This window comes from Chironomus tepperi, unplaced genomic scaffold (assembly GCF_022539635.2).
Source record: "Chironomus tepperi strain 1889 unplaced genomic scaffold, CSIRO-AGI_Ctep_v1 contig_9, whole genome shotgun sequence".
NCBI lineage: Eukaryota > Metazoa > Arthropoda > Insecta > Diptera > Chironomidae > Chironomus > Chironomus tepperi.
This window is the reverse complement of record NW_027226131.1, coordinates 223,699-359,098: the sequence shown is the minus strand read 5'-3', so window position 1 is coordinate 359,098 and position 135,400 is coordinate 223,699. Positions and strand designations below refer to the sequence as shown.

Genomic DNA, 135,400 nt, shown 5'->3' with positions numbered 1-135,400 from the left:
GGGCTGAGAGAAAATAAGTAAGTTTTATGTAAGTACAACAAAAAGTATAACAAAAAAGTGGGATGATTGCTACTTGGAACTCAGAAAACAAATGTATTATGACTTTTAATGTTTTCGGAGATTCTTGATCATGAATTTTTGTTTATTATTTTTATACGAAATAGCCTCGTGGAATTTATTTTAGAAATTATGTTATGGAAGCTAATCCAAACTAAAATTGTTTTAGAGATAAAATGGCCTATGGGGATCGTTTAGTTATTATGTTCGCTTATTACTTTTTTGGAGAATTGGGGTGTGAGGATCCAGAGCTGTGCTTAGACATTTCGTGGCTGATGATTGGTTTACGAGTGAGGGTGTGTCAGACCACCGCACTCAGTAGACCTAAAGTTTAAAGTTGGATCAGAACCACTCTTTTGATGATTCTAATTGTCTCTAACCTACAAAAGGAGGCTGTGAGCCGCGTTTCCACTGCATATGCTTCTGAAAAAGTTTCTCTCCTGTCTAGTCTCGAACCCATGGTCGCTTGATCGATATTACAATAATTAGGTACCGAAGTACAAAAGGGGCTGTGATGGTTGGTCTTCGTCCAATCTACGACAGTAGTGTTTTTACAAGTTTAGTTCGGAGATGATAAGTTGTAAACCTTACCATTCAAATTCTGATTTTGGGGTAGGCACACTTCAGTCAGGGTTGTTTGGATAGGCTAATCTACATCCAGGCACAGAGCTTGGTTAACAGCGATACATTTAATGGTAACTGTGGATAGGTATTCATTATAAATTTGGTCACCTTCGGAGTCAGACTTCGACTTTTCCAATTCCTTAAACGTTGTCCCATATGGATGTATTGGACATACACTTCGTAATAAGAATGCTAGACAAAATTTCAAGGTTGGGAAAGAAACACAACTTTGCTACACCGAACTTGATTAGAATCCGCAAAGGAAAAGATGTCCAGGAGGCTCAAAAGCTTCATGACGCAGAACAGTAATGAAAGAGTATCAGTTGAAGGTGAGAACAGAGAAATTGGCTTTGTTTCGGTTAACAACCTCAGGCCTGCATTTCCTGATTTACCTTATTTTTTGGCTACACCTTATTGCTTGCCAGAGGCTGCACAGACCTGCAGTTTTTTACGAACCCTTGTTTTTTGCCATAATGTTTAACAGCCTCTGATCGTTATCAGCATATCTATTTTTATCACAAAAAATTATTAAAAATAATCAGACAGAAAAATAATTCCGACAATTTGAAGCTTTAGAAAATGAATTTTTATCTATCCAATAACAATTACGATAACATAAATTAGCGTTATTGATGATGATTATCATAATTTTATTGATTTAATTTTTGAGCACATGATTATATTTATTGAAGCATAAATGTAGTAAAATTTTATATATCTCATCATTCGCTTAATATCCTGTGCTAATCTTCAATTTACCTCACGAAAAAAATAAACTTTTGCTATTTCCTCATACTCGAAAAAGTTTTTCTCTTCCACTTCTTTCGTTCTTATTTTTTTGTTCTTCTTAGATTGTATTTGTCTAATAAGCTTTCAAGACATACCGTAAAGAAGCTTTGAGATCTGCCAACGAATATCTTACATGAATACATCCGACCAGGAGAACTGTAGTCACAACGGAGAAAAGAAAATAGGTTGTTAATTTAACAAAGAAGTGTCATAAGTTGTAGAATTATTGGAAATACTGAAATTTAAGCGTTTTATTAAGAATTTGTCGATCAATTTCAAAGTTTTCCTTGTAAATCAAGAGAATATTGAAAATAATATTAATAACGACTTTTGAAAAATTCAAATTTAGTTGGGATTGATGTAGTTTTATTCCCTTTGAATGTGAAAAATTATTCATAGTTTTAGACCCTTTTGTTTACTTTGAAATCGAAAATTGTGAAATATATTGAAAATTTAAGTTTTTGATACTTTAAGCTGTGATTTGCTTTGTTTGATTGAAGCATAACAGTTAAATGAAGTGTGTGATGATCAAGAAGTGTGTAAATATGGTCAATTAAGGTAAATAATTACATTTTTCTGAAAATTTGTTTGATTATCAAAAGATTGTTTAATATCTGGTAGAATAGGATTAAATTTACTAGTTAAGCTTTAGGATGATGATAAATGTCTAGTAAATAACCAGAACTACGGTTGAATAATCACATACTTAATGAAAGTTCAGGAGAAAATGCCATTAGTTGACCGTAGGTCTGGTTATTTGCTAAGCCAAATTGTCCACAATGGATTATAGTAACTAGAGCATCGAAACGACATGGAATTGCTCCTAAAACTGTGTTTACCCATTCTGACAGCAACTAAAGAGATTTACAGCTTGCGGAATCAAAAGGTAAACTACAATGAAGGTGAAATAATCTTAATTAAAAGTTCATTTATAATCCATTTTCTAACTTTTTCTTCCTCTTATAGGTAAGGATTAAATAGAATTGAGTCAGACATTCAGAACGAATAGAATCAACGGACATGAATAAATATCCTCAACTCAGCACTCCAGATTTAGCAGTACATAACAAAAGCTTCCGCTCCTTGATAAATTTCATTCTTTAAAATACAATCTGAACTGTGATTTTTATTGCATTTCTTCATTTTGTTAACAAAAGGAAATGAAACAAAAGATTGCATGAAATCTGAATATTATCCACAGTCAGCACAAAATATAAACGCATTTTGTTTGTTTTTGCTGAAAAACGCTAAAGAAAAACTTTCGGATACCAAAAAAAAAAGTCAAGGAAAACAACAAGAAAAGGAAGAAACACAAAAATTTTTTCGCTTTATTACGAGTGATGAATTCAGAAGAACTGAAAACTTTTTTTTTTGTTTTCCTCCTATTCGACTAGATAAAAATGTTATACATGACTAACATCTGTCAGCATAACATTTTCTTATTTTCTCATTACATGATGATGATAGTAGACAAAAATATATATGAGGATGTTATGTATATGTAGATGAAAAATAGTTAGAAGCAAATTTTCATCCAAATAAATGACAATTATATCAATGTGAATTGATTTCCGCCTAATATTACATTGAATGGCTATAAAAGAGAAAAAAAAAATGTTTGGCAAGCAATAAAAAGCATATTGCAGGGAGAAGTACAATAATAAAAATACGATGAAGATGAAGACGATGACGATGGCGAGATGAAGTAAAATGAAATGACAATAAAAAGCGAGAAAAATTGTTAGTTGAAGTGGAGTGAGTGGAGGGGGGGAAAGCTTTAGATTCAAATTAATAGACATCCTCGCGCTTATACTTATATCATTTTCTTTTTTTCAAGATTATATTGAGCAGAAAATCATCGCATTTTTTCGCTTTCGTCTTTTATTTGCTATTTCTGGTCGTAACGATTGCTATGCATTACCCTATTCAATAAACACAAGGCACAAAAAAAAAGCTAAAAATCTGAGAAGAATGAGAGAAAAATTGAATGGATGAAAATATATAGCCAAGGGAATGTTGGAAATGATTTCGAGTGTTTTATTCTCTCTGAAAATAAAATGAAATTATCTAGTCAGCTAAAAATCTTTCAAATCAACGAATAATTGGAGAGAAATATATATATCTATATAAAAACCGACCGAATATACGGCGCCATATAAAGAGAGAAGAATAGGAAAAATGAAACTATACGCATTGATAAGAATAGATACAGAAAAATCTTGACGAGCAAATCTTATTCGAAAAAGCTAACTAAATATGAATGCTTGATGATGGAATTAAATATAAATACAATTTTTTTTTCTTTCTTCTATCTCAATTTCCTCTTATGCCTCATTATCCATGCTATGGTAACAGACAAAAAATTAGAATCTAGTGTTACTTTATACTATCTTTTTGAATAATATTCGAATAAAGTTTAGTAACTAATGTGGGAATTTTAATTTCATTTGTGGTTGGGAGACTTTTGGAGCTTTTATGGAAGCTATTTTAGTGGGGAATGTGAAGTGCTTCAAGGTTGCTAAACGACTAAAAATTTGTATTTTGAAGCTGAAATAACAAGACTTGTTTTTGAAATGCGAGAAATTAACTTAGTTTGAGGTTTTATATTGAATTCTTGTACAGATCAACTATGATACATGGTTTCACTTAGTTAGTTTCTGAAGAAAGCTTTCCGCTATTTCAAATCTATGGAAATTTGAATTTCCTTCACTTTATTTCGTGTTTGTTTACAAATAATTTGTAGAAACCTTTGTGCTTTAACATCATTTAAAACTTTAGAGCATTTTAAATACTTCTGTTAATACAAAATGTCATTAAAAGAATTAAAAGCACTTAAATTATCAAATCATTAAAAGGCTTGCTTAATATCAAATAAAGCATTAATGAATGATTAGATTTTTAAACCTATTGTAAACAGATTTTTCCGATTTTAATAAATTGAAATAATTTTGCTTTTTTATTTGTGTTTTTTGAAGCTAAGACTTCGCGAAACCGTTCAGTGCAGTGTACCACAATATTTATTCATTAATAAGCTTAATTAAACAACTTCCAAAAGGATTTAATTATTCACCATTATGTTTATTCTTCGAAGTTCAAAACAGACTAAACTTTTGTTCAAAATACAAAGGGAACTATGTATAAAAAAAAATCGTATTCAAATCTCAAATGAACGTTAAAGCAGCAGTAATAAATTTTTCATGCAATTTGGGTTTAATTCATTTCTTTAGAACAACTTTGCAAGGATTTCTCAAAATTACAGTCAAAATTTACAGTTCACAGCGACTTTTATATGTTTATTTAATAATTTTTTTCTTCCAAGAAGTTTTCAATTACTTTATTTAACATTTTCTTAGAAGTCATTACAAAATTTTTAAAGTACTTGGCAGTTGAACGTTCAATTGAGTAGAAGAAATAGCTTACATGTTATCAAGCTTTAAAAAATGATTAATGCTTCAATTATTTCATTGATTATCATTTGGATTTTGTGACTAATGATTTCTCTAAATCCTTTGGTCCTTAAATTAATGAATCACATACAATCAAACCCAAAACATTCATTCCCTTGGAAGCAATAAGACCATTAAAATAAATTTCAACAAAATTGCTGTAATTACAATGAAAAAAATAATTTTTTCTCGGAAGAATTAATTAGAACAAAAAATTTACGCAAATAATTAAATTCCAGTTGATATCTTAGTGGATATTATAATGAGAATTTTTAGCCCAAAGAACAACTTTATGACGTAAACTTTCCATTTAATATCCAATTATAATAACTGTAGGTAAATATAATGAATTTAAACACTTTGAATGCATTTTAAACTTTTGAATAAATTTGCATTGTGCATGGATATAATATACATAATTAGAATGTAGGAGGCGAAGCCAGCCATTGTTTGAGGGCTTTTGAGCTTTTTAATGCTTGAAATGCAAACAATTAGGTAAAGTTTTTGTTTCTAAAAATGTTAACAAATTGAGGAATTTTGTTCAAAAATTGGGGATTGACTAAGGGTTCTCGAGACCGAGATCAAGACTCCAATCGGTCCCGGTCTTGACCTCGGCTTCAGTCTCGACTTTGACCTCTGCCCCAGTCCCTATTTCGACTTCGGCTCCAGTCTCGACCTTGACTCCAGACTCAACTTCGGCTCCAGTCTCGACCTCGGCTCCAGTCTCGACCTCGGCTCCAGTCTCGACCTCGACTCCAGTCTCGACCTCGACTCCAGTCTCGACCTCGACTCCAGTCTCGACCTCGACTCCAGTCTCGACCTCGACTCCAGTCTCGACCTTGGCTCTAGTCTCGATCTCGGCTCCAGTTTCGACCTCAATCCCAGTTTCGGTCTCGATTTCAAAAACTCGTCAAAACCGAGACTTCTGGAAACCCAAAGTTTCACCCCACCCCATCCATCCTGGCTACACCCATTACAGGAAACAATTTACATCATGTCCTTGACATGACAATTTCCTAATAGTTATTCAATATCGTAATCATTAATGTAAATAGTCTCTCAATTTATATTGAAAGAATTAGGTACTCGTGACAGACATCAGACATGTAGAACATTATCATATATCCTCGCACCATGTCATCATAAATGGTCATATAATAGAAAAGTGCTGAAAATAAATTCATCGACAGAATATAATTTTTTTTTGGTCGTTTTCAAAATTGTTGTTGTCGTTGGTAAATTGTGTGCATATGAAGATGGGATATAAATATAGAAATATCAAAATAATGAGAATATGCCATAGCTAAGACTGTGTTTGAGAAAGCCTTAAATCGAAATTTTTATCACGCGCGTTTCTTCATATAACATCTAATGCCTTTTCTTTCCGTTCCTCTTTTATTATATGAGGATGCTTGTCTTCCTATCCTTGTCTCGTTTCTATCTTGTTTTAGCACAATTTTTTGAGGTTAGGTTAGGTTAGACTTTTGTCAGGCTTAAGAGTTGGGTGTTATGTCATTTGAGATTATTTTGCATTAATCATTTTAAAATTGGAATTTAAATTGAATTTTCATGAAATCATAAAGCTTAATTTTGAATTATTTAATAAATAATCATTTTAAATTCAAATTAAGCAATTTGTAGCTGCATAATAAAAACCGATAATTTAAATTATGAAAAGCCATAAATTTGAACTTTTAAAAGCTTTTGAATATAAATTTGAATTTTCAAAACACGAAAATTTGTATTTCAGAATACCATTAATTTGAATTTGAGAAAACCGTTAATTTGAATTTAAGAAAATCGCTAATTTGAATTTAAGAAAACCGTTAGTTAAAATTTTTTAAAGCTTTTAATTTTAATTTCCAAAAGCCATTATTTTAGTGGTCGTTATTTTGAATTTAAGAAAATCGTTTATTTGAATTTAAAGAAACCGTTAATTTGAATTTTATAAAGCTGTTATTTGAATTTTCAAAAGTCGTTAATTTGAATTTTTAAGAGTACTAAATTTGAATTTTCAAAATCCGTTATTTTGAATTATTAAAGCCGTTAATTTGAATTTTCAAAAGCCGTTAATTTGAATTTTTAAAAGTACTAAATTTGAATTTTCAAAATCCGTTATTTTGAATTTTTAAAGCCATTAATTTGAATTTTCAAAAGCCGTTAATTTGAATTTTCAAAAGCTAATTTAAATTTAAGAAAAGGCATAATTTAAATTTATAAAAACCGTTATTTTTTTTAAAACAAAAATCATCAAACCAGCCACAAATCCACAAAAAATGCGTTTCAATTTTTCCCATCCATCATGACATTTCAAATCTCCCTCATCTCCCTGACTGCTTCTCTTTTCCTTCACTCATGATAGAAAAAGTTCATTTTCTTTAAAATTCAAACGATGCATACAACCATAAATATTCAAGAGAGAGAGAGAAAAAAATATATATTAAAATTTGTCGACTCATGCAAAATTTCCATACTGACGCAAGGCTATAAATTATTAGATTCGTGCTTTTGCATTTTAAAACATCTGGGTTATCACAACGGAATGTTCTATATGATTATACATATGTACATCCTCACACACATTGAATGTACGTAAATATGTATGTAAAAAAGGAACAGAAAAAAAAATGAAATGAAAATGGCAAATTCCATTAACTCTATTATCGATTTCCATATACTTTACATACTTACTTACTTCCTTGGCGAAGGCGCACGGGGGCCCATTGCCGCATTTAGAATTCGTCGGAAGCTGGATCTGTCTTTAGATAACTTCTGCCAGTTTCTAATTCCCAGCACTTTTGCATCGTTGCTCACACAGCAATCCCATGAGCTTTTTGGTCTACCTCGAGATCTCTTTCCATCCAGAAAGTTACCAGTTGTCAATTTAAGTATTGAAGCATCCTCTGGCCTTCTATTCACGTGGCCAGCCCATTTTAAACGATTTATTCGCAGAACTGTAACAATATCGGTCTCCTGAAATAACTCATAAAGTTCATTATTATGTCTACTTCTGAATTCATCCCCATCTTTGATAGGGCCATAAATCGTTCTCAATACACGTCTCTCGAAAACACCAATTGCTTCCTCATCTGCCGCCGTTGTGTTCCAGGTCTCAGATCCATACAATACAATTACTCTGATCAACGTTTTATAAATATTCTTTTTGGTGCCTCTCGATAAACTTCTGGATGTTAACAGGTGCCTAAGAGAATTGTACGCACCATATCCCGACTGTATCCGCTTCCGCACTTCCAAACTCACATCCGATGTCGAATTGATCAAGGATCCAAGGTATTTGAACTCCTCCACCATTTCGAAACGCTTTCCATTCACGCACAGGTGACTGCCAATAAGCTGCTTGGTTCTTGCTGAAGCAGCAACCAGTAATATTTTGGTTTTTTCCTCGTTTACATGCAGTCCCAACTTAAGTGCTTCTCGTTCTAGCTTGGAGTACGTGTCTGTGATGGATCGAATATTCCGTCCGACAATATCGATATCGTCTGCATATGCTAGTAGTTGCGACGATTTGGAGTATATTGTGCCAGTTAATTGAAGTTTTGCTCTTCTACAGATTCCTTCCAATGCGATGTTAAATAGCTTCGTTGACAACTCATCTCCCTGCTTCAGTCCAGTCACTGTCTCAAAACATTCAGAATTAAGACCCTGTACCTTGACGCAACTATAAACTTTGCTTAGTGTTGCTTTCAGCAGGCGGATCATTTTGTGCGGGAACTTGAACTCAGTCATTAGACTCCATAGTTCTTCTCTCAATATGGAATCATATGCTGCCTTGAAGTCAATGAGCAAATGCAGGGTTTCCACGTTTTTGTCATCGCTCTTGTGTATGATCTGCCTGATGTTGTGGATTTGATCAATCGTCGAACGGCCTCTCCTGAATCCTGCTTGGAAGTCATGTAGAAAGTCTTCATAGAGTGGTTCCAGTCTAGACGATAAGATCTTTGAAAAGATCTTGTACGAGGAGTTGAGCAGTGTAATACCCCTGAAGTTACTACAAGTAAGTTTACATCCTTTCTTGTGAAGGGGACAGATGACTCCTATGGTCCACTCATCCGGTAACTTCTCCTCTTTCCAGATGTGTACAATAATGGAATGGATTGCAATTTCCAACTCATTACAACCAGTCTTAAACAGTTCTGAAGGCAGACCATCCAACCCTGGTGATTTGTTGTTTTTCAGCTTTGAAATGGCCTCCTGGACTTCCTCCAGTGTAGGCTCTGGACAATCTTTTCCATCGTTCCTCATGTACACTTTTGGTCCTTCACTTGTGCTCTCAGCTACTCCAACATTTAATGTCTCCTCAAAATGCTCTTTCCATCTCTCAAGAACTCTACTCTGACTGCATAATAGCTCGCCATTTTTTGACTTGCAGATGGCCACACGTGGATAGAATTTCTTACGAGCAAGTTTGACAGCATTAAAGTACTTTCGCGACTCATTCAATGATCGAAATTCCTCGATTTCTTCAAGACATTTCCTGTCATACTCTCTCTTCTTTCTTCGGAGCAACATTTTTTTGTGTCTTTGTAGTCTTCTAATTTCCTCCTCACGCATTCTCGTCATCCTTCTCTTACGTGCATCAATAATACTTTGAACGGCTTTTGTACACTCTTCATCAAACCATTCCTTTTTACCCGGTTTGGAGAACCCAAGACATTGCGTAGCAGCTTTCTTAATTGCATCATGACATTCCTGCCACGTCGCCTGCTCCTGATCCAGACTTGTCAAGTTCGTCTCAATTGCAGTATTAAACTCGTCCTTAATCTTCTCATCCTTGAGCTTTGCTACATCATATTTTGCTGGCTTAACACTCTTAATTCTACCAACATTGCTCAATCTAAAACGAATTCGTACACCTACTGCATAATGATCTGAATCGTGATGTTCAATGTCCAGTTGAGTGTACTTGTAACTCCGCACATTCATTATATTCGATGCATGTCGACTATCAATCAACAGATGGTCAATTTGGCACTTTTTTCCTCCTCCTGGCGGGTTCCATGTTGCCTTGTGGATGTTGTTCCGCTGAAAATAGGTAGAACTTATTCTCATATTAGTGGCAGCAGCGAAAGTGATAAGTCTCATTCCATTTTCATTTGACTCTTGGTGCAAGCTATGAGGACCTATTGTTGGTCTGAATGCTCTTTCCCTTCCAATTTGTGCGTTCAGATCCCCTGCGATGATTTTGATGTCAGTTCTCGGACAATTGGCATACGTCCTTTCGAGGAGCGAGTAGAAAGCATCTTTCTCATCGTCTGGCCGATCATTAGTTGGTGCATACACATTAATGAGTGATAAGTTAAAGAATCTTCCTTTAACTCGCAAGACACATAGCCTATCGCTCACAGGCTTCCAATCAATCACTCTTTCGCTCCAAACGGGGTCCACAATGAAACCCGTGCCTCTAATCCTCTGCTTTGCGTTGCTGCTCGCAAACACCCTGAATCTGCTGACATCACTGACAAAATTTCCTATCCACCTTGTCTCCTGAACTGCAGTGATGTTACTTCGATAGTGCCTTAGCTCCAGCACTAAGGCCTGCAGCGCTCCCGGTCCTGAGAGCGTCCGGACATTCCACGTGCTGAGCCGTAAATCATTAGTCCTTTTTCGTTTGGCGTGTGTCGTCGTTAGTAAATCCGGCCTGTGACTCTTTTCTTTATGTTTCATAGCTTATGATTGTTTAACGAGAGTGGGCTCGCTAGGCCTCACTCTCGGATTAACCTTCTCCGTTCGTACCGCACCGCTTTCGCGGTTTGGCATAGCCAGGGCTGCACCACGAGGAGGTGGAAATAGGTACTTGAGGTATACTTTACATATATATATATATATTTCCAGAAACAAATATTGAGCAATATTCAATGATGAGGAACTATAAAGAATGTGCATGCAAAACTTTCCTGATAATAAGCAGAAGGATGAAAATTATCAGAATTAAGTTGCAGCTGCACATCATACTCCAAATGCTCCTTAGATATTTTAATTTGTTGCTATCATTATTCTCACTCTATTATCATACATGCTGCAAATTATTAGACAATTCAATTTGTTTTAGAGCGGATTTAATAGCATTTGTTCTGTGGGAAAAATTTTCTTATTACTTTCGCTATGTCAGTGGTTTTTTCAATGAGATGAGAATTCTGCTTTTGCAACAACTGCACAGCATATCATTTAACGAAGATTTGAGAGAGACTGAAGAGTTTAACACATTTTGATACAGTGTAGTGTATGCATTTGATTGTCTCTTTTTCTCTTGAAATTGAATTTTAAATGTTTAATCTAGTTGACACTTGTTTAATTTGATATGTTTCACTGAAGTGATTAAACCTAGAATTGGCTGAATTAGCTAGATTTAATTATTGTTGGCTATAATTCGAAATTGATAGAAATTAACTAAATTGACAGAATCAAGCTGAAGTGGATGAATCAGGCTGAATTAAATGGGATATGCTGAATTGGCTGAATAACTCTAAATTGATAGAAATTCAATTAATTGATAGAATTTTGCTGAATTCGATAAATTTCGCTGAATTGCCAAAAATATGCTAATTTGACTGAATAAGACTTAGTTGATGGACTAAATTGACTAAAATCAGCTGAGATAGCTGAATATCACAAAATTGATAAAAATGCACTAAATTGACTGAATTTAGCTGAATTTTATGAATCTCGCTGAATTAATTGAAATATGATAAATTGGCTGAACTACGTGAATTTGCTGAATAAGACCTAATCGATCAAAATGAACTTAATTGACAGAATTTAGCCGAATTTATCTTAACACGAAATTGATAGAAATGTACTAAATTGACTATATCTGGCTGAATCCCGCTGAGTAGACTGAAATATGCTGAATAAGATTAGGATAGAATAGGATGGAAATGCACTAAATTGTTATTGGTTGAATAAAACGAAATTAATAGAAATGTACTTAATGGGCAGAATTTAGCTTAGTTTGATGAATTTTGCTGAATTGACTGAATAATCCTGAGTTAGATGAATTCATCTTAATTGACTGGAGTATGCCTAGTTGGCTAAGGAGCTTTAGATTGATGGAAATGCACTTAATTGACTTTATTGAGTAAATTTCGCTGAATTGACTGAAAGATGTTGAATTAGGTTGAATTTAGTAAATTCCGCTGAGTTCACTGAAAAGTTTGAATTTGCTGAATCTATTAGAATTGATTAAATCATTCTAATAATCCTCACTTTAAACATTCAAAAGCGTTTCATTTCCATTTTCTTCAATAACCTTCCATCCTTCTTCAAGCAATTCAAATTCAAAACAACTCAACAAGAATTTCTTCCTCAACTAATACTTTATCCATTATTATTTATGAGAAGTGCAAACTGAGTGAAGGAATTTAACTTCCGGTCGTAATCTATTGAATTCTATCATCGCTAATTTACGAGGCGTTTAAGTGCAATAAAGAAAAGAAGAAGAAGAAGCTTCTCATACCAATTGAGAAACAATTTTGAACTAATTAAATTGTCAATGAAAAAATATATTTAATTGAATTTCAAAAAAAGGAGGAAAAAAAGGAATGAAAAAAATTGCCACGAAAAAGAAACTCTAAGCGCATCTTAAGAAGCAATTAAAACTTTTTTTATAGCTTGAAAATTCTCTGCGTTGAAATGCAATTAAGTATTTTCTCGTCCTCGACGTTATGTGAGAGTTGAATTTTAAATTTTTATGAGATAGTTTCAGATAAGTGCAATGCTGTATTTGAGGACAGCAGAAAAGAAAAAAAAAACCCCGATTAGTTAGACGACTGACTGTAAAGGAGGAACAAGTCTGTCAATTAAGTCTTTTTTTATATTTTATAATTAGAAAGTAGGAAAGGAATTGATGGATGAACTGGCAAATTTCACTTCCGTACAGAATCGTAGAAGTTTATGTCTCCGAACGGAATTGAGATGTTCAATGAATACTTTTTACGTGTTTCGAATATTCTTGTTCTTCTCACTTTTATGCTTCATGAAACTTTTGCAATGGAAAAAGCACAAAACAATGCTCTTAGGAGACTCGGATATTAAACACGATGTCAAGGTAATTCTCACACTGCAGAAAGATGGATAATTCAGTGGACTGACAATATGAACTGTCTTGACTTGCTTGTTATATAACACATTAAAGTACCATCGAGAGACGTTTTCACTTTCATTTATTCATTATCACATAATTATCATCTGTTCATAATGAAAAGTTTTGGCTTTGTAATTTGACGTTAATCCTCTCCAAATAACTTTCCATTCTCTTTGTCTAATTGTCATTCATTTTCGCCTTCATTTTCTTCTCCTTTAATTCATTCAAGTTTATTTTAAGATTTCATAATTCGAATTGTAATTAAGAATTTTTGGTTACCATAGTGAATTCTGCTTGATAAAGTTTTGAATATAATTGTAATTTAATGGAATATTTAATCACTAAAGAGCTTAATACTTATGGAAATAACTTTAAATGATAATATTGTGCAAATAATTTGTGTTGTTTACTAAGTTTTGGCGTGAAATACTTTCAAATTTTTAAAAACCGTTAAAATTCAAATAAATTAAGATCGTTGTTTAAATTCCAGCAAAACAATATTTAAACCCGCAATAAAGTAAATGATGATTCCTCCTAAATAATTTAGCATCACATTCCATTATGTTAAACCAATTATATCCACATTCTACAAAAATAAAAAGAAAAGCGACAACGAAAATACGAAATACTCAAAAGACATCCGCCTTCTAAATCAGCAAGATTTGCTATCTTCCATTTCCTACTTTTTTCTTATTCTTTACAGTCGCAACTACAATTTAGAATGAAAATGATACTCCAGATGCCCTAAGGATATCATCTTAACAGTCTCATTCCATTCAGGAATAGAATTTCCTAATTTGTAATTCATATGGAACCAGAACAATAACATGGCTTTAAATTATTGAGATTACAAAAATTTGATTAATTTAATTAAATTAACTGTGAATCATAGAAACCCGCGAAAAGAACAGCAATTTAATACAATATTAATGACTGCTTTAAATATTAAATAATAAGGCAAAAAGGAAATTTTGTTCTGTATAGATGAATGGAGATGATAAGAAGAAGAATGAATGAATAAACGATCAAGATATTGAGGACTCTTGAGTTTTGGATGTTGTTCGAGAGATGCGAATGTCCTTAAACGAATATTGACACCGTAAGAAGATTGAATTTCCTGGTTTGAGGTCAATTGAGTTAGTATTTAATAGACTAGATTGTGTTTTGTGGAAAAAGAATGTTAGTTGAGATTCTAGTATTAAACAGTCAGTCTTGGCTTGAGTCACATAAATCAAGAAGGCTCTCGTTAAACTTTGCAACAAATCCTTTAAGTTTTCTTCACAAATACGTTTATTGATACTGAATTTGAAGTCGCACCTTCATGTGGAAACCACAATGAGACGGTTTTAATTTGGTAATATATGTTTCCATTGTAGAGCCGTCTCTATTTGTGTCGCTCGGCCAGTAATGGCATTCATTTGACATTGTTTTCTTTGTAACTCTTGTTTCCTTGTTCAAGATTAAAGTACGTATATCCGAATTTCTTTAGTAAGCTGCTGGTGTCAAAAGTCCAGACAGGAAGGTTTGGGTCGAATTCAGACCCCCCTCCCTCCCCCTTTTGAAGATTTTGAAGCTGATATGAAGAAACCAATCAATATAATGTTCATTTCCATTAGTGTCCCTCGAAAAATTTACTAGTGCTAAAGTGTGAGGAAAGTGTAGGAGAAAAGGGGGCAAGGCGACAAGGGGACAAGAGAACAAAGGGACAAGGGAACAAGGGGGCAAGGGGACAATAGGACAAGGAGACAATGGAACAAAGGAACAAGGGAACAAGGGAACAAGGGAACAAGGGAACAAGGGAACAAGGGAACAAGGGAACAAGGGAACAAGGGAACAAGGGAACAAGGGAACAAGGGAACAAGGGGACAAGTTGACAAGGATACAAGGGGAATAAGGGGCAGTTTAAGTTCTGAATGAAAAACAATTCGCTTTTAACGTGTTTTGGAATTTTTGCCTCTTGTTAATTGAAGAATTCTGTCGAATTGTCAGTAGTTGACCTCATTGCTTCGCAGAGCATCATGGAATGTATTCCCATCCAGCCAATTTTATAGAAATTATCAGCACACATTAGCACGAACTCTAGTTAAATTTTGATAGAAATCTCAACACAAGCCACGCACACGCATCTTTAAATCACAGCCATACGCGGATTCGAATTCTCGCTTACAATTCCTATAAATTCTATCACGTAAAATAAGGTTCGAATATTTCAAAAAATATCATCTTAGCACGTGCCATATTTTTTGCTGTGTTAAAGTAAGTAAGTAAGTAAGTAAGCAAGTAAGTAAGAAGAAGAGTTGAATATATCGAGACAAGTCCTCGACGCTGAACGGTTCCCCTTTAAATATGTCGAAAATCGGAGTGATTTATGAGTGAAGTGGTATGAAAGATTTTCTTTTTTTTGCAGATGCCGAATTGAGCTTTTCTTTATACAATCCAAATTGAATTTTTCCCATCAGAATCAAGTATGAATTCGAGGACTTACGAAAACGTAAGCGAAATTAATTTTCTGGAGCACTTTTTGTAATAAAAAACTTTTTACTTTTTTGTGTGTCTCGTTTATTTAATTTCCTAAATTTTATGGCACAGGAACGGATGGAAATGGTGAAAAATATATAGGCAAATAAAATAAACTTTTATTCTATTTAAACATAGCAGACATGCCAGAACTGACTGTTTCATCAACAAATAATTAATCAAAATTTTGTGAAAGGATGAAAATTGCTTTCGCTTTTATTTCAGTGATATTCGAGAATTTCAATTTTAATTAAATCTTCTCATGCTCTCTCCTTTAATTGCTTTCTAATGAGTCAGTGTGTCTAAAATGTTTCATTTATTTTATTTTTTATGAGATTTTATTTCTCGTTTTTTCAAGGTGGAGGAACTTGAATGGTGATTTTGACGTGCTTAATGAAGGATGCTGAGTGATGAAAGGTCGGTTGAAAGGCAATTTCCATAGAAGCAAAATAGCTTTTAGAGACGGCTTATCATAATTAGAATGTTTGTCCAAATATGACTTAGTGGGTCAATGACACAGTGTACTTTGCTACAAAGAAAAGATGCGGACAGAAAATTTGTACAAACTAGGTGACAGACTCAGCCCACTTTGTCCTAGATTTCGTCACAGTAGCATGGCTACAGCAAGTAAGTAAGGGAAAGATGAGCTGATGTAAGACAGGGATGTAGACAGAAGAAGGGGATTGTGTTTTAAAATTAGATTCCTAACCTCCTGCTAAAATGCACACCTGACAGGATACTTTTGTACTTTGATACATAAATATATCCGACCAACACGTTTCGGTTACTCTCTGTGTTCATCAAATTAATTGAAATTAGCCATTACTGCGTCAGCAAAGCATTTCTAGGATATATTGACGTTGACCCACAATGTTGCGGTGTCCTGGTGAGTATGTCAAACTGTTTTGATTAGTTATTATGGCAACACGGCAATTGTGGGCTCGAATCTCGCGCAATTTGTTGTTTTTTGAATCAAATATAATAGAAACGAAGCTTTACAGCATTCTTTCATATGAGAGATACTCGCAAAATCTTAAATACCTTCTTTGCTTGTCGCACAGATCAATTGTGATCCATGACATCTCATAGATATCACTTGTCAATTCCTAATGCCACTATCTCTATCTACAATAGTAATGGGCTACATTTTATCTTGCTAAGTCTCGATCAAAACCGAGTGCTGTAGCACACAGCACTGATCTACAGTTCTAAGAGTTCTTAGATCGTCGACGTCTTTTTGAGCACGTAAAACTTAAATTAGGCCTAACACGCATTTCCGCAACTCTAAATCGCATTTAACCTGGATATCTACAGGTTCCTTACAAGCAAAAGGTAAACAATCCACCTACAGTTGCCGTAGAAAATTGAAAAATTCAGTCTATAAAATATAATCAATTTTCAAGTCGTGCCTACTCAAAACAAGACCTTCGTTCATTGAATAATTTTTAAATATTTTATGATTTTTATAGTCAACTGTCTTCAGGGTCGATTCTATTGATAACAAAGGCTGGTAATAGAAGCCGATTGTAAATATTAATGGCTATGAATCTTAATATTTTCATACACTAGAAAGTTTATGCCTCAAAGATTGTTGGAATTTTCTTCTTTTTTGCTTAAAAAAGTCGAAATTTATAAAAGTATAGAGTTACGTAAATATCTCTTGAACTTTTCAGGTAAATTGCTGTCAGCATTTCAATTGTTTTGTTTGACATTAAAATTTGATATAAAACAATTAAATTTTTGGAATCAAGTACTCAATATCAAGCCATGTCTTCTAGGAAAATTACTTCTGCTTCAAGTATCTTCAGTAATTGTGTTGATTTTTTAGGTGAAAAAAATGTCTAAGATTTTAAAAATATTTCATTCGCCTGGAAGACAGTTGACGTAGAAACAACGAAAAATCAAGTGACAATTTGTAAATGTTCTCAAGATTGAGACGAAGACATTTTTTGAAACCGAGACTTTCATCAATTTCTTAGTAATGTTGGGCTCGATCCTATTCTCGATCTCGGACTCGAATTTTCGTCGAAACCAAGACTTCGGGAAACTCTGAAATCGGGTAAGCTCTGAAGCCGCATTCCATCTAATCTGGCTAAAATTCTGAATTAGAATCCAGAACTCTAGAACTTTTGTCATTTTGATGCCATGTGCTTGTCGGGTCGTAAGGAAGTTTTGTTGTTCTCCTTCCTGTATTTCCTGCTTTACTTTAAGGCAGAGCTGGCAGAATTTTGGGAGTCCGAACTGCAAAATTTTAAAAAGGCGCATTCACTACTAAAGACGACTTTAGTGGAGGCGCCTCCACATTGATATCCTACCAAATCTGCTTCAAGTTACTAATATGTTTCATATTTCAGAACTGTTCAAAATCTGGAACTGCCTAAAAGACATTACTTGACTAATAATTGTTTAACGCGTGAGGGTCCGAAAGAGCAACGCATTCAGTAGACCTACTCAGTTTATAATGGAATCGGATCCACTCTCTTGATGGTATTACTGTCTGTAGTCTTGAAAGGAAGGCTTTGAGTCACGTTGCATATAATTCGAAAAAGGACAAGTGGAAAATTTCTCTTGCCGAGTCTCGGTATTGCAATAATTAGACTCCGAAGTCCTTAACCATTCCGCCATCGAGGCACATCGACTCATGAACTTATTTCGCATATTAATCAGTTAAACTATTTAAATTTTCTTTAATCGAATCGCTGGCCTTCGAATTACCACACCCAATTTGAGCTCGAATTTCCGTTTACTCCATAGCGCCATTTACGTTCATACTGTCCACATGACAACATATCATCGTATCTTAATTGGGTATTACACGTGTGTATTCGGTTGTATTCTCATTTATATAGCATGCGTTAACAGAATCATTATTACCCACAGTAATAACGTTCTAAGATTTTGTTGACATTCATACACCTGCACGTGGCACCACATTAACCATAATCCTTTTTCATTTTATATCCGAACAAAAGACAAGAATGCTGACAAAAAAAAAGTATTCATGACAACAGGAAGTATCAGTTCCTTGGTGCTTGCAATGTGAATACACGGTACGGATATTTAAAAGTCATTATCACAATTAATTCAAATTTATTTGATTTTAATTTCTTAGCTAATTTAGCACATCGCACATTCTTCCATTTTCATTGTTATGCGTAGGGTAGCCAGAGGATTTTTGGGACACTTTTGGAATTCCGAAAAAAATATTTTCAGTCGTGAGCTTGAACCCAGACCTTCAAAAGGAAATTGTTCAAAAATTGTCAAAATTTCCAATATTTTGGCTTGTTGAAAAATCGGGACATTTTGAGGCTTTGTCGGGACACTGCAGCAAGGTACAAAAGTACAGCAGCGTTCCGGCAAAAATACAGCAGATGGCCGTCCTAGATATGCGCGAATGTTAAAAAATTATTTTATTTTTGGCACGATCTTCAATGTTTTTTAATTGCATCTGGCATCAAAAATGATGTTTTAATGGAACTCTAGCTTTAAAAAGCACATAGCACATTTAAGTTATTAAATTTTATGTGAATTTATAACAAAGGTACGCGATTTTATATTTTGATTCCACAAATCGCACATAATGCAAATGTCAACAAATTCCATTGATTTTTTAGCTATGTGTCATGTTGGCATGATTACTATCAAATATAAAAAATTTTGCGACTTGATTGATACAGATCTGAATGACCATAATCTTTTTTTGTCCCGCACACACGCTGCTGTCGTGTGTAAATGATAGCATTGTCAGCACTTTCATGACAGTCATTTGGGATCACAATAAATCATTAGAATTGTAAAACAATTTTTTTTATATATCTGACTTATATTTTTATTCTACTTCTTATTTTTTGGGGAAATGTGATTTTGATTGTCTGATGTCTGTCTGCCTGTCCATATCAGGAGAAACTTATTCAGTGTGGTAGGGGTTAGGGCGGGGTCAAAACTTCCGCTTTTTTGGTAAAAGTTCTTTAATATTTTAGGGTTTTTCGTGGAAAAAATCCAACATACCCCAAATTTTGGCAATACAGCACACCCACACCCACCACCAACACACCCACCCCTCCTTCAAATTACTGCTCCTGGTACGAAGCTTATATCTGGATTCTCTATAATGTCTAGTTGCTGAAATCTCACGTCTCACCCAGACAATAACACGGCTAGTCAACTCTTGAATTTTTTGATGATCATTTTTGATTTTTTATCGTTTTGTGGCTGCTGATTGTTTAACGAAAATGGGCTCTTCAAGACTTACATTCACAATGAACCATCTCCGTTAGTCTCGCACCGATTGGCATAGCCAGAATGCACCACGAGGAGGAGATGGAGTAGTTGCTTGGATGCTTGGGTAGGAGAGGATAAAGGGCGATGAACACCAGTATTGCGCATCACTGCCATTTACACTCCTACGTTCCGAAGCTGAAATCCTTAAAATTCCGAACTGGCAGAAGTTCTCGAAGGATAGAGCCGACCTAAAACTCTCTCTCCACCGAAAAATGAAGTAAGTAAGTAGATCTTCATTTCTTAAAGCTTTCTTAAAAATGCGCCTCTGTTCATCAACTCCATAAACTTTATTACTTGATCACATTTAAGATAAAAACATCCACACTTTTAGATGACATTTTTATGGGCTTTGTATCGTATTGCTTAACTTTGTGTATTATTTATTGTAGATTTAGTAGACAATCTGCTGTTTTGGACAGTCCAACTTGTCATATTTTTCCACTTACACATTGAGTGCCAATGAGGACTTTGCCTGGATGTGTTCTATATGACAATGCAGCGTTTTTATAGATTTGATTTTTGTCAATGATCCTGTTTATGACTGAATAGTTTTTATCAAAATTAGAATAATTTTGGATAACTAAATCTGCAGCATGAATCATGTCATGCGTGAAATATTTAAATTTATTCTGAATTTAATTCAATTGGATATTATTGCTGCACAAAATGTCTAAAATTTATTTCAATTTCTCTTTGTTTTAAACATTTATTCCAATTTATCAATTCAATTGAGTTAAAATAATTAAATTAATTTTAAAATTGGATGATTCTGTTTAAGGCAACACAATTTTGTGCTGTTTGAGTATTAAAATGTTGTTTTCAAAATATTGAGCTTTTGAATTAATTGAATATGATGCACTTTAATGGCGTTGTTAGAATTTTGAACAATGAAGAGGAACGTACAAACATGCATCGATTTAAAGCAGCGCTTGACAACTTTTTGTTTTTCGCGGAACACTTGCGGAACACCTTAGTGGTAAGCTGCAATCGAAATCTCACACGGCATACGTTTCATGGTATTTAAAAATATTTTTGGCGGCACACAGGTTGCCCACCACTGATTTAAAGGCAAAATGGGAATTTAAAATCAAATAAAAGTGTGACTGGTTGCTTCAATATAAAGCTTGTTGGTTGCTTAGTATATTTTAGGATTTAACTTAAAGCAGAGCATCTGCTGTTATGGAGCATTTAAATATATCCTATGTACACGAGGCAAGGAGGGCATGGTTTGGGACCAACATCATCCTATTTGTACAATATTCTACAATTTCCAAGGGTTATTCGAGACATACATCCAAATTGTTGCATTCTACACCTCTCCTTTTAAAAATTTCAAGCTACGACACTAACTCCTCGGAGCACTAACCTCCTAGAGTGTGTTCATTTATTATGTAAACTCACCTGTTCCCTACCATTTCCAACAATAAGTAACGTAACGAATTAAGAAAACGGACTCTTGAGAAGCCTTTTCCGGTTCATCCTAACCATACAAGGGCATTTCCTTTATCTTAAAATTGATCCTAGGGACTGTAGCTGTAGTACAACCAGCTGTGGTACAACCACAGTATTTGCAAGATTATAAGACCAAATTTCAGTTTAGAGTTCCTAATCCTAATCCCACACTTGAGTAAACCAAGTCATCAGTCTCAGAGAGAACCTTTATAAATCAAATACAAAGTCTTAGATCACGTCCAGGATCACTTCTTATTGAAACTTTTGGTAAGAATCCTAATTTTGTTACGAAAAGAGCGTTAATAAAATGATCCGCATTCCTGAAAACCATACCAATGCTGTCCATCCCACAAAATTTATTCACAAAGAAAGTACCCAGCCCAGCATCTCCCGTATTACAAATATAAAATCGTCATAAAAAATTGTTACAAATTTGTCTCTTCCTATTTTATGTTTTAAGCAATAAAATTAGACACACAACGATCATGAGAGCTTTAAGAACGGCACCATAATATCCAAAGTCCCATAGAATCGCTCCTTTCCGTTATGCTACATCTATTTTACAATTGTTACAAGCGACACATTTTTTTTTCGTCGCTTTTTACTTCTTCTTATGCTTATTAAATGAGAAAATAATGCAAATTGGATTGTGACATGAATTTGGGGATATTGTGCAGGACACAAAATTATTGTAATTATGGAAATTGTAAGCCGAGTCTCTATTGGGTAATCTTATTTAGCTTTTTACCGTAAATGTAATGGCTCTTTTGTGACATATATTCCTGTTAATAATAAGCTTTTATAACCACAATTGCTTCAACTTACTCTACGTTCTACATTTATGTTGCTTCCATCTTGTTCCAACATGCTTTTAAATTTTTTTTGTTATTCTGTATAATTTGGCAGTGCCTCCGAAAAATATGTTGTCAAGTATTTTAGGTAATTGTAATGATCATTACATTTAATGGATGTTTACTTTATGCTGTTTTTTTGTGTGTTGAGATTTAATCAGAGCTTATGCACCTATAATTACTGCGGATTATCCAAATTAATGCTGTCTCTTTGACATGCTACTAAAATGGAATCCAAACGATGTTCTTAATTACAGATGGTAAAAGTATATATGGCAATCTGATTGGCCTTTTTATTTGCCGTTATTGTCGGTGATTAAACACAAAAATTTCTTTTTGATTAATTGGAACTTTTTGACATATAAAGAGTATAGGTCTTCTTAAAAGGTCTTGCATGTGACACTGAAGTTTCTCGAAGTCTCGGTTTCGATGCATTTTAAGGACCGAGACTAGGACCAAGTCCGAGACAGTGACTAGGATCTAGTTCGAGACCGAGATTAAGACCAAGTCCGAGTTCCAAAATAGGACCAAGTCCGAGTCTGAAACTAGGACCAAGTCAGAGACAGAGACTAGGACCAAGTTTAAGACCAAGACTAGGATCAAGTCCGAGATCGAGACTAAGACCGGGTCCTAAATAAGGGAATTCATCCAAATCTCGAGAAATCTGATCCTTAATCTCGAGAACCCTTACTTGCTTCTCACATCGCTGGCGGTACATATCAGTTATGATGCATGACTTCCATAAATATCGCCTAAAACATGCTCAATACCTGGCTACAGCTTGTCAATCCCCAATTAAAAGTTCAATAATGTATCGATCGACAGCTTTTTTACATAAGGTCTTTGGCCGCCTTCGTAATCTCTTGCTGTCTACGATAACCCTTATGTGACAGTAAGTATAACTAAAAATCGATACTTGACTAAAGAGGTCATGAAACAACTACTTCCAAGAACTCAATAAAGATAGTATCCCGAGTTAACAACTTGACATAATATCTTATTGATAACTAGGCCTATGGCCTATGGTCGATTAATGGCATATTTTATGGATTGTACTGGAGATGATGTCTTTAGTTGACTGCAAGTCTAGTTACTAACTAGACATTTTGTCAATGTGTCCACTCGGGTATGTACTGCATCTTAAATCGGTAATTGACAGACATCGATAGAGTCTGCTTTGCAAGATGTCTAAGGAAGGTCATTAATCGCAATTGATCTGTTCGACCAACGAGTCCCAGTGAGTACCAGTGAGAGAAAGTCAAGAATCTGTGTGTCTTTCAGGAATCAACGTCAATTCTAAGAATAAATTACGGACCATTTCCTTTTAATTTTCAACAACCTTGACCTCATTCATTTATTTAAAAAAAGATATCCACATGACATTTAATTGACTTGAAGCACTTTATTCTAACGAGCGTATAAAATTACACATCATGCAGAACGGACATGAAAAGTTTAAAGTATTATGAAGCTCAAGTTGATTTCCATATTTTATGTAATAAATTCATGTCCTTCATGGACACTGATTGAATTATAAATAAACAACTGAATTCCAGAGACGAAGACATGGAAGATGATGTGTCAACCGACATCTCCTCCCCAAGCTACATGCCTGTTGAGTGCCATCATCAAAATTCAAAACCGCAAAATGACTGATGATTTTAGGGATAATATCAAGCATCATTCAGCATTTTATTACTATTCGTTGTTTAAAGCACTTAATGAAGTAATTGGGAATCTAAAAATACAGCATAAATCAGTGCACATGACATCCTTTAAACTCAAAAACCACGTGATCATTGAGGAAAATCAGAGATAAATTTGTCATCACCTTAGCAGTGCCAACATGCTGATTTTGGCAACAATTGTGGTTGGTAAGCACCATTTGCTAGATACAATGCATCAGCTGGCATTGGAATTAAATTTTGTCAACAACTGGCAACAAATTGTCCCAAAACCCGGCAACAAATGTAAATCTCAGCAATCATTAATTTTTTTTGAATTTCGTCAACATTTTTCTGATGAATTTCAGGCATACTCTCAAGAGCTTTACTTTCAGCTGAAAAGAGAACAGAATAACTGTTGACTGTTAGCTTTAAAAATCATTTTGTGCTTCATCATCAAGTGCAAATATGAGAATGCAAACAGGTGGCAGTCACCGATTCTAAAGCCATAAGTGAAAATGTCAAAAATAAATTGGAATCGTTTATTTTTCAATATAAAGTGGAAGTCCTGAGTGGAATTTAATGGTTATGAAAAATGCTTTGAAGGTGTCGAGTTTTAATGAGTTTTACTTGAGTGTCTGCATACTGTCTAGGGGTGTCGATTATTTGGGTTTTCAGGATTTGTACAAATCCCAAATACCCAAATCCCAGGACCCCAAGTACTTGTACAAATCCCAAATCCTCAATAAGAACAAAATATCATTATAAATATGTGCATTTTCTGGGATTTTAGGCCTACGCATCTAGATGCAAATCAAATTTTAACCATATATTGTTATTTACTATTGTAAATCTTGTTTAAAATCCCTTAAACTGCGATTTTTCGCTTGAATTTTCTGAAATAGGTTATAAAACTCTCGAAAACGTGAACCTTTATCTTAATTTTTTTAATTGCAAAAAATGGCAATTTTGGCCAACATTTTCTTAAAAACAGAGTTCGTGAAGATCGAAAAAATCTTTGATTTTCCAAAATCATTTTTTTTTGTGATCTAAAAAAATCATGATTTTTTCGATCTTCACGAACTCTGCTTAAAAATTTGAAAAATTCTGAAAAGTTATGGCTTTTTACCTTAAATTTCTTATATAAAAGTGAAAATTCATGGAAAATTGTAAGCTTTTGCTTGAATTTTCCTACACCAAATTGAAAAAGTCTCGTAAATCTAATTTTCACTATGATTTACTTAAAATTAACGAAAAAAAATTTTCATATATAATAAAAATTCACTTGGATGCATTTTCAACTACGGTCCGGCAAAAAAATGCCGATCTGTAGTTTTTTTTGGCCAACCCTAGATTTTTCTTACCAAATATTTATGAAAATATTAATGAATAATAAAATTTTGAAGAACTAAAAAAATAATAATATGAAAAAATATAATAATATAGGAAAAATTCTATTTTATAAAGATTTGTACAAGTACTTGGGTACAAAACCCAAGTATTTGGGGTACCCCAAATCCTTACAAAATACCCCAAATCCCAAATACTTGGGATTTGTAATCGACACCCCTAATACTGTCGTGTGATTCAGGAGTGAAGTAGTGGTGAGTCAAAGAGGCTCAGTGGCTTAATTATTATGAACTGTGTTGGATTCTGTGACTTGATGCAATTAAACAATAAGAGCTGTTGCAATGAGCACTGGATGAAGAAGGGAGGTTTAAGTGTGCTTTGTGTCAAGCTTCGCGATAATCCTCGGTAGCTCAATAGGTAGGAGCCTTGACATGTGATGAAGTGAAAGTGGATTCAAGTCTCACTTGGGTCGTTTGTTGGGATGCTTTAGGAGGTTCCAAACTTTTACTGACTTACCGATCATAATCTCGAGGTTAAGCTACTGTTGTTGGCTATAGACAGTAATGTCATCTTTACTGTACCAGATCTGATGCCTGTACCTGGTTTTGGCAACTCTGATCTAAAGAATAATTCAGATCCTGCTTTAAATTGTTGGTTTCGAGGCTTCTAGACTTCAGAGTAGTTGTCTACCGAATGCTAATCCATAGAACTATTACCTGTCGCGAACCGCTCTTCAGTGTACCTTCACATTCTCTAAATCTGAACAGCCAAAGCTTACTTTAATTTGAAAGTTTAAACTCCATCAATTAAAACGTCAAATATCATTTTCTTGGCTTTGATCTAGCAAAGAGCTCTTTATATAATTGAGTTCAATGATATTTATCGTTCTGTTGAAGTACAATTTAATTAGATAAATTGATTAGTTCTTTTAATATCACTTACAAAGATTTTAATCGACTTTTCTGTACAAATTTGATTGAAAACATGGATGTAAATAAAGGGTGTGCAAGTTTTAAAAATGTTGTAACTAAATTTGAATTTGAAAAAGTCGTCAAAATTTAAATTTTAAAAAATCCGTTAGATAAACTTAATCTTTGATCAAATATTGTGTCATAGTCTCTTGATTAGCTTTTGGTGGAGCATATTAAGGCATTTGTGGAGTCAGGATCTAATAAATTCATGATATTAGATACCAAAACTGAGAATTTGTACAAGCTTTTTGATTTCTCCAGCAGCGTAAAGTCAGATGGAAGGCCTTTTGTAGCAACCTAGACTCCAAGTCAGAGCATGATTCCAGTAAGTAAGATAGTATCCCTAGCAAGCAAAGACCATGCTTTCATGGTACCCTGGTGGCATTACGGTACCATGTGAGCATGCTCTTTGCATGATGTGGATATATCATAAAACGGAACAGCTAATCTCAACCCTGTTTCCAATTATTAACACCTACAATATCCCATTACACTTCGTTATTCTACACTTATGAAAGCCGTGTTAATAAATGCAGCATTGACTCTAAAAGGCATCCAACATCACTGCATGTTTGTGCTTTATCCATTCACACCAGTCGAGTTTCTTTGAAGTACACAGTTTTTTTTGTCCTTATATAAATTGCTTCTCACCTCCTTCACAAACGACTTGAATGAGTTGTTTCCTCTTCATCTTTTGTGCATTTTTATGCTTTACTTTGATGATTAAAATCCAGATTTGTGATAAGACGGCGTCTCCCCCTTTGAAGTTTATGTATGAAAACATGCTGAAAAGCAGCAGAAGGGAAAAAAAATTCACCGCGCCAGCATGTTGCACACTAGAATCAAAATCAATTATTTTCTCTATTTGCTGCTTTATTTCCTTTTGGATTTACACATATGTTGCAGGACTCACGTTTAAAATGCTTGCTATAGACGAGAGTCATTCGAGGAAAAAAGAATCAGCAGCTAAATAAAAAAAAATTTCACATTATGCTGGTGCCAATTTTTCGGACGAAGCTTTTTGTTTCTCTGTCGTCATAATATTTAATTAAAAGAATGTGGTTCGTTTCATGTAATTGGAAATACTCGAGTGTATGGCATGGACTGACTGCTATATGGTGTAATAGAACAGTTGAAAAATTTGATGTCGAGAGACAGAGAAAAAAAAAAAAAATATTTTATTCATCATGTCCAGTACAAAATCGCAAGTGTGGATGGATATTTTTATGGACGATGATGAGTGTATGCTGGAATGCATAACATAGAGATTGCTGCTGAAATTAAATGAAATTTTTTTTTGAAAAGAATTTTTATAAATAAATGATGAGGATACGCTTTATCCTTAAAGTGGATATCCATTCATAGTCAAAGCTAATGGGATCATTAAAGTCAATGGATCTGTTAATGTTTAACTGACAATTTTTATTTAAATTCTAGACATTTTTGAAATTTAACGGTTTTTGGATTTTTGAAAAGTTTTCATCAGATTTGAGATTTTTTGAAAAAGTTTGAACATAATTTGAATTTCAAATGACCGTTAAATCAACAATTTTAATACTTTTGAAAAAGTTTGAATCCAATTTGAATTTTAAATGACCGTTAAACCATCAATTTTTTGATTTATGAACAAAATTTGAACACAATTTAAAATTTAAATGACCGCTAAATCATCAAATTTATAGAATTTTGAATTTCAAATGACCGTTAATCCAATTTTTGTTAACTTCCAATTTCCCAATTCAAAATTAAATGACAGTTAAATTTTATTTGAAATTATCATCAATAATGCGCTCCAAACATCTCAATATTCAGTTCCTAGACCAATTTCATTACATAACGATGTGCATAAGAAGAATCTTATTTTTTTATCATGGTAAACAGAATGGACATTAGAATTGTTGCTGTACAATAAAATCAGAGTGATATTACTATTCTTTATAGCTCTGATTTTTTTTAATGACGAAGAACAAAGTCATGTAATTACTCGATTATTTTCCTCTTGGTTGCGTCATTTGCCGTAGAATAATTTGATGAAAAAAAGTCAAATTCTTGTTTAATTAATAAATTCCAAACTTAGAAAGCTTAGTGTGACTAGACATTGTTGTTTTAGGTATGCCATTAATTCCACTGTTTTAATTACGTTATTTATAGAAATTATCATTAATTTATAAAGGCACAAGGACATGGAACATTAATTCCTTTGATTCACGTCTTTACAAAATGTCTGATACGTAGTATAGGTGGATGTTAGGTAGGTGTTTTGGAATTTTTATGTGGGAAATCATAGGCATGATTACAAATTTGAATTTTTATGGTTTTACTATAGAATTTTTTTTTTAGAAAAGCCCTCAAAGGTCATTGAAAATGTTGAATCTTTAAAAAAGGTCATAGAATCTTGTGAAGAAAACGGAAATCATCTGAAAGTCATACGTCATAGAAGTCACTCTTTAAGGAATTTTTTCACTTATTATGTTTGCATTTTTGAAAAAAAAGTTTGATTTTACGAGTAAATTGAAAATAAAAACGACCTAGATTAGATCTCAAATTTTTAAAGACCGAAAACAATTTAAATTTTTAGGTTCAAAATTTGAACTCAAAAATCAAATAATTTTGCTTGTGAAATTCACATGTTTAGAGTTAGCTTCAAATTCATCGAAATCAATCAATACCAGAATAACTCTATGACACAGAGCTAATGCTTCAAATTAGAGCTCCTTCCGATGTCTAATATCTTGCGGCTCATCCAATCAATCGTCCAGCCAGCTAAACAAAGGGTATAGAATAAGTGTTAGGCGCCTTCTTTTTCAAAAAGTTTAAAGCAAATTCTGTAAAGGAGTCTCAATTTTAGCCAGAAGTTAGATGTAAATAGAGATGAATAGTTAGATGATAGAGATGATAAAGCACTTACCATCGGTAATTGGCAAGCAATTGCCAGCATTAGATCCAGCTTTAGACCCAAACTAAGTTTGGTCAAGAATCACAGTTGAACCGTACACCGTGTGCAATTCCGATCGAAGTTTACTACCAAGGTGTGCCGCGAAAAATAAAAGATTGCCTATCACTGCTTTATTTAAACAAATGTGTTTTCGTGAAATATTGAGAAAAAAAAGAGATGAAAACATTCACAAATATTAATGCGGCTTAAAGAAAATATTAGTGTGTTGCTGAATGTTCAAGGTCATTTATTTTGGGAGAGAATTTCTCGTTTTTACCTCAGTGAAACATTTATTAGACATCACAGGGACGTAACCAGAAAATCATTGAACCTTTGGGGACGGGACCTCTAAACCTATCCTTTCTAATATGCCCCTGCTTACTTGCTTACTTACTTACTGCAACCATGTTCCTATGTGGAGCTTAGGTTACAAAAGAAGGCTTTTCATCCTACTTTGTAAAAATTCTCTATCCGAACGTTGAGCAGAAGCTCTGCGTCCTTATTAGACATTGAAAATCTAGGTAAGGGGGTTCCGGAATTAAGTCGCCAATCAGCGTTGATCTCCGGAATAAACAAGTTTTTATTTATTTAAAAAAAGAGAGCAGAAGAGAATAAGCAACGCCACACGCATAGTATCTCTTGAAAAACATGTTACTATTCAATTTCTATTTTGACACATACAAGCTAAGCTTGAACAAAGGTACATTTATTATCAGTGATTGCAAATTTAACCAAAAAATTGAGTGAGAATTTTTAATTTTTTAAAGTTTATAAATTGCCAAAATGGATAAAACAGATGAGGATAATGATGAAAGTAGCTCCCCTTATGGCGAAATTCGTCAAATGAAAGTTAATCCTAATACATGTGCTGCAATTGCAAATAGACAAAAAGCTGAAAAAGCTGAAAAGGAGCGAATTGCAGCGCAAATGGCAAATCAAAAACCATCAGAAAAATCTAATCCATCAATTCAGCTACAGCCTGATGAGGCTAAAGGACTTACAGGAGGTGATGCAAATACTGAGAAAAAGGGATTCCTTAGTTTTTTCAGTAAGAAGTAATCAAAAGTGAATTTTAATAAAAAAATTAAATGAAATACAAAAATTAACTTGTTGTATAATTTATTATCAATAAGAGATAGGGAACGGGGGTCATTTACTTGTTACGTCAAACAAAAAAAATATGAATTTTTAAAATCGCCTAAAAAACCAATAGCTTATAGAGAATTAGAACTGCTCGAGAGTGATTTACGGCTAATAATTGTTTAATGAGTTTTAGCTTAATGATGGCGCAACCAGGTTTCTTACTTACTTATTGGAACCATGCTCCGATGTGGAGCCTAAGTGTTTCTACAAAAGGCTTTCTATCTGACTCTGTTGATTGCTACTGGTCACAAAGTTTGTTCAAATTGTCCTTTTTTTCGTCTAACTGACATTCTCTTAGAACAGTTCTACGTCTCTGCACTCAGTATACCTACAGTGTATAGTATGATCAAAATTACTGCTTTGATGACATTACAGCCTGTAGTCTACAAATAAGGTTGTGGGCCGCTTTTCCACTACGTATGATTCGAAAAAGGACAAGTGAACATTTTCTCCTACCGAGTCTCGAACCCATGATCACAGGGTCGGTCGGTATTGCAAAAATCAGATACCGAAGGACTCAACCATTTCGCCATCGAGCCCTCTTCGACTAACAACTTTAAAATGCAAAAGTAATGAATCAACGATCCCATAAAAAGAGATTGATTTTTTTGAAAACAACACGCGAAAAAAATAAGATTTTTAGAAGAAGAAGTTCAAAATGTTTAAAAATAAGTAATAAAATAAATCTTTTCTTTAATCAAGGCAATTAATTAAATTAATTGCTTTTGTTAATATCCAACTAAAAATCCTAAATAAAGTAAATCAAAAAACCTACTCTCAATCTGGGGATATTTTCTCATGAATCTATGCATCCTTATGTCCTGATTAGAGTCTAAAAATTAAAGTAAATTTCTTACAAAATTTCATAGCAGGTGACACAAGACTCTATTTGGATACAAATCCGTATAGCTTCCATTTGGCTTTTTTTGAATATTCTGTATTATGTCCTTATGGCCTTATGAGTGCCATATTAGATGAAGGCACTGTGATTATTAATTTATTGTACCACACCGTTTAAACTTACAGTTTATAGTGGGATCCAAAGCACTTGCAAGCTCTGCACATTGCAAAGACACGAGTACGTCATAAGACCTAATGTACCCTGCAATGTACCTAGTCATAATTCGTGCGCTCAAGATTTCGTAAAGAAAATCATTCAGATACTAGTATATCCTTGCATACCAAAAATTGGAGACAAATTTTGTGCAAAAGACCTCAAAACCGCAGCTTCGTAGCTAGAATGGTGAAATGGAAAAAGAGCTTCAAAAATAAGACATGACCTGGGATTGAACCCGAGCACGTAAGGCCAACGCTCTACCATTGAAGCCACTGATGCCATTTCACCGTCGTATTCTGTATTACTCTGGTATATACTAAGGCAAAGTTGAAAGGACTTTGGAGTCCGCGAACTCCAAGGAATTCGCACTCGAATTCACATAGTACGAATTCACTTTTTTTTGGAGGCTCGTCCACTGGAGTTCGGACTTCAATAAAGGTTTTACACATTGCATTCCTGCCAATTCTGATCTTAACGATCAAGCTATAATTGCCTAGACACAAGAAAACATTAAAATTTCAACAAAAAAAAAATGTCAAGCTGATAAGAGTCAAAATACATCAATCCTTAATAATCATAAAATCTCGATTTTCTCCTATCATTTGAGCATTTTATGAAGGAACACAAGAAATATGACACGTTCTTGTCATAATTTTTGTGCCATGCAAATGAAGAAAAAAAATTCATCAAAAAAGTAATGACAGGCATCATGACACATCAGCATTTTCAGATCAATTTCCTTTTTATTGGATACAAGAAGCAAAATCTTTTAATGCTGTTTTCGGGACAAGAATCTAATCACTAATCGATATATCAACACTTCCTTTTTTTGTGGTGTGTCCCACATCATCTTACAAATTCGAATATGTACATCATCATTCATATTAAAGTGAAATCAGACAATATGTTGTATAGGCATTCAGCATGCATTCATATACATCAGTGGTGTACAACCTGTGTGCTGCGGGACACCTTGGTCGTAAACCTTGACCAAAACGGCACACGGCATACGGTTCATGACATTTCCAATACTTTTTGACGGCACAATACTGGACCGCGTCACACAGGTTGCCCACCACTGATATACAGCATAAAACTTTTATTAAAAATGAATCGAAGATTCTGAATAAAGCAATCCATCACCAGCTATTGATGGAATTTTTTTTCATGAATGGAATTCTTCCTTTTTTTTAATAATTTTTTTGTTCCATATCAAAGGGGTGAAAATGTCATCGCCATTTGCCCATAAATCAATTTATTTTTGCATGACAAATTATTGATGCTTTCATCGATTTTAATTAATTTTTATTTTCTGTGAATTTTTTTAAAAGGAAAATTTTTAAAATTTGTCGGCCTGTTGTTTGAATTTCATAAATAGTCAAGAGCATGAATGCATAATATTTGAAATTTATCAATAAAATCTGAAGTAGATGTCATGTCTACTAAAAGACAAATTCAAATTCAATTAAAAATTGAATTTTTGGAATATTTAAAAGCTGCAAGAAAAACCGTTAAAAATTTGAATAAAAAGTAAAATTTCTACCGACCGTTAGAATTTGAATTTAAAAAACCATTAAATTTTGAATTTTAAGAATCAGAAAATTTTAAATTTTTTTAAATCGTAAATTTTGAATTTCGAAAAATTGGTAAATCTTGAAATGTGAAAACTCGTTAAATATTGATATTTCAAATATCGTTTTATTTTTAATGCCAAAAATAGTTAAATTAAAAATGTTAATTAATATTGAATTTGAAGAAACTATTAGATTTCCGAAAACCTGTTAAATTTAAAATTCAATGAAGTCACTAAAATTGAGAACTTTAAAACAAATTTTGAATTTTAAAAAGCCGTTAAATTTTGAAAATCAAAAAACCAATAAATCATGAATTTTAAGAAGCTCTTAAATTTTAATCTTTAAAAGTTAATTAACTTTTGAATTTGAAAAGATCGGCAAATTTTAAATTTCAGGAAGTCATTAAATTTTGAACTTCAAAAAGTTAAATTTTGAATATCAATAATCCGTTACATTTTGAATTTCAGGAATTCGTTAAAATTTAAAACTTAAAATTTTCAAAATTCAAAAAGCCGTTAATTCTTAATTTTTAAAAAATTTACTACAAAAACCGTTAAGATTTGAGTCTCAAAAATCACTAAATTTAAAAATTGGCTAGCCGTTACCAAAAATTCTAATTGATTTTGACCTTGAAAACCGAAAAAATCTGCAATAGAACAATAATTATAAAATTTTACATATTTGTCTCGACAAATCGAGAATTTCAAAATAAATAATAAAATGTAACAGAATCTTAGATTTTCTAAGGCTTATATAATCGACCTCAGTAAGTCAAGATATAATCTCTCTAATAAAAAATAAAAAAAAAAAATATGTATAGCCATAAAATCCTCTTTGCATGACAGCTGAAATCCTTTTTAGCCTCAAACTAAAGCTTAAGTGATTGAGGAAGTAGATAGCGATAAAATTTATCGTTTTTCAGTGCTTGAGGACAGGACATGGCAAAAAAGGAGGCAGGAAAAAGGCCAAGAAAAAAAAATTGCCTTTCCCTTCTCATTTCCATTTTTTGTTCCTTCTTGTTGTTCCTTACCCCAATTGTTAATCTTTTAAAATCTCTTTTTTATTCTTCTTAATATTAATCAAATGTGTTCCTCGTTGGAATTTTCAGTCTCATTACTTTAAAGAATTTTTATGAGGCACGCAATGATCGTTCATTTATCGGTTTATTCGCTAATAACGTTAGGAATGCAATGAAGGAGCTAGGTTGAAGACGAGAGTAAAAAAATAACCGGAAATTTATTAGATGAGACGTCAATAAGAAATTTTTTAGTGAACAGGAATTTACGATGACATGGAAGAAAAGATGAAGCAAGTTTGAAAATCTTGGTGATTCATTGGAGCGCACTTTTGTATTTGAAGCTTTTGAGTATTTCTTGGTTTTCTACAAAAAATGAGCTTTCAGTATTATTCAGAGCTTTTTGAAAAAAAATGTCTATTTAATGTAAAATCTGTTGAGCTTTTTGTTCTAAAATTATGAAAGCTTTTTGAAAATCTCAAGACTGATTTTAAAATTCGAGTATTTTTAAAATATTTTAACCTTTTTTAAGCTTGACGATTTTTTGGAGCTTTTTTGATTTTTTTTAGCTTTTTGAACTACTTCGAGCTTTTTGAATTATTTTGAACTTTTTGAACTATTTTGTGTTTTTTGAACTATTTTGAGCTTTTTGAATTATTTTGAGCTTTTTGAATTATTTTGAGCTTTTTGAATTATTTTGAACTTTTTGAATTTTTTTGAGGCTTTTTAAATTTTTTTGAGCCTTTTAAATTGTTTTAAACTTTTTGAACAATTTTGAGCTTTTTGAACTATTTTGAACTATTTTGAGTTTTTTGAATTACTTTAAGATTTTTGAATTATTTTCAGATTTTTTAAATATTTTAAGCTTTTTGAACTATTTTGAGCTTTTTACTTATTTTGAGCTTTTTGAATTATTTTGAGCTTTTTGAATTATTTTGAGCTTTTTGAATTATTTTGAGCTTTTTTATTTCTTTTGAACTTTTTGAATTGCTTTAAGATTTTTGAATTATTTTGAGATTTTTTAACTATTTTAAGCTTTTTGAATTATTTTGAGATTTTTTAACTATTTTAAGCTTTTTGAATTATTTTGAGCTTTTTGAATTATTTTGAGCTTTTTGGATAATTTTGAGCTTTTTGAATTATTTAGAGCTTTTTGAACTATTTTGAGCTTTTTGGATAATTTTGAGCTTTTTGAATTATTTAGAGCTTTTTGAATTATTTTGAGCTTTTTGAATTATTTTTAGCTTTTTTATTTCTTTTGAGCTTTTTGAATTATTTTGAGCTTTTTGAACTATTTTGAGCTTTTTATTTATTTGGAGCTTTTTACTTATTTTGAGATGTTTGAATTATTTTCAGCTTTTTGATTCATTTAAAGTTTTTAAAAATTTTATCAACTTTTTACGAAAGTTTAAAAATTTCAATCCTTTAACCAAGAATTTTTAAATAAAAGCTATTCTTTCTCATTTCTAGGAAGGCAAGTCTAGAAAGACGTCTGACAAACTTAATATCATTATAAGATCCTCATAAGATTTTTTTATATCATTCTAGAATGAAAAATGAAGTTATTATAAAGCTCTCGAATCCGATTGAATTTTGCTTCATCTGCTTCACTGCTGTATCAATTCACTTCTTACAAGTCTGCATCCTAATGTCTACATTTATCAACAGCAATTCATTATAATTCTTCTTAATAAAATACCAAATAATATGTCTTATTCTTCCTCATTAGTCCATAATTTACAGTCTCAATAGACAACCATATAAAAAAAACAGAGACTGAACATATTTTAAGCATAAGCGTCATTCATGTGGCGAAAATATCGTCTATAATAAGAGAGCATGTTAAAGTAAATAAACGACGCTAAAGAACCTTGAAGGACTTAAAAAAAAGAAAAATTTTCCAATAAAAATGACTCGACAGCTTCTTATCTAACTCTAGGCGTTAAAGCAATTACATGTTTCTTTTCATCGAATACCAAGTGAACAACGGCATAATGTAGAGGAAGGAACAAGAAAAAAATAAAAGATGTGGTTTACTTGAGTGCCTTAAAAAAATAGCCTAAAGATTTAAGTGTAACATATTTAATGAAAATGGAAAGGCCGCAAATATGCAAGACGAAAAGAAAAGAAAAAACTAGGAAGATGAAGACATGGCGTAAATGTGTTCACAAAAGACTTTATGTACGTGCTTTGTAATTTTTACGGCAATTAAGTTGTCAAGAATATACAAAGAAAATGAATTAAGTAATTTTTCTTCATACCTCATGTAATTTACGGCACTCAATTAAATTTTAATGTTGATTTAACCCACAAAAAGAAGAAAATTTATTTACTTTCATGACTGCTTAATATGTAGATTCTATCATCGACTACTCTATACTTAATTATTTAATAGCATTAAGGCAAACAAAAAGCTTTAAAAAAAGCACGTTTTTGTTGAATGAGGTGTTAATGTTTGGCGTCTGTCTGTTAAAATTTTAATGAAATTTTTGTTTGACATTTTTTGGATCTTTGCAATCTGTGTGCTAATTGGAATGTTGACAGTTTGAATTGTTTGAAAATTGATTGATGCAAAAAGTCATTTAATAGACGCAAATAACTGATTTCATAGTTTTAAACTTGTTTCAGGGTAGCAAATTAGTTCCAGAGATGCTGAACCCAATCAAAAGATGCAAAAACTCACTTTTAGCATACAGAATTTACAGAAAGAAAGCAAAATCGATTCAAAAGATGGAAGTTTTAGAAGAGGATGCAAAACATATTTAAATGATGCAAATCAGATTCTTATTCCAAAAAAAAATTGTTAAAATGATGCAAAATTGATTTTGAAGATGCAAAAACTTGTTCAAAGGATGCAAAAATTTTTCAAAAGATGCAAAAGCTCATTCAAAAGAATCAAAAGCTAACTTTATGGATGCCAAATTCACAAAGAAGAGCCAAAAATTCATTCAAAGGATGCAAAAACTTATTTAGAAATCACAAAAAAGATGCAACTATAAGAAGATGATGCAAAACGCATTTTAATGATGCAAACCAGATTCTAATTGTGAAAAAACTTGTTTAAATGATACAAAAGACATTCAAAAGATGCAAAAAGTCATTCAAAAGTTGCAAAAACTAATTTATGGATGTAAAACTCACAAAATGATGCAAAGTTTATCAGATGATGCAAAACTCTTTTGAAGGATGCAAAAATAGACCTTAAAGCTAAAGAACTAATCCAAGAGATGCAAAGTTGATAATAAAAATCCCAAATCTACTTCTAAATATTAATTAAACTAATTAAAAAGATACGGAAACCACAAAAAGAAGCAAACTGCAACAATCCATTCAAAGCCTTATAATCACCTTATACTATAACTGTATCAAAAAATTATCATATTTCCTCTAGAGCACCAACTGCACACCCTCCAGACAATTTCATTAACTTAAAATCCTCAGAGATTTAATAATAAAAAAAAAAATTCCCACGGTATGAATAAGTTCAACGAACTGTTGATTAAAAGTTATGTTTAATTTTTTATCTGGTGCCGAGAATTTTCTCCCTTTAACTTCTATTCAGATAAGTAAAAGCTGAAACTTTTCCTCCTCTTTTCAACATTATGCCAGTTTTTTTTGTGCTGCTCAAATAATGAATTGATAAAAGTTTGAAAAACTTTGCATATTACAACATAAATATACAGACATGTAGGTGTAGTGTGAATAGGATGTTACACACCAGGGGTGTAGCTAGACATTCGGGGAGGGGAGGGAGTGGGTAAAGTAGAGTAGTACGAGTTCCTAATGTCGAAACCGAGACTCGTGTAGATTCGGGTAGATTCGGTTAGTCTCGGGTAGATTCGGGTAGTCTTGGGTAGATTCGGTTAGTCTCGGGTAGATTCGGGTAGTCTTGGGTAGATTCTGGTAGTCTCGGGTAGATTCGGGTAGTCTCGGATAGATTCGGGTTGATTCGGGTAGTCACGGATAGATTTGGGTAGTCTCGGATAGATTCGGGTAGTCTCGGGTAGTTTCGGTTAGTCTCGGGTAGATTCGGGTAGTCTTGGGTAGATTCTGCTAGTCTCGGGTAGATTCGGGTAGTCTCGGATAGATTCGGGTTGATTCGGGTAGTCACGGATAGATTTGGGTAGTCTCGGATAGATTCGGGTAGTCTCGGGTAGTTTCGGTTAGTCTCGGGTAGATTCGGGTAGATTCTGGTAGTCTCGGGTAGATTCGGGTAGTCTCGGGTAGATTCGGGTTGATTCGGGTAGTCACGGATAGATTCGGGTAGTCTCGGGTAGATTCGGGTAGTTTCGGGTAGATTCGGGTAGTCTCGGGTAGATTCGTGTAGATTCAGATAAACCCGGTTAGTCTCGGGAAGACCCGGGTAGTCTCGGAAAGACCCGGTTAGTCTCGGGTTGTCTCGGAGAGTCTCGGGTATTCTTGTTCTCGAAAACCCCTAGCAAAAGGAAGATGCATGAAAAATGAGTCGATGAAGTTCAACTCCCAAACTCCGCCACGACCCCCTCCACCTAAATACACATCCTCAGCTATTTTTTGTGATTAACAAAGAATGATAAAATCAAGCAAGGAAGAGGAAAAGACAAAGGAAGCAAAAAATACTGTTGTTAAATATGTGACGCGCCTTTTTGCACACATTTGTTGATTAACTTGATGAAATAAAGCGAAAAAACATTTTCATTCCATTTTTTTTTTGCTTCTTTTCCCATCCATGCTTAATGTTGAATTATGTATTTGCTAGAACTTCCTTACCATATCATGACTGTCAGAATGTATGAACTTTAACCTCAAAGAATCCAACCGCAAACAGATGGCATAACAAGCACAAGTTTCTTCATTATATCAACATCCAAAAAATGTATGTAATGCTGGCAAGTAAAAGCACACACAAGTCGGTGATGTTAAAAGAAATGTAATAGACAGTCTCATATTTTAAAAATCAAGGAAAAAAAGGAAAAATTGGAAGAAAAGGAGTAGTAGCATGTGAAAGATAAGTAAAGTATTAAATTCCAGACACATTGCGCTATTGCCATCGTTATCACATTCTTTCTTCATCCTGCTAAGTGAAGTGAAGTCTTTCCCGTCATCATCATCAAGGAAATATATCCGAAAAAAGGAAGCATACTTCTCTTAGTTTTTCATTCGTAATTCAAGAGTGGGAAGCTCTTATGAGTTTGAGGAAATGATAAAATGAAGCTAATTGAATCAGCATGAAGGTTCCTCATTGTTTCTCTGGCAAGATTCTATGAATAAATAGCTTTAAATTTAAATTTAACATGAAATAGAATGATAAGATATTTAACGGCTTTAAAAAATTCAAAAAATAACGGTTTTGAAAATTTCAAAATTAATTTGGCGTAGTTTTTATCCCTTAATTTAGAAAAATCAACAAAATATCAACATTTAATTAATTTAACTACTTCCAGGTGAGTTATTAGTGATTTAAAAATCCAAACTACTTCCTAAACAACTAACTTACTCAGACATAATCACAAAAAAGCATAAATCATCATAATTAACTATAAAAATACAGTTCTTGTATTTTTTAAATTCACAATAAGTTTCCAACTCTTTGTCTCGCACTTCAGTGAAGAGATGAGAAAGAAATGGAAATTCAAAATTGATTCAAGCACGAATGAGGAAAATTTTTTATGCTGTCTTTTCCATTTTTATTGTAAAGTTCGTTCTTGTCTTTTCATTTCATCACAAATGAAAGGATTTTTTTTTTACATTTCTTACTTCTTCATATTCAAAACTCTCTACAGTGTGTCTCTTTTTCCTGGAAGAAGAGATGCTTTGCGTCTTGGTTGGCAGGCTGATTCATTCTGTACGAAAGTCATTAAGATATATTCCAATTTAGGGTGTGCTTATTATTCATTTTAGGTAATTGCTTTTCTAGAATTTTGTTAATTTGTTCTGAAAATCACTTAAATATTAGTTGATTAAGGTCTGCAGATCATGAATTTTAAGATACTCAATTTAATCAAAATGATTTAAGCCTTTAATCATGAATCTATGAGTATTTTACCCATAGAGCTTAAATTGTTCATTAAAATGAGATAATAAAGTCTATTCAGCACAACAGCATCGTAAAATTTGCAAATTTCTGACGTCATACTCAATATAGGGTATATTTGCATCAGTATAGATAAAATTGCTTGCATTTCATTAACTTTCTAATGTGTCTGCCGACGATCCAATTAAAACTATGATTAATCATTAAACATAATATACACATTAATCTAGAAAAATCAAATGGATGTCTAAAGTGTTCGTTATTGCTAAATCTATTGGAAATATATCATTTTGCTGAGTTAATTCACTGGAAGTAATCAATTTGAGTTTCTTCAATTTCTGTAATTATGAAGGAATAATAAGACTTACAAACGATTAACAGTGATATCTGCTTCTAATAAGAAAGCAACATGATGCATTAAGTGCCTCTGCAGAGTGATCGTAAGGATTTTTTTAAATTTAGAATGATAATTTAGTCCTAAAACGAAGAATGTACTCTCGAGAACTTACACGTCTTAAATAATCCAGATGAACATGCTCGCGAGCGTTACTCTCAGTTACATTCTACTCTTGAGAGCTTGTTTGCTTGTTAGAGATAACAGACCTTCATTTCCTACATGTTATGTGTTCATGTCTGCAGTTTTTAGGCAAACCCTACTTAAATCCCTAGTCACTAACTAGATATTAGCTTGCATATAACTAGTTTCAATACATTTCAGCTCTATCAAGTATATCCGATATCAAATTGGAAGCTTTCTATCTACTTGTCTTAATTACAAAGATCAGTTCGTGTGTTTGATACAGTTTTGAGATTTTTGACACATTTTTCATCTCTACTGCTTGGTATGTAAGGATTCTCTAGAATCTGAAAGATTTTTATGGTGGAATTTTCGTGTACGAATTGTAACTGGACATATCGTAAGGAACATGAGGTCTTATGGTGTAATCGTGACCTTATAATTTCCAAAGCTTGCTTAGATCCAATCATTAACAATGTCTGAAGGTTTTAGATCAATTGATTATTTAATCGCATTTTCTCCAGCACATAAGGCTCGACCCTTCTTAAGATTGAATCAATTAACGATTTAAAAGCTTGAAATTCAGTAAGAAGTAAGGAGAGAGAGATGCAAGATTTCCATTATGAATGAAATATTAAAAGAACAGACCCAAAAATAACAATTCATGCCTAAAGAAGATCAGCACAAAAGATTTAATTAATTCAAAGCCTAAATTTGAAAATGTTAATCTTGATCCTGCATAAAAAGTTCAAATACAATTGAAACTGCGTCTTTAAACCCCTTTCCTTGTAACAAATCCAATCTTCAATTGTAGAAAATATTCAGTTCCGTATATTTTTTTCATCGTAATTGTATTTGATACTGAAAATTCATTCTTTTTCATCTTCCTTATTATTATGTTTTTTATGCGAAGTAAGAATACTTGAACTTCCGTTCTTCTTTCGAGATGTTGGGTAAAATTTGTGTTGATGTTTGAGGATTACAAATTATAACAGTGAAAATTTATTGTTCTTCTTTCCACAGTATTTATTCATGTATTGTTCCTTCATATCTTTTCATGTTTATATGAAATAAATTTTAACAATTCTTGATCTTATTCCATTAAGTGAATTTACCCCCAGCACAGCAATACTTTAGTACTTTCACTTCCTTTTCGCATTCTCATTTTTGTTTATCGTTAAGTGTACATAACAAATATTAAATATATTTTTTTTATGGGCCATATGAAAATTTAGTATGTGAAAATGTGTTAATGAAAACTTGTTTTTTGTTATGTACGTGCGGTTCCCTTCCATGTTTGTCTCATGTGCCTAAAATCAACAAAATTTTAAAACTTGTCAATAGAATTCAAAATGAATAATTTAGAATGAATTTAACTGTGTGGAAATTAATGATGGTAAATTTAATGTAATTTAATTAACAACTGAAGACAAACAAATTAATTATCATGGGAAGCAAATCTATGGGATTTTGAGAGGTATTTTATAATTAATATGATACAAAAAAAAATGGCATCAAAATACCTTAATTAGTTTTATTAATCATGATTTCTATTTCTGTACTTGAAATTAATTAAGCGAAATTTAACATTTTATTTTTTTAAGTGCTGTAGGCGATATGAAAGTTAGTTATAAAAACCTGGCAGAAAGCTTTTGAATTAAAAAAAAAAAAATTTTTTTGAGGTTATGTTTTTTATTTACCTAATTTTGATAGACTTGTAACAAGTTTTAGAGCTAAAAATACAATTTATTTTACTTTTGATCAGTGACAGCCATTCTTTTGTTATGTCGCAAAGTTCCTCGTTCAATATTATTTTGGAAAAGCAGGGTGACATGAAACATTTTTGAATAAATCGCAAAACAACCAGCAACATGAAGAATTTGTTCCAAAAAAAGGTGGAGAAGTTTGACACCCAAATACTCTTGAAAACGCCACTGCATACTAGATTTGTGGCTTATTGTGTCGCGTTCGATAAAGATTAAGAAACACTTGTTTAAGGAACAAAATCAAAGCTTTCGGGATTTAATGGCCTTGACTTTCCTTTATAACGTTAGTACAAGGTACTGAGCTTTATATTTTGTCATCACAAATTATAAAACTTTACTTAATATGCTACACACAATTTCTGAATCTCTATTATAAATTATCATTAATAGGTCTAAGTTAGAGTTAGCAAAACTACGGAGAGGTCGGTCTTCATTGAGACGAACTCCACTAACATCCAATACAGCAAGAAAATTTACTATACTGAGCCAAACCGTTTTTTGTTTTACAAAATAAACAGTTTTCCAATTCTCGGCGTGGATAATACTCTGGCCGTAGCTAAGCTCCTGATCCACTACCATTCTTAGTTTCAGAACTAACAACGGAACGTTTGGATATTACATAATTCAAAAAATAGCGTGTTAACTTAAAAGATTTGTAGGAAAATCTTGAATCAAAATTTGTTGTCCGTAACAAAATTGTAACCCACCCAAGCATTACATAATTTACGAATATTCACCAAGGAGCATGCTAGTGAGTATGATCACAAAATTGAGAATGCTCCAATAAATTCATTGATTATACTCATCAATACGCTGATTTAGGTGGAAATACTTAAAAGTTATTGTCTTTTGCATTTATAATTCAAAGAAATTCACAAAATGAACCGAAATAGATCATTAATAGTGATTAAGTTTGCTGACGTTTTCTATCCCAAAATTCAATAATGCTTTTCAATATTCTTAAACTTAACAACTCTTCAAAAATGATATAAATCTCATTATATTTCTAATTTCTCTTCAACATCAATCCTGTACAGGAATGAGATGACAAAATGATCATGTAGGTTATTAAATTGTCAATGCATGCTATATCATGTGAAATATTAATTATTTCTGTACGTGTAACTATGAATGAATATGTTGGAAAATTGTATAAGAATGAAAAGATCCAAGTATAAGGATATAAAGCACTTAATAAATTGCCATTTCACAGAATATGTAATCAGATTAAAACATTCATAAATGAATTTGAATGGAGATTAAAATCGAAATATCAATGAATTATTTCCTACACATTGTTTGACTATCAATTCTTATGAATATTTATTTTTTTTTAGGTTATGGCATATGTTGAATCAGTTCCAACATATTTGTGTTTACTCCAATCATTGAATTCGGTTAGCACACATCATAATGTTGTGTATTGATTTTCCTATCGCCACTCAGACACGAAATTTTTTTTTGTTGAATTTGTTTTATTATTTTCTTGAAAAAAAGGGACAAACGAGAGCTGAATAAATAGCAAGGAATCAATGATACTTACACATTTGAGGAGGGAGAAAAGTACTGACCAGTAACTTTTGTGTCGTTCTTGGAAATCTCATACTCCAAGTTTCACTTATTTTCTTCTTTTTTTGGTGTCTTTCGGTGGAAAAATGCTGAATGTTCATAGCTGATTTTTTGATTAATAGACGATTTAAGCATTTTGTGTCTGATTTGATGAAAAAAATAACAAATTGAGAGATTGAATATATTTTCGAAAGTAAAAGCATCAACAGATTTGGAAAATGTGAAGATTTAACGGATTTTAAAAATTCAAAATTTGTAAATTAAATTTCAAAATTTTGAAAAAATTTAGAATCTTAAAATTTTAAAGAATTTAAAAAGTTTTGAAATTTTAATGGAAAAAAAAATTGAAATTTTAAAAATTTTGAAATTTTGAATGATTTTAATAATTTTAAGATTTTAAAAATTTTTAAAAATTTTAAAAATTCAAGAACCAAACTCAAAAATTATTGAATTTTGAGAATTTTATAATATTCAACAGATTATTTTGATCAAATTTTAAATTTTAATAAAATTTGAAAGTTTCAAAAATTCTGAAAATTATAAAAAGATTTACGAATTTCATAATTTTTTTGAATTCAATAATATATCGAACTTTAAAATTTTAAACTTTAGTGGATTTTGAATATTTGAAAACAGTTTTAACAGATTTTATAAATTCAAATTTTTTTAAAATTTAAAACTTCCAAAATTTTAAAACTCAAAATTTATAGAATTTTAAAAAATTCCAAATTATTAATTTTAAAAAAAGTTTAACATTGAATTTAAAAATTGAAAAATTTTTAAAGAATTCCCAAAACACAAACCTAAAGCGCTATTTACTTCCAGTAATAAAATCCTCTTACCAACGATTGTTACTTAATAAGCAGAAGATCCAGATACACATCCACTTGACCTGCACTTGAACAATGAAGAGTAAGAAGAGAGCATGAGAATCAATATTGAAACTTGTTCTCCTGCTAAGTATTACTTAAGTTCCTTGTACTTTTTATTCAATTCTGCAGCTATACTTATCGTCTGCATTGCCTTATAAATTTCCATTTCTACTATGTAATTTGGGGGACTTTTAAAGAGCAATTTCAGAAAATTTATTCCTTTTTTCTTGCATTTATTCACGAGAAAAATAAACTAAAAGCTCACATATCCACAAAAAAATAGCGGAAGTAATTTTACATTGGCGTCCAAAATTCTACTTTGTTGCTCAAATCGTTTGGTTCGCTTTAGTAAAGTAAAATTTAGTTAATTGCTTAATTGAATTTCGTCGCTATAAAATTGTCGGTCCTCCCTATCTCCATCTCACTTACGTTCCCGAGCGGCATAGATGAAGGATGGTCCGTCAAGGAATTTTAAAGGCTCCGCTAGATCGGAAAGTTCCTGGATTGGAAGTGTTGACTTGGTGTTGACAAGGACGTTTGAGTTCTCAATATTCCAAACTGACAGAGGTTATCTAAAGATAGAGCTGTCTACAGACGTTCTCTAAACAATGGCATTGGACCCCTGCACGCTTCAGCCAAGGAAGTAAGTAAGTAAAGGCTCCGCTAAACCTCTTTAACTTGCTAACTTACTTGTTTGGCTGTCCGTACAGATCAATTGTGATCCTTATCATCCCTTAAGTGCTGCCTTAAATTGGCCATAGGTGCTGCCATCGTTGGATCCTGCTTGCCAATTTTCGATTTCAAGTGCAATAATGACTCTATCGACAGCTTCTTTCCAAGAGTTCCTTGGACATCCATGTGACCTCTTTTAATAACATTAAATGGAAGCCGCCTATTTTTTACTTCCAACTCTGCACAGTTACATGGCCCAAGGTGCAGAGGTACCAAAGGAAAAAGTACTCGAGAATCCCGACTAGACTTTACCTGGAATCGAACTCAGGTCTTAAGAGTCGGTGGTCCGACGCTCTAACCCCTACGCCACTACTGCTTAGGCTCTTATTTGTGCCTCTCGGGCATTATGTCATTCCTATTCGGACTAAACATTTTTGCAATAAACCATCAGCATCCACCTATTAGATTTAGTATCTTCCTATCTCCAACTCTCCTTCCGTTCCTTTTTTGTGTTCTGCTCTGCTTCCTTCTAGTTTAGATTCTTATAAAGATTTATGACGTGAAAATTTTTATTTTTTTTTACTAACTGTTTTCTACATCTGCAGATGTAGATGTGCTTTAAGGAATGGAATATATAAATTATTTACGTCACATTAAAGTGTTAGTCGGATTTTTTTTTTATGTTCCTTACTTTATGAATTTGATAATATCTTTTAGCTTGTAAAAACTTTACTGCTTTTGCTTGTAATGTTCGGTGTTAAGGATTTTCATTGGAATTTGTTAAGGAAATGTTTGGCATGTCGTTGACTAAAAGTCGGTTGGGGGGTTATTTTTGGAACTTTGTCAGGTAATCAAAGTTTTTCCTTGATGAAATTGTTAAGCAATGCTTCTATTGGTTGATGAAAATGATGTTGGACTAGAATTGAAGACAGTAGGCGTAAGAATTCTAGGAATAGGCGAGTTAGGTCGGTTTTTTTGTGTGTACACGTGTCATAATAGAGACCAGAGATGGGCATCCTTTAATTTTTGCAGCTCACCTTGTTGGTTAGCCTCCACTGAAACCGGACATGGCATACGATTCATGACATTTTTTTTTATAGTGTGCAGCGACACACAGGTTATCCATCACTGTACTAAACTATACAGTTACTTTAAACCAAAGTTAGTAAAAAGGTTACAATGCCTCGATAGTTTAGACCAAGAAGTGCTGCGCAACAATCAAGGTTGTCCATCACTGTAATAAACCAATAACAAGACATTTGGAAACTAAAATTAAGATATTCTGAGGCTATTTACGACATTCCACGAACATTCACAAACTTTCAGAGAAGCTCAGAATAAGTTTCGCAATTTACAGGTACTTTCATGTGCATTGACCACATATAAAAGCCTTACTAACTTAAACATCATTAACAGTCTAATTTGAACTAAAGAGGATTAAACACAAAAGCATCAAAAATTGAAATTAAATAAAACAAATCAAAAGTGATCAATGGCTGTCTACAACGGAGTTTTATCAAAAATGATGGATGTCTTTCCATCTATCCACAATCAACTGAATGTCCATTCACATTATATTGATGTATCTGAGGATAAATGTGATTTGGACGTAAGTAATAATTTCATTGACGATGGAAAGTTAAACATTTTTACAGCAACTGCTGAAACTGCTACAACTTGGGAAGAGTCGATCTTCAAGAAGCTTTACTGCGATATTTTTATGGATCAATTAGCAGAACTATCGGAAGAAGATGAAGAATTTTTGTTGGATAGAATGCAAGTTGTTTTGGGATTGTTCAGCGCTGAGACAAAATTGTGGATTAAAGAAGCTTTAGAAAGTCGAAAAATTGCAAATGTTTTTGAAATTTTCACTAATGTTGATGAGGAACTTCCAGCTGCAATTGAAAAGGATAGGAAGTACTTCAACGACAGCATAAAAAACATAAAATATGCTATACTTTCACGTCTCACGTTTAAGTATCGAGCAAATGTTGGAGGATTGAAAGTTAATGATCACCTGAAATTCATTCTAGACCAATACGAGAAATTTTTTGATAATAAACAGGAAACACTTCCAAATCTGTACAGAATGGTCAAGAATCTTCAATCCAATTTTATCGAATTTACAAAAAGAAAGTTTGAAGCCAAACCATTTGATCATAATTCATTTGTGGTTGTAGCAGACAGTGACAAGATTCAAATTATTTGTCGCGACTTACTGAGAGTTGATATGTATTTACAACAAAATGGCAATAAGGCATTGGAGGATGTCAATATTTTTGAACTTCCTTACGGCAAATATTATAGCAACTTCTTCAATAAGACCAAATTGAGCATCGAGAACAAACAAATTATTTACACGGTTGATGATCATAATGATGACGATGATGATGATGATGATGACGAGAAGCACTTTTAAATGAATTATTTTTTTGGACTAAAATGTTAAACAAGTTCCTTACAAATTTTAATAAAGAAATCTTTTTTATAAAAAAAAATACAATGACTTTCTTTAATATCTGAGATTTGAAGCTATCTATCACACCAACTTGGTTTGTGTATCCGCGACACACAAATTTTAGATTGGTGCAATGCATTGGAATAATTTCCGATTCAATATATGAAGAGTTAAAGCGAACAGACTTTCGACATGTTATCAAAAGACGAAAGCCAGCAATAGAGACAGCTTTAGGCATCATTCGACGGAGGCCATAAGTCGCAGTTGATCTGCACGACCATCGAATTAAATACAGTCAGTTTAAATACAAAAAATATTGCGAATTTTATAAACAGACACAATTTTACCACAAATTAGTAATTTTGTGCTTATCGAATTCTGCAACATAAAATCTTCAATGAAATTTGCAATATGCATAATGCAGATCAAAGCAATTTGGCGTAGAACAGTAATGTCAATTAGAAGTCAAAACCGAGAATTTTAATAAGTTTTGTGATGTGGTCAGCAATAGAGTCAGATGAAATGCCTTTTGTAATAACCAAGGCTCCAAGTCGAAGCATGGTTCCAGTCAGTCAATCAGTAAGTACGATGCAGAAACTAAATGGATATAAATAGAACTAGATAGGTTCAAGTCTCAGATATTAAAGGAAGTCATTGTATTTTTTTTAAAAAAAAATAAATTTTATAGTATGTCTTTCAATAAACACATGCCATTCCTAGACAACCAAATTCCAATTTCAATAAAGTCAAATTAATAGCTTGAAGGTCTTCTTGCTGACTCGTTTATTGACTTAAATTGAGCACAAAAAAAGGCCAATTTATTTAATTAAATTGTATTGCAATAAAAAGCGATTCCTCCCGTACCCTTTCCTCAATAATTCAATTTGAAAATTGCCGTTAAGCATATAAAATAAAGAATTCAAATCAAATAAAAAAGGTCGTTAAGGAATGGAAATTATAAACAATAAAAAATTGTACTTAATATCATGTAGACATTAAACTAATTACGATAAGAAGCAAACTAAGGCTTTTATGTATTTATTCTTATACCCAACTTAAACTCGTATTATATATAAATCAGGAGCTTTAATTTACAGCAATAAAAGAAGCAATGATTATGTTGCATAATAGGTATGTAGAGTATATTAAGTACGTGATTGTTTAAAACAATAAAGTTTAATGGATTTTTCTGTTTTTTAACTTCCCTATACTCAAGTCCTCATTTAAATTGTGTGCAATATAACATCGGTGGAAAGTATGTTCAAGTGCGGAAAGAAGAAAATCTTAAGCTGTAATGTAATGTATTATGCAAATACTTTGCAAAATCACTCATGGCATTGTGATACCTTACTAAACCTCATATTATAAGCTTGTAAATGGCTTCTTCACGTAGGATGTAAAGATGACGATGTGGATGTGGATGGAAGAGAAAATGAACGAGAGAACGATTGAGATTTTTGGTATGGAAGTATTAAAACTATGAATTAAATGAGACGCATACTTATGGGCTAATGCTTATTAATTTCTTATTGCTCCAATGCTGTAGTCTGTGTGTAAAATTCGAACCTCAAAAACCGTTAAAAATTTGAATTTTTGAAAACCGTTAAAATGTTATTGCATAAAAATTTGAATTTTTGAAAACCGTTAAAATTTTAATTTCAAAATTCTCAAAAATTTGAATTTTCAAAAATCGTTAAAATTCAAAATGTCAAAATTCAAAAAAATTTAAATTTTAAAAACCGTTAAAATGATAACTTTAAAAATTGTTCAAATTTGAATTTCAAAAAAATCGTCAAAATTGGATTTTAAAAATTCCTAAAAATTTAAACATTCAAAAATTGTTCAAATTTGAATTTCAAAAAATCGTTAAAATTTGATTTTAAAAATTCTTGAAAAGGTCAACTTTCAAAAATTGTTCAAATTTAAATTTTAAAAGTTGTTAAAATTTGATTTTAAAAATTCGTAAAAATTTAAATTTTAAAAATTGTTAAAATTTGATTTTAAAAATTCGTAAAAATTTAAATTTTAAAAATTGTTAAAATTTGATTTTAAAAATTCGTAAAAATTTAAACTTTCAAAAATTGTTCAAATTTGAAATTTAAAAGTCGTTAAAATTTGAATTTCTAAATTTTAAAAAATTTGAATTTTTAAAAAGCATAAATAATTCGGAATATTTGTTTCAAATTTTCAAAAATTGTTAAAAATTTTTGAAATTATAAAAACCTTCAAAATTTAAATCCACCCCAAACTGTCAAAATAGACTATATCCCAACCAAAAGATGCTTCATAAAAATACATGGAATATCCACCACTATGTAAAATCGATAAAAATCTCATTTAAAGGATTTGAGCTTTTACGATAGCATAGAAAAGGTGTGTATTGAATTCAAATACTGAAGCCTATTGACCAAAATCTCCTTTTTTATGTGCCATCAGTGCTGGTAAATACCATTTTATAGCGATTTATTGAACACATTTATTTATTTGAAAAACGGGCATCCCCTCCGATATAGGAATGGGGGTAATTTAACTGTTAAATAAAATTGAATGAATATCACAAAAACAGTTAAATAAAAGTTTTTTTTATTGACATTTGCTGATCATTTTTATGCATGTTTGAAGGAGACAGAGAAGAAGAAGGCTCGATTTGAAGCGAGAATGTAGAAAAGGGGATCGTTTCGTTATTACGTAAAGGTTTAAGGTGGAGGATAGGTAAAAAGAGAGGATGGGAAGAAAAAGAGGAAAGAGGAGAGAGGACCAGAGAGAGAGGACCAGGAGAGATGGGACAAGTATAGAGAGTACTAGGAGAGAGATGGGACTAAGAAGAGAGAGAGGGCACAAGGAGAGAGAGGACCAAGAGAGAGAGAGAGGGGACAATGAGAGAAGGGACCAGGCGAGAGAGGAGACGAGGAGAGAGATGAGACAACGAGAGAAATGGGACGAGGAGAGAGAGAGGGGACGGAGGAGAGAGATGGGATAGTGAAGAGAGTGGACAGTATAGAGAGAAAGGACAGTGGAGAGAGAGGACAGTGGAGAGAGAGAAGACAGTGTAGAGAGAGGACAGTGAAGAGAGAGAAGACGGTGGAAAAGGGGTCGGAGGAGAGAAAGGGAACGGAGAGAGAGGTAAAAGAGGAAACGGTAGTAGGACTCGATATCTGCGTATTTTTGCGTTACGCAATAAGTGTACGACCCCCAAAGGAAGACAAAAAAATCAGTATTGACATGAAAATTTCCTACTAGATAAATAAATAAAAAGAGGTCCCCAGAAATAGAAATTCTTTTTATGTCGCTTCATAGGAATAATTTACACATCAACATATCGAGAAATAAGGTTTGAAAGTTTTTCTCATTTGAGTATTAAATCAATATCAAACATTTAAATTTGATTTGAACGATTTCAAGGCTTTGACTCAATAAAATTTAATGATATAGAAAATTAACTGACATAAAATTTTTGAATGATTTTGAAATTTTTTGACGACAGCTTAAAAGGAATTAAAGCCATTTAAATTGAACCCATTTCAACGATCAATATGAAGCTATAAAATTCGACCCAAATTCTCGAATAATAGATAATAATTTTTATAAAATAAAAACCCAAGTCAAATCCCATCCAGTCAATATATTTTATCAAACAAATTTGTGATCTAAAATTACCCCTTTTAACCTTTTCGCTTCCAGTGACTGTTTTGACACTTTTTTCTATTCTCCTATTATACGATAAAATTTATGTCTAGTGTGTCCTTAACAACGAGAAATCATTTTTCTCCCTTTTTTTGTTTTTCAACAGAATGCTTCCTCTGGTGATCATTTGGCACGCATTTATAGGATGTGTACACAAATGTATGTATAAAGTGTTGCAAAATCTGTGTATTTATGTTAAACATCAAAATCAATTGCAAGTTCGTGACATAGAAATAAAAATGAAAATACAGCAATATAGTAATGGTATATTTTAGTGCCGTAGTTTGGGGGAATGCAACTATATATAAAATATTTTGTCGACTTTTATGTTTGCTTTTGATATTTCAAATAAAATAAAAAATCATAAAATATTAGTAAGTTTTATATGAAATTTGATGGTTTCTACAGATTTGGAAATTATGGCGGGAAAATCAAAATTTTATCACTTGGGATTTTCAATTGCAAAATTATCTCTTATTTTATTGTTTTATTGCACTTTATGTGGTAAATTAAGTTGGTTTTTAGTGAGCAAAGCTGTATTTGATTGAAATATTCATCTGCTTTAAGTAGAAAAAGTAATTTTCTTAGTTTGAATTTACAAATTGTGTGAAAAAAGAAAGAAGAATTTGCGGGAAAATTTAAATATTTTTGCAACGAATTTTCATATTTATTTGAAATAATTAGACAGAGAATAATCAAAATGACTTCAATCAAAGATGTTCGTTATTGATAAAGACAGAAACTGATCTGTATGTAATATTCGAGTTGACGTCGAGCTTTAGTGTTTACGTAAAAAAAATCATGATTATAGATTGACATTTGTTTGATCAAAATAGAACGACGTTGTCCAAAATATTTTGTGTCTAGGCAAAATTTAGTGCTATGTCAGGACCGAAATAATGCGAATAATTGGTAATAAACAATTACCATGCGGTCCATAGTAATTCGAATAATTTATGTAGGCATAATTGTGTTAAACATACAGTTTAAACAACACCGGAATAGACTGTAATATGGGGTATTAAGTATACAAATCTGTCATTGTGAAAGTAAGGCTTCGATGGCCGAGTGGTTAGTCAACAGACCAGAAAAATGTACCCGACTCATTTATGAGGTCATCTGTTCGACTCCCATCATTGATATGCTGCTATTTCATATTGTCTTAAGATCATTACATCTAAAAATTGAATTAACTTATTTCCTAATTTAAAATAATCTTCGGTTCATTAACTATATTGCTGAAGCTTTTGAGTTGTTTGTGAGATGCCTCCGACCTAATGACAACTTAGATAAGAGGTGGGTACGTGAGCGGTTTCGATCGAGGCTTACTCTAGAATGTGTCATGAGAAATAAATGTTGCTGACTACTGACTTGCATTGATCAAGAAATGCATTCGTTTAAACTAAACAAATTCTCAGATAAATGTAAATTCAGGTCAAATTAGGGCTTAATTCAAACCAACTCTCAACAAACAGCAATAAGCTCCAACTAAAGTGACATTCCCCCTTGCCAATAGTAATATTTGGCACCAATGACAGTTGAATTTTGTGTATTTCAAGGCAATTCTAAACATTATTTGGCTGTTTGTTGATAACAACAAATGTTTTTACTTACTCTTATTTAATATTTGACCCTTAAAAGAAAATATCGCAATAATAGATAGATCGAAGAAGAAGTAATAATACTGCATGTACTGTTTAAATGTTTCAAATTTCCTCTTTTTTCAAGTGCGTGACAAAAATACTCAATGTCTATAAAAGCGGAGTGGGTAAAAGAATGAAGCGAGAGCAAAAAAAAGGAAAATAATTTCAAAATGTTCAATAGGAGGAAAAAAAGGAATATTGATTGCACAAATTTGTGTGTCTTTTATTGTGGCAAAAAAAAAAGTTTTTATGTTCGAGATTTTTTCACACTCATTTCAAATGCCATAAGCAATTTATACTCAAAATAAAGTTAAAAATGAACTGTACTATCACGAATTTGTGATCTACGAAACATTTTAAAATTGTTTTTTTTTAGCGCATTTTTGAGACTTGTTTTCAAAAAGGTAGCTTAATAAGACACTTTGTACGGTCGTTTGCTCGGCTCCACCTAAAAACTTTTCATCAAGACATCGTAGAGAGCTCTAGTTTGTTTTAATAGCTCAGTTCCATTGAGTTATTATGTTGCCGGGCATTTAAAAGTTTCAAATCAACACATAAATACTATAATTAACAATTTTTTATTTTCATATACAACAAAAACAAAAATAACAACACATTTTTTCATTGTTTTACAGTGTTTTTCAATGTTTTTTAATGTTTTTTCAGTGTTAACTGAACAACGTTTGAATTTTTTTTGACCGTTATATGGTTTAAACTATGAAAATCCGTTAAATGATGACATTCTTAAATTTCTAGTATGGTGACTTGGATTTAACGGAATCTTGTTTTTGTGGGTCTTCAAGTTATATTGATCCTACTGGATCTTGTTTTGTGTGTCTGGAAGTGACCTGGATCTCGTTTTGTGGTTCGGGAACTGACTTATTAATCAATTACTGATCGCTGGGACAAAAATGCGCCTATATCCCTCGATCAATAACTCGAGGACTTTTGTAATTTTTTTACTTCATTCTTTTACTTTGTTCATGCTTTAAAAAGATTTTTTTTTTTTGTTCTAGCTATTCCAAAAAATAAACTTTTTTTTATATATTGTGTAACATGACTCGAGGTGCTTTTGATAATTTGTTATTTCCTGTGCATGTTTTGATGCTTTTGAAAGTTTCTTTTTTTTTGTCATATATATTGTTTTTAGAAGAGCTCTAACATGGGGAGAAATAAAACTTTTTTTTAACTTACCTTACAAGATTTTTTTAAGGAAAACAAGATTTATTTTGAGAACAAGAAAAAGAAGTCAAATGGATTGTTTTGAGGTTGGAAACACAATTCATGAATTTTGCGAAATGTTAGTGAAATTTTAAGATATTATAAATTTAAAATTGTAAAAATTACTATTTATTTCATCAATTTTTAAACATTCCATTGATCTGAATCTCAATGTTCTAGTGTGAAGGCACCTCCACTCGTAAAATCTAGTGTGAAGGCACCTGATTTTCAACACTTTATTGTGAACGCTCCTAAACCTCAAAACTCCAGTGTGAAGGCACCTGAAACCTCAAAACTCTAGTGTGAAGGCATCTGAGCCTCAAAACTCTAATGTGAAGGCAGCTCCACCCCTAAAATCTAGTGTGAAGGCACCTGATTTTCAATACTTTACTGTGAAAGCTCCTAAACCTCAAAACTCCAGTGTAAAGGCACCTGAACCACAAAACTCTAGTATGAAGGCACTTAAAACCTCAAAACTCTAGTGTGAAGGCATCTGAGCCTCAAAACTCTAATGTGAAGAAACCTGAACATTAAAATTCTAGTGTTAAGGCACCTAAATCTCAAAACTCTAGTGTGAAGGCACCAGAACCTCAAAACTTTAGTGTGAAGTCATCTAAACTTCAAAACTCTAGTGTGAAGGCACCTGAATCCCAAAACTCAACTGTGAAGGCACCTTAACCTTAAAACTTTAGTGTGAAGGCACCTGAACCACAAACTTTAGTGTGAAGGCATCTGAACCAAAAAACTCTAGTTTGAAGGCACCTGAACCTCAAAATTCTAATGTGAAGACACCTGAACCATAAAACTCTAGTGTGAAGGCACCTGATATTAAAATCTTAATTTGACTCCCCGTCAAAAACATACCATAATGCCGCCCTTTACAAAATTCAATTCAACTTTAAATACATCCCAAAAGACACACGGAGTAAAAAAGTCCGAAATTAAAGTCAGTCCCCAGGCCAATGTGATTATTTCTTAGAATCGGATTCATAAAAATCCTGTAATACGCTTGAATTACACTGCCCTGAGGACACTTCGTTCCGACATTTTCACACCGTATGTCTTTGTCGATGTACTAAGGAAGCAAACTGAGCTACATAATTAAAGTAAAGAAGAACTAAAACTTCCATGTCTGCATCTGATATTCCTCATTACAAATTTGTTGTTCAATTCGCATCAATTAATCACAAAAATAGCAAATAAGTATTAATTCACATCATGACTTAATAGAAAAAAGTTTACAAAATATGAAGTTTATTGAAATATGCGTTGGTGTGAAGCTTCTGAATTGTTTTCACCTCCCCCACACAAAATAACTTAATTCGATTACAAAAAAAGCTTACAAAACATTTTCACGAATATGATACATCCAACATACCATTCAAATTTATTTAAAGATTTATTTCCAAGAATTTATTTGTGAAATAAACAAGTAATTTGATTTCAAGGCTGCAAATTCAATTAATCTGTAAGATTCTTCCGAGAAATAATGTCTTTAAAGTTTACATCTTTCAAAGGGGTTAGTCAACTGGAATTCAATATTTACATAGTAGGATGGGTTGAAGTCAGGTATCTTAATCCAATCAAGGACCTGTTTGTCATACTCGAAGTGCACACTACGTAAAAATTGTAGATAATCCGGTCTCGTGCTGGCGTGGCTTTACCCTGAAGATGAAATTCATCAAATCTGGCTTGTGGCCCTTTTGGGATGTATACTGACCTATGACGCCTCTGTTATCTGTTCTGTTAAGGAGAGTATTTAAGCCTTATTTTGGAGATGGTACAAGATCATGCAATGTAGGTCTATTGCCACCATAAACAATCATTAGCCGCGTATCGCCCTAGCGCAGCTCTGGATCTTAAAGATCTGAATAGCTAATAGCTTTTAGGGTTTACAAGATCATGTAGTGTGACAAACTACTCATACCAAGACAGTATTACACTTTGCCCTGATAATCGGCCAACGGTAACCAGCAAAAGAACTAGCTTCAGCAAAAATCTATGGAAGATCATGGATCACAATTCTTATGCACATCTACGTCCTAATAGCAAAAATCAGTAAATCGATCCTAAATGTGGAACAGTGTCGTGAAGTCCATTAATCAACAAAATCAGGCACTGTGAAATCGGTTTGAATCCGGCACCATGTCAGAATAACGTCAACTTGGGACCGGTTTTTTGATCGATTAATCGTCTTGTTCCACTTGGTATCAAAAATTGGCAAGTGGTAGCCAGCAATAGAACCAGATTCAGGCGACTCCTGTAGGAGGTCATGGATCACAACTGATCTGTACGACCAGCGAAGTAAGTAAGTAAGTAACCGTTTTGTTCTACTCTAGTAATTAAGTATCCTGAATAGACACGGAACTTGCTCAATTATATTGATAGAGTATACTCATCTGTATGCTCACTTTAGTGATGTTCTTATATGGTCACTATCTGTTAGAGTATCTATATTATAAACACCCAATTCCTTTGCTGATACAAGAACAGAAGCCATGTGAAGCCATTTTGTGAAGCCATGTGAAGCCGAAAATTGAGGGGTATCAGGGGTATCAGGGGGAATGTGGGTGTAATGTGATAGCTGAAAATTCTGAAGATGGGGCGCCACGGGCGCTCCCGATCCTCTAGTACCCGAGATCCAACCTATGAAGTGTTTTGGTATCAATTGTTCAACGTCCGATGAAAATGAGTTGCAATTCCATTCCTCGTCTAAATTTCATAGCCACGTCCTAATAGAGTCCATTTTTATGAATGAAGGATACTGAGTTGAAGCCTTGAACCTTGAACGCCTCTGCAAACATCCAAAAATTCTCATTGATGTCACAACTGAACAATACCTAAAGTCAAAGGAGGTGTCTACCAAAGAAACATGTATGAAGCATCTCGTAACGAGCACTTCAATAGCATCTTAATAACATTTCAATGCCATACAAAGATCTTGAAAAGATAATTAAGTTTCCTTATATTTTTTTGTTCTTGATTCCACTTCCCTTCATCTTCTTCCATCCACTAAAGACGGAAGTTTGGATAAAAATATCAAAAAAGTCTTTTTTTTTTTGTTGTGTGCAAAAAGTCAAGTTCCAAAAAGACTGTAAATCCTTTTGATCTTGTCTTTGTGTTGTTCCTAGAAGAGAATTTTGCAAATTGTCATGACACAATTCACATTTTTTTTTTGTGTTTGGGGCTGCAAGGCAATTCCAAATAACTTCACTTGACTTGCTCTTGAAAAACATTTTTTTTCTCCTTTTTTTAGAAATTTAACATTACTTCTTTCTTTCCTGCCATGTCATTTTCGATATGTACATATATCCATGGATTCTGTCGTAAGCTTTAACGAGGAAATGAGAACAGAAAGAAGGAATCTTCTTGTTGATTATAGCGACAATAACATCCGTTGTTATAAAATTTAATGATGTAGTTTATGTTGTATGGTTATGGTTTTGTAATAATAACATATTCATACATGCTGAAATATTATATGGTGAGACATTCAAAGTTAAGTATTAGAAAATTATAGAAATTATTGTGTTTGAGTGCTTAAAGGAAAATTTAAATTGATGTGGATGTGTTATGCATGTTAGCAGCTTTTGAAGTTCTTGTTTGCTTGCTTTTACTTGTGGATGGAATTTCTGATATTTTGCTTGCGGACAGGAAGTGGATCATTGTTCAGATCTTGATCCAAATTATTCCAAAATTCTGGCAAAATCGGACAAACTTTGTCAAACTAAATCCGATATTCGGCAAAATTCAATCAAAAATTCGGCCAAAATTAACCCAAAAATTGGCCACAATCAATATGAAATTTGGCCAAAATCGGAAAAATTTGGTCAAAAAAATCCGAAATTCGGCAAAAATAAGACAAAAGTTCGGCCAAAATCAATCCAAAATCCGGTCAAAATTAATCCATAATTCGGCCAAAATCAAACAAACTTGGTCAAACTAAATCCGAAATTCAGCCAATATTAATCCAAATTTCAGCCTCAATCAATCAAAAATTCGGCCAAACAATCCGAAATTCGATTAAAATCAATCCAAATTTCGGTCAAAATCAATCCAAAATTCGCCAAAAATCAATTTAATCAAATTCAAATTCATCCGAATTCAATTTGAAATTCGGCCAAAAGTGATGAAATGTTGGAAAATTATGAAAATTTCAATTTTAAACAATAAATTCAAATTTTCTCAAATTTCACAATCAATAAGAACATAAATCAATTTTTATGAAGGTGTACAATTTCACGTAAATATATCCATTTTCAAATTGAACCTGAGTTTACAAATTCATACAAATATTGTGAAATAAAACACATAATCTGAAAAATATCATTAATTATCAACAATTTTATGATCATCATTCATATTAATTTGATACAATTTTTTCTTTTTTCTGCCAAGTGATGTAGCATAAGCCGTTTACAGCACATATTCAGCTAAAATCATTTGTTACACAAGATTACACAAAATTATGAATATTGTTGATTCATCCGACTTTTTTGAGAAGCCACTTGTAGCAAAATTTGATTGTAATTGTTATTTTTAAAACTTTTTTATGTGAAGCTTAATAAAGTTTTTTTTTTGCAAGGCTGATCTAAATATAGAACAATGATTATTTTATGTGTTATTTACATATGACAATGAAACATTTGCTGCATGAAAATGGAAATTGTCGTGATTAAGAGTTTTCAAAATTTAATGATTTTCAAAATTTTGAAATTTAACGGTTTTTAGAATTTTGAATTTTCAAAATTTAGAGGTTTTTAAAATTTTGAAATTTAACGTTTTTCAAAATATTAAAATTTAAAGTCTTGCAAAATATAAAAGATTCAAAAAATTTGAAATTTAACATTTTTAAAATTTTTGAAATTTAACGATTTGCAAAATTTTTGTATTTTATTGATTTTGAAAATTTTGAATTTTCAGAATTTAACGGTTTTAAAATTTTAAAATTCAACAGTTTTTGAAATTTTAAATTTCACAAACATTCAAAACTCAAAATTCAAAACACATTTTAACGGAAATTTAACAAAAAAGTTTATTTTTTTTATCGATCTAACGACGCAAAATGGCTTACAAATCAGATTGATTTCCTTGATCAAAAAGCAAAAAGAAAGATGAAAAAAAAGAAATTGAAATTATTTTTATCCACATCCTAAAGAAACGAGCATTCACAACCCAAACGATACAAAGACAGCTCCTTTGCTATTTTCATAAAAGATCACTTGACATGCCAAATGAAAATTTTATTCATCAGATTTTGCTTTTTATATTGTCATGATGATATAAAGTAAGTTCTATAAGGAAAGGAGAGGAAAAATAAGAAAAAAAAATGTCAATCGAGTAGATGAAGCAAAAAAGAAAATAAAAGATTTGATTTACAAAGTTTATTGCATAAAGGAAAGGTCGATAAGAGAAGTTCCAGCAAGAAATTATTGTCATTCAATCTTTTTTTTTTCTGCAGCAACAAAAAGACTTAAGTAAACAAAAATAACAATAAAATTTCAATTTGGATTTTTTTTTTCTTGTAATAAATGTCGACATTTTGCTCAAAATTTAAGGAGATCCTTGAAGCATTTTGAAAAAATTCTATAAGATGGATAGTTATTAAGAGTTTTATTCCTTTATTTCATCAATAGTTGTCATTGTATTTTATATCTTTTATTTTAAGGGCTTTTCAATTCTCAAATTTTAAGTTTTTTATACAATTTAACTTTTAACGGCTTTGTAAAATTCAAATTTTACGTTTTTGGACAATTCAAATTTAATTAAATTCGTAAATTTCAAATTGGAACGACTTTGTAAATTTCAAATTTTAACGTTTTTTGAAAATTCAAATTTTAACGGCTTTGTAAAATTCAAATTTTACCGTATTTGTAGAGTTCAAATTTTAACGGTTTTTGTAAATTCAAATTTTAACGGCTATGTAAAATTCGAATTTTATCGTATTTGTAGTGTTCAAATTTTAACGGTTTTTGGAAATTCAAATTTTACGTTTTTGGACAATTCAAATTTAATTAAATTCGTAAATTTCAAATTGGAACGACTTTGTAAATTTCAAATTTTAACGTTTTTTGGAAATTCAAATTTTAACGGCTTTGTAAAATTCAAATTTTAACGTATTTGTAGAGTTCAAATTTTAACGGTTTTTGTAAATTCAAATTTTAACGGCTTTGTAAAATTCGAATTTTAATGTTTTTTGTAAAATTCATATTTTAAGGATTTTGTAAATTTCAATAATTTTGTAAAATACTATCAGATTCAATTCAATTCCTATAATGAACAGCGATTCCCCTTAAAAACATGTACAGTCCAACAGCATTTTTCAAATGATAAACAGGATCCATTTTGAGATAATATGTTGACAATTCAAACAAGAAAAAAACATAACAAATCAGACATGCGAATATCCACAATGTAAATCCATAAGCAAGATCATTAAACGTATACATAGTTACATCATCAATCAAATGCAAATTTCCGTTAAATTTAAATTTCATAAAATCCTCACTATAAGACATTGCAATGGCATGCTGTAAGACACCTCCGGTAACAAGTTTCTGAGTTACATCATTCATTAATTCATACAGGAAGTGATTTCGTGTAGTAATATATCCTGTCATATATGTATACAGATTTTGCTTCAGAAGAACAAAAGTTTTGGGATATAAAGCTAGATAAATCTTAAAGGAATAAAGGAGTTCACAAAGTGCGAACTTAGCATTTTCATAACTTTGGTGATTGTTCAAAATTTGATGGAATTGATATTTTGAAATGATTCTTATTGTCGGTCTGGAAATAAAGAAGAGTTAAAAGTTCATATTTTAACGGTTTTGTAAAATTCAAAATTTACCGGCTTTGTAAATTTCAAATTTTAACGATTCTATGAAATGCCAATTTTAACGGTTTTGTAAAATTCAAATTTAAACGGCCTTTTAAAATTCAGGTTTTTAATGGTTTTGTAAAATTCTAATTTTGGCTGTTTTGAAAATTTCAAATCTAACGGTTTTTCAAATTTAAATTGTAGTCATTTTGAAATTTTCAAAATTTTAAATTTTAACGGTTTTGTAAATTTCTAATTTTAACGAATATTAAAAATTCCAAATTCAATTGTTTTTAAAGTTCCAATATTAACAGTATTGTAAAATTTGAATTTTGATTCTTTTAAGAAATTCTATATTTAACGGTTTTGTAAAATTAAAAATTCATCAATTCTTACAATTACCTTATGTCCTCAGCAATCATGCTAATCAAACGATCATAAGCTACATCCAATCCATAAACAATAAAACCATTGTCACGTAAATCCTCAATTGTACCAGGTGATGGCTTCCTCATATCCGATGCAACATACTCAAATAATAGACTCTGATAAGCAGTTCTAAGGACCAAACAGTACAAGATGAATGTCATCAAAAGTATCCTTGGAAAGTTTGCTTCTGGAAGTTTAAGCTGCGAGACACCAAAAAATGTCCCGATGACATTAAAGTACGGTGTCTTAACATTGGTTCCATACACAACATCTTGAGCTCCTTTAGATAGCAAGTTGATGACAAGGACACTAAGGAACGCATATATAAAAATGACAACAAAAAGGATCCAAGTAGCTGCATCAAATGGAAGAAAAAGCTTCTCATATGCTGTATATGGCTCTGGAGGAGTCAGCATGAAGGATACAGTCTCTTCATAAAATAGCGTTGTGTAGTGCCAATCAGAAAAGAATTTCGGATCTGACATCAGTGGCATGGATATGATGACATTTGGTACAAAGTTATAAAAATTGGTATTTCTAAGATCATATGTGACTTCCTTATTGATGGATGTACGCTGAATTTGTTGATAATTTGGTGTAAAATTTCCACGTTCAGCCATTCCATTAAATAAATCAATTACCGGTCCATATGGCTTCCCATCTAATGTCAAATGTGTATGCTGGAATCGATGTGCAATGTCCACAGTCAACATACATCCATAAAATTGATTAAACTTTTCAGGAATTATGAGTGGCTTCTGCCATCTAAAATTGATTTTATCAAACACATTGACAAGTACTGGCTGTGCCTTATTGCAATATTTTGGCGTGAACCATTCGAGTGTCATTAATGATAATGAATACTGACTGTTGACTATGAAATGTGATTGATGCTCTAACTCACCTTTTAGGTAGTATAGACTATTGAATGGAATTCTGTACAAGTCTTGAACATCTGCGTCTAAATAATAGACCAAAAACCTCATCGGTCGATAAAATTCATTGTCTAGTTCCGTTAAATTACAAAATTGTAGCCAACGATTGTAATCAGTTATCAGAATCACTGCTGACTTCTTCAATTTATGATTCCATTTTTGTTAGTCGTGGACGTAAAGTTGCTTGGTTATGAAATCATTATTTATGCTGCCAATGCCATCAATAATGTCCTTAATTTGAAATGTCTCTTGTCCATATACAATTACGTCAAAATCTATTTCCTTCATGATGAAAATTGAATTTATAGCATCGCTGATTGCTAATGATATTGCTGCATTCTCAAAATATGATGCCATATAAATACTAAAATAGCTCAGGAAGTTCATTTTTAGTTCCAACAAGTCTTAAACCTTTGAAAGCTGAACGAGGAATAAAAGTTATATTTTAGAGGTAAAAATACTTACTAACATGATAACTAGATCAGATTTCCTTCACGTGTCTGTTTAATTATAATTGCTGCCACACCTTCTTATTATAGAATTTAAACAACTAGAACAATTGATAAGCGAAACGGAAGTGATTTGTGTTCTGGGGTCGATTTATTTGATACTTACTTAGTTAGTTACTGGAACCATGTTCCGACTTAGAGACTAGATTGTTATAAAAGGCTTATTGATCTGACTATTGTTGAATGAATCACAAAGCTTGTAGAAATTCTCAGTGTTGATATCTAATTGACAATCCTCGGGTATTGGTATGGAACGGGCCCTAACACACAAAGGGCAAACTCACTTTTGCGAAACTGCTCATTTGCAACAATAAAGCATGATTTGAATATGCTCATTAATGTGAGCATGCTCTTTGTATGTTAAAGGAACAGGATATAATCATACCACTGGAAGGGTTTAAAGACCATGCTTTATGCTTATGAATATACTCACCAAATTTAGAATACTCAATTATATTAACTGAGTATACTAGAGCTCGTACTCGACTCTTATCTTGTATGGAAAAGGAGGAGGTCGACACGACAAGGATTTGAGTCGACTTCAAATTCTGGAATATACTCTCCAGCACACTCATTTTGATGAGTATGCTCATTGTCTGTTAGGAACCACTGCAAAAGTGTAGCCCAATACTGAAACATGAGTACAATGAGAAAACCATGTCTTATAAAGAATTTGAATCGAACATTTAGTTTATCTATAACCTTGATCATATATGTTGTACATATGTAGCTAAAAAGAGTCGTATTTATAAACAAAATTGCGTCCGTTCTATATTTATTAACTGGAAATTGTAGTAATTATATGTGATACAAGATATGTGTATCAGGATGATGACTTAGGGGTGAGAGCATTGAGACAGACTTAGGGATTGGAGCATTGAGGCTCAAACTGCCTCAAGCTGAAAAATCGTTGCTTTTTAATTGGAAATAATAGAATTAGTATATGATAAAAGCTTGAGATGGTCAGACCATGTATACAGAAGACCAAGTGACGCATCAGTCCTTAAGGTAACTACTTCGGACCATGTGGATGGCAAAAGATTGCGAGGAATACCGAAGAATTTCTGGATTGGATGTATTGAAAAGGACGTTAGAGTCCTTAATATCCCGAACTGGCAGAAGATTTCGAAAGATAGAGCTTTCAGGAATGTCTTTAGATGCGGCAGAAGGAAGTAAGTTAGCACTCCCATTGCACTCCCCATCCCCCTTTTCGTCCCTTGATGTGGCTATACTCCTGATGTACATAGTGTATACTATGTTGCTTCAGCCTTACAATAAGAAGCATTCATACAATTGTAAGTTTTTCGTTTCACTTGTCGTTCAAACAAAGAACTAAATTCACTGAAAGGAAAGAAAGGAAGAAAAAAAAATCCAAAACGAGACGAACAAGAAGAAAGAATAAATAAAGTACATAACAATTCACAATTCACAATTCAAAAAAGAGCGCGCGAACACAATACCTGTAACCCAGGAAGGCAAATAAATAAATTACAGATTTCTCCATTCGCTTCCCTTACTTTCCTACTTTAATTTATTTATGTCGTTACAGCATTGAATTGATTATAGAAAATTTAAGTAGAAAAATGTTGCCGTATTGTTGGTAAAGCTACATCTATCTACTCGTTCTTCCTTCCTCTTTTTCTCGCTCCGCTTTATTTTGATTCTATTCACAACAAATTTATGAGATGCCGGTGCTCTATGGAAAAATTGCAAAATTTAACATTTCCTGTTAAAAGAGGCGATGTAAGTTACAATATCAGGTGATGGATCGTTCGGAAGTTAGGTAACGCTTAGGGGAGAGAAGGGGTTTGATGAGGGGAGCTCAAGATTCATGACTTTGCTACAAAGCGCTCCTGTGGGGTTGAGGGGAGCTCAAGATTCATGATTTTGCTACCAAGCGCTCCTGTGGGGTTGAGGGGAGCTGCAAATTCATGATTTTGCTACAAAGCGCTCCTGTGGGGTTGAGGGGAGCTCAAGATTCATGATTTGGCTTCAAAGCGCTCCTGTGGGGTTGAGGGGAGCTCAAGATTCATGATTTTGCTAAAAAAACGCTCCTGTGGGGTTGAGGGGAGCTCAAGATTCATGATTATGCTACAAATCGCTCCTGTGGGGTTGAGGGGAGCTCAAGATTCATGATTTTGCTCCAAAGCGCTCCGGTGGGGTTGATGGGAGCTCAAGATTCATGAATTTGCTACAAAGCGCTCCTGTGGGGTTGAGGGGAGCTTAAAACTCGTGATTTTGCTCCAAAACCGCTCCTGTGGGGTTGAGGGGAGTTCAAGATTCATGATTTTACTACAAAGCGCTCCGGTAGGGACGAGAGGAGTTCTGTTCCAGCGTCACGTAATTTCCAAATGTCCCCTAATAAGGTAATGGAAATGGAAAATCACAACATAAATTGATTCAGTTTTGTACTGTTGCTGAAAAAATGAAATGAGAGGAACTGAAATGAACAGAGTTAAGGTTTGGGGTAAATGATAATCCAACATCTGAATTTATATCTATTGTACATAACAGTTACTTTTCCTTTTTTTTATTTTCTCATTTTCACGCAGATTAAAACTTTTTTTTTGTTTTTTTATGCTTGTCGAGCTTTTCATCTCTCAGAAATATAAACTAGCTGCTTTTTTTTAAAAACATTTCACATTTTTATAATATTTTTAACCTTTTTTTGTGTGTTTTTACTCGTGAGAAAATCTCATCTGAATGAAAATATCTCTTATTTAATTAAATTTAATTTAAATTACATTTACTTCTATTTCATTAAAATTTGTGCAGTAAAATTTCATTTAGTTCAACATTTTTTATGCTTTTGAAATGTACTTCTGACTGGAAATTGAGTTGGAAAAACTAAAGTATGTCATTTGTAATTCTTTAGAACTCAAGAAAAAGTTTCATTGGAATTAAATATGAAATTTCTCCTCGTTTGCCTTTCAATTTTTCATTCAGCGGAGAACATTTTCTTAAAAAAATGAGAGTTGAAGAAGTTTTGAGGAATGTTAAAGGTGAAGTTTAAACGGAAACAAATTTTCAGGTTGAAAAGGCTTTTAAAGATTTGTTCATTTTTACTGAACGTCATTTTGATGCGAAACTTTTTTTATTGGACGTCATTTTGACGCAAAATTTTTTTTTTACTGAACGTCATTTTGACGCAAAATTTTTTTTTTTTATTGAACGTCATTTTTACGCGAAATTCTTTTTTACTGAACGTCATTTTGATGCTAAATTTTTTGTAGCTGAACGTAATTTTGACGCGAAACTTTTTTTTTACTGAAAGTCATTTTGACGCGAAACTTTTTTTTTACTGAAAGTCATTTTGACGCGAAACTTTTTTCTTAGTGAACGTCATTTTGAAGCGAAACTTTTTTTTTACTTAACGTCATTTTGATGCTAAATTTATTGTAACTGAACGTCATTTTGACGCGAAACTTTTTTTTTACTGAACGTCATTATGACGCCAAACTTTTTTTTTAATGAACGTCATTTGGACGCAATTCTTTTTCTTACGGAACGTCATTTTGACGCGAAATTTTTTTACTGAACGTCATTTTGACACGATATTTTCTTATTGAACTTCGTTTTTACGCATTTTTTTTTGTCTGAATGCACTTTAGATGCGAAACTTTGTGTTACTGAACGAAATTTTTTTGCTGAACGCCATTTTGACGCAAAACTTTCTCACTAAACGTCATTTTGCGAATTTCTTTCACTGAATGCACTTTAGATGCGAAGTTTTAATTGAAAGAGCTTTAAGAAGTTTTAAACAATTTTTACAAAAATTAATTAATATAAACTTTTGAAATTGTTAACTTAAAAACTAATTGAAATTGCAGACCAAACTTCACCAAGTCAAGTTTTACCAATTATTATTTACAAATAATTTTAATTAACTTCTCTCAAAAAATTCATATAAATCCAAACTTTCTTTGAGTAAGTTTGTCCGAAAAGCAAACTTAAAAGTTACATCAAATTTAAGAAGTTCCAGCAGTGTCCAGAAGTAACAATTTCATTACTTAAATGTCGAATTAAAAATAAAATAAATTACTGCAATAAATATTATTATTTGTTCCTTATCAAACAGCTACAAACTTGAATTTTACAAACGAAACAAGTCTCGAGATGACTAAAAGTAAAATTATGTTCATAAAATGGTGTTTAAGCCAACAACAACTACCACAACTCCGATGCTCATGATACATTGCAGCAACGTCACCTATTTATTAAAAAAAAGGAATAGAAAACATAGAAGTGAGTGAGTAAATAGAAGCTGTAGCTAAAGTTTAAAATATTTTTATGATAAATTACTTTTAATAAATATGAAAAAAATACATGAAGCACAGTTTGCCTTACTTCATCTAACTTATCATCAATTAATTAGATTTTCCATCCATGGAAAGATTTTCTTTTTCATCTTTTATGCTTTTTCATATTCGGAAGTAATAAATGTAATCTGTACTGAGAAACATAAAAGTCACGTTTGCTTTATGTCATTGATTCAAATCGACAGGAAGTCTAATTTCATCTAATGATTCTTTTAGGAATTATCTGCTGGATGGAAACTAATCAGAAATCAATCGTATTAATGAGGTAACTAGAGCAGATGATTGGAAAATCTTGATTTATGTTATTCTTGGGAAGATTTTATCCAAGTCAATAAGTTTACTGAACGCACTTAAGATGCGAAAAAATTACTGAACGGACTTTTAAGGCAGAAATTATTACTGAACGTACTTTTGAGGCAGAAATTGTTACTGAACGTACTTTTAAGGTAGAAATTGTTGCTGAACGTACTTTTGAGTCAGAAATTGTTACTGAACGTACTTTTGAGGCAGAAATTATTATTGAACGTACTTTTGAGGCAGAAATTGTTACTAAACGTTCTTTTGAGGCAAAAAATGTTACTGAACGTACTTTTGACGCAGAAATTGTTACTGAACGTACTTTTGAGGCAGAAAATTTTACTGAATGCTCTTTTGAGGCAAAAAAGTTTACTGAACGTATTTTTAAGGCAGAAAATGTTACTGAACGTGCTTTCGATGCTAAATTATGTTACTGAACGCACTTTTGAGGCAAAAAGTTAACTGAACGTACTTTTGAGGCAAAAAAAGTTTACTGAACGCACTTTTGAGGCAGAAAAAGTTTCTGAACGTACTTTTGAGGCAAAAAAGTTTACTGAACGCACTCTTGAGGCAAAAAAGTTTACTGAACACACTTTTGAGGCAGAAAATGTTTACTGAACATACTTTTGAGGCAGAAAATGTTTACTGAACGCACTTTTGAGGCAGAAAATGTTACTGAACGTACTTTTGAAGTAAACAAATTTTACTGAACGCATTTTTGAGGCAGAAATGTTTACTGAACGCACTTTTGAGGCAGAAAATGTTACTGAACGTACTTTTGAAGCAAAAAATGTTACTGAAGGCACTTTTGAGGCAGAAGATGTTATAGAAAGCACATTGAAGCAAATTAATATTTTCCAATTCCATTCAGATCTAAAGCAACACCTTTAAAAGTCCCAAAACATAAGCATGAACGGTTTCTCTTGCCTTTTTTCTCTCCTTTATATTATCTAAACAAGACCTAGAATGTTCATCACAAAAACATGACTCAAAATATTTACTCGAAAAAAAAAGCAAATTTCGCATCAACAAAAAGAAATATTTGCCTTTTATATTAATACTCATAAACCTATCCATTCATGAATTTTCACTTGAAAAAATATCTAATAACGTAAATTGCATAATTTGTTGATTTTGATATCATATTCAGGTTTGCTTAAAGTCTCATAAAAGCTTTTTTAATTCATAATTTTGAAAACTAACACTAGAAAATTTTAAAAAATTTCCGAAAATGCAAATTAGATGCAGAAGTTGTTGTTGTCGTTTATGTACACACTTAATGAGTAGAAAATTCTTCATGCATAAAGCTTCAAACTTTTCGAGAAAATGCTTTGAGTTGCAACTTAAATGAGAAAAAAAAGAAATATTTATTTTTTGCATATTTCTTTTGTTTGAAAAACTTTTCATTATTCCTATTTTGTTTTGTTGTGTTAAAGAAGAGAATAATCATAATTATTATTATCATTAAAAACGTTTTTATACTCTCTGACATCTTATGTATATAACACATAAATAATATGAAGGAGTATCTTATGAATTCAGATCAGGAAAAATGTATAAAAATGAGAAAAACAAACGAGCTAAAAATATGTGAGAGATGCTTTTAGGGCTAGAAGCTGTTCAGAAACATGTTTATTTATCAGGTCAAGGATTTTTTCATTAAAATTATCGAGTTTAATTAAGAATTGCAAGCTTTTTGATCATTTTAATAGAAAATATGTTTGCAGAAATTCTAACGGCTTTTGAAAATTTGAAAACCCTTTATCGCTATTCTCTGATTCTTATGAAATATTCGTAGTTTTTCTCCCTGCTTATTTTGATAAATTGTGAGTAATTTAATGTGTTTTTGCTGATTTTTATAAATTTAATTGTGAAATCGTTGCTTAAAATAGAGTTATAAGTAAACTACAACATCAAATGATGAATACAGCACTAAAATTGTAAGTATTTCTCATTATTTTCAACAAAATTCACATTTTTCTCTAATTTCAAAAAGAATTTCCTTCAAAATTTATCAAAGCTGACACAAATTCATAAGCTTCCACTCCTTACCGATGTTAAGCTCAATTTCAAGTTCTTCTAAGCGTAATATGAGCTTTATTTTCCTTCATTTTATTTTATTTTTTAGGTGAACAAGAATCACTCATATAACATTATTCACGAAAACCGAATAAATTATACAAACTGAATATGAAAGCATCAAGAAATATCATTTGCTGACTATGAGAAGCGTGAATATGATAAAAGAGAAAAAAATTATACGCCCACCCAGCATCGTCTCGATTATAGTAAAAGTCTGTGTATATATATAGCCTCATGGGAATTTATAAGAATATTCAACTTCAAGCAGCATGCGAAATTTGAGAAAGAAAAATAAGATAGATGCATGGGCTCCCCCATTTCATATTTAATGTCAACACAAGAAACTTTTTTTTTTATGAAAGATTTTAATAATTCATACTTTTCACGTTTTCTTGAAGGCAGAGCAACAACAAGGAATTTGGGGGTGAATGTGAACCCTAAACGGAACATTTTGCTGTAGATTGAAGATAAAAAATGCTTTTATCAATTAAGTTGTAAAAGTAAATTCGTTGTGGTAATTTTCTTCATCAAATAAACTCTTTTTCTTTTGTGAACTTTTTAAAATATTTTGGAATTTGATGGAGTCTATTAGTCTGCGTTGCAAAAAATACTTGGAGATTCTTAGATGTTTGATTAAGTTTTATTGAGGTTGAGTGTGGGAAGATTGGTTGTTATTAATAGGTGCAGCAGTGTGTCGATAAGGTGGATCTTACCTATGTAACAATAATGTTCCTTATGTATGGCATTGATATTCCTTAGGGACGTTAATGTAATACATATGGAACATTTTGGTTACATGGAAAAGGCTTCCTAACAAGCTAAAAGCATGCTTACATGTTACAAAAACCATTACGGTACCTAAAATTGGTCTCTTCTTGTTAGGGGTTCGTTCCAAGGGCTCAAAGTTGACACAGTTAAGTTTCTCTAGATAAGAAAATCGAGACGGAATTTGACTTTCCCAAGGTTTTTCACTATGAAACCTAGCACCCTCGCAAAAGAGAAGGCTCATAGTTTCAGTCAATTTCCTAGTAATCCTTACCATACTCTCGCATTAACAGATTCACCAAAGTATTGGTATTGAGCGTTTAATAAGTAAGTGTTACCCAAGCCACTGCACTCAAACCTAGACCTACAGTTTATAGAAGGATTCGAATTACTCCTTTGATGTCATTCCTGACAGTAGCCTATCAAAAAAGTCTGTGGAATACGTATCTTGTTCATATGATTCAAAAAAGGACATGTCAATAATTTTCTATGCCGAGATTCGAACACCTGATCTCTGGTTTGGATTTTAATGAGTAAGTCCTGAGTAACAGAGCCTCGGCGCCACCGAACCACTTCGACTCACATTAACGAGTCACCCAGAACATCCTAGACATGATTCAACATCAAACAAGCAACGACTTTAATTTCAATAAGATGCGCTCAATTCCCATCACACCACAATCAAAGCTCTAAATATATCATCACAATTTTTTTTTAATAACACAAACAAAGAGAAGAAGCGTCAATGAGGGAATGAACACAATCTTCCCATGTATTCAAAAACATGAAAATTCATAATATATGTATATACATCCATCCACACACTTGTCAGCACTAATAAGAAGAAGGAAATGAGAAAGTTACAAACCTACAAAAAAAGGAAAGAATTTGTGGCTGGAATACACAAGAAAAAGAAAAGATATGCTGAAAATAATTTCACGTATTTCAGTAAATAGCTAGCAGGATGAAAAATTTTCTTCTTATTTTCCATTTTGTACACACTCCGTCATTCCTTTGGATTTTTAAAAGCATATTTGCAGTACATGCATAACATTTATGTAAAAAATTGAAAGTGTGAGTTCTCTAAAGATTCTTATGTATTTCCTTTGATTTTTCTCACGAGTAAACATCCCGTGCGTCATGAACTGAATAAATCATCAAAAAAACTTTATGCGGATGAAAATTCTATAAATCCAGTTAATGAAATTTTTTGTTCTCAATTTTCATGGGAGCTTAATTTTTTTGAAGGAGTCGACACTTGGATGGATTGGGCACAGTTTAAGGAAGCATGAAACAGGCATTTCGAGAATGGCTTTGTTTTGGAATTTAAACCACAAAAGAATTATTGGAAGATCACTTGGCAGACAACCACAGAAAAGAAGGCAGAGCAACAGCACAAGAAACTAGCGGAAATAGCCGTTTTAGACAAGAACAGAAACTTCCTATTTTGGATGCCCCTCGATTCACAGTTGATCAACAGGAATTACAAGAAACTAGCGGAAGTAGCCGTTTTAGGCAAGATCTGAAACGCCTTATTATTGACGCCCAACGATTCACAGTAGATCAATAGGAACTAATCATCAGTTCACACTTTCATCCGACACAAAAACAAAGTTACATCCACAACCACAGAACCATCCACAACCATAGAATCCTTTCACCCGTACAAAATTCAGTGTCACTGCCTTGAATTGTTTGAATAATGGATTTTGAAGTTTTAATTGAAATTGTTTTTAAGCTGACGACGGAAAAATTATTGATGAGATTATATTGATATGGATGACAAGTGGATGGATTCGTGGCTGAAGGCAATTTAACTTCATTTCAATCAATGTTTATACTTCTTTTTTTCACTTTAATTAGTTCAGTTTACTTTTCTCGATGTTAAATATTATATTGGATTTTGTATTGTCATGGAAGGAAGCTATCGGTCGACCAAAACAGTCCCTGGCAGGCAAATAGTATACACTCGAGAGCTTGTTCTTCTTAAATATATTAAATTAGCATGCTCGTGAGCGTTGATTTTGAGAACACGCTCTTTAGCTGCTGAAAGAATTGCACTTGGAATCGGGAAGCGATAGAGCGGATGTTAGGTAAAGTCTGTGGGAGGTCATGGATTACAAATGATCTGTACGTAAAGTAGTTTTAGTATTTTAAATGCGGCAATGGACCCTGGTGCGCCTTCGCCAAGGAAGTAAGAAGTAATTAAGTGTACGTTAAATAATTGTTTTGCATTTACAGACAGGTTTGGCAATTCCTTTAAATTATCAAGATGCTTAGATTTTGTTTATTGTGAATCTACAATAATAACTTTGGAGATGCTAGACTAGAAAATCACATATTTATATACTTTTTGGTCATTTTACAAGCTTAGAATCTATTGAATACATAAAACGACAAGATAATACGACAAGATGTTGTGGGTAGGAAAGCTAACTTTATGAAAATAAGGAATATTCACTTTGTAAACAATGCTTTGTCAACAGACGCTTCACAATTTTGAAAAATTTGCAAATTTAAGTAGTTTCTGGACATTTTACATCCTCATAGCATATTGGATACGTAACGTTGAGCTGTATTATAACAATAGATTCGTTATAAAGCCAGCAATTTTTAGAAATTGAGACAAAATTCGAAAAACAAAAAGGAAATCTGAATGTAAACAAAGATTTGAATTTTTGAATTTTGAACAATTTTGACAACTCTTTTAACGAACAAAATTGCTCTTCAGAGTTGTTACTCTATAGTTGAATAGCACAATTCAGTTAATCGATCCAAAATCCCACACCAGATCAGTAAGATTGGCATGATGCCGAATTTAATCCGAATTTGTGCTTTTCAGTATAGATTTAAATCTATATGTCTGACCAGTAATAAAAGAGGTATTAAATAGTCTACAAAATCCTAAAAAGAGTATTAAAGTATTAAGTGAGTATTAAATTTGTCTACCCGGAGATGTATCATAAATAAATCGTACATCTATTGCCAGATGCGTATATAAATGAAAATGTTGACCAATTTTAAAGATTCAGATTCAGACTTTGAATTTTATTTCCAAGTTTACATGCCCCAAAGACAATTTTCGACAAACTCAACCTAATCAATATTCTGTTGAGCAAATTCAATCAAAGTTAGACAACATTTTTCAAGGTCTTGTTCAATCCACAAAAAAAAAGAGAGAAAATCTGTTTCCAAGCTACAGAATAAAGCTTGTATAACAAACTTTTAGACAGAACATAACACTAAACTTCTTTGCCATTTTATAAAGTAGAATATTCACCGAAAAAAAACTGTATTTTTTACCTTTGAAAATGTGTACGACGACTGATGCCGGTTGAGAATTGCTGGGAACGCAAGTATAATTTCCAGAATGATTTTTCGTAGTGTGTAATATGGTAAGCTCTGAATAATGAAAGTCTGTGAAAATTGAAGAGAGAGAAAATGAATAATTTTTATTTTCACACTCAGTTCTTGCCCGAGCAGCACAAATGAAAAAGGCTCTGCCACGGAGATGCTTTTAAAGTTCAACTAAACTGCTTTTACTAATATCATATTAAAGCCGCCTCCGTTTTAACATCCTTATAGACGTCGCCTCCGCGTTGGTTGCCTTATGGACATTGCATCCGTTTTGGCAGCCCTATGGACGCCGCCCTCTTTTTTGACAGCCTTATGGATGCCCCTTTCGTTTTGGCAGCCTAATGGACGTCGCCTTAGTTTTGGCAGTCTTATGGTCATCGCCTCCGTTTTGTTAGCCTTTTGGACGCTGCCTCGATTTTGGCTGCCTTATTGACGCCACCACCGTTTTGGCAGCCTTATGGACGTCGCCTCCGTTTTGGCAGCTTTATGGACGTCGCCTCCGTTTTGGCAATCTAATGGACGTCGTCTACGTTTTGGCAGCCTTATGGACGTCACCTTCGTTTTGGCAGTCTTATGGACGTTACCTCCGTTTTGGCAGCCTTATGGACGTCACCTCCGTTTTGTTAGCCTTTTGGACGCTGCCTCGATTTTGGCTGCCTTATTGACGCCACGGGGTCTGCAAAGGGTGGTGATGCGCAATACAGGTCCACTGCAGTTCAGGAGACAAGGTGGATAGGAAATTTTGTCAGTGATGTCAGCAGATTCAGGGTGTTTGCGAGCAACAACGCAAAGCAGAGGATTAGAGGCACGGGTTTCATTGTGGACCCCGTTTGGAGCGAAAGAGTGATTGATTGGAAGCCTGTGAGCGATAGGCTATGTGTCTTGCGAGTTAAAGGAAGATTCTTTAACTTATCACTCATTAATGTGTATGCACCAACTAATGATCGGCCAGACGATGAGAAAGATGCTTTCTACTCGCTCCTCGAAAGGACGTATGCCAATTGTCCGAGAACTGACATCAAAATCATCGCAGGGGATCTGAACGCACAAATTGGAAGGGAAAGAGCATTCAGACCAACAATAGGTCCTCATAGCTTGCACCAAAAGTCAAATGAAAATGGAATGAGACTTATCACTTTCGCTGCTGCCACTAATATGAGAATAAGTTCTACCTATTTTCAGCGGAACAACATCCACAAGGCAACATGGAACCCGCCAGGAGGAGGAAAAAAGTGCCAAATTGACCATCTGTTGATTGATAGTCGACATGCATCGAATATAATGAATGTGCGGAGTTACAAGTACACTCAACTGGACATTGAACATCACGATTCAGATCATTATGCAGTAGGTGCACGAATTCGTTTTAGATTGAGCAATGTTGGTAGAATTAAGAGCGTTAAGCCAGCAAAATATGATGTAGCAAAGCTCAAGGATGAGAAGATTAAGGACGAGTTTAATACTGCAATTGAGACGAACTTGACAAGTCTGGATCAGGAGCAGGCGACGTGGCAGGAATGTCATGATGCAATTAAGAAAGCTGCTACGCAATGTCTTGGGTTCTCCAAACCGGGTAAAAAGGAATGGTTTGATGAAGAGTGTAAAAAAGCCGTTTAAAGTATTATTGATGCACGTAAGAGAAGGATGACGAGAATGCGTGAGGAGGAAATTAGAAGACTACAAAGACACAAAAAAAATGTTGCTCCGAAGAAAGAAGAGAGAGTATGACAGGAAATGTCTTGAAGAAATCGAGGAATTTCGATCATTGAATGAGTCGCGAAAGTACTTTAATGCTGTCAAACTTGCTCGTAAGAAATTCTATCCACGTGTGGCCATCTGCAAGTCAAAAAATGGCGAGCTATTATGCAGTCAGAGTAGAGTTCTTGAGAGATGGAAAGAGCATTTTGAGGAGACATTAAATGTTGGAGTAGCTGAGAGCACAAGTGAAGGACCAAAAGTGTACACGAGGAACGATGGAAAAGATTGTCCAGAGCCTACACTGGAGGAAGTCCAGGAGGCCATTTCAAAGCTGAAAAACAACAAATCACCAGGGTTGGATGGTCTGCCTTCAGAACTGTTTAAGACTGGTTGTAATGAGTTGGAAATTGCAATCCATTCCATTATTGTACACATCTGGAAAGAGGAGAAGTTACCGGATGAGTGGACCATAGGAGTCATCTGTCCCCTTCACAAGAAAGGATGTAAACTGACTTGTAGTAACTTCAGGGGTATTACACTGCTCAACTCCTCGTACAAGATCTTTTCAAAGATCTTATCATCTAGACTGGAACCACTCTATGAAGACTTTCTACATGACTTCCAAGCAGGGTTCAGGAGAGGCCGTTCGACGATTGATCAAATCCACAACATCAGGCAGATCATACACAAGAGCGATGACAAAAACGTGGAAACCCTGCATTTGCTCATTGACTTCAAGGCAGCATATGATTCCATATTGAGAGAAGAACTATGGAGTCTAATGACTGAGTTCAAGTTCCCGCACAAAATGATCCGCCTGCTGAAAGCAACCCTAAGCAAAGTTTATAGTTGCGTCAAGGTACAGGGTCTTAATTCTGAATGTTTTGAGACAGTGACTGGACTGAAGCAGGGAGATGAGTTGTCAACGAAGCTTTTCAACATCGCATTGGAAGGAATCTGTAGAAGAGCAAAACTTCAATTAACTGGCACAATATACTCCAAATCGTCGCAACTACTAGCATATGCAGACGATATCGATATTGTCGGACGGAATATTCGATCCATCACAGACACGTACTCCAAGCTAGAACGAGAAGCACTTAAGTTGGGACTGCATGTAAACGAGGAAAAAACCAAAATATTACTGGTTGCTGCTTCAGCAAGAACCAAGCAGCTTATTGGCAGTCACCTGTGCGTGAATGGAAAGCGTTTCGAAATGGTGGAGGAGTTCAAATACCTTGGATCCTTGATCAATTCGACATCGGATGTGAGTTTGGAAGTGCGGAAGCGGATACAGTCGGGATATGGTGCGTACAATTCTCTTAGGCACCTGTTAACATCCAGAAGTTTATCGAGAGGCACCAAAAAGAATATTTATAAAACGTTGATCAGAGTAATTGTATTATATGGATCTGAGACCTGGAACACAACGGCGGCAGATGAAGAAGCAATTGGTGTTTTCGAGAGACGTGTATTGAGAACGATTTATGGCCCTATCAAAGATGGGGATGAATTCAGAAGCAGATATAATAATGAACTTTATGAGTTATTTCAGGAGACCGATATTGTTACAGTTCTGCGAATAAATCGTTTAAAATGGGCTGGCCACGTGAATAGAAGGCCAGAGGATGCTTCAATACTTAAATTGACAACTGGTAACTTTCTGGATGGAAAGAGATCTCGAGGTAGACCAAAAAGCTCATGGGATTGCTGTGTGAGCAACGATGCAAAAGTGCTGGGAATTAGAAACTGGCAGAAGTTATCTAAAGACAGATCCAGCTTTCGACGAATTCTAAATGCGGCAATGGGCCCCCGTGCGCCTTCGCCAAGGAAGTAAGTAAGTATTGACGCCACCACCGTTTTGGCAGCATTATGGACGTCGCCTCCGTTTTGGCAATCTAATGGACGTCGTCTACGTTTTGACAGCCTTATGGATGTCGCCCCCGTTTTGGCAGCCGCATCCGTTTTGGTATTAGTAATAGAGACTTAGCAGAGCCTTTTTAATTTGTGTCGCTCGGTTTTGTTAAGGTTAAAAATGCCATTTCTCTCGTTTTGTTTGGCATGATTATAAAAAATACATAAGATGTGAAAAGTTACCTGCTTCTGATGAAACATTTATCCCTCTGTCGAGATCGTAATTTATCATTCTATTATCGTGATACCAAAATATGTACGCTGTTGCTTCCGTACTTTGTAAAACTTTACAAATGAGCTTAAGTGTTGAGCCTGGTGTGAGATATTTCAGTGATGGACCTACAATTTCTGCTCTCGCTTCTGTAAAGAGATGAATTATAAATACTTTTTATTGACAGATATTACACAAAGTAGGAAGTATAAAGGCAGGATGGATAACACAAAAAATGTGTTTACATTCTTACAGGAAGAATTATTTTATTAGGCAAACAATATATTTAAATGAGAAATTATACTTTTTTGTTCAAATCTTGTTATTAGTTTATGTTTTTCATCTTTTGTAAACAAAATCCGAGGGATAAATTGTTAGAAATTGACTTTGACACACGCTTACAAATTTCTACTTGAGCTAGGCAGCAATAATTCATAACTAATAATTAAATTAAGGCAAATTTTGCTTGTTTGAAATTGAAATAAAGCAAAAGAAATGAAAACACATTGAAAGGGGTATGAAACTATGAAGGTTAAATTGAAGACTTTGAATAATTCAAATAGCATTTTTCCGTTGAAAATTTCATTAAATTTTGAATTGAACAAAGCAATGTACACAAATCGTAAGGGGTATGGAACTATGAAGGTCAAATTGAAGAATTCGAGTATTTCAAATATCATTTTTCCGTTAAAAAATAAATAAATTCTGACTTGAACAAAGCAAAGAAATGTAAACACATCGAAAGGGGTATGAAACTATGAATGTCAAATTAAAGACTTCGAATAGTTCAAATATCATTTTTCCGTTAAAATTTACTGAATAAAATTTTAAATTCAATTCTGACTTGAAATCAAAGGGGTATGAAACTATGAAGGTCGAATTGAAGACTGAATATTTCAAATATAATTTTTCCGTTAAATTTTCATTGAATTCTAACTTAAAGCATCCTTTTGAGCAGCAACAAAAGAATATATTAAAGCAAACACACAGCATGCCGATAAAATATATTTCTTTCATAAACCGATGCTAAATTTGGCGTAAAATGTATACATCATAACTTCCTTTCTTGAGGGTTTAAAAAGGAAATTCCTATGGAATCCTGATAAAATATACAAATTTCAATTCCAAAACCACCAATTGTTCTCAAGTTCCGCAGACATCCCACCTACACCCGTTTATATATTCCACCAAAAGTAAAACCTTTTTCTATAGAAACATTTTTTTTGCACACTTGAGTCCATTCAGAATATATCCATACGTGTGTGGGTAATAATTGAATAAACAGGCAAGTTTCACACAATTCACAAGAGCATTGAAGTATGAACAATAAAATAAAAAAGCTTCGGGCTTCTGAATATATAAAAAAAAAGAAACTTTTTATCCTTAAAATTTATTTTCATTTCAATTTTCTGAAACCTTTCAGCCCCCCATCCGAAAAGTTATTTAATACACACAAAATATTACAAAATTACTTGACTTTATAGAGCGACTTCAGCGCATTTTTGGGTTAGTAAATAATAATAAAGAATTTAACGGTTTTTTAGAATTTGAATTTTTTAACGGTTGGTAAAAATTCAAATTTTTTGAAAGCAACGCTTTAAAAATGTTTTTCTGCATATGAAATGAAAAATCATTAATTACCATCCATAGAACTGGATTAAGGCTTCCTAATCAATTTATACAGAAATAACTCGATGGCACGGAGCTAAAGCTTCAAACTAGAGCTATCTACGATGTCTGGTTGCCAAAATCTCGTCCTTCATCCAGCTAGCCAAACAAAGTGTATTATTAAACGCTCCTTTTTTTCAAAAACGCGTCCCTTCCTTGTCATGAAAATTTGTTCTTTAATAATTTACACAATATTGTTATGAAGTGATACAAAAAAATTACGAAGAAAAGTTGTAAGATTTCTTGGTATTTATGTTTTAAGGTGGTGGAGAAGAAGAAGACAGAAGTTCACTAAATTAATTTCTTCATCCATGCGTTAAAAAAAAACTTTCGGGGTGACTTCATAAAAATAACAATTTGAGCAACTTTGATGATCTTTTTTTGCGGATTCAATTTTCCGCAATGACTTTATTTTGATTCACCTTCGGTTGTTATTTCCTTGGTCACTTTGTTTAAGATATATTGTGATTGAAGGTCCAGTTTGACTGATTGTCTGAATTGATATAACCTGACTACCTTAATCAATGTCCAGACGTGTGAGTACATGAAGTAAGGAGCGTGAATTCACGGCAAACTGATTTTTTTGAGAAGGACAATCATACTTGACATTCATATTTGATAAAGAGGGGCATGCAACTTTTTGAAACTGATGCTCAGAAGAGGGGCATGAAACTATATCAAACTAATGTTGAGAAGAGGAGCATGTAACTATTTCAAACTGATATTTAAAAGAGGGGTATGCAACTATTTCAAACTGATATTGTGAAGAGGGGCATGTAACTATTTTATGCTGATACTAAGAAAAGAGGCTTGGAACTATGTCAAATTGATACTGAGGAGAGGGGCATGCATCTATTTCAAACTGATATTGGGAAGAGGGACTTGGAACTACTTCAAATTGATATTGAGGAAAGGGGGCTTGGAACTATGTCAAACTGATACGGAGAAGAGGAGAATGCAACTATTTCAAACTGATATTGAAAAGAGGGGTATGTAACTATTTCAAACTGATATTCTGAAGAAGGACATGCAACTATATCAAACTGATATTCTGAAGAAGGGCATGCAACTATATCAAACTGATATTGGAAAGAGGAGCATGTAACTATTTGAAACTGATATTGGGAAGAGAGGCATGTTAAGAAGAGACCAATCAAACTGATTTTAAGAAGAGGGGCATTTAACTTTCTCAAAATAATTTTGCTAGCTTAGAGGAGCATTCAACTATTCTTAGCTCATTGTGGCTGTGATGTGCTTGATAGGTCAATTTACATCTGTAACACTAACTTTTATACTCGATAATGCTTTTGTTTACACAGAGAAGTATTATCGACTCTAAAGTAATTCGATTATCTTTTTATCTCAAAGAATTGCAATATGAATAAAGTTACTTGAATGCTTTTTATCAGTCTTTTGTAATTTTATATTCCTTGAAATATATACAACAATAAGGTTCAATAAAAAAAAGTTCATTCAAGTGTCGAGAGTTCATGCTTCTTATCTCAAATTCCTTACAAAAAATTCCAAAATGATTCATGGGTAAGCACCGATGCATGACTTAGAAGTTTCAAAGCAATTATTCAAAATGGTATTAGACTTGCCCCCGAATACACTGCATGAAAAAGTTTCATATCCAATTTATTTAAATCCCATTTCTGTTTTGTGCTCATTGATGAGAACGTCTCAAAGTATCATTAAGTTATGTCGAAACATCCATTACAATAAATGATCCTGCAATAATCATTTACATAAGATGAAGTTCATTCTTCCAGTTGTGTGACTAACTTGACCTTTGGAATGAGTCAATTGTTGGATATCACATACCTTTTCTAATGACTTGGGGATTAGGAGGACTGGGAATATTTGTGGGAAGATGTCGATTTTGCTTGTTTCTGTGGCTGTATGCTTGTTTTAACATTGGTAATGCTTCTTAATTTGTAAATTATTGTTTTTCAGCTGTTCCTAGTTAGAATCACTTGAAATTCAAATTTTTGGAGGTCGTTAATGCTACCAAAAGGTTTAGTCATTGCCATCTTAATCTAGTTCCATTCCCGAGCGTCATAAATGAGGATGGCTTTGCTACAGAGCTTCTAAGGTTCCTCTAGAGCTCTAAATCTAAATTGAAGCCATATGAATCCACATGGAGGCTCCTTCCACTTGGTGCCATGCCTGGGGAAACAAGCTTCAATGTCTGAGTCATCCTCATATGTTTCATTCGACCTTGAAACCTCCTCAAACTCCCAAAATGCCCCAAATCACAAGATAAATAATAAAAAAAACTATAACCATAACCAGCAAAATCTATAATTGTGTATACGAACGTGTCTTCGTCTCCAAAATACTACTTTCTCCTTTATATTGTCTTACATGATAAAAAGCCAGTTCCAACCGTACTATCGCATCCAAAACATTACGAACAGGTCGTTCAAGTTCAAATATTTGATTTACATTCAAGTCAATTTACTTTAACGTTATGTTGCTAGTGGGATGCTTTTGGGTATGTCTGAAGTGCCAACTTGTTTGTTCGTGATTTGAAGAATAATGTCTTTTTATTGTAGCTAGGTAACATTATGTTGAATATTCTCATTCCATTTTTTCCATGAAAATAAGGATTGTTGTTCAATTTGTAACAATTATATCGTGTAATGACCCATATTCCCTGGATTGATTCATTTGTGACTTTGTATTTTAATTGATGGTGTTTTGATTCTGTTGCTTTGGAAATGATGTTGTGTAGCTTTTATAATGAGCTACTCAGAAATTGCTCTAATTGTAAAATGAGGCTGTTCTCATGATATTCATGCAGAAATAATTAAAATAGTCAATTCCTACTTAATGAGCTGAACGCTTATTATCTGATGATAAATCAAGAATTTACATTTATGCAACTTCCATTTATTGCAAAATTGATTTTGATGAAGAGTTTAGCATGTTATGGTGGGTGAAGTGAAATTTCGGTTTCCCGGAAGGGTTATTGCTATTAAATGATGTAAAATTTGTGGCGCATAACACACTTTGTTACGTCGTTCGATCTATGTCCAAACATTGTAGAATCCTCGAACTTATTTCATATACTCAGTATTTATACCTGCAGATGCCATCTCATTACGTTTCGTGACTATTAATTGTTTATCAAGGTTGGGCTTGCCAAGCATCACTCTCGCAATTAACCTCCTTCGCTAGGACAGAATGCACCATTAGGAGGTTAGATGCTTGGGTAAGAACATTTGTATTACGCATTACTACCCTTTGAACTCCCACTCTGGATGGTAAGAGATCTCGAAGTAGACCAAAGAATACCTGGATTGGATGTGAAAAACATCTACTCCACTTCCTTGAAAAAAATCATGAAAAGGACACAAAAGTCGTCAACAATCTGAACTGGCAAAATTTCGTAAGGGATAGAGTCGGCTTTAGATGTGCCAACGAGCATCTTAACCAAGAAAGTAAGTAAGTAACTACTGCATCTTAGTTATTAGGTTAGTAAACGATCTTAATTTTCACCTCGAGGAAGTGTACTGGATTTTTCTATTTAGGTCAAGGAAGTAACCTGAAGTCTTCTGGATGTAAACAAAATTTATTGTTATATTCGCAGTTATTTGTTTTCTAAATACTGATTGCTGCCACAAAAATGCACTGAAGACGTTCTATTAATGGTCGAGTTCATCATTTCATGTTCTTGCAGTCTATTATGTTGACAAGTTTCTATGGAATTTAAGAAATTGATTCCCAAATAGGAATCGAACTTATTTTTAAACAAAATAAATAGGGTATCCAGATTATTGCATAGCAACCCAGTTCACGACATCATTTTTCAACCTAACAGAATCGCCATCATATAACTCAACCTCATCTAATTAGAGCACAGTCATCTCTAATGAAATGTGTATAATGAAGGAAGGAAGGAACGACCCCTATTAAAAAAATATCAAATTATGCATGAATATAAAATCTAGATAATGAATATGCAAATCTACCTTACTCAGACTCATCCTTATTTCATAACACGCAGTAAATTAGACAGGTACAAATTATCTGCTTATCAGCTAATTGTTTATTACAACCGACCACTTCGTGACAATTGTTTTCAATTTAATATTTTTTTCGAGTGCTAAAGATAATCAGAATATTTATGTGAATGTGATGAGAAAGCAGTACGAGCTTAAGGAATTAATCGTGTTATGAATAATAAAGTGGAATTTCTTATCATTTTTATTTCGACAATGCAAAAGAAAAAATAATTTTTTTAAGGCCCAATTCATCGTAAATTATGAACGGGGGGAAGTTCTTTCAATAAAATTCAAATTAATCATTTTCAATTCAATTGTATTTCTTATTTTAATTCATTGAAAGCAAGTAAGTATAATAATTTTTAAGGGCTGTAATTGCCTTGAATGGTTTGGGCGGAGATTCTTTTATTTTTCTTATATACATTTCTATTATCCATGGACTGTCTTTTGCTCTCGTTGACGATGGTACGAAAGAAATATAAGCAAAAATACATGAATCAGATATAATTTATGGTTGAGATTTAAATCATAAAGGCATAGCTTTAATTCTACGCAATTGGGCAATCAATTTTGATTATACTGTCGCTAATATTTTTAATAGGTTTTTTTCCTATCTTTCTTATCATTCAGTTCGCTCTTTTAAGCAATTTTGCTTTTATTCATTTGTATTCAGCTCAATTCAGCACTTTTCAGCTTAATACAGCACTATCAAACTCAATTCCAACTCAATTCAGTACTCTTAAAATAAAAACAGCACATTTAATATCAATTTAACTCTGATCAGTTCTACACAGTAACGTATAAATGAATTCAGCACTTTTCAGCTTTATTCAGCACTATTAAGCTCAATACAGCATCAAATCTAAACAATTGAGATCAATTCAGCTTTGTTGAATTCAAATTCAGTTTAAATTCAGCCTAATCCAGTTCCATTCAGCAATTTTACAATCAAAATCATCACAATTGAGATCAATTAAGCAGTTCTCAGTTCAACACAGTATCATTTATTCAATTTATCTCAATTCACCACAATTAAGCCTAATTTGGCACTAATAAACTCAATTCAGTACTATTAAAATCACAATTAATATCGATTCAGCGTTGTTTAATTCAACACAGTGCCATATAGCTGAATTCAGCACATTTAAGTCTTAATCAGCACTGTTTAGCTGAATGCAACACTTTTTATCCTAATTCAGCACTATCAAACTAAATTCAGTATTTTTAAAATCAAATCAGTGCAATTGAGATCAATTCAGCTCTGTTCAGTTCAATTCAGCATCATTTCGTCTAATTCAGCACTTTTCAGCTTGTTTCAGCACTAATAAACTCAATTTAGAACTTTTATATTCAAATCAGCACAATTAAGATCAATTCGCTGTTCAGTTCAACACAATATCATTAGTTGAATTCAACACATTTAAGTTGAATTCAACACATTATACTTGAATTCAGCATCATTAAACCCAACTCAGCATTATTATTCGAACGATTTTAAAGCTGATTCATTGCTGATTTTATCAATTTTTATTTTGCATTATCATTTATTGTCACGCTTAATAATTCATTTTTACATTTCCACAATAAATGTTTTATCAATCAAATTGTATGAATGACAAACTTTATTTCTGGTGCTTATTCCTGGAAATGAACAGAACAAATGTTTGATATTTGTTCATATTGTTGGAAAATTGTCTGTTTTTGATTGCATTTAACACGATTTATAAAGTGGCAGTAAATAAATACCTTGGAGTGAATTAAGGCATGAAATAAACAATTAACCTGAACAATTTTTAATTGTTGTTTACCACGAGATTCTGGAAAAGTTTTGAAATGCTTTTAATTAAGCACATTGAAAACAATTGAAATTATGAATTCAATTAAATGTAATTAAATCTATTCATAGAATTACTTGTGGATTATTATTAATTTGAAACTATTTTTGTTTTGAAAATTGTGTTTGTTGATGCAGAATAATCTCAAATGGAAGTAATTGATTCATATTCTATAAATAATCACTTTAGTACTATCAGAACTTTGCAGTTATTAATTAAATTCACAAAAACTATTGTTTAAAGTTGAAAAACAATGAATTTTCAACTGAGCAACACAATTGCTCAAATCCTAGCAACTAAATGGATGCCCAGTAATTGCACCGACGTGGAATAACTTCACTTGGAGAGTAAATCGCGAGTTAGGAATAATGTCGAAATTTTATTTTGCACCGGGCGGTAATAACTTCACCTACAAAATGTAAGTGAAGTTATTCCGGCACCACGACGGAATAAATTCACCTATAAAATATAAGTGAAGTTATTACCGCCATATTGAATATAATGAAAAAATTGCTGTTATCATCCTTGCGAAGTGCGGTAATAACTTCACTTATAAATTTCAAGTGAAGTTATTCCTACGCCGCGTCGGATTAAATAATCAAATTTTTTCTTTTCGATATTATTCCATCATGGTGTAGGAATAACTTCACTTGAAATTTTTCAGGATTTCGATGGTTTTAAATTTTTTTCCTCTAAAATATGAGTTGCTGGTATTAGTAAAGTGTTTTTGAAAATGTCTCAAACATTTTTGAAGCATGTCTGTGAAGAACGTGGGAATAGGTTGTTAGACCTCAATGAAGCTCGGCTTAAATTACATTCATATTACGTCAATTGCGAGTCGAGGATGCTCGGTGGCAGAATGGTTTCGTACTTTGGAATTAATTGGGATAAATTTTTCATCTGTCATTTTTAGAATCATATACAGTGAAAACGCAGCTCACAACTTTTCTTTGTAGACCAGAGACAATAAGCTGATAATATCGTCGTTAAAAGAGTGGTTCTCATTCCACTATAAACAAAAGGTCTATTGAGTGTGCAGGTATGGTGCACCCTCACTCGTTAAACAATCATTAGCCGCATTAGCTCCGAAATTCCCTGACGAAACACTAGATCTCAATGATCTATATAGCTAAAGTTTTGTTAAGTCCATTTACATTCTGCATTTGATCAATTTCTAGCGTGAATATCATTCAGGGCTTAGGCAACAACGATCAACTTTGAATCAATTATTTCGCCTCAGACAAGTTGTCCTGAAGAGCTTTGAGATGAGACTATAATTATATATATACTGATTAGATCAAAATCGTGCTGGAAGGAGTATTCAGGAGAGCTGGTCTTGAACTTTAAAAGTCCAATAAAATCGGGCTTCGAGTCTATGAAGACAAGATAAAGGTGATAAGAGATTTTAGGTGGTCAATGACTTTGCTAACTTGGGGCTTTTATCAATAATCATTTCGACATTGTGGAAGCTCAAGTAAATAAAGTCTTAAAGGCAGACTTTAGTCAAGTAAAAGGTCACGTGGACGGCGTAAGAACTCATGGAAGGAGCAGACGATTGAGATAGTATTGTATTAGGAATCGGAAATTTCCAAACGGTAGTCAACGATAGGGCGGGCTTTATTATGGTCTGCAAGCAGTTAGTACTTTGAGTAATCACATCTTCTGTCTTAGAGAGGATGAAAATATTTAAATGCAATACGTAAATGAACGTAATATGAATGCAATTTAGGCCAAGCTTCATTGAGGTCTAACAACCTATTCCCACGTTCTTCACAGACATGCTTCAAAAATGTTTGAGACATTTTCAAAAACACTTTACTAATACCAGCAACTCATATTTTAGAGGAAAAAAATTTAAAACCATCGAAATCCTGAAAAATTTTAAGTGAAGTTATTCCTACACCATGATGGAATAATATCGAAAAGAAAAAATTTGATTATTTAATCCGACGCGGCGTAGGAATAACTTCACTTGAAATTTATAAGTGAAGTTATTACCGCACTTCGCAAGGATGATAACAGCAATTTTTTCATTATATTCAATATGGCGGTAATAACTTCACTTATATTTTATAGGTAAATTTATTCTGTCGTGGTGCCGGAATAACTTCACTTACATTTTGTAGGTGAAGTTATTACCGCCCGGTGCAAAATAAAATTTCGACATTATTCCCAACTCGCGATTCGACATTATTCCACGTCGGTGCTATTACTGGGCATCACTAAATGACCTAGCAAATTTAATTTAAATTGTAAAAAGCCGTTAATTTTCATAGAACTTAAAAGCAACACAATTGCTCAAATCCTAGCAACTAAATGACCTAGCAAATTTGATTTAAATTGTAAAAAGCCGTTAATTTTCATTGAATTTTAAAAGCAATGGAATTGAAGTTTAAAATCAATTTTAAAGGCATATAATAACCTTCAATAAATGCGTTCCTATAAATTCACATTAATTACCTCCAATGCCAGTCATATTTTCATTAATTATACCCGAAATTAATATGAACAAACTGCTAATTATTGTCAAATATATTTCCATCCACGTTTATTCAATTCATTTTGATTTAAAATCGAAAAAACTTGTAAATTTTTATGACATGCCATACGTCGTCATGTAAGGGAGGTCAAATGGCATAATAAAAAGACGAGGAAACATTTCTGATTGCAATTTAGGATAACAGAATGATCGTACATATAAAAAAAAATTTATATCAAGGACAATAATAAACAAAGAAGGCAGTAAAATGTCAAAAAAGAAAGAGGAATTGCCGATAGCTCAAAAGGCAATAATTCAATATAACAACTCGCATTGCCATTCCTATGTCTTAGTGATTCACGCATAATTTTTACTAATATTCCATCTACGAACAAATTTTATGAAGCCCTTTTCCTTACTGCCTTGCCTTGCCTCCTCTTTTTTTATTGCGATCGTCATAAATTTTGAATTTGCGATTCGATGTTTTTCCTGTGAAAATATTGAATCTGTCATTGAGCACATTTAACATGTTTTGCGATAAGAGAATGAATACGAAGAAGAAGTCATGGAGTGAATATGTGTATGTGATACCATAAAGATGATGATGCCGTTCCGTAAAAGTATTTTGAATAGAGGATCCGAGAAGAAAAAATCAATGTGAAACTTTTCAGCACATCTTTTCTCACATGATAGGAACAGAAATCTCGATAAAAGCAAAATTAGGTTTAAGGTTTGAAATGTTTATGGCTGAATAGAACTGCTTATAAACTTGATATTTAGTTTGATATTATTTCGATTGACTTAGTTTGGTGTTAGTTTTCATTTTCTTGCCTTGATGTGCTGATAAGCACACTTCAATAGTTCGTATTTTGTTTGGGGAAAAAACACTTGATTTTGACAAAAATAAAGTTGAATATTTGAAAAAAGTTGTTGAGGCTATCTTATGAGATTATTGATTGCTTTGAGGGTAGCTTTTAGACTTGTTTGTCTTTTTGGGTAAAATTGACCCTTGTGTATTTTGGGTGTCAGCGGGTTGTCGGAACAAACTAAATTGATGTCAAGAAGTGTTGCAGAAGTGTTTTTAACCAAGCGAACGTTCAGCATGAAATTCAAACTTAAAACGTCTACTTAAAGCACGCCTTTTAAGTGACTGTTTTGATTGCTGATTTCCCGTGGGACACAAATGATAGAAGGCATCACCTGAGAGCATTAAAAGCTCCTTTATTTAAGAGTCATGTCAATTTTTTTCGATTTAAGAAACTAGTCTTGTCTATCTTATGTTGTTTTCTTTTGTCCAAGTTGGTTTTGAACATGTTCGGTTGTGAATCTTACGATTTCTAGCCTGATTGGTGGTTTGCCCACTCTTCAGATTAATTGCTTTGGATAGACTTTTTAGTCTATCCTGTAATGTAATTATCCCGGGACATAGGTCGATTAGCAGTTGTGTTTTTAACGGTTATCATGGGGTACCACAAGAAGAAATATACTTGACACTTGGTCAATTTAAGAGTCAAAATTCGGCTTTCCAATCCTGTCAAGAAACGAAACGGTTTGTGGCGGAGTCCTCTTCATTTGTGTTATTCGGGTTAATATAAGGATTGTCTCAGTATACTGTCATGTAATCGTACTGAGCATTTTGCGAATTCATGTCATATCAACAACAATTGTCTTTATAGTAATTAAGAAATCAATCTCTGATGGGAATCGAACTCTCGCACATTCATTAGATTGAAACAGATATCCGGTCTGCTGCCTAGGGTTTCTGATTAACCACGTTTTTTCATAACCGCTGTTATGCTGTTATGAAAAAACTCAAAACAGCTGTTAACGCGGTTAACAGCGGTTATTGCAAATTTTTAATAATATCACAATTTTACTAGGTTAATGAGCTTTTCATTAATATATTTTCTTTTTATTTGCCTCGTATGGTTAAATTAGGTTGTCTAAACCTACAAAAGTGAAGAAATTAATCAAAATCAAGGAAAAAGAATCATTTTTTATGATTAAACTGAAAACTTAAAAAATAGTTCCCAAAATTTTTCAAGAGATTCTAGCCTAAAATTTTCATCCAAAACTCGCATTTTCTTACAAAAGAAGAGGGATTTCAGAAAGAAATTAAAACATTTTTATTAAAATCCTTCAAAATTTTCTAATTTAAAGCCTTTCTTTATAAAAATGCTGTTAACAGCGGTTAATTTTCAATAACCGCTGTTTTGCGTTAACCGCATTTTTAGGTAAAAAACCGCTGTTATGCTGTTAACGGTTAACCGCTGTCAGAAACCCTACTGCTGCCTAACTAATCGACCACAGAGGCCTTATTTTTACACTGGCAGATTCGCCTATATATGACACGATATCCCACTCTGCTCAGCCACTACACGTTTTTAAAACTCTTATTAAAGAATTCAAATGAAATCTGTTTTTAATTCATTTTTCCCAAAACTGACCCACCTTTAATACATAAAAATAATAACATGAAAGAGTTCAAAAATGGTGCGATGTGTAGCAACACGATACGAAAGCCAAAGGCACTTCGAACCCAACCTTAAAATTTCTGAAGCCATAAAAATTTCCTTTTTTCAGATTTCAGATAGCAAATAAGTGTGTCAAACATAAAGTCTTTAACTATATTGCTGTAAAAAAATAATTTAATTAATTCTTTTTCCTCGAATTGTGTAATTTGCTGTTAAAATTATCAATCCACTTGAATTAATCGATTTATTACATTCATGTCCAAGTACTAAAATCCTATAACGGGAATGTAAATCCCCCAATTCCAAAACCGTTTATCTGTTGTTACTGACAAAGACTCGCAATAGATTGAAATTTTTTTTCAATAAATATTGAAATTGTTATTTATGGAAAGGATAAAATGATATTTTATTATTAAATTGATGCTGCATGCTGTCTGTATTGGATACATTATTGAATATTCTCAGAACGTATGCATATTTATTAAGGTGGAAATAAATAAAATATTTGCATATTGCATTGTGCTCTATGCCTTTATATTAAGGAATGAGAAACATTTTGATGTCATAAATATGCAGATCCAAGTGAGCCTAATTCCAAAAATAGGGGAGGGGATATGATGAACTAATAAGAAAAATAAATACACAAAGAGTTCCTGTATATCATCATGTATGATGATATGACAAGACCATCTAAAGTGTGTGTATGGTAAATATTGAGAGATTCATAGACATGGGATACAGCATGAGTATGTATACATGTATCAAATAAAATCAAAATATTTGTATAAGATATAGACATCATGGCTAATAGATATGTCATAAAATTTATCTCGTTACTCACCTACGACATTCAATGTTAAAAATATTGACATGGGCGGATACTTTGTCACTTGACATTCATACTGATGTGGAAGGAAGATAGAACAAGAAAAAAACAAATGTAATCAAAATCATATTACAATATAATTTAAGTCGATGCATGAATAAAAGAGTTTTAAAAACTGCTTTAAAAATCAATTTAAAATTTTTTTTGAATTTTAAATATTTGTGCTTTTTTTAAATTGTAAAATTGTCAGATGTCATGACATGGTTGAGTGGTCTAATGGGTAGAGTATGTGGTTAGTAACTATGATTTCATGAATTCCATTCTCATTTAAAGAATTATGTTCAAAACGAATTTTTAACGATTTTGAAAAATTCAAACAAATATTTTAATGGTTTTCAAAATTTAAAACATTTTTTGAAATTTCAAACAATTTTGAAAAATTCAAACAATTTTGACAATTTTGAAAAATTCAAACAATTTTGACAATTTTCAAAAATTCAAACAATTTTGAAAATTTTGAAAAATTCAAACAATTTCGACAATTTTGAAAAATTCAAACAATTTTGACAAATTTGAAAATTTCAAACAAATTTTAACAATTTTCAAAAATTCAAACAATTTTGTAAAATTCAAACGATTTTAAAAAACTTAAACAAATTTTAACGGTTTTCAAAAATTCAAAAATTCAAAAAACACTTTTAAAGCAGTTTTTTAATTAATTTCTCACGTCTATGCTTACCTGTCCTGCATCTCTCATTTGAACATATTTAATTTGTAAAGTCCAGTCCTTTATTGTGAAGCGATTAAGGATATAATAAAATAAAAAAAGAAATTAATATTTTACTGATTTTTCTCTCATCTCCAACATCCAATTTTACACACATACAGGATGAACGTGAGTGGAAAAAATTTCTAATTACAGAAGAAAAAAAAGAATAAATTTCCATTTCAGTAACACATGACCTGCATAATTTTATATTATAATCCTTAAAGAGTCTGTTCATGTAATGTCTATTCTTAAATTAAAAATATAAATTTTTCAGGTGAACGAAGAAGAATTTTTTTTATTCATTTTTATTCTTCCTTTTATGTGAAAGGCAAAAAGTAATTTGCATCCTTTTAATTCGCATTTTTAGTAAAAGGCAATCCGGCAATCCGCTTGTGTACTCATTCATATATTCTGTTTATTTTTCTGCTAGTGCTTTTGATAAAAATTGCTTTTGGATTTTATATTTGGATGAATTTTTTTTTCTCTCTATTGGATGGGATGTGAAAAATTAAAATTACAAAAAAATGCTCGTGCTTGTACGAGGAATTCAAACACATGATTGACGTAGTTTTTTTTAATCTGCAAATCAATCCACATAAAACTAATTAGAAAATGTATTTTGGGATTTTGTTATGGATTAAAGCTTTTTTAAAGTTCAAACACCTATCAGGCAAAGTTTGTGCTGTCATGATACAGAAGACTACTACGGTACCTAAAAGCAGTCTCCTTGTCTGTTAGGGAACGGTATTAAAGATTTTGAAATTGTAACGGCTTTTGGAATTTTGAAAATTTTGAGGTTAAGTGAAATTTGAATGGATTACCCTGAAACATCCAATTTAGCGGATTTTCAATATTTTTTCAAAAAATTTGTTTAAAAATTCAAAATTATAATAACAGTTAAATTTCATAACTTTTATCTTTATAATTCATTTCATTAAATCACCAGAAACCATACTTTTCAGACTATAATGACAAATTTAAAGGAATAGTTCAGAAACAACATAACGCTCAAAAAGCTTTTCCAGACTCCCTCTTCCTTCATCGTAACTCCAGATAACAAAATCCCGAATAAAAATATGAATTCCGTAACAAAATTGTAAACCTTATCTTTTCCCCTTAAGCGTCACGCCAAGGATGTATCCAGAATTTTTTGGAAGGAGTAAATTGAAGGTTGAATTATTTTGTATGGATCGAAAAATGTTGGATGGGGGATTTTTTTTTGGATTTTGGATGTTTTTCACAACAAACCTTAGTTTAAATTGTTATAATTCACAAGAGCCAGCAGAAAAATTTTCCATGCAAATTTAATTTGGTTTTAACAAACTATGGAGTTTGCTTTATGCTTTTCCGACCGGGACCGGAAAATCCCTGGAAAGTCCCATCCCGATCCCAAAAATCTTTCGGAACCGCGATATCGGGAAAGCATAATTTTCTTGAGTTGACTTCGACTTCAGAAATATTCACAATATTGAATAATTTCAAAATTTAACGGCTATTTACTCCAAAAAACAATTTGATAATACAAAACGCCTTATAATGACTAACACCTTAATTAAATGAACCATAAGCTCATTAAGACTTTTCAAAGAATTTACATCACTTAAAAAACTTTTTCAATCAAAAAATTTAAAAAAAACCTTTTCTTAAAATTCTAGAAAGTCTAGGCAAGAAGTATACGGTCGACATTAAATTATATCATTTTCTATTTTGGTACCATTATGAAGAAAAGATATGAAAGGCTTCAACGGATGGGAGAAAAAAAGAAGACTTTATTGAAGAAGTTTTTTTTAACAAGTCATAGCCTAACAGCTTTAAAATGCTGAAAACCCATCAGAAATCATTCATCCAAAAAGTCATTGAATTATAATTCATCATTAACTTTGTTAGCTGTCAATTGACTGCCATTGAATGGCTGTTTAAGGTGAATTAGAATCAAATTTTTATTCAATTAAAGTAAAAAAAGCCAATTAATAAAGTTAAATGTGAAAACTAATGACTTTAATCTCTTGACATTATTCAACTAATTAATTCTGTTAAATTAACATTTACAGCTTCATCACTGACTGACATTGAAAGCTTTAAATAGAAAATTTCCCGGAATTTTCATATCAAAAACAAAATGTGTATTTAAATTATTAATTATATTAAATTCATGCATGAAATTTAATCATATAAAGTGTGAATGAAGCACGTTTTCAGTCCTAATTAGGAAGAGTCAAGTCTAAAGTTATACAATTTAACATTTGATGATGAAATTCTATCCGAGCGGTTGTCAAAAGGGTGATGATATAAAAGAAATTGGTTGAATTACTTGTTATAGATATAAGGCATGTATATTTTCGGGTGGATTGTTAAGGTGTGTAGGAATTTTAATGAGACTGAAAATATCTTCGCCGTTATCACTTCCGTTTTACATGTATTTTATCCCGAGAAACATAAATGAAGAAGGCTTTGTCGACTTAGGCAGTTCATTTTAGGAAGCTCCTCTAGCAGGCTAATGGATGACACATGGAGATGGGTTCCATTTGATGTTCCTAAACAGACAATGATCATACTCATCTAAATGAACGGATTCTTGAGTATACTCAATCAATACAATTGAACATGCTCTATTTTGTGTGCATACTCATGTGTCTTGTCAGTTTGGGACTAATGAAAGAGCTTTAAAAAGAAAGATATCTAAGCTGTGCAGATCTGAAAGATCCAGAACTACAAGGAATGTGCGTCTCATGGCTAATTATAGCTGAACCACATAAATCTGTTAATCAGTTGGAAATCTAGCATAAAGACCACGCGACCCAGACTTTGTACTGGATTTAAATCGAATCTCACACAAAATAAGTCGTCAAGCTGGTCTGGGTTCGGATTTTTGATCAATTAACCGACTTGTGCTGTTCAGAATAGTTAATTGATTTTGGGGATCCGCCAAATGGCATCATTCAAATATAGACCTACTTATTATGGTGTGATCTGAACCAATCCTTTGAGAAAATCATAGTCTGGAGCATACAAAAGTGGCTATTCACTAATTATTCAACGTTATTAAGGATTGGTAAAGGGGTTAAGATATTGTTAAATCTCAAGTCTTTAAGCTGAATTTCCAAATTCATATGATTTGAAAAAATTACTCATGATGAGACTCGAACCTATGGTTGCTGGATCGTGGTGAAATGATTAAGTCCCGAAGAACAAATCCACTACGCCACCGATCCATTTCGACTAATAAAAGAGCTATGGAAGATTCTTTTTCATTTATGTATGTTGCTCGGGAATATTAAACCTTTAAAAAGGGTTTTCAATGTATGAAAATGTATGAGAAAATGTCAATATTTCTAGAATCGTCTGAAATTTATATAGCTTAGCGCTAAATAATGAACTAAAAATAGCTACGCTTTGAAACATAAATCTCCATTTTAAACCTAATTGAAAAATTTATTTTCAAATTTTCAATCGCAAATTTGAACGATTTTTAAAGCTTTAATCTGTCATTTAATGTATGAGTAAATCGCTTCAATGCAATCAATCTCACAGCGATAAATGTGAACCGTATTAATATGTTCAATATCACATAAATGTCGCATTATACTTTTTTTTTGAAAACAAAAATTAACTTTTAAGGTTTGAGTGACAGTAATATATTGCTTTCGATATAAAAAGACATGCTTGAAAGATATTACAGCTATGATGTGCAAAAACAAGACTTCTTCTCTTTCAATGTTATGTAGAAGAATTTTAAAATTAATTCCATTTTTCTTCATTTTCCAAAGGGAAAATCCTTCTTATTATGTATATTGAGTACACACTGGACTTTTGGATGTAAATAATATTATTATTCTTAATAGAAAGTTGATTAAATTTTGAATGTATTCCTTTCATTCTGGAATTTATTTTATGTTTTGTCACTATAAAAGGATGATCCTGAATAACGGATCTGGAGTGGGATTCGAACCCACATCTTATGATTTTTGTCACAAGCTTCTACCACTGAGGTATCGGGGGCTATTCAACTATATGCCAAAGTTGTTATATATAAATTATACATTTTCTGTATTCAAGGGCTTATATGTCAAATGAGGTTGGGCCCTACCCATTCCCATTTTTCCCTTTTGAAAAAATTCTTCAATTTGCTTAAGTCTTTTATGAAATAGGAATCTCAATCCCCTCCAAAATTTTTTCGACCAACTTACGACGTTCACTTATTACGTTCGCTTTTTAGGGGGGAGGGGGGTCTAGGATTTTGTAACGGCCTGAACAAAAACATTTTGTAATGAGGGGAGGAGAAATTCTAGTTTTTTTGTCGAACGTAATAAGTGAACGGCCCCAAACCAAAATTATACTTCATACATCTCCATTTCTCCTTCCCCCTGACTACGTAATAGTCTGATCCTCCTACATAATTGTTTATTTCAATCCAAAAGTCAGAAAATTATTAACAAATTTTAACTCTTAAGCTGTATTAGGCTGTTGACTTATTATGTTATTCTCTTAGGGTAAAGAGAAAGGATGGGGAGGGATGAGGATGGAGAAACGGGTACAGGGGTAGGGGTAGGTAGGAAAGGGAACGGTATGCTTTCTCGAAATCTCGGTCCCGATAAATTTTCGGGATCGGGATCGGGATTGAAATTTTCGGGATTTCTGATGAGGTAGAAGCCAGAAGGGGGAGGTTAAGCGGGAAGAGGTCGGATGAGGTTTTGTTATGCTTTCCATGGATAATTCGTTACAAAGAGGAGGAATGGAGTCAAAAAGTCGAGCTTTTAGCTTTTAAAGCTCCGTTAAAACTTTTTGGCTGCCAAACGGATGAGCCTTAATTTGGTATTAATAAAAGAGGTTTATTGGAGCCTTAAAATCTCCGTGGCGGAGCTTTCATCATTTAAGTCGCTTGGGGTAGTAAGTCAACCGCTCTTTTGCAACCAAATGATAAAAATCTAAGGAAGAAGAGCGTCAAAAGCAAATCATATGAAAAAATGACGTCAATTTCACATGTTGTTTATCATCCGACATCCAGAATTCATCAATACGCATCTAAATTTTTTATTAGACTTCACATTTCATACCGACTGATAAGGATTGATGCTTTCAGCTGACAAAGCATTCAATTCCAAAAAACAAGATTTTCTTATTGTTTATTTTCAACAAATGTCAATAACGTTCTTGAAATGGAACTCATTTCTGTGTGTAAAATCAGAATTGGCATCAAAATCATTCCGAAAATTACAAAAGGAAATGAAATGGAACAGATGGGAAATCATTTAATGGAAATTCTTAAGACTAAGCATATTTTTTTGTGTTGTTCCTGCTTACTTCTGAATTTTTTAAGTGCGTTGCACTAAACCTCTCATCACTGCTATATGTTGTTAATCCAACTGTTAATAAATGATAATCATTTTTGCGTATCCAAGACACCTGGCAAATAGACAAAGAAAAAAGAATAAAGCATTAATTACATCAGCAGTCAATACCTAAATAAACGGGGAATTTTTGGACGCGATTATCTCAAATATAATAAATTTTACCTTTATCGTCAGGAAAGAAATTGTACAAAAAAAAGTACATCACTTCTTCCGTTTCAGAATCTTATCTGACAGTTAAAGTGCTTGACGTTATCGTTGTGCTTCACATATCACAACAAGTACCTGTCACATTTTTTTTTTGCTTGATTTTACGAGAAAAACCATAAATTACATCCTCAAAATTATATTTATTGATGCATATTTTTACGTTAACAAGGTTCTTGTTACGGTTTTACATCAGTTTTACAGGTGGGATAATGCTGAGCTCAAATGTAAATTGCAATTTATGCGAGAGTGTCTGTCCGTTGACTGTGAGGAATCTTTTTCTCGTGAAAAGCGTGTGGTTTAGAATCGACGGAAAGTCCGGGGTCAGTTTAACTGGTCTGGGGATAAGGTCTACAAAATCTAATCTCAAGTCAGAGTTGCATCAGATTATTCTTTTTTTGTACACGATGAACCACATCTTAAAGTCTCACTCAGAGATTTTTATTGAAATTTTTAATTGACTCCATATAAAATTCGAGTCAAATCCGAACCCTTCGGTCCTCGGCTAAACCAGTTTTGACCACTTTTTGAGATTATGACCTAGACCGAAATCGGAATCGGAACCGACACTACAAGGGAATTTCTCGAAGTCATAGTTTCGACTAATTCTCTAGAAGTATTAGAAGTCTTGGTCTGGATCTTAAGAACTCTTAATTCAGATAAGTCTTTGTCTAGACCTCAAAACTGAGAAAGGGAAGTCTTGGTCTAGGCCTCTAGAATTCTTAATTTGGTTAAGTATCCAGTTACACCCTCCAACTGGGCTACACACGAGTGGACAACAAGACATAATTTCCAGTCAATAATTAGATCTCTCAGAAACTTTTCGGAGAAAATTTAGGTCTTATTAATCGACCGTCGTTAATAAGACATTATGCCAAGTTGTCCACTCGAGGCTGAAGCCAATTAGACCCTTTAGCCTCGCTGGAATCAAAATTTAGGGCGATGCCATAGAATCTGTTCATTGATTGACTAATTATGGCCCTTTACAATAAACAACTAAGGAGGGTACGTCAACCAAATACTCAAATTTGAACGGCTGTACTTTACACGAACCTAACTGAAGGACATTCCTCTAGTTCAGTGATGGTCAACTTACTGCAGCACATTATGTGTGCCATCAATCATTTTTGGATTATCAGCTATGTGCGGTTTCCATCTAGGTTTATCACAAAGGTATGCCGCAAAAAATAAAAGGTTGCCCTCAACTGCTCTAATTCCTGAGTGCAACATTTCAAACAAATGCAAATTTTTAATCTAAATTTTTCTAATTTTGTTTTTTAATATCAATGCGAAACGTATTATTTCAAAAATTATTAAGCATGCAGCAATACACTCTAAACAATCATTTCTGCATGATGAAATTACTAGCGTACAATCATTTTAATGCTGCACTCGGTACACATATGACTCAAATACACTTATATGCCAAAAAAAAAAGTTCAACATATTATAGATACACTGTAATGCTGTATTGTATTCGAGAGAAAATGCTCAGTGACCTGAGACGAAACTTCAATATGTCAGTATGAAGCATGAAGGAATGAAACAAAAAAAAATAATATTTATAATTACTTACCACTCCTTCTCCAATATTGTGAATTGTACAAGGCAAATGTGCAGTTGTTCCAACTTGTGCTATCACTTCTGTATGATTATCCGTACCGAATCTCATTGGTGTCTTGAATATTTCAAAATAATTTTCATCATTCTCATTCACTGATGCAAGATTGTTATTTTCACTTGTTTCCATAAGGAAATTGTGATTTACAATTTGCTGTAGATTCATATCATTTGTATCACTAGTCTCATTGTTATTGCTACTACTATTTGATGCATCAATTTTATCACCATTACGATTCGGTACATGAGGCAATAGTAAGTATTGATTTTTACGTAACATTTTACTATTTTTATCGGCTACGAATGGTGATAAACCTAGGAAATGGATAGAGGATAAGAAAATTATTAAAAATTGCTGCTTATTATTTATTTATGAATGAATGATTATGCACATGGGGGAGACATGATGGAACCATTTTGACGAAACACCTGACACTAGTGTCAATATGATATAAATTGAGGTGCGATTGAAAAGTTTTTCGATGAAAAATATTAATTTTCAAGGGTAAAATTTGAGTTGATGAAAATTGATGCCTGAAAGGCGGACAATTGGAAGACTAAAGAGGAGGGATAGGACGGTAAAATTGGAGGATTTAAGGCTTAAAGGTAAACAGCAAGATCTGAGCTATCGAAGCTGTTTCTGTACTGTGCAAGACTGCAAAAACTAAAATTCCGACTTGTTTTGGTCAAAAGATCACGAAGTTCAATTTTTGAACTTTCCTTCAAATTTTAATCTTTCGTTATTTTTTGAATCTTGAATTCCCGTTAATTTACATTTTCAAAAATTTCAATTCTTTTTAATCAAATGTCTCCAAATTTGAAGCATTTGGCTTCATCTAACGGTTCTCCAGACTGAGTTCTATCCAAGCGAATGTCTGCCACTTGAATTCATCAATTAGCAATGTTTCTATTGACTTTTGAATAGCTCAAATTATTCAATCAATCCAAAATGTCTGCTTCAGGCCGGAATGATGATTCGGTTCCGAATTCGTTTTAAATCCAGCACCATGCCATAATCACCCCGGCTTGGTATCAAAAGTTGGATCGACTATCCGGAATGTGTTATTCGGGACTTTCCTCGAGACTTGTCGATACCGAGACTTCAAGAAAATTCTTCAAATTCTCAACAATTTGTCAAGACTTCGCGAAATTCTATCAACACCCCCGATTTTCTGGTTAAAGTCAATGCTTAATGCATTCAAGAAGAAACACAAAATTAACTTTTGCCACCAAAACTCAAAGAAATTCTTAAAATATACGAAAAAAGAGCAGCAAATGCTTACTTGAAAAAAAATCCCACTTGAACCAAAATTTCTTAAATTTAGCCAACTTGAACGACTTGTTTTATGTCAAAAAAGGCGAGCATAAAGGCTTCATTCACCATAGTAGGAGTACATCAACTAAATGTGCATGAAGTTTGTAGGCCGACATGTAATAGTATGAAGAATGGAAACAAGAAAAAAAGATTTCCTTAACATTCTCAAAATTGATTTATAAATCAAGTTGTTTATTTCCCATCCGTGTCTTCAAATAAAGTTATTAATAAAAATATTTTCACGATGCGACACTTTAGCGAATAAAACAGACACGAATAAATTATAAAAAGAAGTATGGGAATATATAAAAATTGTGAAAATATGTTGCAATAACAATAGATAATCTGCTCATGTTCGCTCACATATGTGAGGCAATATATTTCATTATCTGATACTTTTAAGAAGATAAATTTAGATAAGTGTGAAGGCATGAGAATAATAAGACATAAGAAAAAGACATAAAGTGAGTTTGAGATGAAATAACATTCGGTGTCGTTCATAAATGATGTCTATCAAGAGAATTGGATCAAAATTTAATGAAATTTGTGAATATTCAAATATTTTGAAATTTAACGAACTTTCAAAGTTTGAATTTTATAGCAACTTATTGCTATAAAATAGTTTTGTCCCAGATTGCGTAGTTTTATCCCCGATTGTTTACATTTGTGACAATTTCGTGTGGAATAAATTAATTTAAACATTTCGGTGAGTTTTACTTTAATTAGAGACAATTCAGCTGTTGAATTCATTCATTTACAGTAAATACATCAGCAACTACACAAAATTAAGTTCAATTGTGACCAGAAAAGTGAATATTTATCAAAAATATCCAGCTACAATATTAAACATCATTTTTCGATTAATCCTAATGCAAATTGAGTTTTTCTCCTTTTCTTCTTCGTCAAGGAAAGACCGTAAAAGTGCTCCATTGAGGATCTTTTCATCGCTATATGTCTTTAATAGGAATAGACATTGAGATGAGATTCGATGAGGAGGTGAACAGAGGATGAAAAGAAAAGAAATACTTCGGAAATTGAAAAACATTCATCGGTTGCCAATAAGAAAGGAAAAAAGTTTCAAGATACGATAAAAATGTGACATTTAAGCAAAGAAAATCCCCTTTCCATAATGTATCGAGGCAGAAAATCATCGAATGCTTGAGAAATGAATTTAATTGAAAATTAAAATCGAATAAGGCATCTAATGGCATTGACGATATGGATCTATTAAACTGTTTGCCAAGCACAAGTGAAATCGTATTCAAAAGATATAAAAAGAACCAAGCAGAAATACAATAAGAAAAGTTTTTCATCATTCGATTCTCATCCTCATCATTATCGCTGTTGTTGTTGATGCTACTTTCTCATCTTGAACTCATTTTGAGGGAAATATTCATGCGGAAGAGAATTTTTCTTAAGCTTATATTTATCAAATCTAAATTGTTTTGTCTTCTTATCTGCTTAATATGACTGATTGGCTACAGAGAATTTTCCAAATGTAATGATGAGGTTTCCTTTTGTTGTTGATGTTAGGAAATACTTCTATCAAACTAATTCTGAAGAATGTTCGATCTTTTCGAAAGGATTTGTACCTTTTGTAACTATGATTCATCAAAATAATTGATTTGGCAATAGGAATTAAAGATGATTTATAAATAGCAATGATTTGTGAACCTTCAAAAAGGTCAACTGGAAGGCACATGGTGAAAAATTGGCTACAAATCTGGCTTCGGATCGTCGTTAGTCTAGTCTAAAGCCGGATTTTAACTAATCTGGCACCAATCCAGAGTCATATTGATCTGGTATCGGATTTTTTCCCATTTGAATGCCATGTGCTTCTCGGATCATTTGAAATGACTTGGAAGCCATGACTTTCGATACAAAACTTGAGTAAATTTCTAACTCTGCACTGCTAAGTATAAGGAAAGTGTTATTTCATGTCCAGGATATATATGATACCAAGATATAATTTATGATGTCAAAAGAGCACGAGGGCGTCCAAAGAATTCTTAGAAGGATGCTGTTGATAAAGACAGTGTAGCACTTATTATTGTCAAAAGGCAGTCAGCTATAGAGCTAGTTTTAGACGTCAGTTAAGATAGGACATGATTAGAAATGTCAAACAGTACACAAATCATACTAATGTATTCACGGAAATCAATCCCACGCCATCTACCTCAGGTTACAAGTACAAGAGTATACCAGAGAAATTAGTTACTATAGCCTTCAGCCACAACCGCAATTAATTCTCAGTAGCCAATTTCAATCTTTAAATGCGCTTCGTCCCACTAACCCAAAAAAACAAAACATCAATACTGGTTCCATCATCTAATAAAAGCATGCACACAGAAACAAAGAGCAAAAAATGTTCTCTTATGAATAAGTGAAGCGAGAAACTTGTGTGAAGAATTTTCTTGCGGTTTTGAGCAAGAAGAAAACACACAAAAAAAGAATGAGGATAGAGAGTAAGAAGAGAATAATTAAAAAGGAAAAGAAAAATGATTTTAAGTGATGAAGAAAATTTTATAATGAAAATGACTGTATTTAAACAATGAAGAGTTGTAGTAAGAGGTCAAAAAAATAACGAAAAAAAAGTAAAAAGAATCCTAATGACGTAAGAAAGAGAGAAACGAGTGGAAATCGTTTGGGTTGTTTGGAAGTGATGTCAGTGAAGAAATTCAATTTTAGATATTCGAGCGAGGTGAGTCACTCAGTCACATCATCGTCAAAATGGGCCAAAACCAACTGTCTCGATACAGTCACTAAAACTTTGCGTTTTACCGTTAATTCGGCGACTTATTCGTACCCTAACTGACAAAGACATATAATTTAAGCATGCTCGCGAACTTTATCTCAGCTTACTCTGTTCTTGAGAGCATGGTCTATGCCTGTTAGGGGGTAGCGTACACGTTGTGCTGATCAGGACTTTTCCTGAGCAACCATACTCATAAGAAATTTGAAGAACTAGCAGCAAAATTCACTTCTTCATTCATTCAAACAATGAAAAGCTTATTTTAAGGAATTAAAAATCTTAGAGAATTACAACGGTTATCTAAAATTCAAATTTTACTTCAATATTAGCAAGTTTAGAGCCAACTTCAAGTTGATCGAATTTTTAATCTAAACAGTTTGCAAGAAAAAGCATTTTTAATATTTTTCAAGTGATTTTATTTAAATTGAATAGATTTTAGGCTATAAAGAAGGAATTCTGAGGCACTAAGAAACTAAACAAAGGGGATAACAGTAAGTATAAGTGAAGAACTTAATCAAATCTTGTTTTTTGCTCGATTTTTAAACCAATTGTAGAACAAGATCTAAATATTGTATTATCTCGTCCATTTCTAAGTGAAAAGTGGAAGTTTCAACTTAGCTCACATCTCAGCATACATAGAATCTTCTAAATTCATTACAGACATCAACTCCGTACAACTCCAATATTGATGCGAGAAAATTTTCATTCGTTTAAAAGCAAAAAAACACTTTCTGGGTCAATGAGAATCAAATGGAAAGAAAAAGGGGCACTAAAAGCAATAATGCACTGATGAGCAGAAGTGAAGAGCAAAAAGTTAATGAAGCGCTTATTTTAATTTTCGTCCATTAATCAATTTGGTTTCATTCCATACCGTTTGTCTTTGACATGTTTTTCTGTTTGGCATTCCAATGACACTCTTCTGTCCTCTTTTGTTATTATTTTGGAACGACCATTTTTCATGACATCAACAATTTGCGTAAAATAAATAAGGCATAAAAGAGGGGAAGGACATAACACCAAAAAGATTATCTAATTTATCCTCCATAAATATTGTTTTTAATCCTTTTTCCATTTCCCTCAATTGCGGCTTCAATATATTTTCCTTCTTATTGCTTCTGCTTTTTTTTTTTTTTTGGTGCTGTAACTCTGCTTTTTTGTCATGCTAAACTTTACAAAGTAACATAAAGAAAATTTTTGAAATTTTTAAGCAACACGAAAAGTTTTTCAACTTTTTTGTCAAAGTACACATTTTTATAATCCTAGCTACATATAACATTGAATTTTTCCGTACTTTATGAAATTTCTTAAGAGCTTTTGCGAACTTTTTTATGGCTTTACAGATTTTTATCGTATGACAAATTTATTTATCGATGTTATTAAATTCTTTGTGGTTTTGAAATTTTTAAATTGAAATATTTTTGAAATTGCATAAGTCGATGCTGAAAGTTTTCGTGTCTATATGGATAGGACATATCCTTTAAAATAAGAATGTTTTTCTTACAAATCCATACAGATTATCAAGAAATTGGTCGATTTTTGCCGGTCACAGATTCCTGTTTTGCAACTTTGATTTCTGGGACAACAACACAAGTTTCCACAGCTCTTAGTGAGAATCCGCAAAGGAAATGGTGTTTAGGAGCTCCAAAAGCTTCTTGGTTTAGAATACTGATGAAAGAATATCAGATCAACGGGCTGATAGAGAATTTGTACAAACCAAATGACAGAGTCAAAGTAAGTAAGTAAGCGTTCTCGAAGCCGAGACTAAGACTTCTTAGACTCAATATTTTTTGAAACCAAGGCTTCAAATATTTCCCTTGAAGTCTCAATCTTAGACCCGATCTCGGTATCGGTATCAATAACGAGGTTTACCCGAGCCTTTCAAACTCCTTGATGTAGCCTTCTTCATTTGTATCACTCGGAATTCAAGCCGAGACTGTGAGAATCCCTGATTCAAAACTGAATTAAGAAGTTAAAGCATCCCCAAAAATAACAAAATTGAAAGAAAATTTTATAATTTAATACCTAAAATGAATTATTTGTTGACAATTTCAATTCAAAAAGTTGTGAGGAATACCTTCAAAAATATGATTTCATTACAAGAATTATGTATTCCTCCTCGTGCTAACTTATATGCTTCAATGAAATTAAGAAGTCACAACAATGTCTTACATATTAAATTTAATAATATCAAGCAAAATTCATATTTTTATGCTTATTTTCTCAAATTTTTTGAATAATTTTGAACTTTTAACCTTTGGTTCTGAAGTCTCGTGGATAATGAAGCACAGACTCTACAGGTATGATCTTCTTTTTTTGTGAACATTCCCATGGAGATTCCATAGTGACATGAAATAAGAAAACAAACCTTTAGCTATTCAGATCATTGAGATCTAGAGTTTGTGCTTGGGCGTCTCGTGGCTAATGATTGCTTGACAATTGAGGGTGCTTCAGACTGTCTTGCCTAAACCACAGCACTCAGTAGTGCCTGCAGTTTACTGCCTGTTGTCTCCAAAAGAAGATTTGAAGCCGAGAGCAGTATGTCAACGATTTGAAGTGTCTGTCAAGGTTTTGTAAAGAGTCTGTCAAGGCTCTATTGAGAGTGTCAAGGCTCTGTAGAAAGAGAGTCTGTCAAGGCTCTTGTAGAGAGAGTCTGTCAAGGCTCTTGTAGAGAGAGTCTGTCAAGGCTCTTGTAGAGAGAGTCTGTCAAGGCTCTTGTAGAGAGAGTCTGTCAAGGCTCTTGTAGAGAGAGTCTGTCAAGGCTCTTGTAGAGAGAGAGAGAGTCTGTCAAGGCTCTGTTGAGAGAGTCTGTGAAGGTTGTGAGGAGACGGCTGATAAGGCCATGTTCAAGTGTATCGCTCGGGATTTAGCTAAAGACATGAAGTAAGAAGCTTCCAAATTCGTAAATTTCTTCAGGTGAATTTAAAGATTCTTTCGAAATAACAAAACATTAAAAAGTTTAAATTTTTTCATGTCTTCATCATGTACGTCATGTAAAACTTTTGCATGAGAGCGAATTTTTGCAGATGCTTGTGAGGAATTTACGCGAATCCTTTTTGTTTTGACACAAAATATTTCTTCTCCTTTCAACTTCTTGATAATAAATAAAGTAAAATGCCAAATTTCAATGTATACTAAGTCAACATTTTGTATGAGCAAATATTTAAACATGGAATTCCAGTTATTTTTGTTAACCCGAGCGGCATCAACCGTATCTGTGGTAACCAAATGGCGGTCATGCGGCGCTGCCGGCTGCCGACTGCCTTGGGTCAAGGCAAAACGATTTTCGCCATACGACTGCCTTTCTGCCTTGATGGCGCCCCCAGATGTCGATTTATCCGCTTGAGCGGCTGCCACACAACCGCCATTGCCGTTAGATTGCCTTGCCTTTTGATCGCCGTGGCGGTGACATAAAGGCGCTTATGCGGCGGTCAGGAAGGTAATATAACGGCGCTGCCTTGAAATTGCCGTCTGCCTGCCTTGTTACTGCCTTCTGAAATCTGTAATAAAACTGTTATAATAAGACATAATTTAAATTTTATTTTTCATTTAGGTAATAATTTTCTCTTTATTAAATCAATAATATAATTTTCACATTTTATTTATTACTTTATTATTTTTGTCATCATGAATTATACGGTTTTCTGCGTGCATGAAATTACTGGCTTCATCCAACTTTTCGTTCACTCCTTAAATCCTTAAAACTCCGAAAATTGACAGCATCACGAAACAAACAAATATCGCCAGAATAATTTTTCATATGAACTCGACCTGAAATGAAAATGCGTTAAGTTTAATATTTTTTGAGCATAAAATGGTACAAAAATAGATACATACCTTCAATTTTCTAATCTCTTTATTCTTTAAATGTTACCTCTCAATTTAAAAACACGCGTTGTTGACGGTGGTCATATGGCAGTCACAAGGCAGTCACAGGGCGATGATTGATTTGGCTAAATCATAAGTAAAATCTTTGTAATTTTGATTTCTATTCACTATAAGTTCTTTTTTTAATGGGGTGATTGGTCTTTGTATCATGTACACTCAATTAATTGACAACAATTGTCTTAAATTTCACTTTTCCACTGTTTATCAAAATTTCACATATATTTTCTTGTCTTTCACATTTTCACATAATTTCATTTATTACTTACATCAATTTCCTGTTCCAATTCAATGTTTTCGTGCCTTGTTAGGTCCAAAAATTGATCCAGATTTATTATTTAACCATTTTTATTCTTCAGCGATGTTGACACTTTGAAAGTTAAAACTCGAATGAAGAACGCATGGAAAAACTGTTGCTTTATTGCTATTAAAGGCGGTCACATGGCAGACACAAGGCGGTCATATGGCCACCACGAGGTGACCATGAGGCAATCGTACAAGGCAATCATAAGGCAAGCAAAAGGCAATCACAAGGCAATTATATGACAGCCACAAGGCGAACATATATGGCAGTGCCTTATGGCAGCCTTATACATGGCAAGGCAGTGTGAAGGCTGCCACATAGCTGTCATTGCCAAAAAATGCCGCTCGGGTAAGCATCCCACATGCTGACATGAATCTTCAATGTGGTATGACTAAAAATACAAAGTTTATTCACAAAAAATCCATGAAAATCCTCAATAAATTTCTATTAAATTATCATCAATATCAAATCACATTGATCCGAATCTTATTAAGTGCCAAAAATTGAATGAACGAATTGATTCCCACACACAAAAAGTAAAAATCCGAACACATCGCATGCGGTTATCAGAGGTCAGTTTATCCATTGATTTTTCTCTTAACGCTTCACGTCATTCTTCTCACCCTTCGACATATATTAATCGAAAAACTTTTATTGAAAAAGTTTAAATCATGTCATCGACAAGGATGAGAATTTTTTGAGGAAATGTAGGAAGTAAAAAAAATGGAAATTTGAGAATTTTTGTGGTTTATGAATTTTTTTACCCTTCTTTACGCATATTTTTAAGGTAGTGCTTGAATATGGGGCAAGTATGAGAAATATGATGTAGCTAACTAGTGATGTGGACGTATTTTCTTTGAGATATAGAAACCTAAAATTCTTGGGTATAATGAGGTCACTCTTTGAATTTGAAATTACTCTTTCGAGTAATTGGCAAGTACTTAGCTCAAATTGGGTGTGAAAACTCGAAGGTCGTCGGTTCGAATTCAGCCATTTCCAAATTTGTACTTTTTTAATCGTTTAAATCAACTGCTTAATCTATGAGATCAAGACATCCTATGAGCAACATTGACTGGGCAACATGACAAGGAGGAAGGACACAAACTTGAAGTGCAACGCGAAAATTCACTACAAGAGCTACAAATGCTTGCTTCACAATATGATGAACAGTAATTTTCATTGTAAAGGTGTGTCAAAATCAATAGTCACGATGCGGACGAATAGTCACGATGCGAAAAATTTGTGTTTTACCATCAATACAGTGACGTAGCGGTACACTAGGCAGATAAAAGTTTGAGAGAGAGAGGGGTTGTTTTTGGTTTGGAATGCAAAAAATTAGAGGATTTTGGGATTTTTTTCTCTAAAAATCCAAACAAAATGAATAACTTGTATCACAAAATTGGGGATTTTAAACCCTCAGCACCTTCTCTCTCATTAATACGCCGCTGACCAATGAGTACATGCTGTCCTGTTCGGGAATATTACCTTATAAATTTATTGTTAACTAAATTTGGACTGAAATAGAAATTCAATAATAATGTAAAGAAATCTAATTGTGTCAAAGTTTAGACCTGACTCTGATCCAAGTATTGGTTCCGACAGCTAGAAATTTTACTTCGGACTCTCAAAACTCTGCTTACTTTGAAATCTTGGACATTTCCTTCGAATGTACAAAACTTGGAACAAAGAACTCATCAAAACCTTCAACCAGTTGCGAAACAGTCAGCATACAAAAGCTTACAGCAAACTACAAAAAAGCCACCTTTTTTTCCCATCCGAATGAACCACAAAGAGCAATAAAACGGAAGCAAAAAAAAATCTGTTTTCATTGCTCATATATCCTCACTTTCTTTCCCATAAAGATTGAAAATTATGTGAAGTTGTTATGCAACATTCAGTTAGCGTTAAGCATTCTTGATGTCTCACATAAAAACGTTTGTGCTTTTACTTAAAGTATTAAATTCTTATGTTGGCAATAAAAAAAGAGAGAGTAGCAGCTCAAGTACTACAAGTTGATGCAAAGTTATGGAACTAAGTGGAAAGTTTGTAGACGTTGATATTTTCAATGTCATTTGACTTTTTTTTTGTTGTGAATTTTCTATAATTTAGTGATTGCAGCAACCAAGTCAGCCCCTATATTATGTAAATGGCTTGATAATGGAAGTGATAAAAATCAAAGCGTGAAAAACTTTTTCAGTTTTAACTTGCTATCTCTTAAAAATGTTTTAGGTCAAAAAGTAGAGCATAAAGTTCAAGGATCTGGTTATCTATTTTCATAATATTTGAAGGAAGTTAAGGAGAAAAGAGGATTACTGAAACAATGATTGATGAGTATGATTAACTTTGGGATTTATATATTTATAAAGTTTGAATTATTATTTTGATAAGGCATTGAATGAGGGTGGATAGCATGAATATTTTAGTTTCGGATCGATGCTTTAATTGACAAAGTTTTGGGAAGTTTTAAACTGAATTATTTTTGGAAATTCTAATCATAGGAATCAAATGTAAATCTCAATTGGTTTTGTTGACATTCAGTCCGAGCGTCAAAAATGAAAAAAGGTCCATTGTGGATCATTTAAATCCCTGTCACGAATAATTTTATAAACAAATGGAACCGCCTTTATATGGTTGCCATTTATCTTCTTTTGATGTGTAATTAACGATGACATAATGGCTTTCTGACTACAGAGGCCGTAAAGTCATCTCGTTAAACCATTCATTAGCTTCATCAATTAAAGGGCTATTCAGTTGGTACGGTAAGTACACATTGAAATGTTGTAACCAAGAAGACAGTATGTTTTGAAAGAAATTAGCGATAATTATCAAATTCTAAAATTGGTTGCTACTTGGTTCTTAGATTACTGCCATCTTGGCGCTTTTGTGCAGAGTAACTCAAATGAAAGAGCTTCCAGAACCTCCTCCAAAGCTCGATTATTGACACCAAATGGAAGCCGTTACAGTATGGCATCCATAATGATACCAAATGGATGATCATTTGTGCTGCATGGAAATGGCAGATTACTGGGCAAAACTTGACTGTTGGATTTTCTATAGCGAGACGGTAAAAGAGCCCTTGGACACCCAAAGAATTCTTGGAAGGAAGCTGTCGATAGAGATAGTAATGCACTTGGTATCAGAAATTGGCAAGTGGTAGCCAGCGATAGAACCAGCTTCAGGCGACTCCTGTGGGAGGTTAGGATCAAAACTGATCTGTACGACCAGCGAAGTAAGTAAGTAAGTATATAGCGAGACAATGCAATTATAGTGTATAAAAGCATACGTACTATGTAGCTGAAATACTTAACACTAAGCTGATTGTAGTTAGATTTCAGGAAGTTATCCAAACGAAACAATGCTGCAGACAGATAGAGTAACTTCGTGTATTGCCGTTGATACAGCGACATAACTTTGCATTGGTGAATACATTGCACTGTTCGAGTACATAGCAATTTGAATATTGTGGTTCCTTCAAATCAGTCCTTACTCTCATTTACCCTTACTCTCTAAACACTGTGATTCAAGACAAAAACATTGATTTTCAATTCATACAAGCAAGAACTGGTGAAAAAGCAGCAAAACTCCAGATTATTTGCCTCAAAAACCCTAAAATCACTACAATTCAACCAGCCACAGTTACACTTATCCAGGTAGAAAATTCCAATATTTTTCTTTTATCATGTCGACAGAGAGTTGTCTTCATTTTATGCCTGATTATTGCGAATTATGCAAAATATTAAATAAAAAGTAGCTATAAAGAAAGGAATTGTATCATTTTTATGCATCATTTAATATTAAATTTTTTGTTTCATATCCATTATTGTGCTCCATTTACCTCTCACAAAAAAAATGTATAAAAGCTGAGTGACAATAAAGGCAAACATTTTTTTTTGTTGAAATATTTTTCAATCTGTCATTTACACTTCAGTCAATGATGAAGAAAATGCTTTGTTTTTCATATTTTTTGTGATTGAAAGTCACAATTGGAATTGTATTTGGAAGTTCAGGCGTAAAGTCTACTGAGAAATAACGGTAGACATTCATTGAAATGGAATTAAATTGTGATAAATCCCGAGGTGGGATGGAAGCAGACAATTTAAATGGAATTGGATATGATTTCAGGTAAAGTTTGAGGCAATGTTGAAAATGAAAAATATGCTAAAATTGAATAGAAATTGAATTTTTTTGTAGAATTCGTCCAAAAATGCAGGTACCTATGCAGCCTTAGTCGAACTGTTTGTTATATTCTGGACTATGCATCTAAAATGTAGGAAATGAAGACTTTCTTGACCGATCCCTAATTTTTTTTCGGACTATTAGAAATTTTCTATGAAATGTTATACTTCACAAGTGCTTGCAGAAAAAAAATTAGTGTAAATTTTAATCAGTTTTTAGCAATCTGCAGTGAGTTCAAGTCGACTCTGACTTCTGGTCAAATTATTATTTATAAAGCATACATATCTGTAGACTATTCTATGTATGGTAAAGATGGGCAACTTTTTAATGCTCCCGACACACCTTATTGCCCGAGACATACAATTCATGGCATTTCCAAACATTTGTGGTGGCAAACTAGTATGTCGCAGCATTGTGTCACAACCTGACCACCACTGACATAGAGTATCTGAAGCTACATAACAAAACTTGTCAGTTCTAATAACTAAATGCATGTTACTCAGTACTTCTTTTAAATATTTAGCAATAGCAAAACTCAATTTTATATCCAAAGTGTCGATTTACGTTATTTTCAAATCCAGTGGTACGGATATCAAATACGGTGGTACATCGCTGGTTTACCATTAGTACGGTACAGGCATACCATTTTGTCATACCAGGGACTGATTTCTCGGATGGTGGGGCAATACGATACAATCTGGTATAGTTACACCTGGTATGGATGGTAAGATGTTATATCTGTACTGTACATATGTCGTACCATACCTTGTCACGGTACAGGTGTAACATTGCGCCGTACCAATGATAACACATGGAAAGAAGCTGTTGATAGAAATAGTATCATATTTGGAATTGGTAATTGGCAAGTGGTAGCCAGCAATAAATTCATCTTCAGGCGAATGTAAGGTATTGGGGGGGACAATGTAAGATAGTTCAAATGATGCATTTACTCCTTACGTTATCCCACCGTATCACCACCGAAGAAATCAGTCCTAAAGCTCAACGTCGACATGACTTCATATAAAATCAGAGTCCATACTCTGGCCTTAATAACAATACCCACAGCAGCTACCATAATTACCATCAAAGTGTATTCATCCAACCGTACACAATAAGAATAAAATTACAAAAAATTGAGGGAAATTAATTCAAATGAATTACACTCAACAACCATTGCCATTTAATACGTAATAATTATCATGTATGCAGTTCAATTAAAACGATAATGAATCAAAATTAAATGATTTAATACTATTGTAAAGTCGTAAATTTTGAAATGAAATTTATTCACTTTGTGGATTTTCAATTAAAATTATGTATGCATGCTTGAGATCTTAATATAAATTAGAAGCTTTCAGCTATTGCCTGAATTGCGGATTGAAAATAGAGGCACAATTGACATGATATTTTGTTAATTATGACATGTGTTTTGAAAGGATTGTGGTTTATAGACGAAATTACTCATTTAATTCCTCTTTTGTTCCATTGATGAGCTTTGAGAAGCTTCTACACAAATGAGGATCATCGGAAAATGTGATTTTATAGCTCTTCGCCCTTCTGGTTTTCTGTATTAAATGTTGCATATCTTGTTTCATACAATTAATTGTGAATGAGGTGTAATCAACCACTATATCCTCAAATTCATGGTATACAGTAATTCCGAGAGGACAAAAATACAGTCTAACCAGTTAAGTGAATTGCAAAATTTTTCGTGGGACACCTTCGTGGTAAGCGAAAAACGGCACATGATAAACGGTTCATGGCATTTCTAAAAAAATTGGGCAGCACTCAGGTTGCCAACCACTGAAGTAGTTGATGGACAGTCAAACTAGTTCATCTGACTGATGAGCAGTGCAGTCATTAAAGGGCCGTTCACTTATTACGTTACGCAAAAAAACGAATTTCTAGACCCCCTCGTTACAAAATTTCCATTGGGTTAGGCTGTTACAAAATCGTAGACCCCAACCCCTCCCCCCTAAAAAGCGAACGTAATAAGTGAACGGCCCCTAAATGGATTTTAACTTACCATCGACTAGTTCTAATGATTTTTTTTTTTCAATCGGGAATTGGAATCATTGGAGAAGAAGTCAAATACCATAACAGGCAAATATCATGTTTTCATGGTACAGAAAATTTCGGTACCTAGAAGCGGTTCTGTTTGTCAGTCAGAGTTAGGACCACAAGCTTATCAAAGAGGTCGCTTTTCGGGACTTTAGAAATTTCGCTTTTATTTTCTTTAAAATGATGAATTTTTGGACATTTTTGATTTCTGGTGACGAACTTAATTTAGGACTCCATACGGAATTAAAACTGAATTCAAATGCACTCTGAACTTCAAATGGCTATCACGTTAAGCTTTAGGATTCCCGAAGTCTCTGTCTCGACAAATTCTCAAGACTGAATCCGAGGCTTCCCAAGAAGTCATTGGAGATCCAGCATCAGGAACTCTCCATTGAAGCCTTATGTTGCACGTCATACACACTTGAGCGACACAAATGAAGAAGGACATACAGCAATTAAGCCTCTCCATCATGGATACAATTATCAACACCACATGAAAACAGCCTCCGTTTAGCGCTCATTTGACTTTCCCACTGTGGCGCAAAAAGAACTTCCATTTGATGTTCATTCATTTGTGTCTTTCATGACAACGAGATACATACTATAATCCTGATAATGAAGTTATTTTACTCCATTATGCAGGAATTACCAAACATTTGAATCTAACGCGAGTCTTTGCATTGACTTTAACGAATGTAGATTGGCCCAGTAACTCTAATGGTGGATTTTTGCATGCAGCTTATCGCGTTACATCTGCATGATCTATCCTTAATGCATGCAGACGTCTGAACAATCCAGAAATGTCCATTTCCCTAAAAAAAATGGCATATCATTTATATAGAGGATGGAAGGGGATCTCTATCCGACATACATGTTGCTTATCATAAGTCAATAGCTCCACATCCAGCACATCACTAAAAGCACAAAACATCATTCAACCGTTTGATGTTACACAGTAGGATTATACATAAATAATAAAACCATTCATGCATCTATTCATATAAAAAATTCACCCAGAACTTTCGTCAGTTCCAACAACAAAAAATAAACAATCTCTGTCTTTGTGATGCTTTCAGTTATAATTAAAAATACTCTGACGACAATTTCTTATGTCTCTTCTGTATTATTTTTATGCATCATCATTCAGTTGCAATTACATAACGCATAGTATATGATGGGAAAAATGAACATGTCAACGTTCATGTATGAATAAAAATAAAAAGGAAGTGTATAAAGAAAAGTTCTTTATATGACGATGATGATGATGGTTGGTTGGTTGGTGTATACATCAGAGTGTGGCTGTCTGACATTAGATTGTCGAAAAATTCGAATATTTCAAACTCAACTTATTTTAAACTACAAATTTCCGTTACGAAGAAAAATAAAATAAAAATAACGGTAAAAAAATTTGAATTTTTCGACATTAGATTGTCGAAAAAATTCGAATATTTTGAACTCCAAATTTCCGTTACGAAGAAAAATAAAAGTAACGGTGAAAAAAAAATTTGAATTTTAACGACAAAAAATATTTTTTAAAAATTATTATTTATTTTCATGAAATTCCATGAACTTAAGACTCAAATGATCATTGATATCATTGCTCATTTGCAAGAAAACAGCTACATGCATCAGAATTCAAATAAATATTGATTTTTTGTTTGTAACGTATTTATTGATTTTAAAAAATTTCAACGGTCATTTAATTTTTAAAAACATAGTTTTTATCCCCGCTTTTTCATTCAAATAATAACGGACAATACTTGAAATGACAATAGTCTGATTTTTGAGAATGCCACACTCTGGTATGTATGTACATCATCATTCATTCATTCATGCTGAATAAAAAAAAATAGAAATATGAAAAATGAGAAGACGATAGGATGCAGTAGAGAATGAAGAAAAAAAAAAGAGGTTTTGACATAAAAGAATAAGCACTTGAAGAGTATAAAGACAAGTCGGGGCTGGCATTTTGTGGTAGATAAAAGAATAAGCAGTAACAAAAGGGACATAAAATGAGGATAGAAATGCCTCAAATTGTACTTTAAAAAATTGTCCTTTTTATGGTAAACACTAGACACTTATGATTATTATTAAAAGTAGGTACGGCATTGATGGTTGTTGCTATATTGTTTGCAATCAAATAGGCTACAGCAAACAGAATGAATCTTTAATGGGCATGTATAGTGAGAAGAGACCACTTCATTTCCATAATTGCGAACATAATTTGCCTTTTTCTGTTGTTTTTTTATATACCAAATATAAAGGCAAAGACGACAAGTCCTCAAGACGACGACGACTGGAGTGAGAGTGAAATGTACTTGAATGTGCTGAAGAAAGATGGCACAAAAAAACTCAATTTACATTATTTTTCCATTCGTAACGCTTTATAGAAAAATTCAGGCAATTTAATATTGGGTATTGTCGGAAGAAAAAGGGAAAAAATTGCTGCTGGATTTATAGCAATTGTCGAAAAAATATTTTTTGAAATTTATTTCAATTGTTTTGGTACGGAACGCACTTATAGTAATTGAATTTTCTTGGTTTTTCATTTAGAGATTTATGGATTTGAGATTTTGATATTTAAATTAAGTTAAGTAAAATAGTTTTCTCGCTTTGGCTGTATAGTATAGTGCGGAATATTTACTATCTGATAATGTATTCAGCATGCAGAGTTATGAAGAATTTGGTTTGATTTTCAGAGTTTTTAAAATTGATTTAATTTTGTAAATAAAGTCGTTTTAGCAAAAACAATTCAAATTTTCAAAAATCGTTAAATATTTTGAACTCATAAAAATCGTTAAAATTTTTTTGAATTTTTAAAAACTGGGAAAATTTTAAATTTTTGAAAACTGGTTAAGAATCGAATTTTAAAAACTGATGATTTTGAATTTTTGAAAATTGTTAAAAACTTCGAAATTTTGAAAATCAGGAAAAGAATGTGAATTTTGAAAACCGAAATTTTTTTTGAATTTTGGAAAACTGAAAATTTGAAATTTTTGAGAATTTTTGATAATTTTGAACTTTTGAAAACTGTTAAAAATTTTGAATTTTTCAAAATAGTAAAAAAATTTGAAATTTTGGAAATTCAAAATTTTCCAATTTTTGAAAACCGGTGAAAATTTGGAAAATCAAAAAAATGGTAAAAATGCAGAACTCTTGAAAATCGGGAGAAATTTTAAATGTTTGAAAAACGTTAGTTTTTGACGAATTTTGATTTTTTAAAATAGGTAAAAAAAATTTATTTTCTTAAAAATCTGTCAAAATTTTGAATTTTTCAAAACCGGTATAAATTTGAATTTTGGAAATTCGGTAAAAATTCAATTTTTTGAAAACCGTTACAAAATAAGTCAAAGAATCAAAAACAAAAAGAAAATAACCTTCAAAAGCAAAACTTGGCAAAGCTTGTAGACGACTAATAAAATATCATATTCCATCGAATCCCATGATACACTCTTTTCGAAATGAGATTGAAAAAAAAATATAAAGTCAACAGAAGTGTAAGGATGATAAGGACTAAGTTCTATGAGAATTTAGCGATAGGAAATAGAACAATTACCGTTATTATGTGTAGGGCACCCGACAATCAAAAGCATAATCCAACATTTTAAGACACACTTGATGATACTCGATGTAATTTGACTGCACAAGAGGTCAGTAAGCATCCGCATAATTTAATTCCGTTACGACAGTAATCATTGGACTTATTCACTGCTATTAACAACTATATTATACTCATTTATTGCTTATTCTTCTCGCTATTATTTATATATCATTTAACATTTGATCCTTAGTTCACTTAGTCATATAACTGTATCTATATGCTGTATATATTTTTTATATTATGTATATGGATAATGATGATTTCATATTATATCATGTGCACATTCTTATGGAACATTAAATTTCATAACATCGATCGTTGAGACTTCCTTTATTCTTAGTGTATCACATTCAACTATGACTATATTCCTCTTTTTTTGTTATTTATACAAGCTACACATTTCATTTATTTTAGTATTTCTTTCAGTTCATTCACAACTTTATGTAAATTCATTTGCTTCTGGTTCTATTACTGTTCCTTGCTACTGCTGCTTGTTATTACTTGTTTTTATGTAGCATATCATTCCTTCTTGTGCAACAAAAATTTTTATTTTATTTTATACTCATCACAACATACATCATTTGCGTTTACGCTACTAAAAAAAAAAAGATTAATCCAATTTGGGAATTTGTTGAATCAAAATGAGAAGAAAAAAAATAATGTGCGAGTGATGAGGATTTATGTGAAGCACAGTGGATGAAAATGGGTGGAAAAATAAAAATTATGTAACAGATGTAAATTTGCTGTCAGTACAACTAGTATTATTATTGCTGTTTGGGAGTCAGGGGTGAATTTTGGATTTAAGAGGGGAAGATGAGGAGTTTGGGGTTAAATTGCCACTTTCCCCACTACACCACTTTGAAAAAAATTCTAGAATTGTTATTGCTGTTGAGGGGTTTATTCAGAATGAAGAGATGTGGAGGTGTTAGGAGTAAAACTCGGTCCATTTTGACTCCTGAACACCACTTCCCTGTTTTGTAAAAAAAAATCCGAACCCCAACCCTAAAACAATGTTTTCTCATCTTACACCACTCCCTTTATTCCGACTCCTAAACCCCACTTCTCGCATTTATAAAAAAAATTCCCGTGCCCCACCCACATACTCAATCTTTTGGATTTATCCAAACAAATTCAATCCAGTCCCTTCCGTTCCCTTTTTCAAAAATCACTAATTTTTCTCCACTCTTCCATTTGAACCCTTTAACCCCAGTTCTTTCTATTGCGAAAAATTCTCAGGTACCCCATATTCCCATCTAATCTTTGAGATTCATTCAAACAAGCTCAATCTTCCTTCCTCTTCCTAACTTTCAAAAATCACCAATTTCCTCTGCTTCAACCCTCAAACCCCACTTCACCCTGTTGAGAAAAATTCTGGAACCCCTCAACCCTATTCAATCATTGAGATCCATCCAAAAAAATTCAATTCCGACCCTCTTCAAAAAATCACTATTTCCTCTCCGCTCCCTCCATTTTAACCCCAAAACCCCACTTCCCTCTTTGTAAAAAATTCACAAACCTCCCCATCCCCACCTAATCTTTGCTATTTATCCAAAAAAATTCAATACCCACCCCCAACACCTCCTTAAAAAATCACCAATTTTCCACAACTCCCCTCATTTTAACCCTTAAACCTTTAATTCTCTCTAATGTGAAAAAATCTCCCTTTTCATCCCCAACCACATTTTTAGCTACATCCCTGTTGCTGTTAGTACAACATCCTCTCGCTCTCTCATTTGAGGGTCTTTTCTTCGGCTTCCTTTTGTGGCTGTTTTAATTGCCAAAGTTTCTCATAAATTATATAGGCACACACAAACACTTTTTCTTAATGTTCATTGAGGTTGTTAAATCATATTTTTAGAAGATTCTTTTTTTGTATATGCTGGAAGTTCAGCCATATCCTGTGTATGTATGTTAATGTTTTAGACGCAATGAATGAAAATAGTTGTAAGCTTTCAGCTCGGATGTGCTAAAAAAATTTGTGAAAAAAAAAGCTTTTTTAATTGCTTTGTAAACTATAGAAAAGTTAATCCATTAGGAATTTGTGAAATTTTATACATGAAAGCTTTTGTGAGGATTTTTTTTTTCGGAAGATATCTGGGTAGCATGCCAGTGGATGATTGTGTTAACTTTCATGAGTTAATGGATATGAGTGTTTTGTTGAAGACTTTTTTTATAGTGGCGTAACTAGAGATAATAGTTAGTAGGAAAAGCATGACCAGGTTAAGGTCGTTCAATTATTATGGAACATTCCTGGTAGGAGGGTAAGGTGGTGGGGTCAAAGAGCAGATTTTTTGAGTTACGTATAAATTACATAATTCTTAAGATAACGTCTGGAAATTAAGTAATCATGTGAAGACTCTTTCTCCCCACCGTAACATTTTGTAACAGAATTAGAACTAAAATTTGGAATCTGTTACAAAATTGTCTCTGTTTCCTCCAAGTAAGCATTACGGGATTTCCTAACGTGCTCTAAAGGAGGAAAGACAGAGCTTGAAGTAGACTCGAGTCGACTTGAGTCGTCTCAAAAAAAAAACCCAAACAGACTCGAGTCGACTTGAAGTCGAGTACATTTGAGTCGAGTCAAGTCGACTTCAACCAGCCCCAACAAGAAACCCCCAAAAACACCCCGGTTCTCTTAAATTTTTAAGATATCATATCAAAAAAATTTCAAACCCACCTCCCTCCCCCCACTATAAATTTCAAATTCCGCCCCTTAGTTAGAGTCCGCTGAAGAAGAAAATTTGGAGATAAAAAATTGTAAAAAAATTATCTTCGCTCGTAATAAAATAATTGAAAAAATATGGTAATAAAACTGCAGAACTTGTAATAAATTATGTACTTTACTATCCAGAACCACTTCTCATCCATTCCCTTCTTCCCAAATTTAAATAAATTTCCAACTTCAATTCTTCAATATTCCTCAAAAACTTTCATTAATCATATCAAAATTTAATTTTAATTTTTAATAAAAAAAATGCATTGAAGTACAAGAGATCTTAGGAATAAGGAACAAGCAGCCTAGAATGAAGTTCATCCCCTTAATTTTTAATAAAATTAATTTAAAAACTTTTTTAATAAATCCTATAAAAAAAATAAAAAATCTTCAAAGATCCAGCATAAAGATCATTAATATCTGAACATTGGACAGTTTTCCGCTCTAATCGTCCATAAATCTCATCACTATGAATTCTCACATGCCTAAAAATAGAAAAATTTTATATTTTTTTTTTCTAAATCCTAGCTTCCCCATCATCCATGATTAATCAGAAACTGTCTAAAAACTAATCTCTAAAAAAAAAAAATCCAGCAAATCTGTTTCACAATAATTTATGGTTACGGATTAATCCATCAAAAAGAAAGGTCACTTGTATGTATGTATGCAAATCTATTGGATAGAATCCCTGTGCTTCACATATTCACATCACTAATGATTCACTGATAATGTATGCAATGCATGTATATGATTTATCTTTTTTCACCACTTCAAATCTTCCCTTCTGCCTCACATGACACACATGAGAGAATATGGTGGGAACCAAAAGTCTTTATTGAGGATGTATAAAAATAGGGAAACCTTTAACTTTGTTGTAATTTATCTTTTTTGTTCCTCCTTTCACATATGCACGGAACTTTTTCTTTTTTTCTTCCTTAATATGTCTTATAAATTTTTTCTTATTTTTTTATATAGCTAACCACTGTGCTGAACACTTCTAATGAATCACGTCCATTATATTGAAAGATGCACGTTGAACTAACAATGTGTGTCTGATGGAAGATAATATAAACAGGCAACAAAAACAGCACTGGAAGGACTTCGATATTGGAATAATTTTTCTTTTCGAAAACTGGAAAGTACAGTATGAAGCACAGCATGCTTTATATTTATGACATTGTTGTTGCTGTGGATTTTCATTTTCTTAATACGCTTTGTGAATTATAAAATGTATAAAAAAAAGAATATTTCTCGACCGAGCTTTTTTGGTTTTAGGAAATATTTCTCTCATATATGAAATGACAAAACCAAGATATGAAGGAAGTACTCGAGAATAGATGCATTTTCATCATTAGTAATTTCCTCAAAAATTTTATGGAGTTGGTTAGAGTGTGGATAGTAATAGAATGAGATGTCTTGTGGAGTGTGAAATGGAGTTCGTTCAGTTGTTATGTAACGAGAAATATCGGCTTTTGAGACTTTTCTCTTTCCCTTCTCTCTCCTCTCTCGCCTTCCTTCCCTCTCTTCCTCTCTTCCTCTCTTTCCCCTCTCTCCTATCTCTTCCTTACTCTCCTCTCTTTCTCCTTTCTCTCTTCCTTCTCTTTTCTCTTTCTTCTCTTCTGTCTTTTCTCCTCTTTCCACTCTCTCTCCTCTCAAGTTTCCTTCTCTCTTCTCTCGCCTTTGCATTTCTCATCTATCTTCCTCGCTCATTCCGCTCTTCCCGCTCTTCCTTGTTCTTCTCTCTTCTCTCTCCTTTCTCTCCTTTCTCTCTTCTCTCCTTTCTATCCCTTCTCTCTCTCCTCTCTCTCCCATATTTATCCTCCCTCCCCTCTCTCGCCTCTCTCTCCCCTCTCTTCTTCGCTCTTCCGGCTCTCCTCTTTCTATTCTCTCTCCTCTCTCCAGCGTTGCAGACAACTTAAGTGACCAAGTTTGTCACTTTTGTCAGTTTTTTTGTCACTTGTCGCCGATATTATCTATGGAAAAAATGCCTAATACATATTCTTGAGGATGGGAAGTGATTGCGTGGGTTGAGATTTTATTTGTTACGAAGGGAATAAGAAGAAGAGTGTAATGGCTCAGAAAGTCGAGTTACATAATTAGTGGTCAGCCCCTCTGACGCGTACGTACTAAAAAATCTCACCCACCCCCCTTTTTCCCCTTTCCCCTCACCCCATTCCTCCCTGCCCCTATTCCTCTTTCTCTCTTTCTCCCTCTCCCCATTTCCCCTTTTCCTTCAAAACCAAAAACTACTACGTAAAAGTGAACAGCATCCTTTGACCCGTTACAAAATCATAACCCCACTTCGCCTCCCCTTTCTTTCCCAACAAGCGTTACATAATAAGTGAACAAGCCCCAAAGAGTAAGCTAAAAATATTATAAAAATGACTCAACTTGTTAACCCAATGAATTAATCTGGTTTTTTTTGGGTGGGAGTGAAAAATTTATTTGTAAAGACATCTAATTTCACTGCTTCATTTCTCGCTGTATCTCTTTCGCTGTTCTCTCATTTTCTCATCATGTATATACTATGAAATTATCCTAATGTTGAATGCCGTGAAGATTTATATATTTGAAATGTAAAATGACACATAACGATTGATTAAGCCTTCCAATGTGTATTATGTTGTAGGGAAGAATGAGAATCATTCTGCAACAATAGCGTCTAATAAATAAGAATTTGGTTGGTGATATATTTATTGGGTTCGTAGTTGATGCGCATTTTTTGTGACATTAAAATTAAATTAGGGGAATATTTCAGTAGTTAACTTAGTTTCATGCTTGTTGGAGGCGCTCATTTGTTCATTTACCGAGTGACACAAATGAAAAAGCTACACCATTGAGCTTTAAAGCTTTTGTTGATTCCAATTTTTAATACCCGAGCAATACAAGTGAAGAAGGCTCTGCTACGAATTACAATAAGGCTCAAATACGGAGCCCATAAGGCGGCATAGCCATTTCTCTTTTGAAATTTTCGGGATTTCTCTGGGTTTTTCGGTATCAGGATGTTCCGGGAAATCGCAATCCCGAAAGCGAAAAAACATAGTCATAAAGATGCCATACGGAAACTGCTTCCAGTTGGAGCTAATACACGAGCTTTTAGCAAGGATCCGACACAGAGTTGTTAAGGCTCTGCTTATAAGTTCCATTAAATCTCTTTTACTAACACCAAACAGAAGCTTCCTTCGTATGATATCCACATGGCTACCAAACAGACGCGGGCTCCGTTTAGAACTTTAACAGAACCTTAACAACTCTGTATCGGATCCTTTTTAACTAATGTCGCTCGAGTCTCGGAAGCCGGCGATAGAAACAGCTTTAGGCGACATCTGAGGGCGACCATGGTCCATGGACCACAGTTGATCTTTACAGCCATCAAAGCAAATAAGTATATAATTCGCTCGAGTAATCATCAGATGAAACCGCCTCTTTCTGCAAGTTATATGGATACCACCCGTATTTAGGTTAGCTTCTGTTAGAGCTAGCCCACGAGCTTTAGCGGAAGGCTCCATGACAGAGCTTTCTTCATTTGTGTCGCTCGGGTTTTAATTGATTGATGATCTTATTAAGCCACTATTGGTAAGTGTAATTAAAGATATTAATCTAAATAGAAATAACTGTAATTTATAATTTAAAAATAATGCTTTGTTTACATTCTCACTTGACGACTTTGACTCTTTATTTTGAGTTAATTACAATTGTGTTTGCTATTTTAAAGACTGTGCAGTATAGAATAAGAGTGAGCAAGCAACTTAGCATAAAAATTTTCTTATTATACTATCTAAATGCGCATAAATTTGCAACTTTCTTTTTCCATATAAAAAAAAAAAAATACGTGAAAATTCAAAAACTTCATTAATTAACGTTAATTTTTGAATTTTAAGTGAATTTTATTCTTATTTCTAGGTTATAAAATCATAGTAAGCCATCTAGACGACTATTAAGCCAGAAAAAAGTCAACATTATTTTGTAGATAAATCGTTGTACAGAGAATTTTCTGCTGAGATGAAAGAATGAAAGTACAAAAAAATATACAATAAGAAGGAACGTGATATTTTCACGAGCTATAGTCTCTCAATATATATTTTTCATTTCTTGAACAATAAATTACTTCACATTTTTTCGGTTGATAAAACGCGCGCTTTTTTTCTATCTTTTTTTGGTCTCATTCAATATTATACATAGATGTATGGCATGTCTATATGTGAATATATAGTAACAATTTCTTCGATTCTGATAAGGGGGAAAAAATATAATAAAGAAAATATCTTGGGGACATCTGGAACATTATTTTCATATTTCACTCTACTCAGCAAAGGTTTTAAGCAAAGCTTCCAAGAAAGTAGACAATAAAAGTAAAGAATAAAGTAAAGTAAAGATGTAAAAATCTTGCTGATTTGAAAAAAAGACATTTTTCATACGTTTACTTATTGTCTCCCATTCCCATTTCGTGTGATAGTCGAAAAAAATGTGACAATCCAATGAAGTGCAGCGAGACTTGTTTTAATTGAAAACAGATATATCTTCCTGATTATTTCTTACTATGTGTCACGTTTTTTTCTTACTGTTTTTGGAAATAAATCTTCTTATCGACTTCATTTCATTGCATTTATTTTGGCATTAAATTCGAATTTCACCACTTGCTGTTACTGACAATTAACTTTATCGCATATAAAGCACTTGAAAGTAATGTTTGAGCTTTGAGATTTTGAACATTGAGACATCAAAAGTTTGCGATTGAGACTAAGTTTGTTGATAACTTTTTAACAAATAAATGGATCTTGACTATTATTCTCTCCTAAGAGCATTACATAGTGCATCAATGCACCTTAATATCAAAGAGATTTAGAGGCGCCTTATTCATTTGTGTCGTTCTTGAATATGGTGTCTAAGCAGAGTAGAATCTGTATTATTGAATCATATATAGACGAATCTACCAGTGCGAGAGTAAGGCCTCTGTAGCTGAATGATTAAGCAACAGACTGAAAATCTGTATAACTCTTTTGAAATTTCGTAGGTTCGATTCCCACCAGAGAGTCATCAACTGGACATTATCTTGTTATCAACTAGTTACAATAACGTATTTTTGTCCACCTAGGATTACTGTAGATATAACTAGAATAGAGACAGAGTATCACACTTGAAATTGATAATTGGCAAGCGGTAGCCTGCAATAGAACCACCTTCAGATGCCGACTAAGGGAGGCCATGGATCACATTTGATCAGTACCAGAGCTCGAAGTCTTCTTCAAAAAATGAACACGTTTGAGTCGAGTCGAAACGACTTCAATCATATCAAACTTAAGCTCTGATCTGTACGGCCAGCGAAGCAAGTAAGTAATTATAACTAGAATTAGCACAATTCTCACCGACATTACACAAATGACATACGAATTTCTTTTTAACAAGTTTAGAATCCCCTCCTATTAGCATTCCTAATTAAATCTCATTAAAGGAATCTAAAATAAATTAAAGGGATGAAACTTGTGAGAAACAATGAAGGAGTGACAATTAAGAACAAAAGCGAGACGTAAAGTTTTTTTTCTTTGGAGAGGATTAAAGTCGAATTATAAAAGCCAAAAAAGGAAACTTTTCATTATGAGCAGATAATAATTATGTGATAATGAATGAATGAAAGTGAAAAAATCTCTCAATGGTTGCTTTAATGCTAAAGGAAGCTTTACCATAAGAAGTTGTTTTCTGTCATTTGACATTGTTATCTTTAATAAAAGAAATCTTCTTGACATTTCAAAGACTTTTTTTTTCTGTCATTCCAATTTTATTGCGCATAATGTCCTTCAAGGTAGGTTAAATACAATTATGGAGCAGCTCATGAAAAATTAAGATTCTATTATCTTAGACATTCAGTCTACTAATAAACATAAAGACAACAGTATAATAATACATGAATAGTAGCCAAGCATCAACCTGCTGTTGTTATTAAATGACAAGCTTTTAATCTTCATTATTGTATTCTTATTCTGTCAAATATGTAGTCGTTGCTGCTTGTAGATTAATCGGGTCGATGTTTCTTTCTTTTTGCTCTTCTCGGATGATGAAAATCGATTCGTAGCCATGGCAAAAAAAATTGAAAATTTGATATTCTTTCGGATGCCTGTCGCTACATAACTTGATATTAAATCGTGTAGACAATGATGAACAATAGGGTTAATACGACGTTGAACTTGACCAGAAATTGTTTGTTGTTATTTCTATTTTTATTCAAATTTTTCACTTTAATCGAGCGACAATGTTTGCAGAAATTATAATAACAACGATATTATACTTCACAATGAATCGTAAATCTATGTTATGTACACATAAAGCTCAGGTATACAACCCACATTCTTCTTAAAAGAGTTTAGTGTTCAGCAGTCAATTGAAAGCTCTATTTAGTTCTTAGAACAAATGTTATTGTCAGATCTTGTTTCAATTGTTCGGTATGATACAATATATTTAGTTCCGTTCCAAAAAAGCTTATGACGCCTGCCGACTACCGATAGTAGGTGTCAACAACCGGTTACATGTCGAAAGAGTCTCTGGCCACTGATAGCGGCCGATTGCATGTGTCAACGGTCACCATTACTTGCCGATGGTAGATAATGTTCGACGGGCTTTCGCCGATAGGCGATTGCCGATTTCCAACTCTGGTTCATACATCTCAGGATGCTTTCATCATTAACCTGCTAAACTTAAGTATCCGAAGTATCAAAACTTCAGAAAAATTACATAGGGTTGATTGTGAGATTTGAACCCGGAAATTCAAATTCAACACCAACTTTTTTGATCCACGCCTTGCTATATAAGCTATCAAGACACTTTTGCTTCCTAAATATAGCTTGCAATAAAGGATTTCTTAAATCAGGAGTTCTTTTAAATGGTTTTTGTTGAACTTGACAACTTGACACAATCTATGAAGGTATAATTTATTGTTAAAGACATTTTGTTTGCTGGCAGAGATTCAACAAAGGAGTCATTCAGTAGCAATAACGTCTATTACTCATCCAGTATAGGAACTGATTCCGACAGCCAATTATTGAACTAAGAAATAGTTTTTTCAATACTCTTGAAAGGAGTTTATTCTGAAATTAGTACACATACTTAAGTCATTTACTAATTGATCATGCCACTATGTTATACATATTATGTGCACATGAGAGTAAGGATAAGCATGCATGTTATTGTTCTAAATCAAGAATGCTCCTGAATAAGCTCAATTTTGTGAGTGTGCTACTTGTCTTTTGGGTTAGTTCAATGATAGGCAACCTATATACTGAGGCACACTAGTGTGCCTATAAATTTTTTTGGAAATTTCATGAACTGTATGCCGTATGTTGTAAATCGGACTCTAGAGTTATCAGGATCCCGAAATAGCAGAAGTTACCGAAAGATTGATGTCTACAGACGATCTCTTAACACGGAAATGATCCCCCGAGCGCCAAAGCCAAGGAAGTATGTAAGTAAGTAAGTATGCCGTTTGCGGTTTCAGACGAGGCTATCCACCAAGGTATGTCGCTAAAAATAAAAGGATGCCCGCCACTGGTTTAATATGTTAGAAATTACAGAAGTGATGGGCAACCTGTGTGTCACCAAAAAATGTTCATGCAAATGACATGAGCCGCATCCCGTGTGGGATTTCGGTCGAAGCTGACTACCAAGATGTGCCAATATGCTGCTCATCATTGAGTTAGATAGAATCAAAAATTATTGTTGCTTCCGCTATTCATTACTGAAAAAAATATCAAGTTTTATGACATATTTTTTGGGATTACCCCTAGAACAAGACTTAATTACATCCAGGTTTAATTTTCTGATAAGGAAAAAGCAATTTACCTTTAATCAAGTCAGACGAGAAGCCACACACAAAATAAAAATATGATCATTAAATTATTTATAAAACATTACAGTAGTTATCTACAAGAAAGAGAAAATGCATTAAATAGGAAAGGAAGTACTCGAAACCAAATTTTACCGAATTATTTATCAGCATACAAAGATCGTAAGACACTTGAAATTGGATTAACTTCAAGTCAATAATTGGCCCTCAAGTGTTAGTATGAAGGAAAAATGTACACAAATACACATTTCGTCATAAAATTTTATTGTCATTTATTTCCAATATCTGTTCTGTGCGAAAAAAGACGAAACAACAAGAGTCGTCATTGCCTTATCGTATTGCCTGTACACAGTATAAAATGAATGTAGACTGAAGCTTGAGAATTTAGTTGAGAAAGTGCTTTCAAGGCAATTTAATTACATTTATTTTTGTAAAGCTAGGAAACAGATTAAAGTAAAGATTTATTTGTGCATTTATATTCCTTAAAATGAAGCTTCTCGTAATTACTATTGCTCTTTTCTTTGCATACTGTGAGGTAAGTGTTGCAGCATGAAATGTGTCTGATGCAGTTGTAGGCAACCTTTGTTGTGCTATGGTCACAAGCCGCGATCAAAGCCGTATACGGCATGCGATTCATGTCACATCCAAAAAACACTAGTGTTCCGCGTCACACAACTTGCCCACAACTGTCCTAATGTCATTCTAACATTTTATCTATCATACAGGGTGCAGTAGATCCAAAGTCATACATTTTAAGTCCTGACTTTTTAATGAATACTGCAAAAGCTCATCAAGCAGCTGCTCAAAAGTTACAGGATGAATTTGATGAAGCCTACCTTGCTGCAAATGGTTTAATCAGTAGCATTTTGGGTGGAACTATGGTCAACAAGCTTAATGTCTATAAAAATCATACTGATGATCTTTTGGTGCTTTACAATCCAGTCTTTGAGTCATTGGACATTTTGCCAATCGATGATTGCCGCAACAATGTTTATGTGATGTTGCAATCAATTTTGGGTACGACAGGTAGCAGTGGTGGACTTTGCTCTAAGAACTATTATGCTGATACAAGCAAGGCTGCTAATGGAGTTACTGATAACATCAATGGATTGAATAAATATTACATCCAACTTTCAACCTTTGTTTATCACAGTTTTGCTGGAAATAATGCACTTGTTGACAGTGAATCTATTGAACAGGCTATAAACTCAACATACGCTGAACTTGTCGATAAGTTGAAGTTTGATTCAGTCGATACTGACGCATTTAGAGCAACACTTGCTGCAATTGATACAAAATTCAAGAACTGCTTAAATACAGCCGAAAGTCATGCAGTTAATATGATTGCTATGGCAGAATATCAAATTGATATTTGCAAGGATTTGCATGATGTTAGCCGTGCATCTCGTGGTGTCAGAAATGTTCAATTTAAGAGCTTGTTGCCTGAATTTGAAGAATATGTTAATAGCATCGAAGAATACAAGTGGTGATTTAATTCCTGTATATAAAATTATATCCAATAAAATGTTTTATTTTTTGCATATTTATAAATTAAAAATTATTTTTATTTTATTTCTGAATTTTAAGATATTTACAGGGATGTATAGACATTTTAATTCATAAATGTTACAGTTTACAACGGTCAAAAATTTGGATTTTTTGCAAACACTAACACTTTGAAAGGAAATTCTTCATATTTGGATTTGCAAAATTTTCTACTTTCTGTTGATTTTTGAGAGGACAGAAGCATTACAAATGGTTAATAACTTTCTAATTTAACCAACTAAAGCTAACAAATAAAGCATTTACATTGATAATCATGTTAAAGGTTGAAAATGTAATTAGAAAAATTTCATTGTTTGCATCATCAGTCGAAGAGGCTCGGTGGCGGAATGGTTTAATATTTCCATTGGTTTTTGAGGATTCGCGTCAATTTATTCTTCAACTTTTTTCAGGTCTAGTGAGTTTAGATGTCAGACGCACCATCACACGTCAAGCAACTATTATCCGCGGATTGCGTTTTCATTGTTTACATCAGCATACCGAATTGCGTATGGTATAGTATGGTCGAGTACACTTTGAATGAGAATATTGAAGATTATCTGTACATCTTAATCAATTCATTGATCAAACGGAAGCTACTTATGCGATAAACCTTTCCATCCAGAAAATAATTTCAATAAATCTTTAATATTTCAACAGATATAAAGACGATGAAAAGAAAGTCAACAGAAGGAAGTAGGAGGACAAACATTTAAACATCTCTAACCCACTTATGGATCCTATAAATCAACTTTCAATTATAAAAATGAAAGCATTTTGCCTGCTCCCCAATGAATATGAAGAACAAAGCATTCATGCAAAAATATTTTTCCATTTTGATGGAGAAACGGATGGAATAAAGGAAGGCATCACGATAATTGGATTGAGAATTTTTTTTTTTGTATATTCACATTTCATTAAGCATTTCATTTCATGCCTACAAGTTTATAATTTATTGCAATTCATTCATATTTAATTTAATAAATTTTATTTTGCTACAATTTTTTTTGGGGGTTTTGCTCCACAAAATACTGGACATGCCAATATTTCTGTTTGACATTTATTATGAAAAATATTTATCCAAAACATTTCTTACGTAAATGCAGGAGCCACAATAAATTGGCTTTGATGCAAATGTGGTTTTTATAATAATTTCAACTAATTATTTCGCATGCAATTATTTTCATTTATGTAATTCAGCTTGTATGTGTGGATGTACAATCGTTAAAATATAAAATTTATGAATTTATTCATTTGATATTTTTCATAAGCATATCATATCGATTCCGATGGGAAATAAACAAAATTTCTACGGAATATTATGCCAAAACGATAGAGGATTGTTCATTAATGATGTCTCAAAGGTAGTATTAGAGGGACATGCGAGGGGCAACCTCTTATTATTCGTGATATACCTTGATCGTAAGCCTCGACCGAAACCACACTCGGCATTCGATTCATGACATTTTCTAATTTTTTTTGGGTGACAAGCTAATATAGCGCTGCACACAGATGGTCCACCACTATACTACAGGGTCGTTTCATGCGGATCATCACCGTGAAGAGCTCTGTTCAGGGTTACATCCACTGTAAGGGTAGAGAAAGAGACCGTGTAGCATTTGATATTGGCAAAGGATAGTCAACGATTAAACCAGTGTTAGACGCCAATACGGTTAGTGAAGTAAAGAAGTATCCATGGGTCGAGGGAATCGGGTCACAACCCCAAGTCAACCCTCACAACAACTTAATGTAGACAAAATTCTTCAATTTGTTAGGGTTTTCAAGACAAAAATCAGAAAAATTTACCAAAATTAGTACGTTCCATACAAAAAGCATTGAAAACCTTGAAGACCTTGAAGAACCTTCTGCATCCTTCCTCGCTTTACATAATTTCTAGCTGAGCCTATGGATCTACAATTACTCGAACAACACAACGTATTTCAAAGGACAACTTAACGACAACCCCATATTAACGGTAAGATGTAAAGTTGATCTACCGGCGCTATGAAGGGTAATTTCGACTCATTTTTACTGCACAAAATAGTTCCCCTAACAGGCATAAAAAATCCTTTCATATTCTAGAAAAATTACTTACTTAAATACTTCGCTGGTCGTACAGATCAGTTGTGATCCATGACCTTCCAAAGAAGTCGCCTGAAGCTGGCTCTATCGCTGGCTTCCACTTGCCAATTTCCGATACCAGAAAGATTACTACAGTACCTAAAAGCGGTCTTTTTGCCTGTTAGGGTTAGTCACATTGCGCTCCTCATGTTACAATCAAGAACACACATCATTTACAAACAGCATCAACCATTAAGAACATCATATGCTCGTGTGTCGTCAGCAAAACAAATTTAGCCAATGACTGTATGTAATGTCAAAAAATACTTTTTTTTTCTTCTTAGATCTTTGTATATTTCTTGAGTAAGGCATTCACAAACTAATAACAGCAAATCGAATAGAAAAATTCTTATTAATACGCACAGATTAATTGAACGGATATAATGATAAGGTTCAATTACATTCGTAAATTTCATTGGAAATATGATGGCAATCAAAGTACTCATCCACACCCATATTGTATATCATTTTTTTGGAAACCAATTAACCTCGGTGGATACCCGTTTCCAGCTAGATCAACTAAATCCCCGAAATTACTTACTTAAGCAGCTATTTTAAGGAATTCATCCAATTTTATTTGACATTTAATTGTATTAAATTTTTTTATAATTTATTGAATAAGCCCTTGATTGACAAGCATGGAAAATTGAGTCAATTAATTTATTACATCAATATGCTATTAAGTCGATTGTCTTATCTGTTTGAGCTTTTTTTGCGGAATATTCTTTATAAGGTATTTCACCATTAAATTCAAGTTTATGTTATTAATTTTTTGGAATCAAGGTGAAGTTTACAAAATGATGAATTGCTAATTCTGTTGTAATTCTCACTATATTTCTGAGAAGCACAATGCGGTTGATAGGGCAGGAGTGAATGAATGGGGGTTTAGAGGTCAAGCCAAAGGATGACACCAGAGTGACGCTAGGATGACACTATGGTGACGCTAGAGTGACACTAAGGTGACACTACGATTGCACTAGAATGACACTAGGGTGACACTGGGATGACACTAGGGTGACGCTAAGATGACACTAAGGTGACGCTAGGATGACACCAGGATGACACTAAGGTGACATTAGGATGACACTAAGGTGACATTAGGATGACACTAGGGTGACGAAAGGAGGACATTAGGCTGACGCTAGGATGACACTAGAGTGACGCTTGTGTGTCGCTTAGGAGACGCTTCCTAAATGTTCCTCATTATTCCTTACATTTTCAAACAAATTTTTGCTGAAGTCGACATTATTTTAAATTTGTTGAATAATTACTCACTGAATATCAAATTATGTTGATGCTCAAATTTCCGTAGGATGATTTTTAAAAAAGTTTGAAGCTTAAAAAGACTTTCTAAGAATCATTGCCCACCTTAATTCTTTTCAGAAGTCTAATGACCTGATCCAAATACTCTTAATTAAATTTCTAAAAATAAATCATTACAGCATCTCAGCTGTTGTTACAAAACCTCTGCCTGGATAAACACTTTCGATTTGTAATAAAAATAAATCAATCATCCTAATGAGTTGGCCATTGTGGTCGTCTTTTTTGAAACATCAAGATGGATAACACATTTGTGTGACTTATTTTGGACACAAACAAACAACATTAATTCATCAACATCATTAGTAAATAGCCTTAATGTGAAAAGAATTGATACATTTTGTGGGGATTTACATCAAAAGAAAAAGCACAAAGAATCTGAAATCGATTAGCAAAATTATCTTTTACGGCTATTTTTAGATGAGATAATATTAAAGGAAATTAATGCAAGAATAGCATAAGCTTGTGTGGCCTTATGTGTTTGTTTACTTAGAGGCAAGTGCTCTGTCTAATAAGCTATGGAAAGGGAATGAGACTTTGAGATGTTCTTAGATGTCTCTTATTTATTATTCAATATCATATAGAGAATGGAAGATGACAGTATTACGAATATGAAGGAACTATCAATTTTGCAGACTTGGTAATACAATCCCCAAGAACATGATACAGAAAATTCATTTTTCATCGAAAAAATGGATCAAATACAGCCTCCCATGTTACTATTAGAGCATGCTCAGGCTAAAAATGTCGAAGCTTCGAACGAAATTCGATCAGCTTTCGGCTGAAGTTCGTAATTTTTTGATCTTATTTCGACCAATGTTCGGTAGAGGGGTTTTAAAAGGTTTTGACTCAATATCGGCCAAAATCAATGAATTTCGGCTGATACTTTGTCTAAACATGAGAAGACTTCAAGCTAAACTTCGGCCAGATTTTGGCTGAAGATTCGTCATATTTCGGCCGAATTTTGGTTCAAAATATCACTCGAATTTTTGCCTAAATCTTTTAGAATTCTAGAAATTCGGACAAATAAATCTGAAATTCGGCTAATATTCCGCCCGAAATTCGGTTTGTTATTTTTATATTCGATCTACATATGGTCGAAACTGGCCGAATTTCGGTCGAAGTTTCAACATATTAGGCCGACTATTAGCTGAACCACGCCCACCTTTATGATGCAAGATGAATTATGATTCAAATGAAACAGGAATATGTGGATTGAATTTATAAGTCATTTCTTTGTGACACTACTCAAAGAAACTAGAGTCCGTTCTAAAACACCCTGATTTTGCCCAATAAATCAAAGACCCCTTTTAAAGTAGCACATAAATTAAAAAGGCAATAATGTCCATTTTAGAATAATAATAAATTTTACCGTTTATTATTGTCGATTCTAATTAATATAAAAAGCAGTCTCATTAAAACAGACGTGAAAAAAACAACAAATTGAGTAACTTTTTATTCCTGTCCCCACACACAGTTATTGAACTCTATTGACGACACGGGATGTCATTTCAGAATGTTTAACGACATTTCCCGTAAATTAAAATAATGAAAGCATTTAACATAAAAACCTCAATAAAATATCCGATTCCAATAACAAAGACGCAAAAGTGACCTCAATGGAAGCATTTCATAACCATCCGCTGAACATTTTGTGTTGCAAAAAATGACGTTCCTGATAACGTCACGACTGAAAAGGAAGTAATAAAGTTAATTAATTACAGATTTTTCACATAAATAAAATTTTGATTCTTCCATGTCAGGTTCGTTTCCATGTCTTTGTGTATTAGGCGAATGATGATGATAAAGTTTATCATCCTGTTTATTATTCACTTCGTGTTTTAATCGATATTTTAGCACGTACAATTATTGTTATAATTTTTTTTTGATAAGTTATCGTGTATATAAAGAGCCTTACATTCTCAATTTTAAATCAATAGTCGAAAACTTTCTGTTGAAGAAACAAGCGAGGAACTTCTGTACGTGCTATATAAACTCAATTAAAAGTTTCAAAAGAAAAATAAATTTTTGGTGAAAATGAAATTAGCTTTCGGAATCTTGTGTCTTATCGCAGCCACAGCCGCTGTGGAAATTAACATTATCTATCCAAGTGAACTGTTCAAAAGTGCACATGAATATCAGGAGAATATCAATTTGATGCAGACTGAAATGTTCACATTGATCACCGACTTGCGATTGTCATTGTCAGCTACATTAAAGAAGACAGCAAACTCGAGTTTAGCACATATTGAGGATGATGTAAGGATTGTTTTTGGTGTTGATGGACCTTACCGATCACTGTTGTTCGAGACTAATAATCAGTCAACAACTTGCTTGAATAATATGAGAAATCGATTGAATTACATTACTGAGTTTACTGGATTCAAGTCTGGAATTTGTCTTGATACTTATGACAGAGCTGTCCATAGAGTCGTTAATGAGACATTCAGTCAAGTTGCAATCTATGATGATGAAATTTCAGCATTTGAATTGAGCGTTATTGAGGCATTTGCTGGAAAGAACGTTTGGACACAACCTGATGATATTAAGACTAAATTCGTCAACAGCTTCAATAGATTCAAGGACATCTATGATGAATTTAAGGACAAGATTAACAGCTTCTCATCAAACATTGAAGCAAAGGTTAAGGAATACTCAGACGTATTGACTGCTTGCTACAAAGTAAGTCAGGATGACTTGATTGAGCAATTGAAGGTTTTGGATGCTGACATCAAGACATGTACAACTTTCGACGGATTGAATTAATAATTTTCATATTTTTTTTATATATTTATAACACTTTTACTACGGCTGTTTTGAGGATTAAAAGATTTAATAAAAATTATTTTTTGAAGGAGGAATTTTTTTGGTATTTTATTACTTACTGCATAAGATTTATAAGGCTTCCTAGAAATTATTGAAATTTTAACTTATTTTTTTTTAATAAATGGCTCTTATAATTTCA

At 33.0% G+C, this 135,400-nt stretch overlaps 3 protein-coding genes and 1 long non-coding RNA gene across 6 annotated transcripts; 2 read left to right on the top strand and 2 right to left on the bottom strand.

Moving 5' to 3' along the window:
• The first annotated feature begins 29,588 nt into the window (after positions 1-29,588).
• LOC139086456 (uncharacterized) lies at positions 29,589-30,140 on the top strand. Its single transcript, XR_011544018.1, has 2 exons — positions 29,589-29,738; positions 29,806-30,140. It is a non-coding gene; the product is annotated as an uncharacterized lncRNA (long non-coding RNA).
• A 31,320-nt stretch (positions 30,141-61,460) lies between these two features.
• On the bottom strand, positions 61,461-62,339 carry LOC139085767 (uncharacterized). The gene has a single exon (XM_070633915.1). The coding sequence runs from the start codon at positions 62,337-62,339 to the stop codon at positions 61,461-61,463; it is 879 nt and encodes a 292-aa protein (XP_070490016.1).
• Positions 62,340-65,447: 3,108 nt separating this feature from the next.
• Positions 65,448-120,632, bottom strand: LOC139086571 (uncharacterized). 3 transcript variants are annotated; one of them, XM_070635067.1, is made up of 9 exons: positions 120,385-120,632; positions 116,861-117,500; positions 98,771-99,129; positions 96,941-97,042; positions 91,610-91,657; positions 90,886-90,946; positions 77,551-77,727; positions 73,702-73,815; positions 65,448-67,145 (listed from the first exon to the last, which is right to left on the bottom strand). In XM_070635067.1, the coding sequence occupies exons 2-9, from the start codon at positions 116,970-116,972 to the stop codon at positions 67,006-67,008; spliced, it is 1,113 nt and encodes a 370-aa protein (XP_070491168.1). In that variant the 5' UTR covers positions 116,973-117,500; positions 120,385-120,632; the 3' UTR covers positions 65,448-67,005. The 3 variants fall into 3 exon arrangements, with proteins under 3 accessions (XP_070491168.1, XP_070491160.1, XP_070491176.1); XM_070635059.1 differs by having other exon boundaries at positions 120,480-120,632; XM_070635075.1 differs by having other exon boundaries at positions 116,861-117,497; positions 120,480-120,632.
• Positions 120,633-127,833: 7,201 nt separating this feature from the next.
• Positions 127,834-129,010, top strand: LOC139085984 (uncharacterized). The gene is made up of 2 exons (XM_070634237.1): positions 127,834-127,987; positions 128,178-129,010. Exons 1-2 carry the CDS (start codon positions 127,940-127,942, stop codon positions 128,940-128,942), a joined length of 813 nt encoding a protein of 270 aa, XP_070490338.1. The 5' UTR covers positions 127,834-127,939; the 3' UTR covers positions 128,943-129,010.
• The last annotated feature ends 6,390 nt before the right edge of the window (positions 129,011-135,400 follow it).

Excerpts from the sequence above, each read along its gene's own strand:
- LOC139085767 (XM_070633915.1), bottom strand. The coding sequence starts at position 62,339 with ATGACACTCGAATGGTTCACGCCAAAATATTGCAATAAGGCACAGCCA.
- LOC139085984 (XM_070634237.1), top strand. The coding sequence starts at position 127,940 with ATGAAGCTTCTCGTAATTACTATTGCTCTTTTCTTTGCATACTGTGAG. Across the intron at positions 127,988-128,177 it reads TTTTCTTTGCATACTGTGAG|GGTGCAGTAGATCCAAAGTC; the intron begins GTAAGTGTTGCA and ends TCTATCATACAG.
- LOC139086571 (XM_070635067.1), bottom strand. The coding sequence starts at position 116,972 with ATGCGGATGCTTACTGACCTCTTGTGCAGTCAAATTACATCGAGTATC. Across the intron at positions 97,043-98,770 it reads ACAATATTGGAGAAGGAGTG|GTGTCTTGGATACGCAAAAA; the intron begins GTAAGTAATTAT and ends TCTATTTGCCAG. Across the intron at positions 77,728-90,885 it reads TTTAACATTGAATGTCGTAG|AAGCGAGAGCAGAAATTGTA; the intron begins GTGAGTAACGAG and ends ATCTCTTTACAG.